General features: G+C 40.8%; 5 protein-coding genes across 9 annotated transcripts; 2 read left to right on the forward strand and 3 right to left on the reverse strand.

Annotated features, from left to right (window-relative positions):
• Positions 1-17,839: 17,839 nt before the first annotated feature.
• LOC114434621 (cullin-3-like) lies at positions 17,840-23,120 on the reverse strand. The gene is made up of 15 exons (XM_028403941.1): positions 22,929-23,120; positions 22,717-22,830; positions 21,264-21,424; positions 21,042-21,156; positions 20,731-20,959; positions 20,458-20,603; positions 20,186-20,362; positions 19,896-20,066; positions 19,682-19,789; positions 19,464-19,588; positions 19,273-19,369; positions 18,847-18,981; positions 18,539-18,725; positions 18,121-18,266; positions 17,840-18,038 (listed from the first exon to the last, which is right to left on the reverse strand). The coding sequence occupies exons 1-15, from the start codon at positions 23,118-23,120 to the stop codon at positions 17,907-17,909; spliced, it is 2,235 nt and encodes a 744-aa protein (XP_028259742.1). The 3' UTR covers positions 17,840-17,906.
• Positions 23,121-29,490: 6,370 nt separating this feature from the next.
• On the reverse strand, positions 29,491-39,256 carry cth (cystathionase (cystathionine gamma-lyase)). Its single transcript, XM_028404470.1, has 12 exons — positions 38,974-39,256; positions 36,870-36,951; positions 36,648-36,743; positions 36,421-36,530; positions 36,001-36,135; positions 35,821-35,878; positions 34,961-35,038; positions 34,523-34,675; positions 33,929-34,050; positions 33,412-33,464; positions 32,988-33,126; positions 29,491-30,400 (listed from the first exon to the last, which is right to left on the reverse strand). Exons 1-12 carry the CDS (start codon positions 39,157-39,159, stop codon positions 30,383-30,385), a joined length of 1,230 nt encoding a protein of 409 aa, XP_028260271.1. The 5' UTR covers positions 39,160-39,256; the 3' UTR covers positions 29,491-30,382.
• Positions 39,257-40,909: 1,653 nt separating this feature from the next.
• On the forward strand, positions 40,910-61,249 carry LOC114435198 (ankyrin repeat domain-containing protein 13C). The gene is made up of 13 exons (XM_028404825.1): positions 40,910-41,595; positions 43,380-43,421; positions 47,174-47,278; positions 51,763-51,848; positions 52,961-53,006; positions 53,857-53,923; positions 55,182-55,326; positions 55,896-56,027; positions 56,685-56,846; positions 59,187-59,266; positions 59,408-59,506; positions 59,732-59,832; positions 59,923-61,249. Exons 1-13 carry the CDS (start codon positions 41,211-41,213, stop codon positions 60,051-60,053), a joined length of 1,581 nt encoding a protein of 526 aa, XP_028260626.1. The 5' UTR covers positions 40,910-41,210; the 3' UTR covers positions 60,054-61,249.
• Positions 61,250-62,102: 853 nt separating this feature from the next.
• Positions 62,103-69,169, reverse strand: LOC114435199 (serine/arginine-rich splicing factor 11). 5 transcript variants are annotated; one of them, XM_028404827.1, is made up of 12 exons: positions 68,812-69,169; positions 67,857-67,990; positions 64,813-64,922; positions 64,451-64,537; positions 64,308-64,354; positions 64,091-64,224; positions 63,855-63,948; positions 63,647-63,760; positions 63,418-63,507; positions 63,272-63,343; positions 62,998-63,175; positions 62,103-62,888 (listed from the first exon to the last, which is right to left on the reverse strand). In XM_028404827.1, exons 1-12 carry the CDS (start codon positions 68,931-68,933, stop codon positions 62,682-62,684), a joined length of 1,389 nt encoding a protein of 462 aa, XP_028260628.1. In that variant the 5' UTR covers positions 68,934-69,169; the 3' UTR covers positions 62,103-62,681. The 5 variants fall into 5 exon arrangements, with proteins under 5 accessions (XP_028260628.1, XP_028260627.1, XP_028260631.1 ...); XM_028404826.1 differs by having other exon boundaries at positions 63,647-63,763; XM_028404830.1 differs by adding an exon at positions 65,176-65,295 and having other exon boundaries at positions 63,647-63,763; positions 67,857-68,951.
• A 467-nt stretch (positions 69,170-69,636) lies between these two features.
• Positions 69,637-88,303, forward strand: xxylt1 (xyloside xylosyltransferase 1). Its single transcript, XM_028404864.1, has 5 exons — positions 69,637-70,041; positions 70,808-71,410; positions 74,810-74,957; positions 79,576-79,708; positions 86,358-88,303. The coding sequence occupies exons 2-5, from the start codon at positions 70,895-70,897 to the stop codon at positions 86,752-86,754; spliced, it is 1,194 nt and encodes a 397-aa protein (XP_028260665.1). The 5' UTR covers positions 69,637-70,041; positions 70,808-70,894; the 3' UTR covers positions 86,755-88,303.
• Positions 88,304-144,179: the final 55,876 nt, after the last annotated feature.

Consider the following 144,179-nt stretch of genomic DNA (forward strand, 5'->3'; position numbering starts at 1 on the left):
TATTTGAGTTTATTTTACACAATGTAATATGACAGAGTCATTTATTTTCTTTGCCTGATTTCCTTTGTTCATTTGAGTTAGTGGGGCATGCATGGCAATATATGATTATATTTTTTCTTTGTTTAGAAAATCATTCATACGTCCATTTGTCTATCTCTACGAAAACCCCCTTGTCATCCTGCCCAAATAAATCCTGGATCCAGAGTTTAAATGTGCACACCAGACACAGGTTCCAACCCAAAGACAGTCTGTTGCAGTGTTAGAGGTCTGAATAATGTGCACAATGAGTTGTGACCACTTGTCATTTTTATGTACATCTAGCTTCACAGATTCAGCAGCATTTCTTCTCTTGCACTCATCTACTAACATCTTTTTTTATTCCAATGAGTCATCAAAATGTTAAATTAACACATGCATTTTTAAGTACCATTAAAACATCTATATAAATTCACTTTAATAGATTTTGCCAAGGGTTGAAATCCACTTTAATTTTATCCATCAATCTGAAAAGCTTTTGGGCATTTCATATGGAAACTTGCTGATTTTCTGAGATTTGCTCTGTAATCACCATCTTGATGAGTGTACCCAATTTATTTAGAAAAGTAGTGGTTTCACAGAAGATGAATTCTGAATGGTGCCGTCAAAGCCCACCAGCAATCAAGCCCGATGCCAGATTGTTCCTGTAGAGCCTCATTATATCCAGATTGCTTTTTACTGCATTCAGATTAAAGCAACACAGATACACTAAATCCATTTATCATGGGCTGAAAAGAGAAGCTATACAAAACATATGATTTAAAGAGTGGTCTGTGACCTGTTGGTATGGAAGAATAGGACTTTATTGTACAGTGTAATTGAATCTGTCGCATGGATGCTTCCTGTGAAAACTCTTCTTGCAGCAGTGGGATATTATAGAATAATTTGATGGAGAAGAAAACGACCATTTGTTTGCATTATCCTAATTCACATTTAATTCATTGTCAATTTGCAGCGTTAGTACTGAAAACCACCACAGCTCAGCAGACTGAGAAATTAGTTTTTAATAAACAATAAATGGGAAAAAAACTGCAGTGAACTGTAGGTTGACTGGCACAAATATCTAGAAATCACAGAGTAGTTCCAAAAACCTTGATGATTACAATAGAGTGACTGTAAAAGACAAGAAGTACGGTTCTATTGTTAGAGAGACATACTTTCTGTTTTATATGCACAGCCTGATTCTCTCTATTTTTCCTGGAAGCAGCACAATTTATCATTGTCAGAGTGCAGCTTCACAGGCACAACACATATAAAAGAATATCGGCAAAAACTTGATTTCCTTTTAGTACAGAGAGGGCCCTGATGCAAGAAAAGCAATCCACAAGCTCTTCACATCTGAGCAGAATAAATTGGTGCTGCATACTTTTCAACAACAGAACATTCTGTGTGGCTCTGCAATACTGCAGAGGGGACAGGAATTAATCAGCGGAAGGGCAGAATCAAACCTTACTGGCTTGTCTTATGTATCGTCTGGTTGCAGACAAAGGGGCTATATTAAGTGGAGGAGAAGTACTTCGTGGTTTAATGGTTCATGTTCAGTGCACCAGTGATTTAGATACCTTCTTCTGCACTTCAGGGTACAGTAAAACTTCACATTAGCCTGTTTGAGGGGGGCATAAATGTACAGTAGAGTTCAAGTTGTTATCCAGTTTACAGTGATTTATGCAGAGAGGGCACACAAACTCAATAATCTGCTGCATCCTGGACATCCAGCTCAAGGTTGTATCGTATAGGGCAGTTCTCTGAAAGGATGCATATGCTGCTTAGTATGGAGAGTAGCTGTGGTAATGACTGGAATTTTAAACTAGTGTGTGTGTGTGTGTTTGCACTGAGGTGATATTTAATTGAAGACATATGTTGTGTACATGTCCAGAATGTCAAATGAAAAAATGATGGTCCAAAAGCTTCAGATCTCTGCTGCGTTTTTAAGAAATGCACCATGAATCCATTAGAAGTCTGGAGCACCTCCAAATGTTTGTTGTAATCTAACTGCTCTAAAACACATCACATTATGTCAGGGTGTGTGGTGCATCTCTGGATGATCAGAAGTCGTGGGATCCATTAGCTGGAAGTTCAGTGGAACAGATGAGAATGCATTTTCAGTCTGAGTATGATGGACCCAAATGGCACAGAGCCATATCTCTGCTGCACCAGGTCTCCTTGGAGCCCTTAGATCTGCAATAATTACCTCTGCAGAAAGCACAGATCCACTGGAAAATGATAATAATAAACTGAATGTTGAAGCCTAATGTAGATGTAAATATAGTTTAGAATGGTGAGTTATAACTATGCCAGACTTTGGTGCTTGCCATTTATAGTTTGTCTGAACAAGTAATGTTCACTGAAGCAGATGATTTCAAGGCGCCTGAAGTTTAAGAATGGTTGACAGTGCACTCTAGCCTTTTTTGATATATTTCATTTTCAATCATGACAGACCATAAAAGGAATGGAAAATCGCCCCGGTTTGTTCTTTGTCAGGGATGTCTGGCTGCCTAAACTCTTTTAATCCCTCTGCAGATGTCTTATTGAGGAGCAGGTGGGATTTGAGGAGAGAAGTGGAGTAGAAAAGCCTCTGTCACAGTCCACCATGTTGTCAAGTCAAAGGCTCTTTGTGAAGTCCAGGCTGCTGAACAGCCTTGCAGCTTGTTATCGCTTCACGCTCAGTGTGTGCCGGTGGTCAGTGAGTGAAGCCAATAAAAGCCAAGAAGCTGTCAGCAAGGATCTGCAGTGACACAAACCAGATATGTACAAGTCATTTCTGTGGTTCAGCTAGAAGGCAGCATGTTGAGCTAACAGGGAATACATTGTCACACAGTGGACACAGCATGCATAGTAGATTTGTCCTGCTACATTAAAAATGAGAACAAGAATAGAAGATTTACTCAGTTGGTGCTAAAGTGACCCTGTGAGTGTAAGAAGGGGGAGAGCAAACTTCCACTAACATATAGACGTGTTTTGGTGTTTGTGAGGCTTTTGTGTGTTAAATCAAAGGACTTAACTTATCGGAACTGGCTAAAGTGAGAGTGCACAGTACCAGCAAACATAACGAAAACTTTACTCAACAAATAACCAACAAACATAACGCAGCGAGCGACCTCACATAAGACTGAAGGGCAGCTGTGTTTCAGTTGGAAGAGAGGTTATCCACTAACTATCAGGTCAGAGGTTTGATCATGCCGATGACATTTAACCCAAAGCTGCTTCTTGGTTGCACCATGCATGTGAAAGAGAGCAATAAAATGCTTTGCAAGTGCAGACTATGTAAAGCAATTATAGTCTACATGACTACTGTATGTCCACTGTGTGGGCACAATAAGTCATTTGAAGATGGCATTGTTGGTTGTTGGAAATACTTGAACATTGTTTTCTTACTAGTGCCAGCCTTTTAAGATTCTGCACCTACATATGTCTGCTAATTGGAAGCCATCAGGTCATGCAGGCCAACAAAATCGAATTTTGTTATTTTTCAATGTCCTAAAAAGCAAAGAAGCTATATTTGGAAGAACACTGGACTCTTAAAAACACTGAAGAGTGTGGTTCATGGTCGTGTCATAGTTGACAGGCCTCCCTAGTTCTGTAGCCATTCCTGAATTAATGAACCAGGGTCAGTACCTTGGACAGCTCCAACAGCAGCAGGAACGTGTTTCGTCAGAGACGTAGCATCAGTACAGTGTCCTGTTCTTCATATGGCTTTTTATAGATCGTGTCTTTGCTTATTGTAGCATACTTCTGTATAAAACCTGATTTGTGATGCACTACCTCCTGTTCTAGCATGAAAATGAGAGACCTTTTACATGTTAAATAGCTCCAATAAACATAATTACCACTTGTTGCATTAACCACTCATGCCTCTACATGGTTTTTAAAAATTATTTTATCACCCTATTTGTTAGCGCTAATGTTTCTTTTTTCCTCTGTTCCACCTCCACAGGTCACATAGGCAATTGAATTGACGTCAAAGTAAGTAATGCATGCACATAAAGATTTGTCATAAAAAAACAACACCATGCACACACAAGAAAAAAGCCACTTCTCTTCCTCTGAAACACAGATGCATGAACACAACTGTATTTTTTGTTTTTTAGAAGACAAATTAGTTCAGCCTTAAGCGAGAAAAACAAAAAGCAAAATGAAAATATTGTGAAAGACTTCTTCTACTCTTCCTGAACCTAACAACAATTTAGCCAACACGGGTCTTGAACCCTGCTCAGCTTGTTTTGAGGGATGTTGATCTACATTGCTTCTCACCCAGCTGTCATGGAAAAATGTTGGCAATTGTTCAAACAATGAATTACTACCCCTCACAGCTTGTGCTCTCCTGACGGTCCACTGGAGCCAGCCTGCAAGGAAAATCTGAGGTCTAATGTTCTCTGAAGCTGCACTCAAAAACAACAGGACAGAGGAGGGAGGGAGGAATCAGAAGAAATCAAAGTTTAACAACATGATTAGATGTTTGTGAGTGAGAGGACAAACAGCTGTATAAACATACCTCATCTTTCATAGAAAAGATCCCACATTTCACCTGTTTTGGCTGTAACCTGTCACAGCAAGAGATGATTTAAATCTTTAGAAAACTTTAGATCTGTGACGACGTTGTGATGCGTCATCACAGGGAAACCACAGGCTGGCTGCTGTTGGGTCCCGTTTAGGGGAGTGCACATAGCCTGCTGTAGTGCATGCTTGTTATTGCTTACCAAACTGAGTCATCCCTAATATGATACAGAGAATGTCTCTACCAGGATTAACAATAGGATCATATAATCATTATTTTTCCATGAGACGCGGAGTGCAGGCCTTTTGATGTTCTTCTCAGAACAGCCGTATTTCATATTTAAACAGACACCAGGCTGAGCTGCCCAGAACAAACCAGCTGTTTGATATGAATACCTGATTGAGGGAGAATGTTTAGCAGACAGTGTTACTCATTTACTTTCATAACCCATGTGAGCGAAATCACGTAACACTCAGCAGTTGACTCCAAACAAGACAAAACCGTCAAATGTTTCCTCAGTCACAGAAGAATCCGATGTCTCCGGACAGATGGGTCAGTGAGATAATCAAACAATTTAACTGCCTTGCATCAGCCTTTATGAGGCCAAGCTTCTCATTGGACACAAGGATGCTTGAATGCCTCTAATGGCCTGATGTCACAAAGTGACGGGCTGCTTTCTAATTGCCTCACAGGGGGAGAAGTCATGGCCCAGAGTCAGCAGGGTTCTGGCACAAACTCAATTCTTATTAACTAATCGCTTTGGGTAAGAGTACTTGTGGTGCTCTGGTTTCTATGGAAATCCTCCCAGAGCATTATCACCCATAGCGCTTCTGACAGAACAGCTGCAGCTCCAGTTTAATGTTGTTTTTGCTTCATGATCACTGTGAGCAGGGATTCCTTATCTTCAGGATCTGGCTCTTTTAGCAGTCCTGGAGAAAATGTGTAAATGTTTCTATTTAACTGCAATAAGATAAACACTGCTAATATCCATGCACACATCCAAATGATGTTTGTACCTTCTTGGATTTGAGCCCTGCGTAGCAACTCTGTTTGCCCTGGCAACAAGTGTTATGAGGACACAGTTTAAGCCATCAAGACCTCTTGCAGCTTGTTGCACACGAGGACGCGTGCTGGCTTTTCAGGCGGCTACAGTGATAAATCGGTGAAGGCTGGTGCAGAAACTATACACCCTAAAAAAATCACATCAGTGTCGACCGCCATACTGTGCAAAGTGCGGGCAGGGTTTTGATTACAGGACGTTGGGTATAGGCCTGTTAGTGACTCATGCGTTTCAGTAAATCATAAACCAATTGCATTAAAAAGGACGGCTGGCCTGGTGCACGGAGGCCGTTGGCTTTGGTTACTGCGTTGCCATTAGAGGTGGACCAGTAATCTCATCATGTCGGAGCCTGTCACTGTAGTTGTATGAAAGCCTGAAATCAATACCAAGCGAGTCCACCATTCATAAATAAATAAAAAGAAAAACTAAAAAATAGCACTGTAATTACATTTTGTACAATACATTTTATATAATGGGACTTTCGAAAGCACGCGCTTTTTTTTTATTATTTATTTATACTCCACATCCAAAATAAAGAACCCTTTCTTTTCATAGCTCTTCATACAGTGTTTAGGGATTCTGTATTTACAGTAAGTCAGTAAAGGGTCTCATGCTTCAGACCTGAGACTGAACTGAATTAAACCAAATGACAGCTAATTGCTTCGGCTTGCATTTGTCAGCCAAATCAGAGAATTGCACCATGTGCTGTTTGATAAAAGGCTGCTCTGATTACCTCCAATTGAAATGAAATGTCCATGCTGAAAGTGCTGATGGCTGCATTAATGTGTGACTGCGGGAACATGTGTTTACAGGCTTTCTGAATGTAACCAAAGCAGTTTATACTCACAGCATCCACACTGTTCCATTGGAGATGGTGATGTACCTCTAATTTCCTGGTTATGTGTGACTTGACTTATTAAATTTAAATGTATAAAATATGTTCATAAATAATTTAGATTGAAGGAACATGAATCCATGTAAATCTGCAGGTTCATGTGATTAATTTAAATATGGCTAAAAAGGGCAGAGTAACAACACCTGTCATTTGAGGCAATCATGGCCTCAATTATGCATAAGCATTAATATGTTTTAATGGTTAAATATTAACAGTGTCATACAAGGCTGCGAACATGTCTTACTTCTCCTCTGAAGTGGAATAGTGTATATATACATGGAGCTCTATAGGGACTGGCTCTCTTCTAGAGATGTGTGTGTCTGATATGTGGTTAATTGGAGGGTCATAGCAGTAGTGCTATAATTTATCTGCTTAAGTCTTCTCATTGATCTCACAGTAATTACAAAGAAGCACAAAGCAGTCTTGCAGAACGCCGTCAGATAGTTTGTATTCGACAGTTTATACTTGAATAATGTGTTCCTGAATTTGAATTGAAGGCTGAATTTTTTTCCACATGATGGATGACATTAATAACCCGAGAAGAACCTTTTCTGCTGTAAATTTAAATGAGACTAATGAACTCAGTGGAGACGGCTGAAGAGAAACTAAACAGCTTTCACAGTATTCTTAAGTGTCCCGCTGCATCCCTTTAAATAAACAGTTGTATAATGTCTACATGGCTTCCCTTCTCTGTCATTGCAGAAACATAAACTCCCATGTTGGAGTGTACTAACCGTTCGGTTGAAGTCGTGCTACACGGGGGCACGTGCTGCAGATCCATAATCAATCCTGCCTCTAATGACTGTGAATGTTGTGGTGATTAGTGCTTTTTCCCCAGACAAAACCTGCCCCACAACAGATGGAGCTACTGCAGTCTAGGGAAGCTTGAGCTCCTGTTTAAACAAATTAGCCAAAGGCGAAACCTTGAATATTTTACTGTTCACCGCACAGACGAGTTCATAAAATCATCCATATCAATGTTCCTGAGCCTGGCCTGCAGTTTCTACCAGATGGCTACAATCAGTCAAGGCAGGACCGGTAGATGCCGGCAGAGTTTTATTGGTTTAACTGATGGGGATAATGGTTTGGTTGTTTATACTCGGTGAAAGCTCCACGTTAATATTGTTTTTTTAAGATTTCTATAAAGTCAGTGAACAAACATGTTTTTATGCATTGTGTAATATCAGCTGTTTACAAGGAGTAGCTGTTTACACAGGCTGTGACTCCTTCCTTCATTTAACTTGTGAATAAGGCTTCCTTGGTGCTCAGACAGCTGCATCAGTTCCTGTTCACACCACAGATAGTAAACCTTATGACCTGATTGATAGGGTCGTAGCCTGAGGAGAGAAAAGAGGAGTTACACAGCTTTTCTTACACGCACGTCTACACAGAAAGTTTGAAGACTGCATCAGCATCCTCTGATTTATGTTGATCTGAAGTGGTCCAGCATCCACTTTTACCTGATCTAAAAAAAGACTGCTGTCTTGGTAGATATTTGTCTTTTGGAAAACATCCTGTTAAAGGGGGTCAGTTGTTTCTTAGTGGGTGACAAATTGTGTGAAGTGGCCTTACTCCTGTGGAAAGGTCATCTCACTACATTTGTACAATATCTTACTTCTATTTATATATATAGTATAATAATCCATATCAGTTCCTTTGTGGTGGCAACAAAATAAATATATGTGAAAACTAAAATGATGAATTTCTGTTGTGAAGCAACCACAGTGCAAGTGTTGGTTAACAGCTGTGCAGCACGTTGGCTCTGCGTATCACATTTGATACATAGTATATTGTTGACGGTATGAGTGCGGTGACTGCAGTGTCATTAATTTGATGGTCCAGAGACCACTGCTGCTGGTTTCAGAGTTACTCTGAGGCACAGACAGGTGGTGATGAAGGTCAAGGCTGACAGGATTATGAAATTGTCTGATAATTCATATTCTATCATAAATAACACACATACAGCACTTTCTGTTTTTTAGAATAATAACATTTCAGAGAAACATGAGAAGGACCTTTGAAGAACACTAAGAAATAGGCTGAGTATTAAAAAAAAATGAAAACAAAACAAAACATAATCCAAAACAGGGGCAAAATGCAACTGTTATAGATGTTTTAAAAATCCTTTTAACAAAGCCCCGATTCCTTTTATGTGTAATGCTGGCATCATGCCCTGTTATCACAATGCAGTCAGGACTTTGAACAACTCTGTTGTAAATCACTGCAAGCGATGGCCCTGTGTGAAATGAGATGAAAAATATTAAACAAAGCTTACATGGACTCAAACATTCTTTAATCATTTTTAGAGAACAACAAATACTGTTATTTTTTTCATAAATGAGATTCTGCAGCAGAATAATGGTAAAAACAGTGTAATAAGCATCTCTCACCACGCTGTAAAATGTCGATGCATCTCTGCAGAGACATTAATAAAAAAACATTCTACATAAAGTTGACTTTTAATAATGTGTGTCAGCAGTATAGAGACGGCCGTGGAGCTTTTTATGAGTTATAATGCTGATTAAAACCTTTGTGAAGTCATAAAGTTGTTAAAGATAAATCTCACTGATGTACAGGTTTATAAAAGTCTTTTCACTTTTGACCCAGCAGGGCATCATGAATCAAAACCGGCATGGAGCATAAAAATATCTCCGCACAATAATCTTCAGTTAAAAATCCAGCCCCTCTGTGTGAGTTTTACTTACACAAACATCCACTAGGCTGCTGCGCAAAAACATTATCCCAGAATAAAACAAAAGAAAGATAAACTTCACAGGAATATTCACCACCGGATAAAACAGCAGCAACACGTCTCACTTTGGATTCGACTGCTGGTTGTGTGTGACTGTTGGAGTCGGGTGGAGGAGGGACTAACTGAGCTGTGAGAGCTGATGCTGATTAGTTAGACTGAGGAGTGGTGCTTCTGATGGTGGTGGAAGTACTTCTGCTGTCGAGAGATAACAAGAGGAGATTGGATTCTTAAGTGATTTATAACAGGAAAATATGAAAGGAGGATCTTGATGTAATTCCTTAAAGGAGGCAGTAAATGAAGTTGGAAAGGTAAAGGGCCCATTGAGCTTTTTTTTCAGTTGATAAGCTGAGAAGCTCCTTATCATGAGCTTTTATGCTGGGATTTAGCCTGATATCATTTATTCAGGTAACAAATCTGACCTTTTATGTCAGGAATCACTTGAATTAGTGTCTCCTTCAAAAATAAAAATAAGGATACTTCCTCAGAAACAGGTCAGATCATCCAGAGTCCTGTTTGTTGACACACCTTCCTAGAATTGCAGCCATTCAGGTTTTTTTTTCTAAGCAATGTTAGCTGATGTATAATAGCAACTAACCCAATGCATAACTTCCAATGTAATGATTTACCTTCCAGTTTACCCACAAATTAATAACATGTCAGTGAGCTAAAAGATGCAATAAATGAGCCAAAGGACATCTCAGGTCTGTGGGTTCGTTACTTTCACATACAATCATTTATAAGTTGATTTATATTTGAACCAGAATGTAAAATAAACACTACAGCAGGCAAGAGGCTGTGCTCCTGGGTAAATTCAGACCATACTACAGCCAAAACAAAGAAAAGCTTGCAGCACAGAGGGGGCCGTTCTTCATGGGCTGCACATCGCTGACTGAATGTTTCTATCAGGATTTAGATGGAGCTCCTCACCTCAGTGGTGTGTTTGAGTCTTTGAATGTTCATAGCTCATCAGATGCTCATCATCCAGCCCAGTGTTAGTGTGTGTGTAACACCAGGCCAGAGTCAGACACCTGTGCATGTTCATAGAGGACAATAACATGTAGCAGTAACAGAGACCTTCAGGAGGTCACTCTGTTCTTCTGAACCAGGAGCTGCAGGTGATTTGTGGTTGTTATTCTCTCACTTGAGGCTTAACAAAGACTGGCTCCATGAAGTGAAATAATTTTCACTTTTCTCTTGAACTGCATGCTTGTGGATGCTATAATTTAGAGTAATCCCTTACAGGTTATGGAAATGTAAATGTTAATGAGAGAAGGTCATGAATGCACATTCACAGAAAGTTCAAGTTGTAATACAGCTCTCCTTTAGATGATAAGAGAGACAGATGTTGATGTATCCGTCTTGTCAATAGATAGTGATAGATTCTTTATTGATCCCCAGGGGGAAATTCAAGTATCCAGTAGCAGCCAAAGACAAGATGGTGATTTAACCATCCCTCATGTTTCATTCATCAGTATGAAAACACCTAATATTGCAACAATAAATGTTTATTAAACAAACATGACTCTTCTTAGCATTCACAGCTGTCAGGGCACCAGCCACTAACAAATATCTGAGAAACAAGTCAATAGCATCTAGCATCACCAATACATTCATGGCAGGCTGGTGCACAGCATGATTAGAGTACACACAGGAAGGGAGGAAGGGAGGGAGGAGGGGATGATGGTGATGGACACCAACCATTAAGTGCCCTGTGCTCTGCTTAGCAGTGACAGGTAGCCATTTTTACACAACCACAGCAGCCACAGAAAACACATCTTTCTTCACAGGGTCTGTATTAGTTTTGCTGTTGGGGGGTTATAGATCGTTTTAATGAATATTACAAAAGGTGGCAAAAAAAAGACCACATCTCTTTCTCTTCCATCCATCCCTGTGCCACACACGTTGTGCACACTGACTGGGTCGTTTTACTCACACAGACACTCATACACATGGCTGCATGAGGACACATAGGTAACTAAACTCTGGATGTTTCAGGTGACTTTAGTTTTCCACGTCTGTCCTTACAAGTATGCAAACCCCCAAATCAGGCATGGCTGCTTTTTAGGGGGTTAAATAACGAAAACTTCCTAACTATCCTGAAACCACAGTAACAAGAAATAGAAACAGATTTGCAGAAAACCCATCACAGAAGTCCTATCCTCGCTGTAGGTAATGGATATAAAAAGCAGGAAATTATGCTGGATTGAGTGTTTATGACTTCTTTACCTGACATAAGACAGGAAGTCGGGGAAAAAAAAAAAAAACAGGATAATCCAGTACTACAGATCCACAGGCTGGGCCAGACAAGTTGGTGTGTAACCCCCTCTCCTTATGTCCTGTCCTTTTTACTAACATTTAAATGTGGACTGTGTCTCTGAAAGCAACTTAGAAAAAAGGTCAAGAAGTGATGAGTAAAAAGGAGATAAGAGGCTGGAGAGCTACACATAAATCTGCTTTAGTGTATGTTTGGCTCATTTTAAAGTGAATCTCTTTACTACATAATTACATAATTTACTGCACACTCAGACTTAATGCAGCCTGTGTTTTATGATCTCTTTCAGCATAAAGAATATTATTTTGACCTATAACGGAAAGTAAAAGAAAAAGCAGGACATGGCTGCAATTTATTGCTCTCTTATAGTGGGGTGAAACCATTGGTGAAACAAATCATCTGCAAATATGTTTCCACTTGCCCATAACAAGCGGCCCTTGTGCATCATACAGGAATAATAAGCAGCACTTCTAACAGCATTGTATATTGGTGTTGTTAAATGCTGTCAGGAATGTAAATTCAGCGTTAATGGGGCATGACGTCTGTCTTTTGTAAAGTGGTTCTGTCTCTTTTTCCTCCCCATGTCCATGCTGTAAACAGATCTAACAGAAGTTTAGTCAAGACCTAAGAAGAGACATCACAGTAATGTGGAGAAAATATTTTGTGACACAACCTGTATGACAAAATTAGGATTTATTCTTGATACAGCTCATGCAAAAATAACACACCCACACAGAGCTGATAATGCTCTCTTGGATGAGGGTTCTGCGCTTGCAGCTCTCTTTGCATTACATTCATCTTTGACTGTTTGTCAAGATGCAACACAATGCATCAGCTGATCGTTGCATTCAGTTGATTTTATGTCTGTTGATCTGAAGAGAGAGGAGGCCGCGCTGTAATGAAATTAACATAATCAATCATGGCATGTGCGTCCAACAGCTCGGGTTCTTCCTTTGACATCAAGCGTTCTGAATGCGGCATTCAGGAAGTGTGTGTGGAGGGATTTTGTCACAGTCTCAGTTTAAAGAGCGACAAAATTTACCTTGGCTTGTGTTGGAAAAAAATCATTTGCATTGACAAATGCAACCATGTTCTCACAAACAAAGAATTCCACACCACTGCAGATCTGTCTGTTCAGTAAAGGATCTTATAACTCAGCTATGCCCTTCAGGTCCAAGTATTTATGATGCTGACTCAGTTCTTACAGCTGAACCCAGAGTTCAGCACCTCCACATGTATTTCTTCAGCCCTCATCTTCGACTTCTACATTATATTTATGTCTTTGAAGTTGAACTTCATTGCCATGTAAGAGAATTGCACAATGGAACAACCTAGACAAGAATGTGACTCCAGGAAAAACAACAGATTACAGTTAATACATTTTACAATATCTGCAAGCACAGCTTATAAGAACTGTTGTTTATAAAAAAAAAGTAACAATTGCATGCTGTGCCTCAAACAGCAGGTGTGGTTACACTGAGCTTGCAGTACCCAGATGGTGTGCACACACAAAGCTGAATGCTGCACCATGTAAACATTACATTACATACGGCTGTGTTTACTTTACAGTGAGCATCACTGTGATGTTGAATTGCAGAGGCCATCATTATGGTTATTTAATGATTTGCTTTACTACAAACTGTCAGGTAACATTAACTCAGTACAGTATGTTTAGGCAGTTAAGTGTTGTCCAAATGTTTTTTTCATCTATGTACTTGATGTGTTTAAATTAAAATAACTCAATCCAGCTGCAGTTCTTTCACATGTACATGTTATGTAATATAATATAATAAAATCAGTCAGAGCTGAGAGCTCATTTCTGCTCAACTCCTTCTCTTGTAAGGCTCAGAATGGAGGATATATATTTGTAAAAAGCAGAGTGACCTTAGGTCTGATGTCTCAGTTTGTAGTCTTGTGATAACTGGTCTCCGTGTCGGTGAAATTTCGATTTCAAACAAACCAACATATGCATATAAAAAAGACAGATGGATCAGCAGATGCAGCTAATCGGTGCCTATTTTTTGTTAATCATTTGTCAGCTGTGCAGTTTTAATCGCGAACATGTTGCTTCTGTTTTTCCTCTGTTTCGGGATTCATTTTTAGGTGTGCCTTAACTTGTATTCTCTTAGATGTTTTTCCTTCCTGACCCTTCCTCACCACATCAATCGCTGTGATTCTGTTGGGCCTGAGTCATGCTGATGGTGTGCCTCTATACATTTTATAGAGCACTCACTCACCAAAGGAGACTGTAGAGGACGTGAGGCCACAATACATCTACAGCATGTGATGGAAATGTGACACTGAATGCAGGTTTGCATCGATTACGCTGCTCATCTGTCAACACAGATGATTCAGTTCATAACCAAACAGACTGTAAACAAACTGAGAGTCACAGTGAAGAAAATTAGTGGCGTGCGCCAAAAAATCAGATTACATTGGCTTAGAGTCTGTTTCATTACTCTAAGTGTATAAAGTTTAAGATTGAGGTTAAGACTAAAAAGCTGTGTCATTGTTTCAATCACTTTGGGAACACTTTTATCCACACATCGTTTTTTGCTGTAATTAAGTAAGTAAGGAACACCCAGCAGTGTAATTTGGCAGCTGCCTCAAACCTCTGTTCTCCTTTAAAAGTGAAGTCACTTAACCAAATGCTCTTTAGCTTAAAATGAAGCGTCAATACAAGACATATTCTTCTACTTTCAGTCAGTCTATGTTCGTCTATGCACACAAAAACAGTGAAAAGTCAAACATGCTTTGAAGAAGCCTGCTCTTTTCACATTGAAGCCCCCTGCCAATATTTAGCCTAGCCTGAAAATGTAAAAAACACATTTTTAAAGATCATCTGAGGCAGAAGAATCGATCAATAACCGTCTTCTGCGCAAAGCAAAATCCATGTTGGCAGGCAGGACAGACCAAGCAAAAAACAGTCATCTAATACTGCAGTGCAATACCAGTACGTCACTGACCAGTCAAAATATAGAAAGACATGTACAGAGCCTCTGTAGTGCACTCATTCAAACCCCATCCTCACGTTTGATGCTTTGATTATTGTCCATCTAGTTAATTTAAAATCTAGTGCATGTGCTGTTCTGGGTTGAGTTCATATAATTGTCACAGTCATTAAGTCACCCACTGACCTCAAATGTACTCTTGTGTGTACACATATATGAGCTGGTCCAGTTCGTTCAGGTTTTTCTAGGAACATTTTATTATTTATGTATTTTTAAACAAATACAGATGTCTCCTGTGAGAGCACTCATAAGGGGACCATTCATGAAAAACAACACATGTATTAAATAGTGCATATTTCAGTATGTTTTCCTCACAGCTGGAGGGTGGCTTTCAATTATGGAAAAGTTATCACAAATTGCATAACCTGCATATGGCACTCAAGTTCTCTATAGACAGATCCAATAGTGAAGAAAATCAGGTCAGGGTCAGGATGTGGTTTAGAGGTGTATGCTATAATATCTAGACAGTTGTGAGAGTCGCCATCATCTTCAGTAGGTAGTAGCGTAGCTGGGTTTAGGATGGAGCATCTTTTGAGTTTTACGTGAGGGGCGGTGTTAGTACAAATTTTGCTTCTCCAGTTCCAGTCACATGCCGATGTGCTTCCCTTGTAATTAAAGTTAGTGCATCATGTGGCATTCTAACTGAGTGTGGACCCTAACACTATATCAGCAGATTTATTTAGCTGCCAGGGCTGCAGCTTCAGGCATGGTGGAAATCCCCTTTCTACAGGGTCTAACCTAGAGGAAAAATAAGCTACTGGCCTTAGAGGATCAGTACAAGTTGAGGGTTTGGCTATATCTGGAGTGGTGCTGCCATTGGAGCATAGTCCATTATCCACTGTCTACAGTAACCTGTCATGCCTACAAATGTTATTATCTGTGACACATTTGTATGGGGCATTTCTGAAATAGCTTGGAATCTTAATGTAAGTAGGAGTAGGAACTCTAGAAGAGTCAGATAATGTGTGTCAGAAAATACTCAACAGTTTTTTTTTTTACACAATTGAGCTTTCTTTAGAGAGGCTTTATGGCCTTTGTTAGATAGAGCCTTGAGAAGGACTATTGTATCCTCTTCACATGCAGAGGCAGAAGGAGAGGCTAAAAGTAAGTCATCTACGTACTGTATTAATGTGGTCCCTCCTGGAAATAACACATCCTTGAGGTCACTTAGTAAAGTACGTGGAAAAAATTGTAGGGGACTCGGTATACCCTTAAGGTCTTGTAAATGTATATTGTTGGCCCTCATAAGTAAATGCAAATGGGTACTGACTGTCTTTAGGCAATGGAATAGAGAAGAATCCACTAGAGAGACCAATCCCAGTGTAATAGCTTGATCTTTGATCTCTTTGTTCTGTGTTATCCCAGTGGTGCTGGGCTATCTCTACTAGTTCACTCATTTTTTCCCACCCAACCCACAGTTAACTGTACCTTTCCTTTTATCTTTGGCTGAAGTCTACGAACAAATGCATTTTGTAAATGTCCTGAGGGAAATCCATCAATCTGATTTTGAGATAGACCACAGTTTTCCTTTAGACATAATTTTCCCAAAGTTTCTGTTTCTGTTTAAGGTTTGTGAGTGGATTTAGATCAATCTGTTGTGTTACCTCTCTTTGATTGCTAAAGCTATGATATTGTAAAATGTCTGTGCTCTTTCAGGTGTTATTCTGGCAAACTCTATAGGATCAGAAGGAATATCACACAAGGTTACAATCTTATCTTTTAGATCAGATGGAAAGGTAAGTTTTAGTAGTTGCATCATATCAGGCATGTGAGGTCTTGATCGTACACACTGAATCCCACTCTTCAAGCCATTTCTGTTTGTTTAGTTGAATATTCTTGGGAAAATCTCTTGCTCTGAGTTTCCTTCTACTCCATGGCTTGTAGACAATATCCCTCTCCATTGTGATCAAAGGTTCCAGTTTTTCAAGATTCTTCTTCTTTCTGCTCTTGCTCCTTTTTGCACTAGCCCACTCCTCTCCCTCTGTTTGGTCATAGGCATTACATCTAGAAAACTCTGCAATCAAATCATCCTCACTGGTGTCATCATCAGTGTTTGCAGGATAAATCTCTTTGAAAGGATAAAGGCTTTTCTTTTTTTCAAGCGTGTGCATAGACTTGTGATTGATTTCATCAGGTTTTTTTTGTTCCTTTGGTTGCTGGCGCAATTTCTTATTTGGGACACTGCATTACGACGCCTACTTTCATCTCTCCCTAACTATAGGGCTTCAAAATATTTATCTCTATCTATTTTGTGAACACAATCTCTCTTTTAGATTTTCTAATATGACTATCAAATGTAAAATGGGAAATTTAAGTGGGCCATCTTCTGGCCATCAGCATAGTGTTGGTAAGTTCGACTGTTTTTACTGACTGACTGTCGAACACTAAATTGAACGAATCTTTTTGGTGAATCATTTCATTCATTTCGTTCATTTTTACAGCAGGCGGCGCTGTATCACTCTTGTTGGTGTTGTAAAAAAATGCCACGGTTCTCAAACACTAAATACTGAAGACAACATGGTTTGCTTCAGCTGACAAAGTATAATACACAACTACCACAAGCAATTCAAACCATGTAAAAACCTAGGACAGCAAATACACACCACAATAAACTGACTTCTGTCTTGCATCCTCCCTGCCATTGTTGTTTAACAGCGCGACAGTGATTAGGTAGCCATCACGTGACAAATGAACGAGTACTGCTCCGCACACAGCCTGAGCTGTGAACCAGAACGATGAACGAATCTGTGCAGCATGTCACGTGACAAATGAACGATGAACGAATCTGTGCAGCCAGAGCTGCCTGTCATGTGGCACGAGAAGGAGAACTGCTTCTTATACAGCCTGAGCAGCCTGGCTGTCACGTGTCTATCTATGCATCACAAGTATTTCTATAACTAAAAACGAAATCATGAATACTAATTTTCATTTTGTAACAATCACATCACATTTGCCATTTATTTTTAATATTTTTATTGTCTTTTTACATTAAAAAAATTGAAACAAAAAAATTATGTGGTGCATTCACATTTTCCCAAGGGATTATTTGCAAGTTTGATCTCTGCAAGGGTAAAACAGTAAAAAAAATTGAAGCTAGATCCATCCATGTTAAAACTCACAGGGAAAGCAAGACTGGGCTCTGATTTTAAAAAAATTCACTAGAAGATCTGATAGATTTTTTTTTTTTCATTTTATTATTTATTCATTTCTTCCTACATTAAGATTTTAATTCCCATTTAAGTGTATCTACTCTGTAAACGCACCTAAATGGGAATGATAAATCAGGTTCCCAGTGTTTGTCTTTAAAACAGTAAAAAAAAACAACTCTCATTACTCTCATTACACTCGTACAGTCTATTTCTCCTCTTATTTCACAGTTCATGTTCTATGCAATGTAGGTATACACTTTATGATCCTCTGGTGTCCTCGCCAAGTATTCTCTTTCAAATAGTCTTTCTATGCTCTTTTTGATAGCCACAGGGCTGGCAAGAAAACGTGCCCTCAGCTGCTGAGTCACCTGAAGACACAAGGACAAAAATCATAGTGTTAAAACTTTAGAGATGTCTATTTGATTTCAAGTGATTCTGTGTGTTGCTTACCTCTGCTATGAGGACATTGTGCTGCATCTTCTTCCTCGACTTCATGATTCTGATGATGGCTGCCTCGATCTCATACTTTCTGTCATCATCCACTTTCTGCCGGGTCTCTTTCCGTTCAGGATCTGATTCCCCTTGTTTAGCAGCAACTGGTAAAGGATAATAAAGATAATGAAAAAGGAGGTTCATTAAGAAAACATACACAACTTACACTTTACCTTACAGAAAGAGTCCTAACCCAGCTTTGAGGCTAGCTTGTTTGGTAGCATGGATGTAACGGATTTTGTAACGTTATTAATATATAGGAGTTTTACAAGTAAGGTCTGAAGTACTGACACCGTCAGCTTAACAAATAGAAATCTGCTTAAGTCAAGAAAGTGGTGCAACACAGGCTCAGTCCGGTGTGTCTGTGCCTGCTCACCTGTCTGTATTTTGACTCTGTGCAGTTTGGAAGTAAACTCGTCATTGACTGTAAACACATTGCCGTTCTCTATCTCCTTGGACTTTGGCTCCTTGGTAAGAACTCTCTGTGTGGGTTTCCCGCAGGCCAAAGACTGCAACGCTCGCACCAGCTGTCGCTCTGGAATATCTGTCTCCTGCTGGATCTCCTGCAGAGGGGGGCAGGAATTATTAAAATCTGTTCTTCTAGCAAATAGTCCAATATTCCTAAAAAACATACACACATCTAATGGGCTAAAGAGGGAAAATGGTGCTTCAATGTGATCCCACCTCAAAGGTGCACTTTTCTCTGTTGTTGAAGAGCATGAGGATAGTCATCTGGAAGGTGGAGACCTGCAGTATGTGCTTCCTGGTGTTAGAACCAATCACCTGGGCACCCCCCACACCAACTTCTGAACCATCCCCCTGTAGATAAAGGACAAAATGGAGTAAAACTGAAGTATGACACTAACTTTAGCCTGTGTTTTGACAACAGGAGTTTTAAACCCTAGCTGCTAAAAGTCAGGTTTCACCACAGTTAAAAATTAATTTAAAATACTGGCATAAGACACGCTACGTGATTAAGTCACCGCAGATTTGTAAATGTTTCACACTATGGATTCATTTGGGCATGTAATCTGTTAACATAATAACACCACTGCCAATGTTAGGGAGGAGTGAATCTCCCCTTATGTCCTCCACAGCCTTGGCATCTACCTTTTTAACAGCTCTGTAGAAAGTTGCGTTTAGGTCTGCACCGCCCAAGTGGTTCTGCAGTGTGAGCTGTCTACCAGTGTGCTTAGCAAGGTAAAACCTGTAACATAAAAACAAGAACAATGTGGTTATTTAGAAAACTCACAAAACTGAGCTTCCATATGTTTAGCAAAACTTTTACATAAAATCATTACCGTCTGAAGACTTCAAAGGCATGTTTGGGAGCAGGGGGGATGGTGCATTTGGGTGTAGCAGACTGAGTAGGCCAGTAGCCGGTAGTGAGGACCCTTACTGTAAGGTCTACCCCACTTAAAGACGCCTGAAAGAGATGAGTGTTTTTTTCAGAATGCTGGTAATGATTATCAGTTTATTACCAGTTTTACAAACTAACTAAACTTTCAGACTGGCTCACTGATGTGGTTTGAATGTGTTGCCGGAACTCATCCATTGTAGTGTTGGAGATGCTAATGTCTCTGAACATCCCTTCCAGTTTTGATGTAAAGTGATAGCCACATTGTGCCTGCAAACAAGACAGAGAAGACAGAGAATAATGAGGTGAACATATTGACAGTCATATGAAGATCCATGCAACAGGACACGATAAAACTTTTTAAAAATTCCTTTACCTTGAGCTTAGAGATCATGTTCTTTTCAGAGTCATCCGAGATGCTCTGGTTGCTAAGCAGCCGATGGCCCATATGCTGTTTATAGTACCTTTCAAAAACATCCTTCTCTTCCATAAACCTGAACAACACCATGACTTTGTCAAGGATCGTCTCCACCTCCTGTTCTGTCAACTGGGGGTTAAAAGCAAAGCAAAGCAATGTATACTACAGCTCCAACATGTGCCTGCAAAAGAAAACTTCTAAACGTGTTGTACAGCTGCTTAAATAATGTTTTCTAAGAAGCCACATACCCCTTTGACTCCCTTTCGGAGCTTATCATCGATGAAGAGTGACAGGTACTCTGGTGAGCGGGAGTTTAGGTTAAGGAAATACTCAAAGTCTCCAGTTATGGTTTGTTTGAAGAGTTGGTCATTGTTGAAGGATTCAAGGAGGAAGCAATCAAATCTTGTCTTCAAGTCTAACAGACCCTGTTGAGGAGGAAGTCACAGAGAGACAATATCATTTAGCAAGGTTCTCTATGATTATAAGTCTATACATGTTAACTTGTGTTCCTCCAGCAAACCTGAAAATAGTCGACGGGGTTCTTGCCCGCTCCCGCTTCTGACACTAGAGCCTTGCCTTGCTCTCGCAAGTAAGCACTCATACACTTGCACATTGTTTTCAGGCCATTTGGCACACGACTAAACAGCTTGTACATGCACACCAGATCTGAAAGTGAAATAAAAAAACGAGAGATAAAAAAGAAAATTATTTGCTGCATGTTTATTTTTTTTCTAAATGTAAATGCAAGGATAATAATAATATAAATAATAAATAATAATAATCATGGTTTTACCTTCTGTTTTGCCATTCGTAAGCATATGAACCAGACCAGAGTTCTCCATCTCCACAATGGTCTTCATGTGTTTAGCAATGAGCTCCCTTTCCACCACCTTTACAATAGGCTCTTCTGTGGATTTGTCCAGACAGTGCATAACTCGCTCAATCTCTTCATTGATTCTGGCCTCAGCGTTTATTATGTAGACAGTGGCACTGTTTTTTGCTAAGAACTTTTGACTCTCCATCTAGAAAACATCAGAGTATATTGTTTATTACAAGGTTTTCATGTAGTTCACGAAACAGAAAGCACAAAGCACCTTCACCTACCTGAAAGAATTCAGCTGACACATCTAAAAAGGGGCCTTCGAAGTCCTCTTTATAGACAGATCTACCATCTAGACCAAGAATCATCAGCATCTGGCAGGCATTTCTGATGGCTCCTCTGTAGTAAATTGTAGTTCAGAAAAATGATACACACACTCACAATATGTACCTCAACAGTGACAATAAACTGGAAGACGTAAAGCATGAGAAGTAATTCTTTTATACCTCTCCACAAACTCTCCTTTCCTCTCCCGTGCAATCATGTCCATTAACATCTGTCGTAGGTGGTCTCGAATGCAGCCATAACGCACCACCTGGTCCCTGAATATGATGAGGCCAAGGTTGTACACATTCTCTACATTGTTTTGTTGAACACAGACCTTGTCCTAGTAGATGAAAGAACAGAGCAAAAACAAAACGTTTCATAAGGAGGATATATGCCAGAAAAGTGTTTATACACTGTCAGATTCCAAAAAGACATCAGTCAGATATTTTAACAGAAACATATTCTTTGGTGCAGGTGCAGAATGGCCTTGCCAGGGTAGGTAGCATTCCTAGTGTTACATAGTGTTCAGGCACAGACCCAGTTTGCATTACTTGTAAATGGCCCCTGTAGTTTTTACTTTACTTCTGTCATGTAATAAAAAACATTTTATTAGTTATGGCCACCAGGGCCCACATTTATCAAATGACAAACTAATTTGTAAGTAGCAGCAGGAGTCAAATAGCACTTCTTAGGTGCTGAAACAATCTGAAACCAAAATCTGATATTGTTAATGAGGCAATCTGCAAACTGCCTGATGAAGGAGCAGCATCTACACACGCACACATAGGCCAAAGGTCACATCATTCCAAATGCCTGGTGTACACAGTGATTTTCTTAACTGGTGAATGTCCTGTCACTGTGGCATTCTAATGGCAGAATATAGCATTTTGTATATTTCTACATGGGTAAGAGCACAAATAAATGATGTTTGGTGTTTAATATGATTCAAGCTTTCTATGTTCGGGGTGCAGTGGAGTTAAATCGACTGCTGAAAGTGAAGGATAAAGTTCATAAACATCTACAAAAAGAGGCACTGGCTTCAGATAAGGTACACCTGGTGAGCATAAACCTGCTGCATTTATTTAGCTATCCTCCAGAGGTCAGCAACAACAAATACTCTCAGTGCACAGGCACCAAGTCTGTACAGTACAACAACAGAAAACCAGCAGTCAAGGGCAAAGCAGGACAGGAAAGAGGAGAACATGCAACAAATAGACCCCAGGAGAGCTGTGGAGTCTCTGTGCTGCATGTGTCATTGTTTAACTGAGACTACGCTTCCACTTATCTCAAGGGCTCAATCACTCACATACACCCCCCACATAAACACTTTGGACCCGGTACTGGCAAAGGTAAATCAGCTAGTCCTGCAAGTTTTCCAGCAAAACGTGAACACAACAACAAAGCCTCATTGTTGGGCTCACAAATAACTAGAGCCTTCCATTCAAAGTCCAGAATAGGATGTAGGTGAAGGTTGGCTAGTGTTAGTCACAAAAGGCCATTTCTTAAAAAGCACACAAATGGCAAACCAGCACCATATTCCACTTGCAGGGCAACAAAGTTCATTCTTCCACTACATACGTACAACTGTTATTTATAGTCCTGACAAACTTTGACAAGTAAGAGCTTACTTACCACATACATAAAGATGTCTCTAATCATAACCATTGCAGTTTGATGATCATTCCAGGCCTGGTTCAGTGTTTGCACAAAGTTGTTATTTAGGGAGTTTAAAACGTCTTCCCGTACCTGAATAGATAAACAAAGACATCAACATTTTTTTTGTTGTATCTAATAAACAAATTACATGTTTAGTTTTAAAAACGGTAGTAGCAAAGTTTCTTTACTTTGTTGATGAGGTGCTCAGTGATAACCTCCCTCAGGCCAGTGTAGAGCTTCTCCCTGTGCTTGCCCATGGCAAAGGCATTACTGTAAAGCTCCTCGAAGCTCAGTCCACTTTTGTTCTTTCTCTGAATTTCTTGGATGGCGTTCTTCAGGGGGTCCCAGATGATGTTCACATATTTCTCATCCATTGTCATCTGGTGAAAAGATGAAGCTCTTATTTTGAAAAGTAGAAAATATTTGAACATTAGGAAGATATGAAAGGAAAAACTGCTGAAGACAAGAAAAGTATGAAGCCATGAAGCCATAAAGAATAGCCTGTGAACATACCATATCAAAGGCCTGAGGCCCTAACTTCAGCTCTCTCTGTCCCCCTAATAATGCATGTTTCCAATGTAAAAACACCCTCTAAACAACAGCTGTTTTTGTCCAAACCGAAGCCTTCAGACAAAAAATATGGACACCCGCAAAATCACAAGATGTTGCTCTATACAACATGGTTAAATTTTTATGTCTATGATTAAAGATGTGGAATTGTTAGCGAGTTAGAAAATATATTTGCTCTGCTTCTCTGTTTTTGATTTTATATTATGTCCTAATGGAAGAATGACCGGCACTCTTTCCGAACAGCTGGGCTGTACGGGCAAAACGATTTGGTGTTCAGTTTTAAGAGTCACACCGTCAGAAAGCTAACAAGTGTTCCTTCAAACTGATATAAAAATGATCCCAGTTAGATGGACGGTCACGGTGCAGGCCTGAGCACAGGTTAGAGAATTTTTTTAGGCACCTCTTCAGCCTCTCTCCACTCTGCTGAAGATTCTGCCCACTCTGGCTCTCAACATTCCACGCAATACACACTAATGTTAAACTCAGAAGAGACCTCAAAAATCACTTCATCTTTTATCACCTGCCATTTGAAGACAGGGCTGATGTTTGAAGTATTTTAAGCTTTGAATGGTTTCTCTAGCTTGAAATTTGTAGGAGTAGCATTTTGCAGAAGACATGCTTTAAAGGGCTCTCTCATTGACTCCCATGTTAATTTGAGGGTGGAAAATGCTTAATATTTGGAATATTATAATAATATAATATTATAATATATTATAAACAGGTTTTGCAGCTGAAGAAAAGTGCTCTTACCTCTCTGAAGTGGAACTTCTTGCAAAATAGTGCTGTCTAAGGGTATTGTAAGGGTATTGTGTCTTTTAGTCCACAAAGATTCTGTGTTAAATCTTGTGTTGACTGCAGATTTGTCTTGCTAATGTGTTCCGTCCGTGTGTTAGTGAGACTCAAAATTCCAGGATTCTCTGTAACCGTGGAGATGTATGCTTCACATGACATCATAAAGACATCATAGAACAGATCAAAGCATCAAAGCAGACATTCTATGACATCTTCATTTTTTCAGCTCAATTGAATGAAGTATGTGAGGCGTGAAAAGTTTTGTAGGAGGGTCAGAAATTGCCAAAAATGGCGGACTTCCTGTTGGGTTTGGGAGGGGGGGGTCCATTTGGTCCATACATTTACACTTGGTAAAACAAACATGGCAAAGTGTAATGTTTGGATTCTGCATGGCAACTGATGCCACGGTGACCTGACTGAAAGGTTATGGATCATAAATCATGCCTTGTACTGTTTGCTATCATGAATCATTGATGGTTGCTGTGTTACATTGGGTCCTTTTGTCATCGAATGTGTCCCAACTATTGTTGTGATAATTGGCTGCTTCTTTATAAGGCATTCAGAGGAAGTAAAGCAGGTGGCAGCTTGGACAGAGATGAATGTAAACATGAGGTAACACCCTCACACAGATAGTAAGCAAGCTTTTTAATGCAGATGCTGTAATTGGCCACAGGAAGGTGTTCATCAATAGGAGACATCATGTCCAGCCAGATCTTTCCTGTTCTTCATCACTGAGCCAGTGATTCAGTGTCTTCATCACAGAGTCTGTGACTACTACATTGTAAACTGTCATTTTTTTCCATAATATTTGTATTACTGGTCTCAGTGTCTAGTCTTATGCTGCTGTCTTGGCTTAGTCACCATAGTTTGAAAGACTGATGGTGAGACTCCTCTGTGCAGACAGAGAGAGGAAGGATGAGATTTGATGTGACTATGTTCCTAGCGAGCTGTTTTTCTGTTTACACGATGATGAATTTCTGCCAGCAAAGACGAGGTCTTCTGGGAAACAAATGAAACATCAGACTCAGCCGGATCTGCAGGACAGAGGCTGCTCTGTCTGCTCGCTCAACAACACAACACACCTCCGAGTGTGAATAATTGATACCATACCTCTCCTAGACGGGGTCAGGGGCAGGGAAAACACTCCCTCCAGCTCAACCTGCCAGCATCCATCTCCTCCGTGTTAACACTGACAACTTATTTCCTTACTTAGGAGTTACTTCAGTCTACTTCCCCTAATGTTATAGTATCTTATTAGACCTGCTTCTCCTCGGGCGCATCGCAACATATTGATGAGAGGTTAGAAAAGTGCACAGACCTTCAGCAGTGAGCAGATGGAGAGTAATAATGAGAAACAAGAGGCAATTTTCTGCTTGATCTATCACCATGCATGTATGCAGACAACAACATGTCATGCTGAGCTGGTACAGATTTCAGCCCAGAGTAAAATGCATAATATGTAACTGTATATTTATTTATTGCACGGTGATGTCCTAACACCAGCCTCCACATGGCTTCATAACAGTTATGGTTTCACAGACCTGTGTTGTTCAGTTTATAGACTGTTCACCTAATTTGTGTCATCTTTATGTTGTATTTTAACACTGCAGGGTGTTGTGGACCAGAAACAGAAGGACTGCATCTGTTCAGACACCGTGCTGAATGATAGATGCCGCATGCTTAAACAGAGACTGGTGGTGTTAGTGCCTGATACAGCAGCCAAGAAAGCAAAAATGTGCTTGAGCATCATGTTTACATCAAATCAAGCAAGAGCTGCTTGAGCTCCACGCATCAGTCATAAAGAATCTGCATGAAGAACTTTTATTTGTCATATGAACTGATGTTTGGATGTCTGCTAGACAGACAAAACCTTCCTCCCCCTGCCCCATCCTCCTCCGCCTCTACTTCAAGTTAGAGAGGTTCTTGCCCCCGCTGAACTTTTCATAATCCGTCATTCTGACATTCACACTCACCCACTTCCCACAGAATTTACACAGCTGTGCAGAAGAGGACGAAGGATGCACTGTTTGAACTTCTCTCTGCATTTTCTGCACAAGTGCACACGATAAAACCTTTCTAGAGGAAACATAATATGGAAAGGAGATTTCACAATGCAATGTCAATGTCGCAATTTTAATAGTCAGCCACAGGTGATGCCCAACCCACTCACAGGCCATCCTAAAGTATCAGAAGGCAGAGGGCTCATATGGAGGAGCTGTCCTGCACCTGGGACTTCAGCTTTGTATTTTTGTTTAGCTCTAATATATTTCCTGTATTTGTAACTTTATCTGAGCCTGTGTGAAACACACATAAGCCCTTTCTATATAAGTTGAAGAAGAAAACACATTCCACCAACTGCACTCCAACAAACTAGCCTGTTTATATTAGTTTTAGTTTATTGAATGTGTAAATGGATATAATAACTCATGTTATGGTTCAACAAAGCTGACTTATATTGCTTATTCTGCTTCTTTTTTTATTTTGTACTCTCAGCAAGACTTATGCACAGAGAAATCATTTTTGAAAATAGACCCAGCCCTCTTGTTTTGTCCTCTGCATCAGGCTTTAAAATTCACTGAGGCAACTCAAGCCAAAAATTTATGAACTCTCTGCACAATATGGATAGAAGTTTCTTCCAAATGGTGCGTGCATAAGGACAATTTTATCATGCATGCACACTGGTCCCCTACCAGAATCTCTCATGACCTTTTTAATTCAGAGCCACCGGGCCATGTGGCTGCCCTGATCAATGGCAACTGTAAGGACAAATGCAGACAGATGAAGGCTGGTGACAAAGCAGATGCTCTGATGACAGTGAGCGTTCATAATGGCACCTAATGGTTTTAGTTTTTTTTACATTAAAACATGTATTTTATCCATTTGAATCACAAATACATTTTATTTTATCTTTGGATACAGGTGCATTAATGTTTCCTCCCTTCTGACTTTTGCATCATTATATTTATAGCCACACAGTTTTAGCACCCATCACTGAGAACATGACACATTTTCTAAAAGCACATATTTTCAAATGGCTGACCGTAGTGGTAATTCAGCTGAGGGTATAAATGGTTAGCATAACTAACCACTTACAAGACCACCAACTGGTGCTGCTTCAGTTTTCCCAGAACAGCAGCATAATCAACATGAGGTTGATTATTAACATTATAACATAAACAAACTATTTAAAATCAATTCAGCCAGTAGAGACTCAGGTGACTGAACAAGGGTGAATTTATTGCAACACAACAAATTATGTTGATGAGGATAAAGACATAATTTTGGCATTTAGACCCCAAAGTGATGTCTTCACTTGAGGGGGACAGTGCAGGAGGAGATTCCCCTGATGGTGTCTAGATGTGGTGGTGTTGGAGAAGTCTGGAGAGCGGGAAGAACGAGGGCTTGAGATGGCGTGGATCTGGTGGTGCTTGGGGTGGAGGAGGAGGTTGCCAGAGTGGATCTGAAAAACAGCTGGAGTAGAGACAAAGGTTTTGAATTTGCCGCTAAGCCGTGATTGGCTAAGTGAGCGAAGGGGCAACAGATTGGTGAGGGAGGTGCTTGGATCACCTGACCAGAGTTGGAGGAGAGAGAGAGGGGGAGTGAGAGAGCAAGAAAGAGAGAGGGAGAGTGAGAAAAGAGTGGAGAAGGAGAGACGGTCATAGAGGCAGATGGAGAAAAGGACCAGTGAATAGCATGCTTTAATCGATGATGAACAGAACAGTCTTTCTGATTAAAGTTGCGCTAAGAGCTTAATTAGAGCAGTAATTACATCATTTCCTTGTAGAACAGAGTGGTTGAGAGAAGAATGGTGACTGAAAGATTTCAGATATCTGGTTATTGCTTTCTGTACACCTCACTTCAGGAAGGCTTATTCATTGTTGCTAATCATAAAAATAAATGTACCCTTAGACAAGAGGAGGTGTCATCACTTTATTATATCCTGACCTTTTTTTCTGGTGAAGAAAATGGGTTAAATCTCTGAAATACTGAGGAGTGATTTGTGAAAATTACAGCCATTTCCTGTCCATTTTCACTGTCCTTAAAGTCAACACGACTGTGCAATATCACAGGGTGAGAGCTGTCAGGTTTGCAGAATCATTTATAACTGCAGATGTACTGTAAAAATAGAACATTTATAACATGTTTTTATGGCACCGTGCATTAGGTGTCACCCACACTGGTTAGCATGAATCCAGTTAAGTCCGGTTTTTTGTTAATAAATGTAGTTTACCTTATAAACCAGTTCCCAGAATAACATTTTTTTGCCCTGGATGGTCTGTGTTTGATGACTTGCAGGTCAAAGGTGGTGTTATCAGGCTTTAAAGACGACTTGGTTACTTACAACTATTCTGTTGTATTAAATGTTCTATGTGTAAATCAAACTTTCTTGAAATATTTGCTGCCATTTGTGGTGTCGCACAGCAACAGTTGAGCTTCCTCTCTTCCTCTCTGAGTCTTTTATCTGCGGACTAGGCCTATGTGAATGTCATCTTTGATATCCAATGTGATGGAGTGCAGATGGCCTGCAGTGAAGGCAAGTAGGTGGTGGAGCAGATGGTGAAGCATCCACAGGGAGTAACAACAGTCAATTTATGTTTACAGTAAAGACCTTTGCTGCATGTTTAGTCATTGTTTGTTTAAATGTAGGATACATTATTCTGCAGGGAATCTATCTATAGTCATATCATTAAAATAAACAAGACAGAAAACCCCCACACACAGTAATACCTGTTTATCTGTGTTTGTCCAAAAAAGGCTCTGGCTCAGTGAGGGGAGATGTAACTGAAAAGTAGAGCTGAATAATGATGATGCTGGTTTCCAGGAAAATCTGACCACTCGCTCAGTGACAAGATCTTACTGCAGACAGGGCAGGAAGTGTTGAGAGCAGAATTTCAAACACCTCAGCAACACCAAGGCGAGTCCTGTTTCCCTTCCGACCACCACTTTCCCTACGCCTGCACAGCCTATGTGAGTTTTTATAGCATGAGCTTTGGTTCCGTTCATAAATCAGCAAGAACTCTCAAAGTTAGAAATACTTACATAAACTGAGCGGCTGATGCATGAAATCCTCAGAGATGTAAAATCCATTACATGCATGTAGGCATGTAGGTAATAGAAAATTAAAAGTTCTATTGAACCAAAACCACAAAAGACGATAATTGGTCTGCTGCAGGAGAATTGAAATCTTCAGCTTGGAAATGTTATTGATGGTTTGGTCATTAGGAAGACAGCACATTTGATCAATCAGTTTAACCCCCGCTGCTTTCTGTCCATGCTAAACTGAACATGGCGTATCGACTCACTACGGTTACTGATGTTACACTCACAATTACACTGCTCATGTTTGTACAGCGAGACAGTCAATAGGAAGTGAGAGACAGAGAGATGTATCCTGCAAACTGATTTTTAATTGATCTCTAGGTTACATTGATGACACTGATGAGATGTGATGTGACTATAGGGGTTAGCAGAGGGGTCCCTGCACAGATAAAAACCAGATGTGAGTCCTGACATGGGAGGTAGTTTGACTTCAAACTCCTGAAAAAGTTCTCCTGTGGAAACTTTCGCTGTCATCACTGCTGGGAAATCCTCCCACATGTATTGGCAAACATCCTGATTAGTCTCAAGTTGAACAAAGGTTGTATCTGTTTTTGTTCTTTATCTAATGCAACAAAGTAAACACATTTCTTTCTTTTAAATATTTGTTCTTCACAGTAGGAAGATTTTTTGAGCCGCTTTAATGAAGACATTTCTGACATTTGGCCAGTAGGTGGCAGCAGGAGCTGCAAGTCTGGTTTACACATTAGGATTTCTGGTACCGTAAATTGCTAATACAGATTACAATTGCAGATATTTTTAGAAGCAGTATAAAACTAAAAACTAAGATCAGGAAGCAGCCGGAGGAACATAGCACATAGCATTGTGTGTTTGGTGTTTTATTTTCCTGCAAAATCTCCTACTCAATCAGTCTTTAAAGAAGAACTCTTCAGCCAAATTAAAGCCTTTGGGGGGGAAGAAGAAGGAAAACAAAACACAAACATACATACAAACAAAACCAGCATCAGATAAATAAACACTGGTGTGCATTAAAAAGATTCTTGTGTAGAAATCGTGTTAATGATTCACATAGCATTTTTTTTAATATTATTTTCAAGAACATGTTGTTCCCTGATAGGTGAGTCTCACTGGGCTGAGATCACATGTTGACCTGCAGTGGTTCGAGCTTCCTTTTCTTCTTTCTTTATCCTCGGGACGCCCCCCCCCTCTCCGTCAAGACATTTCACTTCTTCTTTGGATGCTATTAAAAAAGACAACATGAAAAGAAAAACGATCAGAGAAATCAATTCTTAGCATGTGGAGGGAGCAGCCAGGCAGACACGAGGCTACAATTCTGAAAAGATGGCCTTTCTCTCAGTCATTGTTTTTTTTTTTTTTGCTTGATAAGAAAAGGCAGGAAGCCAAAACCATGAATAATGATGCCTACCATGGAGAAATAAGTCAATATAACAGCAGACCCTGCTTTATAAATCCACCATTGGACTTTTAAATGATTCACCAACAGCCGGGTTCATGATTCAGACCTAACCCCGTGGATGAGGACACTTGACCGGAACTTTCCCCGCCTGTCCCAATCTGACCTGCCGTCCCCTCCAATTAAACGCTTCGCCTATCAGAGATGCCTTTTCCTGGGACCACAGACAGTCATTAGAGATATTTGTCTCCATTTAATTTCCATTTGCTACAGAAGGGCAGCAGAGGGATTCAGTGACAATATCTGAATGCTGAGGGAGAGGAGATGCAGGCGGCCGTGCAGGATACGGCTGAATAAGGTGACAAAAAGGGAATTGGGAAATCCTAATTTCCTGCTGATGGTGATGCAGTCGGTAGGTGGGAATTTGTGGTGAATCATCCACAGTCAGTTAATACAGTTTTAATGTGACAGAATCTTCAGCCAACTTCAGACAAATTGATTTTAAATGAGCATTGTAGCAGTTTCATTAAAATCCGTTTTGATGCATCTGTGCATAACATAAGCTTCAACACTGACAAGAATAACCATGATTCCATCAAATAATGCGTTAGATTAAATCCTCAGCCAGACTACCTGGGCCAATAGACAGCAGAGTAATAAAATCTCAGATCTTGGCACCGGCCCACCCAGAAGTAGATGTGATAAAAATGCAGATGTCTGGACAAAACCTGCCAGATCTGAAAGGAGACGGTGCACAGAGGTGACCAAAAACTGTGAGATGGACTTGAAAGTGGATTATGGGAATGATGCAGTACTTATGATGAGCCATCTGTTGTCCTTTAAAATACTTTAGATTTTCTTTCCACTGCCAAAATACTTACAAAAGGGCATACAGCTGATATATCCTTCCATCCATCACCTGAACCCGCTTTGTCCTGCAGCGCAGGGTAGCTGATAAATCAAATTTCTTTTTTAGATTGTAACAAAGTAACAAAAAGATGAGTGACTTCTGGACAGTACGTAAAATAGAGAATCACTGAGCAAGTGCACTGCACAGAGGGGCTTAACCGCAGCACAGATACAGAAATCTCTGTGCAAGATGGATGTGATCATGCAGCAGAGAGTGGGGTGCTTGGGAATACGAGCACGCTTAACTCAATCCCGGTCTGTAACCTCCCCTGGCGTGTCTCGCCATAAATGTTCCCCTGATATTGCCACCTCTTCTCCGGGCCTGATTTGTCTTCATTTAGAAACACACATCTTTTCTATACCACGCATGTGGCTGCTTGCTTGTCTCAGCACTACATGAGATTGGTCTCTGAATGTTACACATAAGCTCATCCATTCTGTTTTTATTGACGGTTGAGAATCACATGACCCACCCAGCACACTGTGTGTTCTTTGAGGATAAAACCTCTCACCTTTAAGCAGAGTCCATTTAGCCTCTGATTAATCATTAGTGAGTCGCACAAGTGATTTCCTCTGAGATTTCACAGCATTGAACCCAATAGCCTCACAGTGTCAAGTCAGCTGCTGTGCTGCAGAGAGACTGTGGTGCGTGAAGTAGCATCTTTGTGTTTTTCTCTAGTCTTGTGTTTTTGTTCTAGCATGAAGCCAGAGGGCAGAGAACATGTAGGTACAATATCAGAGCAGGTTACCTATGGATATTCTCAGAATTACCCACTGTGACTCAGGTTGATCAGTGATTGATTGCTTTTACTGTTGATTAATATGAAAGCACATTCAGTGTAAATAATTAAATCACTTCTACCACCGATATGACCTGATGTGCCGAGATGTTCTTGGAAACGTTTACAAAACATACTTGATCGACAGCTGGCTGAAGCATTAGACTGTCACAGGCTAACTTTCTGCTGAATGGTTCAAAACGCTGATACTGAAGCCCGGCAAGATGGACTGTCCCAGACTGAGTGATTCTATTTTAATTTTTATCACTTACTGGAAGGGCTGACAAGATTTCCACCCACTAATTTAGTGTCACCATTTTTCCTCCCACCTCAGATGATGGCAGAGGAGACAAGTAGGACACACAAGGAGTTTAAGGCAACAGGCAGCTCTTGTTATAAAGCAGCACTTGCTGATATATGGCATCATCTGTCCACTGCTGTTATGGCCTAGTGGTTTATATGATCGCTTTCAGGTCAATGTAATGTTAACTTATATGTTGACTTTTGGTTCAGTACACATTACAGTGTAGTATTTCAGCTGTGTTTGTCATAGATAAGACTTTCACAGATACACCTGTGTATTATTCCTTATAGCTTCTCTCTCCTTTAGATGCATGCCAGGAATACTTCAAGATCTGATCACTTCCTGTGTCACATACAGAAGGATGGCATAAAACGAAAAAAATGTGAGAAGCCCATGTTGGTGCTATATTCTGAATACTTACAGCCGCAGCTAGTGCCTGATCCAGGTCTTCAATGATGTCAACCTCATCCTCCAGTCCCACAGAGAGTCGGATCAGTGTGTCACTGATCCCAAGTACACTCCTCTCATTTTCAGGCACTGAGGCATGGGTCATAATCGCCCTAAAAATATGATGGAAGGAGAGTGCCACTTATTGGACATGAAGAGAAAAAAAACACATCCTGAGGTCCTGATGGGACATTAGACCACTGTGTTAGCTTTTTAGTAAGTTGGGGAAAGGCCTGGTAGGGATATCCTCTTGATCTTTGCTGCCACCTTGTGGGGATTATGAGCTAAATGGCATCTTAGATAACAGTAAAGGCTTCAGGTTATACGAGTGCTTCTATACCAGCAAACCCGAATTTGTTGTTACAACTCTGAGTGTAAATCTCTGTAGGTATACTTACGGATGTTCTGCTAAACTTTCATAACCACCAAGACTCTCGGCTATCGCAAACATCTGAAATAAATGAAAGGTAACACATGGCGTAAATAATGTGTAGACACCAACACAGAGCTGTGGAGGGAATTGGAAATATTAAGCTGCAAAAAGAAGCAACTGGCTAAAAGAAACTACTCAAGCTGCTCTAACATTCCTTGTTTACATTTGTGGTCTTCAAGCATATCAAACATGACAACAGAGTAAACATAAGGAAATGTTAATACACTGCAAAATGCAATCTGCTCTGCTAGTGGCCAAATACTCCACAGATACAACAGTGATGAGATATCATTGAATAAATATTAACAGGCAGCTTAAAACGTCAAAATGCTTGCAAACAGGATTTGACTAGTTGTAGTGCAGAGCTGTTTTCTTTTACGTGCCTGAAAATCGGATCCACACATCTTGCATAATCTAAAACACTAACACCTTGTCAAACATAATTTGAAAAAGAAAATAAACAAACTTTGTGTCTAAATTACTTTGAGGTTGCTGAGAAAAGTGGTGGCGTGCTCCAGTTTCCCCTTGATGTAGAAGGTGATCATCCCCGGACACCCAGTGCATTGTTTCTTCATCACCTCATGCTGGGGGTGAGAGGGCAGGCCTATGTAAGGAGAGATGGGAAAACATGAAAAACCTGTCACTGAAGTAGAGAAATCCACCGACTTAAAGCACAGACATGTAGGTGTGTGTGCCATTGTTTACTTTGCTGTGTGTAAAAGGGCACACTCCTTTGGCTAAGTGCTATTCAATTCTGCTATACATGCATGATATCTGATAAATGATATTAGGTATCTGAGTAGGAAAGGTTTCTTATTTAAAAGTAGGATACATGTGAGGAGACCTGATTTGTTTGAACTTGTTCACATACTTTTAAAAGCCATGCCAACTATCAGAGGTATGTATAGGGACATTGTGATGGTTATCCACATGCACAGACGTGTTAATTCATTTTGTGTAGGACAACTGTGAGAACAGGCTTAGGCAATGTGAACTGTATTGTAAATACTCCGAGGTGCTTATTTGTGTAGTTTAATACCGTCTCAAGGATGGAAGGATTCTGTATCAAATGTCACCTGGGAAAATGACGCGTTCCACTCTTGGATCTGCCTCCAAAAACTTGGCAGCAGCTAAGGCGTTCCTAAAGTGACGCTCCATCCGCAGGTGCAGCGTCTTAAGTCCACGGTTGCAAAGGTAGCAGTCAAAGGGAGATGGTACACCGCCCAAAGCTGAACCAAACAGGTCACATGGAAGGGAAAAAACACACAGAGGTTCTGTACAAAGCCTCCCAAATATCCAGACCAGGCAAATAAACAAACACTTTCTTCTGAAGGGGGTTTAAATTGGTTCAAAACTTTGGCATCAGGAGCATGTTTTGATTGTTTGTGGGAATGTGGGTCAGCCTCAAATAACCAGACCAGCCCACCAAATTCAGAATGAATGAAAGGCATCAAGAAGATATAGGGTCATATATCGTGAGTCAGCAGGGCAGAGACATTTTAGCGTTTACTCACCATTCTGCAGGAACTTCAGTCGCTCGTACAGATCCTCATTGTTCAACGAAACCAGACCCATCACCACATCGCTGTGACCTGCCAGAGACACAAAAATTTCAATTTTTGGTTTCAACCAATCACAGAACACATTTTATTTACATCTGTGTGATGCAGCCTCACTGCCCCTTTGTTTCAGTGTTGGTAAAAAAAAAAAGCTATGATGATAAGACATAAGAAGCCTAGTCTGTTCCGATTGGTCAGCTCCACAGACCTGAACAGGCACCAACAATTAGTATATACACCCTGACTGCAGGATGAGCCTCTAACTTTAAAATAACTTTACACATCTTTGTAATCATTTTTGCTATGGGCATCAGAACACAGGTGACATATAGTGGATGTGGTATATAAAAATCTAATTAAAATTTCAGGGTCTATAATCTCATAGTGACTTGGGGGCAACAGTGGCGCAGTGGGATAGCAGGGTTGTCCAATTACCGGAAGGTTGGTGGTTCAATCCCAACTCCTCCCTAGTTGTGTTGTGTGTTCTTGGGCAAGACACTTCACCCTAGCCTGTGGCGCGCCTTGCTAGTCATTGTATGACACTGCCAAGTGCAGCAGCCGTAACGAATTTCCCTCTGGGATTAATACAGTATCTAAAATAAAAATAAAAATAAAAAAAAAAAAAAAAAAGTTCTTGCTGAAATCCCTCAGGAATCCTGTGACCCAAAAAAATTGGAGCCTCTAGTATCAAGTTAATGTAGAAGGAAAATGATTTGTAAATGAGGAAGGAAGTATCTACCACACACACTGTTTATGTGTCTATTACACCCTGTGGACAATGTCAGTAGTGTTGTGTTTGGCAGAACATAACCTACCATTCATGTATTTGGTGGCTGAATACATGCAGATATCTGCTCCCAAAGCCAAGGGGCGCTACAGGTGCACAAACAGACACAGGTTAATCATTCCTGGAGCTGTTTCCATGTGAAATGGAATTTAAATGCAGGAAGCTATTAAACAGAAACAAGCCTGAAGTACCCATCTGTCTCTCTCACCTGGAAGTAGGCTGACATGAAGGTGTTGTCCACCACCACCACTATGTCTTTGTTGTGTTCATGGACCAGCTCAGAGCAGGCCTTGATGTCCACAACCTTCATCATGGGGTTGGTGGGTGTTTCAATCCACACCAGCTTCACAAGCAAAGAGAGGGTGTCATTTCACAGTGGAAGCATGTGACACACAATTCAAGAACAAAAACAGTCATCACACAAAATGCTGATCCATAATGAATACTAAGGGTTAACACAGGGGGAAGGCACACACCCAATTATGCAACATGCAGCAAACCAAACTTTAACAACATGTCTCAGGTTTAATATGCAACTGTTATAAAACCTGTTGGCAGAGACATGAGACAGAGCGGCTCTAGACAAACAAAGCAGCACTTTATACTGTGATATCTTTCCTTCACTTACTTTGGTATTGTCCTTCAGAGCTGCCTTGAGCAGGTTTGGTTTCGTACAGTCAGCAAAAGACACCTCCAGACCAACTGTAGATGCGATTCTTTGGAAGTAGCGGTTTGTGCCTTGCAGTTAAGAAAATGAAACAGTTAACAGCTCACAGTGTGCTTTCACAAGTGTGACTAATATAGATGTCCTGGTGGACATGGTGTGGTGTGAGGAGTTAAAGAGGGCTGTCTCACCTCCATATACATCATCCATGCAGACAATCCCATCGCCTGCTTTGAGCAAGTGAGTGATGGTCACTGTGGCTGCCAGTCCCGAGGCAAGAGCAAGGCCTGGAAGAGAGGAAAGGTCGCCAAGATTAAAACTGTTTCAGCTCCCTGTGTCGGTCGAACTTTAAACTGAAGCTCATATGAAAGTTTTGATAAGTTATAATTATTAACGTATATGTTCATACTTACAGTACTTGGCTCCATCCAGTGCTGCCACAGCCTTCTCAAGGCAATTTCTAGTGGGGTTTCCACTCCGGCTATATTCAAACCCCTGAAGAAAAACATGATTATTACAACATCTGAGTCACCAGAACCAACTTTTACAATAATATTATGTACTTTAATACTCTTAAAGTTAATTGTGGTTCTTCTAGTGTGAATATATTATACAATATTGTTAGAAGTTCTACATCATATACAACAGCACCATTCCTGCCCTCAGTCACTAAGAGGTGTTTGTTCTGCAAACCATCTGACTTAGGCAATAATTATGCAGAGATAATAACTAACAGTTGTCAATGGTTGGGTGGCAGTTAACTCTCTTCAGCTTAACTCCTCCAAAATGGAAATCTTATTATAGGTCCAGAGCCCAAATTCTCCCCGTTCTCAGATCTCTAACTCAGCATCTGGTACCCACTGCTTAAGAGCTATTTTAGACCAGATCTTCATTATCGAATCCCATGTTAACCACGTAAATACAACTAGACTTAGCTATTTACTGTATGTGTTGTATGGATTATTGCTTCATAAAATTAGAACAGCATTAATTTTATCTCCTCTGTGAAGCTTTCCTTCATTGGCTGCATGTCTGTTTCAGAAATTCAAATCTTTTATTTTTACCATGATTACTTGTAGCTCAGATAAAATCCTGTTAATTGTCTTTGAGATGAGACTAAAAACCAAAAGGAGCAGTTAAACTTTCCCCTTTGTAACTTACAGGACTACATAAGTGTCCTCACCAATACTTCTGCTGCTGAATAAAGTGAGTTGTTGTTTATGCTTAATTGTAAGAGAAAACACCCATTTTCAAATCCATATATTGTCTATGACATGGTATGCTGTCAACATAGATGTATATGCATATTTTGCCGCTAATATGGGAAATATTAAAGGGAAATCCACAAAGCTTCTCTTGCTCAGAGCATATTCAATTTAATGAAGACATATAAAGAAATCTATTTGGCTCAACACATAAAGACTGGAGGCTGCTGCTTACAGCAACAGCATGAAAACAGAGTATGTGAATAAGACCATCTGTAATTACTCTGTTAATATTATCTGTTCCAGACGATAACCTGCTCCCCTCAGGTTCTACAAGTGCGCTGGGTTTGTACTAATCATTCACTAGTTTGAAGAAGGGAAGTCAGCTAGGGAATACATTTGTATAACCAAATGTGCTGTTAACACTACAAAATATTTAATGAAGCAGCCAGATAATAGATTAGATTAATTATACATTGTAAAGTTTACTATCTATGCCTGAAGCTGCACACACTTATTAAAGATACTAATAAATAAGGGCTTCTAGTCTCTCTTGTCTACAAAATAAGAATATGCATTAGGACAATCAAGTCGGTGTATCTCTCTTGTGTATGTAACTGAGAGTAGTTTTAGCTGTTAATGCCCTGAGATCAGTCGTAAAGCTGTCATGAGAGAACTAAATTAGACCCTATTTTATATCCATTTAATGTGTTGTGGTTGACTAATCATTGACAGAGTTTCAGGTCAAGATGGGTGTAATAGCTTAACTAAAAAGAGAATATGGCATGGGGGGAATGATTTCTGCCACAGGCTGGGTTTAGTCTAGACTCCCAGACTTGGCCTCAGGGCCATGTCCACACCAAGGACAGAAATAAGTTACATTAGTTTGACAGTTTTTTGCATAATGTAGATATATAGTCATACACAAGGGGGTAACACCCTAACTAGCTCAGTATATTCAGCATTTCCTTCTGTCTCTGTCACAGTCTCTGTGTTGTTATTTAAACATTATCTATATTGTATGACTAAAATTAAATTACCAAGTATAAAAAGAACACATTGAATGTGGCTGTTAGCAGCGTGTCCATACGGCCACATTGAGTAAGATAAATACAAATAAATCAGAGAATAGATTACGTCCTAAAAACATATTAAATGCATGTAAATAAGGGATCATACTGGTTTGACAGCGTGTTTCTTTGTCTAAATGATCCCAAATCAAAGTACTCAATTCATTTATGGCGACTCCTCGTGTGTGGCTGGCGTTTGTTGCAAACCCAGCCTTAAATAACATTCATATCGAGCTACTCACGGCGTGGTTTCCTGGTGCGTTCTGCTTGAACGTGGTAGAAAGGGAAATCGGTGGCACCACAGCCATTGACTTCCATTGCTCTGGCTCCTGGCCGACGTGTATGGCCTCTGTGGCGAAGGATTTGTAGGCCGTGCAGAAGCCGGCGAACAACTCGTTCTGTACCTCTTTTTTGTGCGTTTGAGCCATGGCGATGCGCTTCCTCTGAAGGCAAACCAAAAGTGGAGTGGGGATGAGTGTGCGTTACCGGTACATATCCATTTAATGGAGCTATATACTTCAGATGCGTCTTTGAACCAATCAGAGTTCATCAACAAATAGAGAGCGGCGCTGATTGGCTACTGTGTAAGGGGCGTCGTGCCCATGTGACGCTGCACGTTGTTTGCGTTCCTCTGCTCTGTTTGCAGCACTGATGCAACGTTTCCTGTTGTTTAAGTCACGGAGGGGCACTCTTTTTAATCTTTTGTCGGGTTTTATTTATCTACGCAGAGCTACGTCCAAATATGTAAACAGTCACATTTACAACATTAATTTATAATGCCAGCAGAAAATACAGTTGAACCTTTATTTCTTCATTCCTGTGTAATTAAGAGCAATGACAAACAGATGACACACACCTGACCATTAAGGCTGATGCTAATTTAATTAATTAAACCACAATTTGAGCTCTATGACACAAACTAATACTGTTTATAACGAGGCTTCCTGTACACTTTTTGGTTTGTGTGTGTGTGTTTCTTCTTCCTCGTGGTCCACACAGAGAAGTTGAGCTGTCTTTTCATTCTTATACCACAGGGGGAGCTAGGTGCTCTGTAATAGCTGCTCATTGTATGAATGTTAAACTCGTCTGTGGATGCTCTCATTCATCCAGGTCATGGTCATGTCCAATAGTTTTTTTTTTAGTCCAGTTGCTTCGATTTAAACTCATAGACAATGCTAAAGTGACTCTGTCTGTAACTTGGTGAGGCTGATGCCCACAGCAGGATTAGGGCACTTTGGAAGTAGAAAACCCTAAAATAACAGTTCAACAATGTAAACTTAGCCTTTCTATAAATGTAGTGTCAATAATGTGTAAAGAATTATTATTATTATTATTTAGATACTTTTTAAACTGGAAAGGAAATGTAAGGACAACCTCAAACTGACAAAGTGAGAATTGAATGTAGTTCCTGAGTTGTGATTGGGACAGCTACACCGTTAAGGAAATCAAAAAGAAATAAACATTTTTTTTTAATAATGATATTCTTTACTTGTGTGCTGTGTTAGTGCAGGTGAGTTTGTCTTTGGCACAAGTCCAACCGATTTTAAGATAATATTTACGAGGATAAAACTTAAATATATTCAGTGGCGTGCATACCGGTGCACTTAAGTATTTCATACATAATTTGAAATATTGTTTTGGAAATTGCAGCACTTTTACTTATGTTACCTGACAGTTAAAAGTGACTTTATAGATAATCAAAATATCAAAAACTTGGATATTACTTTAATCTCCTTTAAACAGGAACAATGCTCTAAGGGATGTATACTTCTGTGCACATGTAGTACTTTTCATGTAAACATCATTTCTTCATCAGTGAAACCTCAGGCCCAGACAATTTTTGTTAAGCATACAGACGCACAAAAAAGTTGTGTGTCTTTGCAAATCACAATGGAGTGCAAGAGTATTTGTTCTTGGGAGATAAAATATATTTATCTTTCTGGCGTTTAATATTGCAAGAGCCACTAATCATAGTTAAAGAAACAGAGGTAGCTTATTAGCTTAGCTCTTGAATCATGTACTATAATAAAAATGTGCTGTAGCTGCCTTTTAGCTACAATGGAATACATTACCTGTCCGCTATTTTACGTCACTGTGAACGCAATGGGAGTTTATGCTTATGACCGTTAGTAACCTTTCCTGAACTATCGCGATACTTCGAGGCGGAAGACACGAGCCGAGTCTTTCGTCCTAGTCAACTGGAGCCGCTTATGTTGTGCTGCAACCAGCGACAGTTTTGGACTACAGGAGGAGAGCGAACAGTTTGTTTTGGCTATAAACCGCTGAACGGGACCGGATACTTGTTCGTCTTCGAACAAACTGTCGTTTTTACGTATCCGGTGAAGAATTAAGTGTTTTCATGTTGTGTAATTTCCAGTGTTTGCGGGAAGACTTCCAGCTGGCGAATCGCATCAGTTCGCCCGGAGGGTCATCGTCAGCGACGACACCCTCTGCTCCGTCAGCGTCAAACGTTTAGAAAATGACCGGAGAGAAGATTCGCTCCCTGCGCAAGGATCACAGGCCGAGCAAGGACGAGGATTTACTGGAGCCCGACGAAGAGGCTGCAACCGGGACGTTCACCGCCTCAAAGACGAACAACAAGAGCAGAGCGAGTAAAATCTTCAGCAACCACAAGTTAACAAAGTCGCCATCCACACAGCAGCAAGAGCAACAGAACCAACAGTCGCAGATTAATGCTAACACCAACACACTGTCAACATCGGATGTTATCGATGACAACAACAAAAACCCCATTATCCGACCTGGGCAGGACTTTCCGGTGCACGAATGTGTTTTTAAAGGAGATGTCCGACGCCTGTCCTCTCTCATACGGACGCAGAACATCGCCCAGAAAGACGTTCATGGTGAGTTTACCAGCTTCTACGAGTATTAGCCCTGAAGGTAGTATCAAAACACACAATCATCTACCAGTTTTAGGCTTCAATGAAGCCCAGATTTAGCTTATAGGCCATCGGTGGATGTAGGCGAGGCTTCTCCCAGCAAAGGCCTAGATAAGTGATTTCCAAAATGAGTTTTATTCCACTACTCTGCAAATTCACCAGTTCTTTTCCCCTCAAGTCAGCATGTAGAAAGTGGTCGCATCAGATGCCACTATAGCCTTTCAGCTTACAGCAGTGAAATTTCAAATTCATCAATCCCAAACGCCTTCTGAGCTAAATCAGCTTGAGCAAACACTGGGTGATAAGTTGGTCCACATGGTGTCCAGCGTGAAACCGTAGGATTCCCAGCTGATAGCTGCTCTTCTGCAGGGCAAAGTCTACTCTGATAAGGCCACAGTTTCCAAATAAAACTCCACCTTAACTGAAAAAAACAGCAAAGTGGATTTGTTCCGGTTCACATGCAGAGACAAAAAGTTGGCTTTGTACTTGTGCTCAGACACTGGAATGTGGTCTTTCTTCTAACCTATAATGTAATGTGTCAGACAGCACATTGGCCTCAGGGGTTGTTGTGGAACTTAAACTACCACTTTACAAAGGTTTTTTGTTTTACCAGCTTGTTGAAGGTTGGCATACCTCAATATGCAGTTGGAGACAAATAAGTGCAGCTTTATTTATCATATTGCAGTCTTGTTTTTGGCTTACATAGAAAACATAGTGGATAGTCAATATATAAATAGTTGCAGTTTTTGTCACTTCTTAGAGTTCATGTTATGTATAATTGTCCAATGTGTAATTGTCCAATTTGTAAAGTATCAGCATATCTGCTGTCCTGCCTTATCAGACAGGACAGCAGATATTAGTATTGATGGAACTGATACTTTACAAATAATGAGCATGTTTAAATATTCAGGAGTAAATTTGGTCAGTTGTGTGTTAACCAACTAAACTGAAGAATTAATATTCAGAATCCAGCTTTCATTCTTACTTTTTTCTCATGTTATACCTAAAATTTTGAAAATTGTAGATTGAAAAAGGAGGTCCTCAAAGTACATGAGAAACCCAGGAAAAACTGTAATGTTGGCACATGAGAAAACATTTTGTCATTCCTTTTAAAGGCAGATGCATTTAAATAAACATCTGACTGTGCCCAGAAAACATTACTTTTTGTGCTTCAATTGGAAATGTATCTACTTCATCACAACATCAGGCCTGACTTCAAGCTCAACCCCAGACCTCAAACCCAGGTTGTATTTTCATCCACATCAGCCTCCTCATTCTTGATGCGTAACCACCTCACTTCATCTGCAAGAAAAGCCTTTAGGAACTGAGGCTGAGGGCAAGCCGGCTTCCTCTTAAAGGAATTCTCCACTGCTTATGTAGCACATTTTACATCCTGGGAAGAAAACTTGGCCTTCTCCACACCTGACACAAATGCTATTTTCCCCTGAGTGCATTTCAAGTGTGCAGCCCCTTACTGTGCAGTTTACATTGTGTCTTGTTAATAAGCCATTTCCCTGCCTGTTAAGTGTGGCTTATTTCGGGTTCTAAGAATATAGGCTGTCATAGTTGGAGAATGTACAATAGGTAAATACACTGCATATGATTTGGAACTTTTTGCCTCTAATTTAAACCTCCAATTCACCCCAGCTGTGACAGCCCTAAAGGCAAAGTGCGTGTTGCAGTCTCTGATCTTTTTGTTGTTGTTGTAAAAGGCAGTTTTTATATTCTGTTTTCTCTCCCATCTTTAGGAAACACACCACTGCACCTCGCTGTCATGATGGGACACAAAGGTCAGTAGTGTTTATACCTCCATGTGGCTTATTTTTCTCTCTCTTTTGTGTTTCCATTTGATTATTAGTTTATTAGTGCTTTGTTAGCACATGTTGATGGCTAAGCACAACCTGAGTTTTGTCAAAGATCACCACACAAATACCAACAGGAGAGATGCTCATGCAGGACTAAAGAGGTGGTGTTAATGAGCTTTCAGTCAAAATCAAGACTCAACAAGAAACTTAATTTTTTTTAGATGTCCAACTTTTGTCTCATGTTTAATGGTGACACTGCAAGCAAATGGATCCTTAGTGGCTAAAGTCTCTTGTGCTGATTGATGTCACATTGCTGGCTCAAAGGCTAATAGATTAAGGTGGGACGTGGAGTAATTAGTTCAGATAACAGATGTCAGTTTCAGCTTCCATAATATTTGCTTAGTTGGCTATTTTTAGGTTTCTGCAAGTGTGTTTCATGCCATCTTTGTAGTTGAAGCAGTAAAAGAGACTACCCAAAATAATTTGTTGTGTTATTTGGATCAAAAAGCACTGCCTAGAATTACACTAAGAGTGTTTGAGAATGTATCAAGGCTTTACAGACATCTTTTAAATGATTTTGTTTTTAACTGTGTTACACCAGCCAGAGTGAAAGCATGCACAGAAAAAACATATTAAATATTAATATACTGTCCCTTTGTCTGACTGTGCTTACATTAAATTTAACAAGGAGGCTTCAGAACACGTGTTTGAAAAATTTATTCACCCTTTTTTGCAGCTGGCTCTTGGCAAACAATTCAGGCATAGGGTTACACGTACTGCAGATTCCCATTTGTTCTGTGTCTGTCAGTGGAGCATCGGTTTCAATTGATTTCACATTCGCAAAGTTCAATTCCTGTCACTGGAGTGCAAACCCTGCCACTACCTATTGGTAATGCAGACAGCGGAGTGCCGGAGAGAAGTGGCGGATGGGACGCCATGGAATTGATTGTGCTAATGAGGTTGCCTATCTCTTGCCTGAGCTGCTGCTCTGTCCTCCAGGGATGCTCAGGCCAGACAGGCTGAAGGGTACTGCATGAGATCACAGTCTGGGTGTGGCTGTCCTGGTAGGGTGCAGAGGATAGTGGATAGGGCGTTCTTTGTGTATGTCTATGTGTGTGTGTTTATCATCTGCTTGAGCAGTAATGACAGTTCTGCTGTTGTACTGGTGGAAATTCCATATTAAGTCAGGGCTTAATTTGGACCAGACGGAGTAATACAGTTTTACAGTAAATTGCTCATTTTTTATTGGCATATAAGCACATTTTAGCATCTTTTATGAAGCATTTTTATACATTTTCGCCTGACAAGAGTCCCCTCTGTCAAAGCATATAGTGTAGTGTTAGATTAACATTGTTTTTATCCATTTTCCATCATCCATCATTTAAATCATCATCAATTCAAAGCCAAGTATATGTGTAAAAATGCTAAAAGGCTTCATGCAGACCAGAGTTCAGCAGGTGCAAAGCTCCGCACACATGGCATACTGGTTCTCTCCAGTATTATGTAATGTGTATCTGCTAAATGTTGTCATTATTATCACACAATCCTTGGATTTAGCAGAGTGATATATAGGTCGGCAGCTTGAGGGAATGCAAGGCTTATGTCAGAAAGTGAGCACTTATGCATTTGGCCACGTGTATTTCCCCACCATCAACCCGTTATCGGCTGCTGTAGCCCGAGTGCACTCGCAGGTTAGACTAATACACAGAGGTTTGCACTGCTTGTTTTTTTTATATTTAGGGTGCAATAACCAATCATTTTGAAGTGGTCAGCTTGTTGACCATATTCAGCACTTGACACCCAGATTGCGTCAAGCAGTAGGGAGTGGAAATTTAACAAGAAAATGCAATCACCAAGTCATGAGCCAACACTTTGAAACTCGGCTGCATTGCTAGTGTGAATGTAATGACTTCTCAGGCACGTGCTTCCATCTTAAATTCGGCTGTACATAACACCATTAGTGTTGCTGATAATTGTCTTTGAGGGAGAATAATGCCAAACTGCTCTGTCATAATGTGCTCTTTTATTTTTATATAACTGCACTCCAGGGAAAGCTCCTCTTGCTCATGCTCCTCTTTGTTGCTGTGTAGATAATGTGTTTTATTTGGTAGAGAAATGTATTCCTTTCTGTCATTAAGAATGAATGAGACCCTATCCTTTTTGTCATTAATAAAAGATAGCGAGTGTGTAGACTGTTAATATGGAATTGTGGCAGAATAATTTCATGTGCCTTGTCTTTATAATGCATTCATACTGTTGTTCAGCAGAGAAACATGTCTAAACAGGAGTGCAATATAAAGTTTTAACATTATTCACAGGATCATAAAAGATGGGCATTGATGTTGTTTTGGTTCTATAAGTTCTGGTCTTATTAGGTGAAAGCCACTTGAACTCCGCAGCGGACCTTTAGCCTCTGCTTTGCGTTAGTGCAGTTTCCTGCTCACAGGACTGGACCTGCTTCCTCTCCACTGCTGAGACAGGGCTGTACAGATGCCAACATTATAATGAATGATGTCACGACAAAACTGACAGCTGAGCCGGAACAACAGGCTTCAGTTTTTGGCTGGCTGTAGTTTGTTGACAAGCTGCCCAGAGAGTGGAGGGATTTTTGTGCTGCACTTACCGCTGATCTCGCCATAGAAAAGGGATGAGGCTTTCTGGCCGTTTTCCACTTGCTGGAAGAAAAGCCACACAGCTCTGAGGGTGACTTCACACAGTACCAGGGGAAGTCTTGTTGTGAGATTTGACAGTTTCTTCTCTAAGAATCCATCCTGCAGTATAGATACCGAAGCCGAATAAAGACTCTTGTGTAACTGTAGGTCCCATATGGATCATTGGTTAATGGGTCAGCTGTCATCTCAATCCTATACACAATCTGTCTCTCCATAAAACCAGGATTATTTATAAATCACTGATGTGATGTTTGCATTGTACATGTTGTACAATGTGCATTCAGTATCACACACTGGTATCAGAATTTACTGCAGAGATATGGTAGAAACAGTGGAGACTTGGGCTTTTTGAGCATGACTGGGCATAACAAGTAAAGTTCAAACAAAAAATGAGATGCTGGGCAGTGGGCACAGGCTTTTTTTGTGTGCAATGTGTATGTCACCATAGCAACAACTTAATAAGAAGTCTGAAACTTAACCCTCTGAACTCAGTTTTGGGCGTTTTTTCCACTCCTGTCACACTTTCCGTGTGGACTCATTTTTAAAGTCCCACACCTCTATGGAAACAGCACAATCGTGGCTAGAAGTAGTAGAATACGGTATACTATATATGTATATACTTGGAAGATGTCACACATGAGGCAGCCATCCAAAAAGTGTAGCCTGACAAGTTTTGGTAATTTTTGGTTATTTGTTTTTTTTTCTGTGTTGATGATTTGGTGCTGATTTGTTGATCTGATCAGAGAAACAGATAAGCATGTTAATGTGGATATATTTTTCTGGATTAAAAAGTTATAGAAAAGCTAGGAATTTAAATTAAATGAAATAAGTGTAACTTTGATATTTATTGTTTGCACAAATTGCAGAAATGAATTGCATTACAGCTGATATCATTCAGCAATCTGTGAGTGAAGTAGTCGTTAGCCTCTTTGTAATTTTAGACATGAGAATGGAAAATGGTTGTAACATTAAGAGAAGTTACATAGTGAGTAACCTTGTCTTGTGTTTGTGATGTGTGGTACAGTATTTTTAAGTTAAATGATTAACAGACTGTCCTTTTTGCAGAATGTGCCCATCTGCTGCTGGCCCACAATGCACCAGTGAAGGTGAAGAATGCTCAGGGATGGAGCCCCCTTGCTGAGGCCATTAGCTATGGAGACAGACAGATGAGTAAGTATCTGTGCCCAACTGACACTGTTTACAGTGTTACTGTACAGTGTTACTGTTACAGTGTTACTGTGTACACTGTTTACACCACACAGGCCCTACATTTAGCCATTTACTAGAATTACTGTGCCCTCAGTAAGGGTTTCAGTTTGGGCTTTTCCCGTGTGAAAACACTGATGGCAGAGAGAACAGTTTTTATCAACAAATAGCTCTGTACGTTCTTCCACTCTGCTGCCTCCCAGAAAGGCCATGGTGGTGGCCAGGGCTCCTTTGTTCCTTGAAGTGAGGGGACATTCCTCAAGGCCCTCTGGCTTTTGTGCTGCAATGAAAGGCAATTCATTAGATATTTCTCTCAGTCCTCACAAGCTGGTTATGCTCAAGCCCCTGTCTTTCCCATTTTCCACTCATGGTTGATAGTGTCCAACACATTTGAAATTATTTCTTACGATACCCTTGTATAAAATCTTTGTTGACCACTGAGCCATCAGTTAGTCTGCTTGTCAGTGTTTCTCTAGCAGGTGCATTTTGGCAGTTAGCTAGTTAAAGCTCTTGATATTTTGATCATAGGAACAGGAAAGGCTGTGGGCTTTGCACCCCTGTGTGGTAGAGATCTGTGGCAGTGATGAAAAATTAAATGTGTATAAAAATATTTTTACAAGCAGAGGCATCGAAGGACAGTTTTATCATTTTAGTTAGTTGTTGGGTTTTTATAGGTCTTATGGCCAAACATAGATTCAGCACTGTTACAGTGAGGCATTTGTATTTTAACAGCATTGATGCAGAATGGCAGAACAGTCTAAAACGTGTCCGGGATTAAAAAGGTTTGGACTTATTAGTGCAGCCACTTGACACCAACACTCAGCAATCATAAAGGGAGGCAGCTTAAAGTGCCTCCATTGACTGCTTCCTCTAATTAACTCTCTAATGCCACTTACCTTAGCCTACTAGGAGATACGAGTGTCTCTATCGACTGAAACCTCTAATGAACCCTGTGGCGACTTTTTACCTCAACTCTGACAGACCCTCTTTCCGCCTAGCCTTTTCAGTGGGTAGCAACACAGTCTATGACACAATGAGATTAATGCTAGCAGTACAGTTGTCTGTTTTACTCTTCATTCAGAAATAAGTGTTAGTTGCTAATGCTACAGGTTGCTGTTCAGAAGTCTGTTTATAGATAGACTTAATATTCTGTAATATATATAGAATGTTTGACCTGAATGTATGCTATCAGGTTAGCAGAAAAAGAGGGTATGTCTTGGAAGGGCTTTAAAGTGATTTTTTTTTTAAACCTCCAATGGCCTTGAAATCTGGGAGACTTTAACCATGTATCCATCCAGGAGCTGTGTCTGAATGAAGAGTTTGCTGGCATGCTCCTGTTGACTGAACCTGCATATGTCTTCTAATTCTAGAGCTCAGCAGACAGGTACAGGCTGACCCTGCTGTCAGATGGGTACAGTATGAATCACCTTCTGTTGCACTCAAGCAAAACGTTAACTGCAGAGATGGGCCGCTGTTGTTGTTTCACCCTCTTTGCCTGCTTGAGTGCAAGGCCACTATTGTGACAGCTCAGCTAAAAAATGGCTGACTTGGCACACAGTAAAAACATTCATTCTTGGTATATAGAACTTAACCTGAAGGTGCTGAAGGAAACTGTGACTGTACCTGTTCAGTGTACTAAATGTTGAATCCCTAACAGTTTTAGCCTGCCAGCGCTCTGCCTCACTGTTATTCAGTTTGAGCTGACTCAGCATGTGTCAGGACTTTGCGAGGGATGTGGAGACCTAGCAGCCTGTTTGTTTTACAGCGAGGCAACATCCTGGTCTGGATAATGCTGAGAAGAACAGTGAAATTATTTTGATTCACTTGCAGAAGTCTGTATTTCAGGAGTTTTCAATAGGTACTGTTTTCTAACCTTTAATTGCATGAAGTCGAAATTGTTTAAATGCTAATTTAGCATAGCTGTTTTATTTTAGAAAATGGGCCCTCATTTGTTATGGCTTTGTGCAAGTGTCACATTCTTAGATTTTTCTGTTTGAACACGCAGTCAGAATGTGGCTCAGAAATAGATTTTATGTGTTTTTTTATAAGGGCTATTTCTGTCGTTGGTTGCCTTTCACTCTCAGAGCTGTGTTGTCAGCTTTAGAGTTCGTTTTAAGCCTGTTTCAGTCATCTTGGTGTTTATTAGAGGGTGAACTTTGTTTCCATGTAGATGTCAGACAGTAATGGTCTCAGTAGCTTGAAGAAACAAAAGTATTTGACCTGAACTGTCTAAGTTGAGGTTGAATTTGTCTGAATTTATACAGGCTGCCATTTGGTCGCAGCTTTTTGACGCTTGTGTCTTTCATAACTGTACGTTTGTTTACTGAATAAGTAAGTTGAAGATAAGTATATTTCTTTCAGGTTGGTATTGTTTTGTTATGACCCCAAACCCATCAAATGCCTGACACGCGTGAACCCCTTATTTTTGGGGTTATGTAAAGAATCACAAAGAAAAGATCGTAGCTAATTATCTGTTTTCAGTTTGTGTGTGCCTTCAAAGGTCAGAGCAAAATAAGACATGACTTTAATATGATTTAATATATTTAAAACACAATTTTCCTATTAAATATAATTTTGTTAAGTCTGATTTTCTTAATAATTATAACCACATCAAGTTTGTCCATATTTATGGCCAGTGTAGCTAGTAAACAACAAAAAATATTTCAAATACACTGTATGAAAAATATGAAAATGTTTTTCCACCAAAAGCTTGGCCCTAATTCAGCTTGTAATTATCAGTCAGCCCTTCAAAGCTCTCTGTGTTGTTCTCTTTGCTGATGCCCACAGCTGCGCAATTACTGGAAAGCATACCTGTGTCAGATTAACAGTTCCCAGATACTTGGAGACCAGCCAAAAGTAGTTTTTCAGTTAGGTCAGATGCCTAATTATTAAATAATTGCAGTTAATGCTAAGGCAAAATTGACCCGACTCTGTCACTTTTCATTAGGTAGCGGAGGTAAAACTACTGCAATCACTCACCTGATTAATGCCAGGAAAGTGCCCTGATCAGTATCTGGGTGAATTAGTGCCAGTGTGAGGAGTCAGTTTGGTTTAGTGTCGGCTTTCAGTATGGGTCTCTCAGCCTGTGTTGGCTGGGTGGTCCGTTGCCAGATGGTGAGCCTTTCCTTGTCCTGCTGAGAGGCGGTAAGGATCAGGAGGAGCCCCATCCAGAGCTTGTCCACACTCATTAGGCAGCCGGGCCACAAAGACGCCCTCATCCTCTAGCTGTGTCTGTGTCAGTTGGAGCGCGTGTCACCATGTGTATCAGTGTGTGTGTGTGCCTGTGTTCTCATTTGGCCTATTTTTGCCACTGAGCCCTCTGCCCCCTCTGTGCTGTTCCATGGGGTGCACCAGCTAGACAATATGAACAGCATGTTTGTGTATGTTGACTCGCCACGTGGACATTGAAGAGCACAGGAGGTAGTTGGGCTAATGATTATGCCATATGTTCACTGGTGCTTTCAGACCTATTAAAATGTAGGATGGTAGGATTGTCACTGGCCAGAGATTTTCTTTTTTTATAACTGTTTCCATGAGTTTATATCTGGCCTGCTCATGGTGTCATTTATTCCCCTCTTGGCTTCATCAAAGCACCATAGCTACGTCAGTCAGCAGCCATTGCTCCTTCTCACTAATAGACAGCAAATAAGATTTCAGCAAATGTTGGTAGTCGGGTGTGGATGCTTTTTTTTAATCTAGGCTGTTTTCTTTTACTTTGGCATAACGCCTACTGCAGCCATTGGTATGAATAGATATGAATGTTAATGTGACTTGTTAATGTGACCCTTTAGGGTTAAAAGTCTCCTGTGAGCATGCCTCTCCCCCAGGATGTTAAGGAGGTTAAAGGCACAGCTCATTAACAGGCAGGCTCATATCTGCAAGGCTTGTTCTCTTTGAACTTCCTGGAACAATTTGATCCCTGCAGGCACTGCACCAGGATTGGTTAAGGGATGCTGGGAGTGTGTCATCTGGCTCCAGGAAGTCACACATTTGAACGCCATCATTATTATAAACTATGCGCCCTTTACAATTTTCATGGTTATCAGGATTTGCATAGAAGAGCTGATAATTGGTGCTAGTTGCAGTATCTGACCTGGCCTGTACATTAACCACAGCCATCTATAAACTGGAACGCTAACACCTCCTTTACCGTGCTGGATGTGAAAAATCTTATTCACTCAGCAGCATTCAGTGTAGCCACTTCATATTGACACAATATCTATTGATTTAAGGGGGACGATAGTCCATGAATCATGATCTGTCGAAGGAATTTCCTATTTGTTGCAAGTTAAATTGTGGAATCATATTCAGGCTATCAAAAACTGTACATTCTGGTCATCTGGTATGGGGACAAATTATATTTTTTCTCACTAAAAAAAAACTCTTTCCCCACTGCTTTTTAGACACACACACAGTAGAATAATGGTTTCTTCTTTCTCCTCTTTTAGTCACAGCGCTGCTGAGGAAGCTGAAGCAACAGTCAAGGGAGAGTGTGGAGGACAAGAGGCCTAAACTGCTGAAAGCCCTCAAAGAAGTATGTAATCTTTTCTAAGCAGGGCTGCTCCTGACATCTGTAAAGCCCTTTTTTAATCATCATCAGATGTTTTTACTTGAGTTTGCTTCCATTTGTGTTGAATCTGTTTGTCCTCTGAAGACACTGCACCTGCCTTATCCATGTCCACTAACACTCCTTATCCCATAGCTACCACATGGAAAAAGTGCAGGGTTATATCTACTAAATGCACACCCTTAAGAGAGACATCCCAGACCTCAGGCTTGTCATTCACTAATTACTGTCATCAAAACTAAGCAGAGCCAACTCATCCCATTATGCCTCACAGGGCTGTTGTGTTAAAGCAGACTGTAAACAGACTGATGCTGCGAGTCAGAATTATCCCTCAGGATTTGTTGGTCTTGTCTGCCTAACATGATATTACTGTATCTACATTTCATAAATGTTCCGTCATGCACACTGACATATATCAGAGCTACTGCATGAGGAGCCATTCTTTGTTCCACCACCCTGCAAGAGGGTCAGACAGGAAGCAAGCAGATTGCTTGTTATAGCACCTTGCCTAACTGGCAATCTTGTCATAAACATTTAATGTCTGTAGTTACTCAGTCACCTTGTGAGGCTGTGATTTGCATGACATGATGAGTTGCTTCTGTAATGATGAGGCAGAATTGATATTTCTGTGTCATCGTCTCACTTTGATTATAATGCTCTGGGAGCTGATGATCCCCTGGCAGCCTGACGTCATTACTGACGGATGGATTGAGACCACCAGCACTAGTGATGAGATCAGTCCATCCCCAGACTGACAGGATAATTAGGCTGAATTGAGTTGTGTCATTCAGGACAAATGCTCATGTCTACTCTGGTCCATGCAAAGCGATAAGGTTTGTACACCATTTTCTGCAATGATGCCTTCTCTGTTGTTTGCTGGCTTCCTCATTAGACATGTTTTTCATGTGTTTTCCCCCAAAGTATTAATTTCTTAACATCACTTAAAATGTCCAAAAGCAACAATGAAGTGATCTTACCAACAACTATTCCTGCCATAGAACTCGTTTTTGAGGACATTTAAAAGCACATCAATGGGACAGTAACACAATTTTTTAATTTTTCTTTATCTTTATTCACAGCTTGGAGACTTCTACCTGGAGCTTCATTGGGACTTCCAGAGCTGGGGTGAGTCAAACTCCACTGTCTGGGTGAAGACTGTAGCGTCCACATGTGCTTTAAGGGACAGGGTTTGTCTGCTTGGAGAGTGTTCAGTGTCACAAGGGAGTAGACTATCATTGGCAGCACTGATGTGGAATTATAGGCAGAGTCTACTCAGGCTTGTGGAGCTGACCAATCAGGGACTGTGTTTTTAGAAGGAGCAGCTATTCTCTGTTTTATTAGCAATGTGTAAACGTACAAATAACAGTCATCCGTTAGCTCATGGACGACCTATCTTTTATGGTTATTCCAGTCCTATGTGCTAATGCCCAGTGCACACTAACTCACCATAAAATGTGAGTAGACAAAATGTGTGTTAGAACTGGCACATCGCTCTTTGTGCACATCCAGCTCCCATAAATGAGCCAGGACTGACTTCTGTGCACCCACCATATCTCTTTGAATTATTGACAAAGTGGGCAAGATTATGTAATGCATACATGATAGAAACAAAACATAAATGGGTTGCATAACATTTGTAAATGTTGATAGTGTAAAAGTCTCCTGACTTTACAGAAAGGTTGCTTTAAAATTTGAACTATTTTGGTTTGTGAAACTAGCTATTTTGTTGTGTGCAATGGTGGAACAGTAAGGAGTGTTTCTTGCCTGTAGTTACTTAACCGGGTATGGGCTTTGAGTTATTAAATATTTAGCTGCAGAACTGCATGTTATTGCTGGTATATGTCACTTTAGTCTACAGGGCTGTATACTGCGGAACCATTAAAGTGGATAACAGTCTTCATTTTTGAGTGAGCTTTCTAAATTTAGGCACTTCAAAGTCTTTTGCATGCCCTTACTCTGTCTTTTCATGTTGCAGTGCCTTTGCTCTCCAGAATCCTACCTTCAGATGCATGTAAGATCTACAAGCAAGGCATCAACATCCGGCAAGTGCTATCAAATGATTTTCATTATATAACATTTTTATAGTAAAATCCAAAGAATAACTGGTACAGCAATATATTAACAGGTCTTGGTCAAAGCAAACATGAACTCCCCTCTATAGAAACCTCCTCAAATTAAAGAATAATTTTTTATAATTGAGGTACTTTGTTAGTAGTATGTTCATAGTATATAATCCATGTGTTACTGTACTGTTTATGTGCATATGCTGCAGTTGTGGGAGCAAAACCTCAAGGCGGCTGAATTGTGGTAAATTTCTGCCTATGAGGCAATGAAGCCGAGCAGCACGGATTCTCACTGAATATCCATTGTTTGTGTCACAGTGTTGGTGAATTTCTGCTGATGCTCTTTGTAAGCAGTCTTTTGTGCACAGTAGATTTTACAGTAACTGTATGATGCTCTGAATTAAACTGAAACACAGAAGTATAAGAGGCACTGCCGTTCAGCTTCCTCATACTGCAGGCACTGATTTCACACTCTAATTAACAAAACAAAGTTGAGGAGTCAAAAATGGGAAGTGGAGGGAGGTCGTGTGCAGAACGGGAGTAGGGTTATCTGAATGACAAACCAGGCCATCCCTCTGTCTAGCATATATATATAGACAGATTCTTCTACATTTGGGCATCATAACAAACCAATGAAAATCTTTCTGAAGATGGAATTGAACTAATAAAAGGGTGTATTTGTGTGTCTGTGTGTCTGCTGTTCCTGCATGAGGTAGCCTTGATGTGGAGCTTGTAATTATGCTCTAGAAACTGCTCCTAGCTGTCTCATTTGGTATTCAAAATGTCCTCTTATTATCCTGGAGTTGCAGAGAGGTAAAAGAGAGACAGAAACGGATGGGTGAAAGAAAAAAACTGTCACAGCAAGTTCATTTACATAGTAGTGCCAGAGCGTGTCAGGCCTGTCAAACCAACCCGTAGCATATACCGCTTTGTGTCTGCTCGTCACAGGCAGATCAGTCATTCTCTTTGCTGCCATGCTCCATTTGAAGATTACTCACATTGACAACACTAAAATTCACAATGGTCTCCCATGACCATTATTAGCATACACATTGTCTCTAAACCTTCAGAGCAAATGTTGTGACATCCACCAGTTTTTTTTTTTTTTGCTTATGGTTTTGACATTGTATTTGTCTTTAATGCGGCCAAATGCAAACTTGAGTTCAGTTTGTGTGTTGTCATCCTTTAGTTCATTGTCCTGTCTTCTCTTCTGTGTGTTCCCATTGTTCATATGTAGATTGGATACAACCCTGATAGACTTTAACGACATGAAGTGTCAACGCGGTGACCTCAGCTTCATCTTCAACGGCAACGCCATTCCCTCCGAATCGTTTGTTGTGCTGGACAATGAACAGAAAGTCTACCAGCGGATACACCATGAGGTGTGTAAGACCCCCTAGTAATATGTAATATTTTCAAGTCTAGTGGCTTTTTTTGGCCTCAGGTCAGTGACTCCTATTATTACAAACCCATAGCATTGTAAAAGACGAGCATGTCAAAGTTATTTTTTCCCATAGCTGGCAGTTAACAGTGAAGCAGTCTTTCCCCTTGTTCTTATGGCACGCATGTTCTGTGGTGCAGCATAGTTTTTTTGTTGTTTTAAACAACATACAGTTTCACAAAAAATAAGTAAAAAAACATAATCAGTCACCTCATTTTCTGGGTGATGTCATAAGGAGATTAACCTCGTCCCTTGCTTGTTCACTGTGTTTCGAGCAATATTGGTTCTTGTGCCTTATTTTTGCTACATGGTACCAGAAGGAAAGGCATTTTCTGGACAGGGGCAGAAGCTGCCAATATGCATTTAAAGTTGAAGTCACTGAAACTGGCCTGAGTAACCTGCATTATGTTTTGATGTAGTGATTGAAAGACACATGCTTATAATAGATGTGAGACTAATGTTTGAGGTATGAGGTATGAGGCCTTATTAATGCCTTTGTCTTGTATTCAGGAGTCGGAGATGGAGACAGAAGAGGAAGTTGACATTCTGATGAGCAGCGACGTTTATTCTGCCACACTCTCAACCAAGTCCATCACCTTCTCGAGGGCACAGACCGGCTGGCTCTTTAGAGAAGACAAGACGGTTGGTGTTTATTACTCTGAGCTTATAGAAACAACACTCTGGGTCACAGGATTCCACCTGTCTGGGGAATTTCTGGAATTTTGAGTGGTCTGTTTGAGATGGAGAATGTTGGGAATTTTATCAATTCTTTGATGATAGAGGGAACTATAAATGAAACTAAAAAGTAAGTAACCTAACGTGTGTTTTTTTTTAAAAATGGCTTTCTTAGTTAAAACCAGTCTGACCCAATAACAACAGGCAAACTAAAATGGATATATACACTTATGCAAATAATGTATTTATTTATAATCTTTTTTCTTCTTCTGATCTCACAACGTAGGCGTTTTCCTCTTGTAGAATACTTTTGTTTAGGAACTGCACATATGATGCTCTCTGCTATACACTGCTGACACTTTCCTGATCATATTTCCTGCTACATATGAGGCAAGAAAGACTGTAAATAAACCAGGGAAACAGCAGTGATAACCATAGGAAGCAACCACAGGTGATAGGCCTAAGGCTAGAAACAACACAGACAGGGCTGTGGTTGCACGGAGGCTGTGAATGAGATATGGGGGTATTGCTTTTTGTCCTCTCCATACTTTGTCCTTTCGACATGTGTTTAAAAGGGAAATTGGTGACTCTGCGGGGGGACTTATCTGTTTCTTCTATCTCCAGGAGCGCGTGGGAAACTTTCTGGCAGACTTCTACTCTGTGAACGGCCTGGTGCTAGAGTCCAGGAAGAGACGAGAGCATTTAAGCGAGGAGGACATCATGAGGAATAAAGCCATCATGGAAAGTCTGAGTAAAGGAGGCAACCTCATAGAACAGAACTTTGAGGTGAGTCATGCATCAGCAGCAATGGCTGTGTAACGTCCACAGGGTGGTGTAAGTAAAGGGTGGGACATTAAGCTGACACTGAACACTGGAATGTGGTCATGCAGGGCCTCCCATTAAAAATGGTAAAGGTGAGGGTTTGTACATCACCAACACCCTGTCATAGATGGGTGCTGTAAACTTTTTTGTTGATAACATGGCATTATAAGAGCTAGTATTATTAAAAACAAACTGTCATCTGTGTGCAATGAATCGTGGGATAGCTTGTGGCCAAGGAAAAGAAGGCCACCTCTCTTAGCTGGATTTGAAGGAGCCTTTGAAATGGGGCAGCCTGGTTTTGCTGCTATGACACAAGCAGTCTTCAAATGCAGCCCCTGAATCCCACACGCAGTTCATAGGTGTTCTGTAAATAAGCCTTAGTAACTGTTGATCCGAAGCATTGAGCAATAAATGCTCTTATCAATAAACAACCTGTCTACTTATACTTGCAGCATAACCACCAGTCCAGTCCTGAAACTGTCCTGTCCCGCTGGAACCTCGGGGTAGGACACGAGTCAGACAAAACAAACCTCACCATGCTACACTGTTGTATCTGTGCGGAGATAAATCCTCTAGCAACAGCATGGACGTCCTGACAGATGCTGTCAAGGAACTTTGCATGGTTTATTGAAAAAGATTCCTGTCTGGGTCCCCACGAATGTGTCTTTGATGTTTTATTTGTTTCTGACATGAAACCGGAATGAAAAGATGGCCCCCCAATCACAGACACAGTATGACCCCCCTCCTCCTCCTCCTGCATGGATTTGAGGCACAGCACTGCCACCCAGTGGTGAAACTAATGAATCCACACCTTATTCACCCTCCATCCCTACACTACAGTATGTTCTAGAGTTTGCTTACCAAGCCCTTGTCTAAACACTGAGCATAAAGCTGCACACAGTGAAGACAAAGCCTCTCGACTCTCAATAGATGCCCTTTAAATGCACACTTGTTTTGTGGGACTCCCTCTTGTGTGCTGGGCTTTGTCTAATCACAGTGTCCTCTGTTGTCTGTCTGTCTCTTTATACTGATGTGCAAAGTGCATGCCCATGCTTAAAGAGAAAGTGCTATGTTTTAATGGACCTCGGTGCTGGTGTGGAAATAGTGTTCATGGGAAGTGGGCGAGAGGAGGCAGCTGCTATGACGTACCACAGTAAGGGAGATCAGGTATGTCTGTGGACACAGGCAAACATTGGGGGGGGGGGCGGCTTTCGGACAGAGCTTGACACTATTGATCACACGGATGAAGGCTAAAACCCTCCGGTGCCATGGAATGATGGAATGGAGGGGGGCGGGTCTGGCATACCAGCAGATCAGGGTCTCCACAGCCTGTGTGTACTCTGTCCTCATCATAACAACTCGCTTGGCCTGACGGACAGCGTGAGAGTGAGCACTTAGCAATGTCAAACACCAAAACAAATCCGCAGCGTAGGTGCAAATGTTTGTCCTCATTTAGGTGACTCTTGGCACAGTCAGATCTCCTCAAACAGAACATGTTTCCACAGTTCTGCTGCCCTACTTGCCAGACTGAACTGCAGCTTAAACAAAAAAGGGTCAGCTGGTGTAATAGTAGTTTTTTGAACCTGAACATGAGCAAGAACCAGTTCAAAGTCTTTTCGGAGCAGCAGGATGGCACCAATATACAGTTCAGGGTCGGCAAGAACAGATTGTGCAATCTGAAAATAAACTGACAATGAAGAAGAACGCTTGCTGGGTCGAAGCCATCTTCCTCAGGAAGCTCAGAGTGTTTAATGTGAGGAGGGTGCTTCACCGGGTTTTTATCTGGATGTTTGGATTCTCTTTGATGCTGCTTTGCTGGAGGGAAGACTCACTGTGGTAGATAATGTTAGTCTGCCTACAGCAGCTGAATTTGTACAGATCTTAAGTTCATTCACATAATTAAAGATCATGCCTAAGCAGTGGTTATATCATTAGAAACAGACTTGTGCACAGTTTACATTCTGAAGTATTGATTTCACACAAGTGCTTTTCTTGTGTAGATGACCATTATAATAATGATGGAAAATATTCAAATTGTTATATATTTTTGTTAAGGTGCACCAATATAAACATAAACAACACATTTTCTAAGCCCTTTAACAAACAACAAAAATACACATCACTATTTACATATTATGTGTGGTAGTGTGTGTTTGAGTTGCAGACTGGTTAGCTCACATTGAAGAGGTTGCTGTAGTAGTTTAGTGATCCATTAGGACCCTCTAGTGGCTCCCCTGAGTGTAACCTTGTTGTAGTTGATCTGTCCTTAACTTGAATGTTTTGATTTATTTGTCTGCTTTTCAGCCGACAAGGAGGCAGTCTCTCACTCCCCCATCACCCAACACTATATCCTGGGAAGAGTACATCTCTGCTGACAATGGAAAGTACGTGTCAACTAAGATTTCCACAACATTAAAAGAAAACTGTCATTCCTTCGGGATTTCGGGATGTTTTTACTAATGGAAAAACATTTGAACTATTCTTTGTTATGAGGTGATATTCAGACTGTTGCTGTTCTCCCTCAGAGCACCACATTTAGGAAGAGAGCTGGTCTGCAAAGAGAGCAAGAAGAACTTCAAAGCCACAATAGCCATGAGTCAGGACTTCCCTCTGGGCATTGAATCGTGAGTCTTAATGTTCAGCTGCCACTCAGACAATTCTAGAAAAGCAGATGTGTTCTCTCCCGGCATGTGATTAAAAAAGGAAATCATTTGTTGAAATGGAATGTGTTATTTGCTTCCAATATAAAGACCTGTGTTTAGGTTTTTTTTTTGTCAACATGGATGCAGTTTTATTTTTCATGTTTTATAGTTAGGGTGATTCATGTGTAAGCATCTGTTTTCCCTCAGGTTACTGAATGTTCTGGAGGTGATTGCACCCTTCAAGCACTTTAATAAACTCAGGGAGTTTGTTCAGATGAAGCTCCCCCCCGGCTTTCCCGTCAAACTCGGTAAGCAAAAATGGAAGTTATGGTCGCTTCATATTTCAAGTCTCTGAGACATCACAATAACATGTCGCTCTTCTCATGTCCCCCCTGCAGACATCCCCGTCTTTCCTACGATCACAGCCACAGTAACATTTCAGGAGTTTCGCTATGACGAGTTTGACGAATCAATTTTTACGATTCCCAACGATTATAAAGAAGACCCTAGTCGCTTCCCTGACCTTTAACCTCACATACTGGACTTTCTACAGGAGACAAACAACAAGACAACATTATGCTATGAAAAATACTTTTTGAATTACAAAAAAAAACAAAAAAACACCACATGATCACAACGGTGAGCTGACGGAGAGGTCTACGCCTCCTTGTAAGTGTTTTCAGGTGTAGTTGTGGCGGGGTCCGACTCTCACCTTCAAGCAGGAAGCACAGGTCAGAGTCGGATCATCTCAGGCGGTGAAAGGGCATTGAAGTTAAACATGAGAGGCAACCGAACAGGTGAGTTTCTCCTGTACATGGGTAGACAAAGACAACCGGTTCAGTTGGTGCTTTGTATTTAATTATGTAAGTAATGTTTATAAAGGGACTGTCTTAAACTGACCTGTAGTAAAGCACTGATATTACTGTGTGAGACGCTGGAGAGGAATTCAACTCACAATTAGTTTTGTGCAAGAACATTTTTGTTTGTATTTTTGGGGATAAATGTGATTTGTAAGAGGAGAGAATACAAATCTCTCCTTTCTACACTAAACTCATTAACATCCAATTTTTACAAATTCTTCTGTAGATCAAAAACCTAAAAAATATTTTCTGCTGGATTCCACCTAAACTCTGCACATTATATTGTGTGTGTGAGAGAGAGAGTATGTGTGTGTGTATGTTTAACAGTGGGCATGGAGTAGCATTCACTGAACCTTTCGGGCATCGTTTAGATCCACTACAGCTACTCTTACTTTGACTTCATAGACACTCATTTTGTGATACTGAACCTTTAAAGTTTCATAGAGGCGCCGCTAGTGATGCAGCAGATTTTTATGGTACCACAGAGTCTCTTTGTTTGAGTGGCAGTGAGTGTACGTTATGCTAACCAAGCCTTTTGTTTCTTACTTCACCTTTTTTTAAAATGGTGTAATTAACTGTGCAATCCTGCTAAAACAAAGAAGAGTAGATGTTAGGGAATGAATGAGTACATTCATGCCATTTTTACACTATTCCCTGCACAGTATATAAATACACGTTTTAATTAGTTGTTGATTTTTATTGTCTTTTACGTTCTTTTTTTATCCTTTGTGCTGATAACAGGAAGATTTAAGTGTATTTTTTTTAATGTAGCATCACGTGAGTTAATTTGACGGTTTATTGGTTTGTAAATGGTGGCAGTGGCTTTTTTTTGTACATACTTGTGCTGTTTAAAAAACAAAATGAATCTCATCTCTCCTGTCGTTTTTCCCCTCTCCACTATAAATCATGAACTTCCTTCAGATGTGTAGAAACAATCATCATTTTTGCTGTGCGGGGAAAAAAGCACAAGGCACCGGGGGAAGGTCAGTGTATAAAAAGCCAGGTGGTTGTTACAGAGGGTGCTGCTGTGGTTCAGCTCTTCACTATCGATACAAACAAGTTTCTGCAGATTGTTACTGTTGTACTGGTGGCTCAGAGTCGGTCATGCTTATTCTATTCATATTTAGTATCATGTACAAATGTATTTTTCACATGACATTCCTTAGTTCAGGCAAGTGCAGCTAGTGGAAGTGTGCCTCCTCACAGACATAATGCTTTATATAATATTTAATTTGATGCTCCTTCCTGATTTCAGCTGCTTGGATTTGACATGTTTTCTGTAGGAAGTTATTCATACATCTACATATACATGTAAGTTGTACAGCAAAAATTGTTGTATACGTCTGCGACACTATTTTCATATAAAATGTACTAAAATAAAAATCCACATATCTAACAGTCTGGACTTCATGTTTTTTAACATGCTGTTACTAACTAAAAACTGGAAAAGGAAAATGCATTTATAATGGGGAGTAACATCACTTTGTTTTCATAACACAAGATGTAATGTACTAATTTTGCAGAAATGTAAAGCTATAATACACATTTAGCAAGCATAGCACCATGTCTTACAGGTATTTTGTAATTTTTAGTTTTAAATCACACTAACGATGTTAACACTTCACCATTTCATAGGTCGTTGGAGGCAAATTTCCATCCGAAAACTTGTCAGCCAATCAAATTATTTTTAGACAGTGACTCTAAATTTTAAAACCAAGTGGAAAACAGTTTAACCGAATTTTATTAGTTTCCTTTGGAAAACCTATGAGACAACATATTTCAATGCAACAACACATTTCAATCTAAATTGTACACTTATAAAGGGCCATAATAGGAAGGTCAGCAGAGATGAAACACGACATGGGCATTACAGTTAAAGCAAAATTATCTAACTGAAAAAAATACACTTGGTGTTGGGTGTAAAGAGAATAACTGAATAGGTAAAAGGACTGAATCCTGACTAGTACAATATTTACAGATACAGTATTTTACTGAAAACACTGTTCATTCTACTGTCAGGACGCTTGAACAGAAAGGCAACAAAAACTCAACAAGATCTTAAAAAATTACAGTAATGACCAATTAAAACCATGTTTCATGTTATTCACAACTTAGTCATTTTCTTGTGTCTTTACAAAATGTATCCGACTGCTTCTACTCTCCCCACAATGCTTCTACAGTTAAGACAAAAAAAATCTGCTTAATTTTGAGTGATCAGGCACAGACATATTGTGGCCTATAATAAAAGTATAAAAAAAGGACAGTGGAAAGATAATGCGGTCAGGTTCAGGAGGGTCTTAGTCACTCATCTCCATGTCTTCCTGATGGTGATCATCTCCATTCAGTTTGGACTTTTTGGGGATTTGGCCCTCAGGTCTCTCCATCTCGTCCTGGCCTTTAGGCGATGAGATGGAGTCGGAGTCACTCTTCCTCTCATCATCATCCTCCTCCACTTCCTTTTCGCTGTCATAACCTTGTTCCTCCTCGTCGTAATCTCGCGTCACCTATATCACATTTTACCATGTTGGTGAGGAGGAAAATTCTACATGCTTAAGTTGGATTTTATTTTAAGGACTAAACTGCACCGACAGAAAAAAAAATCTCTGCTCTTACCTTAACATCTCCCTTTTCGCTGTCAGACTTGCGTTCACGATCTCGCTCCTTGTCTTTGCTCTTCTTCTTCTTACTGCTGGAGCGTTCTCGTTCGTCTCTGCTACGGTCTCTGTCCTCCCTCCTTTCTCTGTCCCGGTCCTTCTCACGCTCCTTGTCCTTCTTTTTCTCCTTCTTGTGGCTGCAAACATCACAAACGCAGTCGTTTTATTACCTGTACCCATAAGATAGATCTACTGTATGTAAAATGGTCGGCATCCTGCATGTGAAAACTCACCGCCTGGGTGATGGAGACCTGGAGGGTTTCCTCCTGGGTGAACGAGAAGCACTTCGACTCCGCCTGTGCCTCCTAACATGCATAAAGTTTGTTATAGAAATTTGCCTTTAACCTGCTGCCATGAACATTGTATCCAGACATCTTACCGACTAATGCTTCGGGACCTCCGAGCACTGCTGTAGCTTTTTGGGGGTGTCTTGGACCTTTTCTTAGACTTTTCCTCCTTCCGCCTGTCCCTGTTTAGGATGTGAGCAAAGAAAACATTTTAGAGAAGTCAATCAGCAATGCAATTCTGCAGTCGGGCTCAACACCCTGGCATTGACGCATGACCAAGAAGGCCATTTGGCACCTCAGGACAACATTGGACATGCACACCTGGATCTACTGCGGCGGCTTCTATCCCGGGAGTGAGACCTCCTCCTTCGTGGGCTCTTGGACCTCCTCCTGCTCCTCGAATGAGACCTACGCCGAGATCTGCTCCTCGAACGTCTGCTTAAATTGAGACATTTTAAGATGAGACATTCAAAGCATTGTCTGTCAAACCGGAGCCAATTTTTTCTGTTAGGTTTAAAACGTTTCATACAGTTGTTTTGACCTATGCCTTGAGCGAGATCTGGATCGCCTGCGTCGTGACCGTGAACGGGAGCGGGAATGTTTGCGCTTGTCATCTTTCTTATCTGCAAAAACAAACATCAAGTTATCAACCAGGCAGGAGTCTTAGTGCTCACTGAACTTACAGAGTACACATTAGAATTGACATCTATTGAAAGCAGTATTGTAAAGGGTTTTATGGAAGGTAAACAATCACACGGTACTCACTTCCTGGTTCAATAGCTGCGGAAATGAGGGACTGAGCCTCTCGGACTCGTTTCATGGCCTCTTCAATCTCCTTGTTTGATGCATCTGTCTTCAGCCCTGGATTTAAGTTCAGTCCAGCTGCTAGCGGGTTCAATCTGCAATAGTCATCAATGATTTAGACTCTTCTCATGAAAGATTTATGCTAATTGGTCTAAAACAGCTCAAGACAGTTCCTTACTTGGGGTCAATGGACTGCATAAGCTTCAGAAAGTCAGCAGACAGAGCCTGGAAGACAAACAAGGTGGATATGATTATTATAATCATTCCAAGATAGAACATTTGTTCTCATATGCTGCAATTATGGAAGTAACCAATTCTCACCTGGGGGTTCATGTTAGGTGGCATTCCCATAGCAGCCATCTGGTCCATGCTGGGAGCTCCAAGACCTCCAAATGGCGTCCCTCCCATCTAAACGATAGGGAGCGGACAAGACGAGGTCGGTAAATTTAACATTTTTAAAAATTGCATTTTTATAATAGCCATAATAAAGTTAATATATATTTTTAAGGCTACAATGTACCAGACCGAACTTTATGCATTATGGTTTAATTCATTACGTCACTTAAAACTTCCTATTGTTTTTGCATGGCTACGATATAAATAAATAAATACTAACTTCAGTTAAAGAACATTTGAGAAACAGAAAGCAAAAATAAATGCCTAGTTTTGATAAACACACTCACCGATGCCAGAGGATTAGGTGTTGGCAGAAGGCCTCCCCCGGGCATCATTCCTGCCACAGCATTGGCTGGAGCCAGCAGCGACATAGCTTTAGATTCATCAGGAATGACTCCTGGAGAAAAACAACATTTCAGTACATGCTCCGAGAAAAACATTGACAACACTCAGACAAGACTTGCAGACAAGCCACCTCAGTCTAACTACTCTGTAGTAAAAAATGAAAATACTAGAAATCCACTTTTTTGTCTTGTCTGTAAATCTTGATCCCTGACTTTTTTTTTGTCAAAGTATGATTGTAGGATTAGCAGCTATGAGTTTAAAAGTCACAATACACACTGTGGTCAACACTGCCAAGATTTTATCACCTGTACTTGTTTTTTAAGTCATGAACCAAACGTAAGCAAGCACAGCCAGTTGTCCCGTGGGATGTGCTCTCAACTTTCAATAGATGTTTTATGAACAAGCGACTCGCGCCGGCTGCTTCGCTATAAAGCACACAAAAACATTGAGATACAGAAAACAAAGTTCATGATTTGGGTGTAGACACAGGGGTACATAACAACATCACTTACCATAACCAATACAACAACAGAAAAGGCTCAGTCATTTTTTTTACCTTTTCTGGCTTTTTGCTGGTGGTTACTTTGTACAATTTCACCACAAAAAAAAAGAAACTTACTTGGCAACTTTATAAAACACTGCTAGGTTTTAGCCAACAGTATGTCACAAAAAACATTAAACAGTGTCAAACATAATCTGCACTAAACAGGTAAGACTATTGCCAGCAAAAGTTGTGGTAAAAATCATAAAAATTGGCCCACAGCTGAAGAAAACAGGAAAAAGATGTGATCATCCATGGCTGTGCAATCTGTAAACAGGCTATTTTTAATCTGACATTTATGTATTTTTAAGGGGAGGGGTATGGGGGGAGAGAGAGAGAGAGAGAGACACACGCTCACACACGCACACACACAACAGAAAGGACACTTGAGAAACAGGATAAGGCTGCAGAAGACAAAACTGTTGGTGGCATTTTCAGCAGGGCCTGGTATATAGGGCTGGCTGAACCAGGAAAAAGAACTGTAAAACACAACAACAAAAGAAACACCACTGTTAAACGTGAGATTCACTCAACTCGGTCAGAGTCATGTGTGGAGAGCGTCAATTTAAAAAAAAAAAGAAAAACAAAAAGAAAAGAAGAAAAAAAGGCATTTTTACGGCAATATCAAGCACAGCCTTAAAACTACTTCATCTCATGTGTTAGTGCAAATTTGGGAATACACAGTGTAAATCAACACAAGGGTTTGGCACATGTAGCAAGTAAATGCCAAAGGCAATATCAGTGCTTATCATGATAAATAACCAAGTTCATCCACTGACCATAGCTGTGTACATGATGGTAGACACCTTTAAAATCTAGCATGCACACTTGATTAAATCACCTTTCTTACATGCTTTGTGTTTAGTGTGGGGATGTCCCGAACATGTCCTATTGGTCCCAATCAGAAATCTGAAAGATCTACAAAACACCAGGTCTCGATCCAGTATTTATATTTTACTTTGTACTGTAGGTGATTCTTGACCAAACAGCTGATTTGGATCTGGATTACAGCTTCACATGTGTTTTCACTTATGTGGCTGATTAGACCTTCCCTCTGGGTTATTACAAAGCTACCGTATGTTGCAGCTGTTAGGCTGGGGTAACTTACACCTGAGCTATACTCTCCTATTAAAGCCCCGCCTAACTGCAGCTTAATCTAATCAGCCAGTAACTGAAAACTCCTGTTAACATGCAGGAAATGTGATACTGTGTGTGGACCTGCTCAACAGGAAGTCAACTTGTACATGCCTGGTAATGTAACAAATGGTAAATATAATATATACCACCTAAGAAGCAGGTAAAGCTCTTTGGATTTTGAAGGATATTTATGTTGTGAATCTACTGTCTGTACTGACGTTCCTGTGCTGGTGTACTGGCATTGATATGGTTCAGAATCAGAAGAGTAACATTTGAATGATGCCATATATACCATAGCTGCTCTTAATCTTAGTAATGTTTCCTCTTTTAGCACCCTTAAAGGGAAGTTTTTTGCCTGCTGGTTGGTGCAATAATAATAATAATAATATATAATTTGACTGATGCACATGTCTTTCTGAGAACCAACAAATGTTAGTTTAGCTCTCCCCCTTCAGACAGTCCTGCTGTCACACCTTATTCTGTGACCCATTAGTGGCGAGTTCACCTGTGCACACATCAACTGTATTTGCGCTGTTGCTCTCACAGCCAGAAGAATTAGTATCTAAACTATAGCTGTAAGTGTTTTTTTTCCTCTCAGTTATGTGTATTAATGTCTGTTAGTGTTCATTTATTTGGTGAAGCACAGTTGGATATTTTGACAGCTGGTGCACTCAAAGTTAAAATATAAACAGAGGATCAGAAACACTTCAAGTTCTGTTAAAATTAATTTTAAAAAAAGCACATTGACCATGACAGTGCTGTACCTGCTCGGGGCATCCCTAGCTCGGTGCATGCCTATTAATGGACAAACATTAGAAGAAACCCTTTAAACATGAGGAATTGCCCTGCACCCTCTCATCTAGCCATTCATTTACTTTGTTGTGCAGCTACTTTTTTTAACGAAAAGATACCTTGAACAGAGAGAAAAAAAAACAGTTAACATTTTATTGCAGAACAAAAGGGAGAAGGGGGCTTGCGAGCCTGTTGCCATTATTTTTTCTAATCTCCTGATGATAGCAGAGGACCACTTTCAGCCAGCAAGGAATGGGGATCTCTGCAAATGACTAGTCCACTATGAAAACCACAACACAAATAACAGAGAGAGGTTTACAGCTAGAATGCAAGACATTTAAATGTCCATTTCCCTTTTACATACCTAGAAATGCCAAGCAGCTAAAAAGCTTAGCTGATTCTTTATCAAAAAAGAGACTCACAATGGCTCAGATCGTTTTTGCGATTTAATCATGTGCACCTACACATTGTGAGAGATAGCCATGTGAGCGAAAAGGGAATAAAAGAGATACCCACCTTCAGCAAAAGGGACCACGATCAGGGCTCTGTCCACGAAGACGGTGTTTGTCAGGTGTTGAGAAACTCCCACGGACTCAGCCTCAAGGAATTTGACAAAACAGACACGTGAAGTCACAGGCAAGGGAGAGTCACTGGAAGGAAATACAAAGACGTTGTGCAAAGAATACAAACAAGACCACCCAACATGTCTTCTTCAAACTGTGTTCATGTCCCCAGGGACAACTAAGTCAAATCATGGATCATGGGCTTGATGGTAATACTAGTATAATATTACATTTCATCCTTAAAGGGTTTGGATTCAAGTTTAAAAAGTTACTGTAGTATTACAACTATATCTGGCCTGAAAAGCACATCCTATTTCCTACCTGTAGAGTTGTCAGATGATTTCAATAGAAAAAAGACAAAGCAAAGAACAATTATTTCCCCCAGCAGCCAATAGAACACCACTGCTTTACTTTCAGTGGCTCAAATCGTGCTAAAATGGATTCATCAATTTACCCAATCAAAACAATTATAATACAATTAAATGGTAACCACTCCAATCTATCAAGGCATTTTTCTACATGGGTTTATTTTGCTGTGATTATCATAATTGCAAGTATTTCTATCGTTGCACTATAGGCTAAAATAGAGCATTAATATGATAATTACTTAAATCCCTTGTTGTTACATAACTAAATCTAGCCTATGATTATTAAACCAATTTTCTACCACTCTATTATATAAAAGTGCTCAACCACTTGTATATAAACACAGTGAAGGTCCATCCTGCGGTAACACAGAGGGGAGTGACTGCTGCTGAATTCACTGAAGACGCGGGCAAACGTTAGCACTAGCATGCCGTGCAGCGCGGCCTGCTCGATGCTACAAGGCCTCACCGAGAGGCCGGCGTGTGCCGCGTAACACTGGGCGAGAGAAAACGTCAAACCTATGAATAGTTAAGGATACTCACTCAGGTGGGAACAATTTGAGCTCCTCTATGTTCCCGAGGAATCCAAACAGAGTCCTCATTTGTTCGGACGTTGTACTCGGGGAGACATTTGTCACCTGAATGACGTGCGTGTTGGAATTCATTTCGACGAGTGCTAATCGCGCTAGCTAGCTTAATGCTAGCAGTGTGCCTGAATTTAAAACAGAGAAAATGCGAGATTTGTAACAATTGCGACGAAAACTATCAGACGGATATAAAAGCTAGCATCCTTCCTGTAGGTAGAAGGTATATATATATATATATTTACAGCGGACAACACAACGATCGTGAGCAGAGAGCAACAATGCCACTGCCGAAACTGTCGCGATGCAGAGATGTTGCGTTTACGTGCAGTTTGCAGGCTCGTACTTCTGAAATTCATCACAGAGGCGCTTGTTTGTTGGACAAAAACATTCAGACAACTTTGAAAGTTACGAAAGATGATTAGGGCCACCGGGGTAAATTGTCTCTTTATTTTTCAGTGGCCCTAATCCTCTTCCGTAGAAAGAAAACATACGTCTTAGATGTGATTTTGGTGCAAAGATAAAACACTTTTTTGGTCATGGATTAATCTGTACAGATTATATATCACATATTAATACGCTCAACATTGCATTGATGACAAAAATAAGTAAACTATGAGATTTAGGGAGATTTAGGAAAATCGTCTCACATATGGTTTATAAACAAAACATTCATGCAGCTTGAGAAAATTCCACGTATTTTTTTTCGACAGTACGCTAAGGTAGCATCATTCGGAATACGGATGAGACAGAAGTAGGCGTGGTTAAGGAAGTGTCATAGGATCTTGTTGCTAGGCTGTTAGCTGAATGCTTCTGCAGCCAATTTCAATGCAATTTTCTCCTCGAAAGTCCATAACCGTGCAAAGACGTTCTGTTTTTAGAACAACAGAGCTATGCACACGCGCGTCAGCACTTTTAATTAGTCAAACCGAGTTTAGGTCTGTGCTCGGGTCAATTATTGGATGGCAGCTCAACGACCAACATCTAGGCGCAAAGTCGTTGCTTGCTAACTTTAGCACTCTCGTTGGTTGGCATGTCAATAAGTTACTGCAGTGTTTGTTACTGTGGTTATATTCATTCACACATAAACGTCTCTGTATTTAATGAAGTATTGACATAACGTCTTGCTTATCCTGGGGGACCTTACGGCAACCTAGCTGTCAAGAAGGAGCTCAGCGGCATGAGGCAGGCAAGTGGACTTACTTCTACTGTTCGTTAAATGTTTTATAACTTATTGAAGGTTCAAATACATGATTCAAGACAACACATTCAAAGGTCAACTTTTCAATATGTGCACATCTGATTCAAATATTTAGTATGTTTAGTGTCACATGTATTGCATGTAATGTAACACAAACCTGAACAATAAGCCTAATAGCAAATTGAACCCATTAATTGCACATTAACAATAACACTTTGAACAGCAACAGATTAGTAGTAATTTAAAAATAAAAAATGATTAACCATTGAGGTGTAAACTGAGTTTCCTAATTTAATCAAAGCCAGTGGTGGAGGAAGTACTGAAGCTTGGTACTTAAGTAAAAGTACAAGTACCCAAGTACACACTAAACACTTCTGCCTAGAGCTGCAGATGTCACTACTGCTAAATCCCTGCCAGCAGCTCTTTTCTTTGATGCTGACACACTGGTATATCTATTGGATTTACCATATTAAATTGAGGCAACATTTTGTTGAAACTGTATTCATAAAAAGTATCGATAAACATTGTCAAAATGTAGTGGAGTAGAAAGTATAAATAATAGCTGCAAAATGTAACCGAGTAAAAGTATTTTAATTGTTCTGATTAAAAATCTGTCATCTTCTAATGTGTTTTCTCCACTTAATATGTTGATAATGGGCGATATAGATGGATAGATACTTTATTGATCCCAGGGAGAGATTCAGGGTTGCATATCATCACAGCTTGATCTAAAATATTTCTTTTCCTTTCACAGAGGAGTTTTGCCAGTTAATGAAGAAAAAACAAAACGATGAATACATTCCAGTTTACGCCTCCATTCTCATGACACCAACAAGTAGATATGGGCTTCCTAAGACTGCTTGTCAGAATCATGAGTAGGATCAGCACATTCAGGTCATATCAGTTTGTGCTTCTCCTGGCTGCAGCATTTGCTGTTGTAGCTTTTTACTACTTTGGCTCCGAGAGGCAGAACTTCTCCAGCACCACAAAGAGGATCAAGCAGACTCAGGCCAGCCACAACACAAACAGAAATGATGCGGACCTCACTGTGGACACTCGGCTTTTGCACACAGCAGGATCAGAAGAGCAGGATGTAGACGTAGCGAGCAACGGTTATGGGTCCAGGAACAATAAGGGTGGCGACCAACATTACCACGCACTCATGATGTTCACTAAGGTGGACAAGAGCCGCAGTCTACAGGATAAATTCAGAGTGGGCATGTTGTCCATGGTAAAACATGGACGCTTCCTGGATGGAGAAGTGTTGGTTCTTCATTTTGTTTGTGACCAGGCCAGCCAAGAACTGGGAGAGAAGATGCTGCAGGAGTTTCTCTTAGACGCTACGTTTAAATACGAGGTATGTGTTGATGCTGGGTTTCTTAATTACTGATTTCAAGATATGAAGAAAAGCCTTTTAGCTTTCTTGTCTGTCTGTCTATCTGTCCATCTATACATACATACATACATACATATTCTAATTAAACTCATCTGTGATAATCCTGTCCTGTAAAAGCCTTCAGTTGCTGGTTGAAGTTTGAACACATGGGGGCAGTATTGGCCTTCTGAACAGATCCCTCTCTAATGGGGATATCCCTCCTTTACCGTGTTCATTCTGCCAAAAAAAGAGGATTATCTCCCCTCTGTGTTGCTCATTCTATTGCATGCAGTGTCCTGCTCTGCTTCTCCTCCTTTGTGTGGTTCATAGATCACACCATCATAAACCTGTTTACAAAGTACTCATCACTTTCCAAATCCTCCCAGCAGTTAGAGCCATTTAGCTCCTACGGAATGCTTCATGGTGTGCTTTTGTCACCTCTCTATTATTGCTGGCTGGTCCCCTTCTTTTGGTTTGGTTGGCTTTGGATTGGTTTGAGGTTCACTCGGCCTGGCATCTTGACAGTTTTCAGCCTGCGGGTTGGATTGCAACCCTTCAGTTGATTCTCTATAATCATGCAACACTTATTCTCAGACTGGGGGGACAGCTGAAGTGCGAAATGCAAAGTACTTAAAATATGTACTTTTCATACCTGACATGATGGTGCAGTGCAATAAAAAAACTGTAACTGTAAAAGTGTAACTTAGCAGCAAGTTAGATAAGTTGGTTATCATCTAATTCATCCAGAAGAGTGCACTCCAACTTCAGTGTTAACAGTACCTTAAGAACTGTCTGCAGAAGATCAGGGCTCCAGACGAGTAAAAAAAAAACCATATCATCGTTACGGCCCCAGGCCTTTTTAGTCATACCTGTAATTCTTTGGACCCGTTTTGGTAGTTTTTGTTAACCCCATGTATTCTGCTGCTTTGTTTACTGTCGGATCCGTCTTGTCTTTTGTTTTATTCGTTAATTTGACAGCTCCCACACGTTTCCAGTTTTTGATTGCTTTATTTTGTTATTCTTTTATAAATTGTTTCTCTTTACTTTGTCAATTAAATAACATGCCTAACCAGTTTCATCTGGTTTATGTTGCTTCCCTTTTCCTTAGCTAAGCGGAGTCGTAACACTTGTATCATATCATATATTAAGCTTAAGATAAGCTCATATATCCACATCAACTTCAAACCCGGTTTCTGAGTCTTTCTGTCTCAGGTGGATAATAGGGAAACTGCTGCTAAATGATCACTGCTCATTGGCAGCTGCCTGCACTGTACTACCATGTCAGTTTTAATGTAGTATGCTTTAACACTATATTTTGTGTGTAACAAATTTTTTTAATCCAAGTTACATAAAGCTTCCTAAATTGACACGGTGCCTCGGTTATACCTGCAGGCTGTACACACTCTAGTGCCATTTCGGATCAGTGCTTTTAAGCATCATGATTTGACATCATGAATCATAAAACAATGGTCTGACACGAGCACAGACACTGTCTGTCCTAATGTGCACATACACGTATCCTCCTGCCAGAGTTGTTTCCTGCCTTGCTGTAGTTACAGATGGGACGGGGGACTCCCCGGGAGCTGACAGAGACTCTGTACATGAGCATGTTGACATCTTTGTGTGCTTGAGTCGAGACTCGTTCTTTTTAATTATTCATCTTTTAAGAAGCACAGTTCAAGACTATGATTATGCAAGAATTTTAGCCTCCATTATTTCCCCAACAGCCGCAAACTCAATGACCCTCTTGACATTTGCAACAAACAGCCTGCAGAATCACACTGCCCTGAGGCTATGCTCATTACTACTGACCATTCTTTGCACTGCACACTGGAGAGTCCCAAGCAGTGTGTCTGCTAGTGCTAATGACTGAGCAGGAATTACTAAGCAGAGCTCTGATATGAAAACCTGTTTCTCACAGTATTGTTTTGTTAACAAAACTTTTCATTTCATTTAGTCATTTAGGAGACCGCAATAAATACAATAGATGCTAAAGTTTCAAGCAAATGTCAAATGTGTAAACTTTGCTTTTGCTGCATGAACTAACTCCTGTTTTTATGAACATTATTAAGTCCACATAAAGTTTTGCAGTACACCGATAGGCCTCTCCCGTTTCCTAAATCCATGTTACATGTTGTCCTTTTTCAGATGTTGAGCACTTTGTATCTGTTTTACGAGTGTCGGTGTGAGTGAATTGCAATTTGTGTTAGAAATTTGTAAAGCAAACAATTTTTTCATGCATTATTTATTTGGGCACAGTTTGAGGAAAATAATTATGATCTGCCGTGTCTATAAATTGTTCATGGGGAATTGCTCTAATGAGTTTTTGGAAAATACAAGAATCTTTCAAAAATAAACACAGCTCAAAAGTTGGATTGATAATGTCAGCTAATTTTGTCTGCAGTCACTCTTCTATCCTTTCCATTTTGTGAGTGTGAAAAAAGAGACCATTTGATTTAGTTTTGTTTAGCTGTAAGTACAAGGTGGTATTTCTTCCGTTTTATATTTTTATGGAACAACAATGCCCCATCATTCTGTGTCTGGACATTTCTCACAGAACAACAGAAATGTCTATATTGGAGAGAGTGAGTGTTATTTATATGGCATTTGGAAATGTTACTCTAACCATTGCAGTGATTTATGTGGCATTACATCACAGCAGTCCAGGACAGCACTGAATAATACAAACGACTGAGAGCTTACTTTAATCTGCCAGGGATCATTACATGATGTTTGTCCATCAAAGCACATTTATCTGCATTATAATACGGCGGCCGTATTGTCTAGGTTTTATCTGAAGCCTCTAACACACACTGTCTCCAATGTTAGGCTTAAACAGGGGAAAAAAACACAATCAACTTACCGGTACATATGTTTCCTTCCTGCAGGAAGGCTTTGATGATAACCAGTGCTTACTGTAGTAATAATGATGTGTGTGTATGCACACATATACATGCATACACACATACATAAGTGTGTGTGTGTGTGTATATATATATATGTACAAAATTACAATAAAATGCTACCTTGTGCCGTTTTTCTGTGTTTCCGTTTCTCTGAGGTTTAAATCATATGACAGTTGTGAGGCAGCAGTTTCTGTGCTGATTATGTACAGTAGCTATCTGATTCAACAGATTACTGAAAAAGGGTTTAAAAACAAAAAAAGGTAGCATTTTTTTTCCAACTGTAATATGAAACAGTCTAGCCCAACTTTTAAAACCATGCAAAGTAGGTTTACAAAAACGATGAATCAAGAAATGAGATTTAAAACATAGTACGTAACAAACACTTATCTGAGTATCTTTAACTTAAGTGCAAACTGGACACTGACACAGTTTGCACATCCTTGTACTAATGTATCTCCACACTTCTTCCCTACAGGTGTTGTTTCATGATGTGGTGGCTCTAACACAAAAGCTCTTCCCTATTGTGGAGGCAATGCAGAAGCTTTTCAGCGCTGGCTCTGGGGCTTACTACAGCGACTCCATCTTCTTCCTGTCTGTTGCCATGCATCACATCATGCCTGAAAGTAAGACCTCTAACACTTTCTTACATTTTTAGATAAATGATCTGCAGATTGCTTTATAATAGATAAAATGGCTGGGGTGGTAAAATTGTTTTGCCCAGAGCAAAACCAAAAATGATTAGTTACTTTGTAAAAGGACAGACGTGTACATAATGAGCTCCAGAATTTAATTAGCATGGAAAGACCTCCTCTATAGTTTCAACGTTTTGGGTAAGGGTGATAAAAGTGATTAAAAACATTAAAAAAATATGAACATATATATGATAAGAAATTTATAGTACGTAATAAAAAGAACACAGGCTTGGCTTGATGGACTAGTTTTTGCATTTTACCTTAAAAAGAGTGTCATTACATTGCACACTGTAGACTGTGCTTCAAACTCTCATTTGCTCTCTTATCTAAGTTGGCACTGCTGGTGCACAGCTGGATAAGGCAGTATGGGCAGGTACGTAACAGACACATGGCACACTGTGGATCCCTGGGGAGGCAGGAAGGAAGGATTTGCTCTGTTGCTGCTGCCCCCTGTGATGGCGCTGACCGATGGCAGCCATCTCCTCTGCTGTGCGCTTTTATGGTTCTTCAGTGGGTGTGCTTCATGGGGACAGAAAAACCAAAACATTTGGAGTCAATAGAGGGCAGCTGACGTTATCATCTAGCAGACAGCAGAGCACCTACTAATGCACACCCCTGTGGTCCAATTCAGGTTTTCTGTCAACATGTGTCAAGTTATGCTGTAAACTAGGATATCGGTGAGGAGCAAATGAGGAAAATTGTGAAGACAGATGGATGTCTTTGGCCAAGAGGGAGGATAACTACCAGAATTTGCTGGAGGCGAATGTTGGAGGGCATTGCTGTCACTCAGATGTCATTGCTTTGTGGAGGAGTGGAGACTGGATTTCAGTAGCATTAAGTGTTTTGTTTGACAAACGGTCAGATTGGATTTGTGAGTCTGTCGGGGCCTCGCATTGTGCTCTAAAAATGCTTATTGATCAGCCACGTGTCGCTTGAATGCTCTGTGTGTGCAAGTGGTCACACACATGTTCCTATTTAAAGAATGCTTTTAACTAGAAAGAGCATGTGCTAAGTCTCAGGAGAGATGAGACGTGGTTGGGAGCGTGAGGTGCACAGAAGGAAATTATAATGAAAAGCCATCATGTAGATAAATGGTTTAAACAGGACACTATTTTTACACCATCTGTCCCTAAAGCATGAACAATTAAAGTTGCACCATGGAAAGTTGTTGTAAATAGTGGTCAGGTTTCTAAGAAACACTGTTTTTATTGTTGGAGGTGTTACATGGTGTTACATGATTTCATGTCCCCTCCCGAGGTCTGAGCATGCTGAGACTTGAGTCTTTCCTACAACATTGCCCTTTTTATTTTCCACCTGATGTTAAGTGAACTATAACTGGATGTGCTGCAATACCTGATGTGACCTCATTAAGCTGTTTAATTCCCAATTACAGTTAACAAAAATGTGTTTTAATTCAATTTTACTCAGACATTTAGTGAAAATTTAACGGAATAAAAACGTGCACCCCCCATTCTTTTAGAAGGTCTCTGCTCAAGTCATGCCTCCCACCCTGCCTCTCGGAGCTAATAACCCAGCACTAATACTTCTTCCCCATGGATATATTTGATTTAAAAAAACAGGCCTGCTTTGAACATGACCAGCAGAGCTGAGCACTCAACCACAGCAGGAATGAATAGAAATTTATCAACTGCCTCACATTAAAAAAAAAAAAAAAAAAAAAAAAAAAAAAAAGACGAAAAACGTTCAGTAAGAAGGTGGAAAGATGTAGAAATACAGCTTCTTATTAATAACAACTGGGCTTTTTACTTCCTCTATTGTTTTTCTTCCATAAGCTATATTCTGTCTGCACTTTAAGCTGTTATTATTGTTGCAGCAGTAAATGCATCTATAACATTTGTATGTATTTGACCTAATGAGGATGCACATGAATGAAGTGATCTCCATTAAAGAAATAAAAGAGCATTTTTCAGGGTATGATGGTAAAAGCAGAAAACAATGTCCCTAACAAATAGGCTGTAAGTGCTCACATCAAGAGTAGTGTTAGGGCCTAATGAGGTTGACCCACTTTCCCACTGAAAAAAGTGATGTTTTATAACAGTGTCCCTGTTGTTTTGTTGCTGTTGATGAGTTTGGCTGGACAGGGCTATCTAATCTGAGCAGAGCCTCTGGCGAGGTCTCACCCACCCTAATAACATTACTCCTGCTGCAAATAGACAGCGCCAAAACACCTGGGCAAGATTCACTTTAAGCCATATTATATCTAATGTACCCTACAGCAGTTACTGTAAGTAAGAACAAAATGATATGAGATACTCATTCTTATTAATGTATATAAGAGGACCTCTATTTTCTACAAACCTCATAGTATATGTTTAAGGGTATTTGATGATATCTGTTCTGCATGACCTAGAAATCAGCAGAGGGCTGCCATCGTTAGAGATAGAGTGAATCCCAGTCGAAAGTAGGGAGGGGAAAAAAACGGCAAAAACATAAATGAACAAACTGAACTGAAATTTGCTTAAAAACAGTACGAAAAGTTAATTCAAGTGTACGATAACTAGATGTTAAAAACCTATGATGCATAAAGATAAAAACAATTCTGGACAATCATATTAGGTTCAGATGGTAGAATTGTCCTTTCTGGTTTTAAAAGGTTTCCTTCTTGTCAGTATGGGCTTTGCTGAAAAGTAGGAAACGCACATAAGGGAGAAGAACTAGTCTCTTTGACCCTGTTTCTGTAGTGGGCTCCAATATTCTGTACGCAGACACAAGCTTCCACACCTGAAGGTCTATGCTCAGATAACAACCATAGCTGGTTCGTCCTCTTGGCTATGCTCTCTTGTGTCACTTACCATAAAATAAAACATACCACAATGAACATATTGTTGCTTTTACCCTTCAAAGTGTGGGTGGAAAAAAAAGGATAGTTAACAATAACAAACACTTTTGCCCTTACTTTTTGTAGATGCATCCAGACAGTTTCCAACTTCTTTTAAAATGTCAGAACACAACATGTTCAAATGTCAACAGTACTTGAGGATGTGCTACAGATCTAATGCGTCTGAGACATGTTGCCTCAGCCTGGTTTCTGTAAGAAAATAAAGGAATTTATAAGAAGCACTTTTCTACACCCCACAACTGGGCAGAAGGCATGCTGCATGGATGGTTAGAAAATGGTGAACCCAATGGATTAATCGCAGAAAAGCAAGTTTCACCAGAATGATATTCTATACATCTGTTGTTGTCATATAAATTTATTATATTCAAAGTGCATTGAAATCATGAGAGAGCTCTTTCAGTGTCATCTGTGCTGTTACTACTGACATCACCCCCACTTTCACCTTCACAGGGCTTTGCGTTGAGTCATTGTTCCAACATCAAACACCTCACATCAGAGTGTTGTAACAACTGAAGGCCCTCTTCCTGTTAAACTCCCACAAGTTAAGCCCCATTAGTACAAACAAACAGCGCTGACCACGCAGAGATTACTCTTCCTAGACCCTCTCTGTTGCCACAGTACATTGTGATGGGCTGCTTCCTTGTTTGGAGAGCACATAAAAACAAGTCGCTGCCATATTGCTGAGTCGTCCTTTTCCATCACTTGTTTCAATAGAAACTGGCATTTCAATATATTTTTGCACATAGTCCAAGTTTAGCCATGATCTCTCTATAGTTTCTTTTATTGTTGGCAATGCAGTGAGGCCTCAGGGAAGACAGAATTGTCAGCTGCCATGTTGTGCCAAGTCCTCTTCTCATAAGGCCCATTTTGTTCAGCTTTTAACTATGGCAGCTCTTTTTGTTGAGCAGGCCGAACATTTTAGTTCTCTCTATTTCACAGCTGTTTTCCAACCAGCCTGTACTTCTTTCCACCTGCAGACTACTGCATACTGTCATATTAGTTTATCACCAGCTGACATGACAAGTCAGTGTTTTCATCAGGCCAGTAATTATGCTGAGCCCATGGTACACCATTCCTGACTATTTCCCATGCTTTCGTCACCATGCCAACCAGCAAAATATCGGAAGCTGAAACAATGAACAGATGAGGGCCTGAATATCCTGGTTACCATTTCATCTATAAACAACAAGGCAGAGTGTTGATCATTTACTGTATGTAATGCAATCACAGCTGCCACATGTCCTTTTAATGTCGCTTAAGATCCTGAACATCTTTCCCCACATTTTCTTGTCAGTCTTCCTACTTTTGGATCAATTGTGTTGTTACAGAAGGAGAAGGTCACACGCAGCACTGCAAAGCAACCATTTAAGTGTGTTAGAGTCTGTCAGAGTCTGCTCTTATTTCCTCTAACTCTGCATTCCTGGAACAAGTAGAAGTGATTATGCCGCCAACATGAAGTGCTAGTGGTCAAAGAAATTAATCCATGCAGAAGTACATTTCCAAGGATCATTTTAAAAATAGAGAACTTGTTCTTGACATGTATTAAACTTGTCAAAAAAGGATTCTTATAGTGATGTTCAGAGGTTGTTAATCACAAACCTTTATTTTAGTTCAGTGATAATCTAATAGATGTTTTATTGTCATTTTGGCACTGCCTGCTGCAATTATTGTTTTGTGCTTCTCTTTCAGGTCTGATGCGCATAGTGCAGCTTGACCTGGACCTCAAATACAGGACCAACATCAGAGACCTTTTCCAAGAATTTGAGCGGTTTCCACCAGGAGCGGTAATAGGCATCGCCAGAGAGATGCAGCCAGTTTACAGGTAGGCAGTGCATCACAACAAATAGGAGTGATGCAAACAGGATACGAATATTTAATTGTGCAGTCTTTCTGTGCGTCAGTCGCCACAGAGCCTGTCTGCTGTTTTTCCTGGGACAGGTTGACATGCACGTGACGAACTGAGGTCAATATCACGACAAGACCTTTACATGAATCTCACCTCAGTTGCATATTCACAGGTTCTATTTGTTTTTCTAAGTGAAGACAGTGTCGCAGAGTTCATTTTTCTCAGCTACAAGCAAAAGTTAAGGAGAAGCATGACCTGTCTGATGGGCCGTTTAACAGTAGCATCTGAAGTTGTTTGTTTGGTACTTTTGATTTGTGTGAGTGCACCGGCTCAAATAGACTGCAGCTGTAATTGACAGTATATATAGGATACAAAAACCAGAGAGATTTTGATGTGATACCAAACCACAAACTGCTCTTGCTTTATAACTGGGACCTCAGAACACCATTGCAAAATAGTACAGTAATGGCTCACAGCTGGTGGATTGCCTAACAGTGACAAGAGATGTGATGTTTTCAGGAATACATTATTTTAAGTCCTCCATGCCAGCTAAATAATTACAGATTTGCCAGGATCTGAGCAGAGAGCTGCCTCCTGTCAGGAAACGTTTTGTTCTCATCCTGTTATTCAGATGTGTCTCCTGTGACTTTGTCCAACCTGTCTGGAGTAAATAAACAGTCTGTTCTTACTTCAAATCTGACAAACCCTGGCAACACGCTGATAGGATCCATGAAACTTTCTTGAGTCTTGTATTACGGCAGGGCTTGAGACCAAACTGTCTACTTGACTCGACATTTCACAATTTTATTAATATACTGTTGTTGTGAGGAATCGCTTCCATTTATGGAAAAATATTTTTAATAATAAAGATGTAGTTTTGGCAGGTTATGGTCACAGAAAAATTAAATCCATGCTAGGTCACCTAATAAAGCAAATCAGGGGACAATATATGACTCGTAAGATGCCGTCTAGAGGTAATGCCTGTCATAATTTCTAAAATCCAAACATTTTTGCAGACACAAAAACTAGAACTAAGCCAGCAACAAACTAATAATGTTTGTGGGCACAGTAATGCAATTTAACAGAAAATGTCTTATGAACTCTAGTAGATGACTGTGCGTGCTCTTCTGTCTGTGGGTGCACGTAAACAAGGCACTCCGATTTTCAAGCTCTTTGTTCCTTAGCTGATTTTTCCGTCCCTCTCCAAGATAGTAAAACAAACAGCCCTGGTCCGTTTAGACTACTGTTTTCCACTCAGGCACAGCATCCAAACAGGACGTCACAGTGGTGTGTGTGTGTGTGAGATGGTAAGACTACGTGTGACAAGGTCAGGTGGGAGGCTTCTTGTAGCAGCTGCTTACTGTTATAAACACACAGGCAGGTGGTTTCCTCTGGGGTCTTTAGGAAAGCATGAATAAAACAATGAAAGAAGTTTCAAGTTATTTGGAAAGCAGATGACGATAATAAGTCGCTTTTGTAGCTTTTTATGCCGTACTATTTATAAAGCATTTCCTTCCTTCAAGGGCATCAGTATTTTCTTCCTTGTATATAATAACATTGATTTGCTTTAATGTCAGGTTTCCAAGTTAGTGCTTTCAGCAGTGGAGCTGCAGTTTTCCTGTCAGACTCCAGTTGGCTCCAGCATCCCCAAACAGATCTGTATCTCTGCTCTGCCAATGTATCAGCTCAATGGTTTACCAACCCTGGGAATCCCCTCTAATGTTGTTCCTGTTGGTCTGGAAGCACGTATTTAAAACACCCCGGGCCTCATAGCGGGAGATCGTGCATCTGAGCATGCACTGCCACACTGATTGAAAAGTTTCAATTCTTTACTATGAGAAATATATGCTATATGTGTCAACGTGTGCAGGGATGTTTTTGTCTGTCCAATGAAGGCCACCTCCACCAGCCAATTTTAATTTCATTCCACAACTATCAATTGATGTTTCTTCTCTTTTTGAAAAAGTAAATTAAACCGTGTTGACTGCATTCAGAATATCATTAAAAATGCATAGGATTCTGTTTTTTTTAGTTGGTTTTGTGCGGTGTAATGTCAAGATACAAATCAAATCATTTCATGCAAAGTCACATGTAACCTAGACAGAGTGAGCATCGCCACCTTGGAAGTGTTCTTGTTAGCCATTAGCCAGTGGTGCCAATGAACTCTGTAATGTTTTAATTTTTAGAACCTGCTATTAGTGAGTGCCTGTGTATGCCCACTCTACTAGAGTGTTTTCCTGTGTTGAGTAGAAAGGGCTCTCAGCTCCTACACTGTTTTGGTGCTAATGGACAGAGCATTATGCAGGAGAACACATCCTCCCACCAGTCACATTCAGAGCACATCCTGCCACTGAAAAGTTCATTATTGGAAAAAAATGCCCCCATGACTCTTCCCTAAAGCTGCATTTGTAATGTTTTAAAGCCCAGGAGACAAGACCCACTTACATAAGTGTCAAAGCTACAAAGCTGCAAACACATACAGGGAGCCAGATGGATCTCACTCTTTTCATGCCCTGTGAATTGAGAGTTTTCATTCTGTAATACATCCCTTGTATATAGTTGAATAGTTGATTTTAGGAGTTTCAACAGACTCATTGAGTTGTCTGTCTGTCTTTTTCCTGATCATATTGAGCTTTTGTCAATATCATAAAGCAATCAGGTCTAGTTTCAGGAGTGTGGTTGACTACATGCATCAACTTGTGTTGTGTCTTGTTTATATGCAATAGTATTTCAAGTATTAAATTTATTGAAATGTATATTTTCATCTCAGTAGCCACTCCTGGTTTCTATGTGTTCTTTAATGCTGGAATTTTCTCTCCTCTGCCGAACGTGTGTGCACTCCAACCAGACTCCCCTCTGTCATCGAGACTATTTTACACAGCTTTTAGAGAGCAGGCTGTTTCTTGTTCTGAACAAAGTGGAGGACACATTTGGATGAGATAGCAGCACAGAATGTCCTTGTCACCTGCTAATGCTTTTCATTCTTCCGCAAGTCAGAGACACACTTGACTTGAAGGGTTGGCAGTGAAGATTGGAGAAGAGAGAGAATGGAGGTGTGAACTGGCAGAGCGCCAATCTAAGCTGGAAGGTCATCATATATAGTAGTTTTAATGCTGGTTTAAGTGTACTAGTACAAAAAGATAGGAGAAATGGAGGTCACTGTGACAGAACAGAGCTATGGTCTGTAGCACTCTTTTTCCAGGTTCCATGTGACCAATTCTATTAAAAAGTGTGAGACTGTCACTCAGATGATGAATATATCACACATTGACATGGATTGAATATATCCATGTGTAATTCACAAGCTTGGAGAGTGTTATGAGTTGTGTAATGTTGGCCAGACTCTTTGCAGGCATCAAAATGAGAAACAACAGTGAGGAATGTGAGAGCTCTGTGATTAAGTAGGTAATTTTGAGCACATGACTTTATGAATCATGTCACAATTTTTTTGTGAGTAGTTCCTGATGTTATACATGCTCGAACTGACAAAGTACTCTACTGAAATCATACGTTCACTTATCAGCCCATCTGAAAATTTAGTATCAATTAGGACTTACTTCGCATCTGCCAGATGCTGACACTTTCCTCTGGCCAGTAGAAAGAACCTGGGTAAATAAAAGCTTAAAAACAGTTCAAACACAGAGGCTACATCCAATCTTTTTTTACAGTCTGTGGTTATCACTTTAATATATTTGTTATCATCCTGGCTCTGAAACTGCAGCGTAAGAGAGGGAAACACAGGGATGGAGCACAATTTATTTTACCAAAAAGCAAAGCAAACAAAAACAAAATGGCAATCAGTGTTGGTCAGTACGGACTGTGGATAAATAGTTGGATAAATGTGGATGTAGAGTGAGAGATGAGCTGCCGTGTATTCACAAGTTATAATATAATAATATACTCTTCTTTGTACAGTCATAGCCTGAGTTTGTGTACAACGTTTGCAGAAAACCTCTTGATATGAGTATCTCCAGCTGTTAAAACCTAATATTAGCTCCAGAAAAACTCTGGAATGCATTTTGCATGAAACAAGTACTCTGGATTTTGGCCCCCACCCCTTTCTCTGTCACATTCAATAACCAGTGTATCTTCCATCAGCCATCACTGCACTACAATCTGTTCCACTTAATACATTCTTATGTCAAAGCAGCAGAATGGAAAACTGACTGTAAATGTTCCCTTGCTGACCATGTTCACCCTGGATGTGTCTCAGTGCACGTAGACCAGAAGATGTCCTCAAAAATAATAAATGCTCCACAGGGCCCATGAGTCCCCCAGCTACCATACAAGTGTGTAAAACTGTGAGGACAAGCTACAGCTGCTGAATATGGGTCAGTAATAATATCAAAGTGTGACTCAGAGAATCTGCCGCTCCCAATGGATTTGGTCCAACTGCACACAGAGAAAGAGGTATACTGTACAATACAAAGCATAAATATTGTAAACAATTTACCCACATGCACCAGGCAGAGTTTAAATTGATTTATCTGTGGAATTAATGATTAAGGATAATGAATTAATTTAAAAGGGTTAGGTGTTCATCTGCATCGTCAGGTTTTCTGTTAGAAATGTCTAATCTGTTTGTGTTTGTCTTAGAGCACTTGGACCTCAGAATATACTGCTAAAAAATCTCTCACTTGGCAGAGGATTGGACAGCGCATCTGTGTCACAGGCTAATTTCAACCAATCAGATTGTGTAAACCTGAAACACGCTCATCATAACACGGCATTGCAACAACTCTCTCCATGTGTCAAAACACATTTCTTTATTAATATGTCATCTACAGTAGGTTTATCCCAGCATGGACTGTACTAAAGATTATCTCAATTCTATGATGTGTGTGCATGTGTACACACTTGCATGTGGGGAAGAGGGCATTCCATTCATCCTCATGTTCAGTAAAACAGAATCATCTCTCCACCAGCTGTTAGTTTGTATGTGGAAACAGGCATTTTGTTCTTTTTTTGAAATGAACACTCCAGTTTCCCCAGCCAAAAATAAAAATAGTACAGGCACAGAAACAATGGTCTCCATAGATTTGATACACATATAAACCACAGCAATAAGAACGCTTGAAGAAAATGGCAGATGCAGATATGGCCCCTCTGTGTGTGTGTTTTTTTTCCCATGCATTTCTCATTTGTCCCATCTGTTCTTCCTGCGCGATGAGATAAATAACTTACACACTCATGCATCAGGAGTTCAACAAGCAGCCAATCACTCGTTGTTTAGAAGACTTCTTCCTTATTTTTCTGACTACAACAATGTGTGAGCAGTAACTGCTCCATACGAAATGGACTTGAAGCCTTACAATTAGTTTCGGGTCAGGGTCACAATGTGCGTGAGCTGCAGAGCCTGTGGTGTGACAGCTGTATTCATTAACATTGAAGTATATTGTTATGTGTGAGACACACACAGCAATGCGTTGTTAGTGTAGGTCAGTGTAGTTGGAACATCTGGTTCCAGTTTAAATAAACTTTCTGCCTCAAATAGACACCTATTGATTACAGCATGTTTGTAATCCAGTATTTTTGAAACCTTGTTTCATTCCAAAACAATGTGTTCCTTCAATCCAGGACTGCAACTAATTAAAATTAGATTTTACATTTGCCGCACGACCACGTGATCGGTGTACTGGCATGAATGTTGGTCCAGTGTGCCAAAAACAATGTAAAAAAAAAAAAAAAAAATACGAGCTAGTATGCCAGACTAAACACTAGGCTTATCTTTATTGTCCAATGCTATCTTATTTTTAACGTCCTGATCGGGGAATGTCCTGATCTGGCCTTAAACATCACATGCCAGGCTCCTTAAAGCCTTTTGATCTGAACCAGCTTTAATAAGCACAAATCTATCAATCACTTGTTTTTTTTAAATGTCAAATTAAGAGCACTTTGTGGCACTAGAAAATGACAAATACGTATCAGATTAGGAGCACAGACCAGGCGTATAGATGCTTGTCAGAGCTAATGAACCCTGACAAGTTTGTGTCAGACCTTTCTTCTTTGCCCTGGAGAGACGGGGAGATTGACTGAGCACTAGAAGCACATTTATGCCTTTTTGAATGTGGTGAGAGAAGTTATGATTACATACTTCCTGACTAAAAGGATACAGCTGAATCACACTGTCAAGCAGACAATTTTTTTTTGTTGAAAAATCATCACACCCACAATACTGTGATTATGTTTAGAGGAAAAATAACCATATAGTTGCTCCTTAGCAAAGTGTCTTATTTGTGTGCATCTGTGCAAACAAATGGTTGTTGAATGAAGCTCTATCTGTCTTTTAGAGTTGGCATGTTGGCAGAACAAGGTGCCGAGTTGGCACAAAGCTCTGGCACTTCAACATGTTGTGACACTCCTGGACCAACTTTCTTCCTGTGTTGGACCACAGAGCTGTTGGTTCAGCAAACGTGGACTGAAACATAGATGTCCCTCACTTTTCTGAATGCACAGCAGACCAAATTTAAATGTAATGTAGTCATTTTACTGTCAGTCTGCAAGTCACTGGTTGTACCATAGAATTCAAATTGTATATTGTCAAGAACAAAATGCAACTTTGTGTGAAATTTGTATTTTTTTTCCACTGAACTTGTTTCCAATTTCACCGTTCTTTATCCCTTAGACACACCTTCTGGCAGTACCGTAAGGAGAACCCTCAGACCAAAGTTGGAGAACCTCCTCCTGATGGCCTCCCAGGCTTCAACAGCGGCGTCATGTTATTGGACCTTGCCGCCATGAGGGCCTCAGCTGTCTATAACCAGCTGTTGGAGCCCAACAATGTGGCCAAACTGGCAGACCAGTACCGATTTAGAGGCCATCTTGGTGACCAGGACTTCTTCACCATGATAGGCATGGAGCATCCAGAATTGTTTCATTCCCTGGCCTGCGGCTGGAACCGGCAGCTGTGCACCTGGTGGAGAGACCACGGATATGGAGATGTGTTTCAGTTGTATTATCGCTGTGACGGACCTGCCTATATCTACCATGGAAACTGTAATTCCCCAATACCAGATGACTGAGGGGGAAAAAATTGACATTTTCCTACTTTAAAAGAAGTCATGGTCACAAACCTTGCCCCCTGCTGGACAAGGGGCAACTTAAGGGCCCACCTATACAGTATGTGGAGTTATTTTAGAATAAGTGATCACTGAAGGGATAGTTTAGTGCCATTGAAGTGGGGTAGTGTGAGATATTTATTCATAAATTCAGTCGAATAACTGCAGTAAATGATAGTTGGCAATCCCCTTAGGAGAACCAGTCAGGCGTACTCGGATGACAGCCAAGCAATAAATTACTGTGGATGGGGTCAACAGCAAAATGCATTTCAGCTTCCTAAAACAAGCCATTCTATTACCGTCTTCTGAGGATAAGTACCTCATACAACCCCACTTCAAAACTCTGTGTTACAGCGGCGCACGTTTCTGCGTCAATGGGGGGCCATGCTTTTTCAGGTACTAAGACCATAATGTATCTATAAGGTGCAGTTTAAGTGACAGATCCCTTTATTCTGCAATTGGAGGTTGCAATTACAATTGCAGAATTGCCAGTAAAGTATTTGATTGTCCTTTATTATTTCAACTTCGTTGGCATTAAGCCTCAGTATGAACCCCACCACTGAATCAGCATTGCCTTCAAAAAAAGAGAGGGCTAACGTCAGTGCGATGCATCATGTCAAGTAATTTTTCTTTATTTGTTTATGGCTTGAATAAATGATTGTTTTGATGTGATTGCGTGCTGTATTTTTGTGTTAGAGGAAAAAGAATGTATTAAAATGTTTAACTAACTCCTAGATTTTTCCCCACATTGCTCCATCTGCACAATCTGTTCTACTGCAAAACCTCAAACTTTATCCGTGGTCCTGCATCACCTTTTGTCCTTGCAACACTATACCAAGTGAAGGCTAATAGAAAAACCAGAGGGGACTCCATCTTTCCCAGGTCATGTAGATGCAAAGCACAACATCCACTCACAGTTCCTTTTTTAGAGAGAGGAAAGCACAGTAAAAAAAAAAAAAAGTGGACAGGAGCATCAGGGAGATAATGTTTAACAATGACTGCTATTCTCCGTGTCCCAGCATTCACAGTTTGGCTGAGGTCATACAGGCGCTTCTGCAGCCAGGAGCGTGACTGCAGACACTGACCCACTTTTGAGTTTTCTTGCTGTGCTCGCTGAAGTGACAGTCCGCTTCAAAGAAATGTCAACACTCAATATTCATCAGCCAGAAAATTGTCTGAGATGCACACCTAAACACACAACTGTACACACAGCTGAAAGCCCGGCACCATCAGTGGAGTCAGAGGAAAGCTACACAAGACTCTCGGGAATAAACATTATACGAAATCAATAATTTCTCCTTGAATTCACCTTGACGCTCTTCAGTCTTTTTCTGCCTGATTAAAGGAAAAGAACCGGCCTAAATAGAGTCTTACCAAGAAAAAGATCAGAGTATATGCTAAAAATAAATCATAATTATGTCAACATTTATGTTAGATAGATAATGTTCATATTACATTATTACACTGACCTATCACTCCATGTTTGATGGCTCATGTGCACAATACTGCTACCCCACCCCAATGTGATGAATGGCTGTGTGTGCTGTATTAAATTACCCATTGATTGTCGTCATTGTGACTTTGTTGTTTATTTTAGCTGCTAGGGTTAAAAAACATTAAAACTGAAGCAAGAATTGTTTTATTTATGTCTGCGTCCATCAATATTGTTGTGTTTCTGTTTGTCCCTCTAAACAGTATGAGTGTTTGTGAAATAACATACAGTGTATTAGAGATGATGGACTGTGTCTTCATCAAAGCAACGACTGTAGGACCCTCATGGTTACCATAGCAACAGATGTGCGCAAATAACCGACTGACAGCAGCCTTTTACATATTTACATATCTTCCTGTGACAGAAATATATACTATCAATGTGGTTATGATGTTTTATTGCATCGGTTTTTTGTTTTTCTTTCATTATTTTGTTACCTGTGTGTTTTTTTTTTCTTCAAAATAAAATATATGTTTACTTGTCATCAAAATGATGCTTCAAGGTGCTAAAGTGTTGGAAGTCGAGGTGGCAAAAAAACATGTATGTTAATAGGGAGTCTTCCCTCACATTCCTCATTATACAAAACCCATGTCTGTGCTCTTGTTTGTCTGCTGCAAGCTAGAAATGACCTACTTCTGTCACTCAAATTCACCAGCACAGCCTTTTAACGCTCGACAAAAAAAATAACATCAATCAATTAGTCCCTGACCCCTGACACTAACATAACCCAATTCTCACCTGGATCTCACCTTTTATCAAAAAAAGCTGGAAGATAATGTTATCCTTGTCTCAGTTCATACGCCCCTGTTTAAATCTACATGGTGTTGAATTATTTGGTAAATCATTGCAGTGTTAACAGTCATTACAGTCATGTGGTGTCTGTGTGCAGCTTTACGATACACTGAGAAATACCAAGATATACCAACCGTGGGCTGTCTACCCTGTGCTTGTGCTCCAGTTCCTATAACTCTGGCCTGGATTTATCGACACACTTTTTAGTTTTTTTATTTTTACCAGAAAACTGATATCGATTTTTTTTACAGCAGCAGACTTGTTGATGTCTGACCTCAGTGTGGAGCTTGATGAGTGTTTCCCTGCAGCTCTGCAACAGATTGATAGTATAAAGGAGACAAATGCTCTGCAGAGTTTACTGCCTGCTGCTGTAGTTGGTAATCACAGATGACTCAGTAAATCAGCATACACTCAGAGCCAGCGGAAACATCACACAATGGCACATGCATGCGGACGTGTGTGGGAGCTTCTGCTTGTCACACACTGTGTTTCAACAGGTGTTCATTTGTCTTTTGTCTGAACCTCGAGTCAGTTTCTGGTGCTAACCAAAACTCTGATTTATTCTGGCACAACATTAAATTCCTTAAAAAAAATCATTTTCTACAACTCTTTTAAAATTGGCCTAAATCTTCAAGCCATTTTTATACTAACAAAAGTGTGTGGTGACAGCCCTGCCGCTAGGGGGCAATCTGACAAATGTCATATAGTAAGAAAACTAAAATAATAAATATAGGTGGAATTATATTGGTATTTTTAAATGATATAAAGCTTCAATTAATTGTGGCTGTGCGACCTAATTCGCACGTACGAGATTTTAGGTGTGACCCGTGACGTTAAAAAAAATGTGCACGATTTAGCAGTGCACGTTGTTCAGGTGTTCAGGTGACTTCCTGTTTATTGATTTTGTACCAACAGACTATTGCAGGTAGATGACCTGTGCAGTGCTGGGTCATGAGTGTGTAGGACGAGTCCATAGGACGAGTCCAAAGATGTTTACGACACCTGCCACGTTTAACGAAGCACAAGAAGTAGCAGATGCTTTCAAAACAAACAAACATAAGATGAATGAAAACAGAGACGGACTACACAAAAACTTCTCACAGTGGGCCACAAAGACGCAGAGGAAGTCAACAGCCGTGACACTCGGAATAACTTCCACTGAGGTGAAATCTTGAGGAATATGTTCACTACCCAAACGTGTCAGGTGCCTGAATTGGAAGGTGAAGGGCCTCGACACCGAAGTGGCGTCCTCCTCCTCTACGGGTGAGTCAGAAACTGTTCATAATATTAGTGGCGCACAGTGCGCGCTGCGCTCTGACGCTCTTTCTGTGAAGGATTTCCCACTAAAACGCCATATTGTTCTGGTATTATACTGATCTCCACCCAGAGATTCTTCAGCCACTAAAGCGGAACTCCTGCTTCCCTGCTGTGAAGAATGCCTTTGGCCCAAGCAAAGCCATCCTGTTTGATGAAGGGATATCCTTAATTGGTGCAGTCTGTCCTTGTTTCCTGATTGGGTGAGAAGAGTGAGAACTAGATGATCATAACATTAGAAGAATGCCATATGTTTTGGTCGTTTAGATGACATTTAAAACTGTTTTAGGCACTTCTGAATGTGATAGGGCCCGGCCTGCCATAGCTTGGAGCATGTGATGAGTCTGCACAGGATGGGTTGATGAGCATCTCAACACTGGGCTATGTTCCAGGCTCATAGCGGTATTTGCATGTTTCAAAATTCTGTTCAGTTTGCTCTTCCTACAGTACTTAATTATAGTCTTTAGTTACAATAATTGCATTTTTGTCAGTTTGGAAAAGTGCTATTTGCTGCAGTCTCTCATTTTGTTGATTTACATGTGTACATTTTCTTTTAGTCTCAGGATCCATGTTAATACATGTTTTTGGAAGGGCCAATTGTTTTTGTTTTTGCATTTGTGATAATATGCCAAAAAAGGGGTAATTGATCCCTTCCTAGGATTTATTGATAAAACTACAGCAATGTTGGCATAGTTTGTTTTTTTAGAGAGTAAATTCAGCCGGCTTTGCTGACAGTGTTTTCAAACCATAACAAATTTAAACTATGCATTGCCTTCTCTGTGGTGCTGAATCATATTTACCTGACAGGAGCTGTATGATTGAATTCACTCATGGCAGTATACATATGTAAATGTGGTCATGTGCTGTGTTTTAGTGTGTGTGTGTGTGTGTGTGTGTGTGTGTGTGTGTGTGTGTGTGTGAGTCCTCCACCTTCTCTCTCTACATGTCTCTGTCCCCTCCACACACTGCCTCAGACACTGGGCACCACCTTTACCCAGTCAGATGTATGAAAGTGTTTGAAAATACTACCATAAAAGCTGCAGAGTGCCGATCGTTTCCTGACAACTCGGTGTCAGATCTTCCAACAACTAGTGTCAAGGTAACAGTCAGCAATGAAAGAGTGTAAAAGGAATGAATTAAATCCGCTCTGGCATAAAACGTGGCTGTGGATCCTGCAGCATCCACAAAGCAAAAAACATGATGGAGCTTTTCAAAAGGTGTTTTTCCTCCGAAGGTGTTGCTCCAGCCGCTTTTCAGCATTTGATATGAAGTGGATTCTGTTCAGTTCTGGTGTGTTACCGCTGACTTTTGTGTTGCTGTTGTGTTGTCTTGAGCAGTAGGGAGTTCATCCAATCCATACTGAGATGTAGTCTTCAGGCCCACTCGGAGGTATCTACTCTGCTGCAGGCACTTATTTCCTACCTTAAATGAGCTGCTGTGTGTGAAGTGTGGCTGTGGAAGCACGCATCACTGTGTTGCCCAATCCAAGCAGTTTTTTCAGTGTCACTCAGAAGTATGTATGTAGAACTCTTTCGTTTCTTCCTGAACACCTAATGCCTCTTTAATTATATGTGCTTTGTCACTTTGTATATAAGGTTAAAAAAGACATTCCGGAGCAGCATCAAAACCTGACTAAACCTGCAGAGTAGAACAGCACTGACACATCAGCCTTTTTTTTTTTTTTTTTTTTTTTTTTTAGATGCTTTTGTCTTTACACTCAGAGTTTTGAGCATATGCAAGACGAGACTCAAATAAACATGCGCTCACACACATGAGCACCATCTGTGGCTCTCAGAGATTGCTCTGTTTTCCACCTCTCAGTGTCAGAACAGCTGTAACTTCTGAACAGGAGGGAAGAGTACGATGACAGCAGAGCATCATTTCATGAATCACAGCAGATGAAATGGCATGCCTCAAAACTGGGCCAGGGACTGTCAGTATAATTTCTGCTGCTCATTAAATTAAGTAAATAGCAGCACTCAACTGACTGATTTTAATAATGTTTCCTGTACACACAGACATAATAAGCTGACCGTTATTGAGGGCAGTGGTGGAATAAGTGGAAATCTGTAGCTGAGCTAAACAGAACATAAAGGCAGAAACATCCTGACAGACGTGATCCAAAGTGAGTTATTGACTTTTCCAAACAGGCTTTTTATTGCGGTCAATCATTAAATATAGAAGTTTTTTATGCTGGAAGTATTTTGACCAGAATTATCAAGTGAAGGTATTCACACCTGTCTGCTTTTCTACACATTAAACAACATGACATTATAACTGAGTATTGGCCGTATCCTGTGGGTATTTGTGTTATTATGTTTTTGTTTTAAAAGAAAACAAATAATCTTCATCCAGATGCTCCATTTAGAGCTGGGCTCCGTGCACGTCATGTAGCCCTGGTGCTGCTGCTGTTTAGGTAATTGTTGCAAACTACTCAAATAATAGCTTTCCCTCCGGCGCTTGTAGGTGGCACATTGTAAAAATGGACATTGTAACTGAACAACAGCTGCTAGTTTGAACAATTTCAGTGACGCCAGTCATTTGTTTACCAAGTTGAAATAACAATTAGTTGTCAAGGCTGGAAAGGGAACTCAGGAAGTGAATGAGTGTGCATTAAAATGAAATGTAAAACGTTTTAAACTTGGATGCAAAAGGCCTTATTTGAACTTTTATTAACAACCCGTAATGCAACAGAATATAAATAAGGTGTCTACATATTAAACCCAATGTGGACTAAAGTTAAAAAATGTGGTACTAAAGCCTGCAATGTTCGTCCTGTTTGGCAACGAAGAGTAGAGAGACAGTCACGTAAGCCTGTCTCATGTGAATGACACGACACAAACTATGTAAGATCAGACAGGCACAGCAGATTAATTTGGGGGGGGGGTGCGTCAGTAGCCGCAGGCAGCTCGCCGTCACACAATAAGCAGACAGTGAGGTATATGAACTGACTGTCTCAAGAGCTACACCTTGACATATTACAGCCGTGTATTTACAGATATGGGAATCACAATACCCAGCGGGAGGATTCAAACTGTGACTGCTGGGCAGGAGGCCGACACATAATATATGGCTCTGTCTCGTAGAAATTAGGTCTCTGTGTCGGCCTACTTCAGAGTCCATGTTTGGGTCTTATATTGTGCAGAGTCTGATTTAAATTCTGAGGAGGCAGAATATTCTGTTGAGGTGAGGTGAGGTTTACTGGCCCTGTTTTTTAGTCTGCTACAGCCGACATACTTTATGTGCCTTTTACTAAGTCGATCCCCAAAGGATCTTAACCCGATGGGCCCAGTGACCACCAGGTATAAATGTTTAGTTTTACCTCAACAGTACATGTATTTTAACAGTATTCCAACCTTATACTGACATTTGGACAATTCTTAGACTTATTAATTCAACAAATGAGGTGTACCCACCTACAGCTGTGCACACATGCCCATCTGGAAACTACTTTAGTTCATTTTCACACATCTGTGTTTATGTTCCTTAAAAATGATCCTTGTTTATGTAGACTGTTCCACAACTGGTCTGGAAACTTAGGAAATGTGTGTACTACAAACATGAGGAAGATGATGTAACTAAAGTTAAATTATGGAAGTCTCCCAGGAGAAACCAACACAATGGATAATCATTCTGGAAAAGGGACCGTTGGCACCTTGCTACAGTTTGATGATCAAAGTGAACAGGTGTCCGTCTGAAGTTTTGCAGTGATTCTGGGATATAGTGCATAAATTGAAGCTTATCTTCTTACTGTGGTTACATCAAATGACTGCAGCAGTCTTTTAGAATAGCTTGCCATCCTACTTATGCCACAGTCTGTTCTTTGTGGATTTGAGTTGGATTTTTTGGGGGTCATAACATGGATGCAGAAACAGCGTGCAGTGGAGTTAATACACAGGTGAATGACTGTTGTCGGTTTTGCTATAAAAACTTGAAAATCCCAGGTGCATTTCTGCAAATCTTTTTGAACAAGGCAAGCAGTAAGTCATCACGGGTACACTTGGTACAACAGGGTTTGTACTGGGTGGAACTGGCTGTGAAGGGGAAGGAGTTCAGACCCATTCCACTGAGAGAATGGTGATAAAGTGAATGGTTATGGCTGGTCAGGCTAACAGTCTTTCACATTCTGCATAAATATGTAGCTATTAAAATAAAAATGAATTCCAGCCCACTTAATTTAAACAGCCTTTACGCATGCTGCTGAAGTTAACCAGTAAGTTGACCTACTTCTTCCACCTCGGCTCATCTGATTTGTGTTCAGACAGCAAAGTCTGAGGTCATGATGGAGATGACTGAGTGGAACATTTTCTGGACCTATTGGATCACCTAACTAAAAAAATGAATTATCAAAAAACAAAAAGGTGTCAGGAGTTGTTTAGTCTCTAATAACACAAAGCAAACAGCACCCCTTCTTTTCATTTATAAAATTTTATTAACAATATAAAGTTATTCCCAAGTGCGTGTGTCTGTGTCTGTATTTTAAACATCTTGACCCCATTTTCTGGTATTTGTTGGTAATGTGACGTCTAAGGCCACACAGATTGCTCCTGGCAAGATCAAGATGGCATTTCTGGGAGTTCGTAGAAAGAGCTGTGCCTAGTGTGTGTGTGTGTGCGTGTATGTGATGCTAAAAAAATGGCAGTACTTACAAAACAGCCCTAATCCGCCTACACTTATTTAATAATACTGTGACTACCCATCCTCTTATGTCAGTGTATATATAACATATAGAGCTATTACACTCATACACATATACCCACCTATCATGTATTTAGAGCAGCTGGCTGATGGTCTGAGAGGAAGGCCAGAGAGAACAGTTGTGATAATAAAGCCGTGATATACTGACCCTTTCTGATGCCTGTGTGTCATACAAGATATAAGACACAAACGGCAGACCACAGAAGTAGGTCAGTGTGCTACAGTACATGCAACAGGCTAGTGATGGAACAGCTCCAGTGGTGATTAACATCCACTCAGGCTTTGCCACTGCATTGATTACGAGGGCAGCAGACTTAATAACAGGAGGCTCTCTAGGTACTGAGGTCACTCTTTGGAGACCATCTGTGGGGAGATTCATTCATTCATTTAATCTGTGTAGGAATTGGATTGTTTAAATTCATACAATGGGCAACAGGTTGGTTTAATAATAAGCAGATGGACACGGTGAGTCAGAAACTTTGGGTTCAAGCCTCTTGACAGAGAGCAGCTGCCCTGTTGAAGGGGCTCAGCTCCTCTCAGTGGACGTCGTACTCAATATTCCAGCCATGACCTTTAATTTCTATGTAGAGATGAGGAATCACAGAGAAAATCAGACCTCAGTGAATCCCTGGTCCCCAGGTCTCAGCCTTGCAGCAGTTTGCAAGTTCTCACTTTTATATGCAACAATCTTCTCTGCCATTTTCATTGCTAACATGGTGCCAATCTCATAAATCATAGTTGACATCCCCTGTATTCATGTGGCCACAAAGGAATACATGTATGATTGTTTCATTGTCTTAAAAATGCTACTCGTCCTTTTTTTGTATCACAATATATTCAAACGAAGTAAATGAATGAATGAATTCCCATCAGACACTGCTCAATAAGAATCCTGCTTCTCCTTGTTAAGTGCTGCTGAGAGTCAATAAATCAGTCATCAGTTTCTGAACTAGAAGCCTGGTGCAAACACTCAGCATTTCCATGGCAACAGGCACACTAACTTTTCACCAAGCGCTGTCTCTATTGTTAGGAGCATCATTATAAACCACCACCAAATGGCCGAATGCCTCGCAGGCAATCTGCACGTCCATGGCTCTGTCCACATTCTTTGGCCCAGATGGCCGGCGTCCACACCCTCCGTCACTGCCAAAGCAGCGGTGGTGACTCATTGGCATTTTCGAAGTCAAACAGTTGAAGCCATCTAAGCCGATGCACATGCTGTTCTCTGACTGACATTACAGAGCAACCTAATCACAAGTTTGTGTAGATTTTCATAGTAGAATATATGACCCTGTACTATTTTCCAAATTCTTTGTTATTATTGTTTGCTTTTATAATTTGTTTTCACAAAAAAATGTAGCAACTGTATATTCATTTATTATTTAGACACAAATGCACAAAGAAACTGCATGACAATGTAAAACCATGCATGTAAGTGTAGTTTTACTTATTAGTGAACAGTGAGGATGAATATAGCCTTGTGTCTTCTGTGTGAAATACTTTATTCTACTGTATATCCACACCCTCTAAATAACCATCTTTAGTCAGCAGTTCCTTTCCTCAGCCACTCTACATGCAGACAATAATTACTGACCTGCAGCATCAATCCACTAAAAACACCAAAGCTAATTCTCATTCGTCACAGCTGCCGTTGACTGGCCACCCAGCCAGCTGCTTCGGACATCAGTGAACACAGAACAGAAAAGATTTGACACTTTCTTTAAATTGAATAAAATTGCAAAACTGTGATGTTAACTCCATTTAATCTTTTTTATACTAATGACAAAAAAATGCCAGCGCACACCAGGCAGGCTGAGGAATGAAGCCTCTGCCGAAGTGTCAAGAACAGTGTAGTTCCCCCTGCAGCCTCTAGGGGGTGGCTCCAGAAGACAGCCAATCGTAGTCTATGTCCAAATATTTACACTGTTTTTATAATATAATATAAACTTTATTGTTGTTTTCAGTTTGCACCTTTTGCTCTCTCTCTTTTTGTGTGGTGTATTTTTTCTTCTTTCTTTATGGGGCAAATCTTTTATGACTCTGATACTCTATTTTTAGGTATTTAAGTGCTTTGCCCTGACCATGTCTCCCCTTTTCAAAGTCCGGTGACAGAGTGGGGTTACACAATAATGTAGGTCATGCTCCTCATTGTTGATATTTAGTTTTATTTTATTTATTATTATATTTTTAGCACACTTTCATTTTGTAAGTAAAGAACTATGATGAATGCCTGGGATTAAAAAAAAAGAAAAGTCAAGTGTGACATCAAAGCTGTTAGTGACGCAAATAAAAAGGAAGGGGGGGGGGTGCATCCAGGTGAGCTGCTGACTGATTAAATCTCTCAGGCTGGAGATGAGTAGATGCCAAAAAAAGATGAATGCATACACACAGAAGCAGGCAGTTGCAGAAGTTGCAGAATAATCAGGTGTCTTTTGTCAGGCAGGCGGAGAGGTGCTTTATTTACACTGCTGTGTTGGTCTCTGTAATATTGACCCACATTCTGTGTCCAGACAGGAACTCCTACTGCTCCAGTCCCTCTACTCTACATGTCTTTGCATTTGTCTCGTCTCTCACAGACACACAGCGTGTATGTGCGTGTGTGAAAAGAATGATGACTAATGAAAATGACTCCCCTCTCTCAGAGGTGCTTTGGAAAGCAGCAGGCTGTCTGGCAGATTACTGACACTGCTTTAAATGTGCAGCTATTTCATCACTGGCACATCTTGTTCTGTACATTTTGTTCCTTGTTGATGGAAAAACCTTGATTAAATTAAAACCAAGAGTGGACCAACGAATTGTTTATTGAATTAGTCTCATTTCTGCCAGCCAAAATATGAACAGCCGTCTGCAGGGTCACCTGATCTTATGCACACCTGCAGTGTTTTGACACAGGTGACCTTGTTATGTAGAAAGAATTGAGCTCACATGCTGTTTTAAGGCCACAGTGTCCTTGTGTTCGTGTGTAAAAGGCTTCTCTAGTTTGCCTTCGGTGCTTTCACCACTGTGATGATATGCGTGTGCGTATGATCCTTATATGAATGTAACCTGACACGCACGTGGGACCGCACGCAGCACAGATCTACTTTATACCTGCAGTCACGTTCCTGCCATCCGTCCATCAACAGCTTTTGCTTTCATTGAGACATTTACCATTTAATGTGTGTCATGACGACTCAGTGCCTGACTCATGTGGAATGATACCTGAAGGCAAACTTTGGCTGTTACATTCCAACTTCATTGGAAAGAGAAGAATCTGTTATGCTTAGTAGGTTTAATTGTCTTTTTCAAAGTAGCACTGTTTGTCTTTTTTTCTTTTACGACTGCTTGATGTGTTAGTTTGGCAAATTTCAGGCCCCGAGCAGCTGAATAGTTGATTCAATAATTATTTCACTGCTCTTTTTCTTTATTGTGCTCCAGCCCTCCTGTTGAGATGAGATTAGACACCTGACGACCGTAAAAGTTTTTCTGCTCCATGACTCACAAGTTCCTCCACAGAAACTGAAATCATTATGGAGAGCTACGTAAAAATCGCAGCGGGGCGCCACAAATTTATCAATCCATCTGATGTAGGAACTTGGTAACTACTGTAGCTGCTAGGATAACTATTGCTGCTCTGTGTGTGGGGATGAGCTGTCTTCTACGTGATTTCTTTCACGTCTCATTCTGAGGTCAAATGACGTTGTGGTAGTGACGGGGAGCTATTGATGGCAAACACCTGAGTGGAGGCTGAAATTTTTCCAGTCCCTCCATCGGTACATTCTGCATCTCTTCTCTGTCTTCTCTGCCAAAATGACATTATGTTTATGTCATGTATCAGTTCATTCATTTTAAGACTTAGATAAACAATGTAAAAATCGTTAGCCTCCAAGCTATCTTCTTCTTTTTATGGTGAACTATCCATGAAGTTAAACATGACATAAACATCTCTCGACTATATGAAATGACTCAATTAGCTTTTTATAGTCCTATTATTTTTAACAGTATAGTCATAAAAAACTGCATACGTGCACCAATATGAAGGTAAAAAGGGTGTTTGAGTCACTGAAAATCTGTCTAGTCTGCCTAGCAACACAGCTAAAAAGATGCCTTCCTTCACTTTATGGCCGGTAAAGATCAGTCACAGTTGAGCAGATTTAACTTGCAGATGGTATGCCAGGATCTGTAGGGCTGTTTGGGGGATATCTCCTCAGATAATTTACACTTTGATGCCTCGAAACACTTGATCTGCTCGATAGCAGTGCAGCCACCCGTCCCACCCCCATGTCAGTGCCACTTCCTCCCTCTGCCCCCGGAGCGTCTGTCAGTTCTACCCTGGCATGACACCATGTTCAGCCACTCATCTCAGCTGCTGGGACTTTAGCTCAAGTGACACCAGGCATGGTAACTCTGATATAGTACGCATGCATACACACTTACCTCTAAGGCCAAAGATCTGTTTGTATTTGTGTGTGTTGGTGTGTGTGTACAGAGCGTGCTTCTACGTGTGAGCTCATTTTTCTACATGTTAAGCATGTTTGTCCTGCAGATGTGAATTCACACCCTCACATGCACTCAGAGAGTACACAGCTGCTTCACACACAAACATGTAAAACACACACACACACACACACACACACACACACACACACACACCCACACACACACTGTAGGCTAGTTTGTCTACCGCTGTGTCTGAGGCTGCAGTTAATGAGGTGATGGTATTTGGCTCTTCTCAGAACTGCAAATGGATGCTGCTGTGCTTCTAGTTAATTGTGTTACGTAACTTTGGTCACAGCTCATTATTTATGGCTATCACTGCAGGGGAAGTTTGATTTATCAATGCCAGTTTGATCGCAGCTGTTCTCATTCCAGTCCACGCCAGCAGTGTTGTGTGGTTTGGGCTACAGGCCTTGGTAACAGAGGGTGGCAGGACATGATGTTTGTTGTTGTTGCATGTTTTGTCATCTGCACTTAGTGTCCCTACAAAGATCACTTTGCTCATTGCGGTCTGGCAGGAATGAGTGGCCATTTGCCTGCATTAATTTAAATAGGCTGTGCTCTGAAGAGTGACACGTGTTCCTCTAAAACGACAAATTAGCATAATCCGCTCCCACGGCTGACGGGAGAGAATTTAGGTTTTTGGTCGTAACACTTTAAAATTTCAGACCAGTATTTATCCTGCATTTAGTTCCTGGTTAAAATAATCCCACAACAAATTACACTAGAAATTTAATAAGTTAGTTAAATCCCATTCCAACAGAAAAACCTTTAAAAAAAGATAAACACGCTGCCCATGACATTCACTGTGTTTATGTACACTGCATTCGGTTTGCATGGAGTGTACACAGACATCCTGGCGGCTGCCTATCGGAGGCGCTGCTGTTCTCTGACGGGAGTCTTGTTGCTGTTTATGAAAAGGGGGAAATCCACTTGCATGCACACAATGTCCAGACAGGAACATGAGGCCCATACAGTGCTGTTACTGTTAGTGGCACTTAAACTGTTTTATAGCATAATAATTTAACTACATCCTTTAATAGATCAGTATAATTTTCTTGGTAATAGGACGCCTCACAGCAAGAAGGTTCCTGGGTCGATTCATTTGCACGTTCTCCCTGTGCCTGTGTGGGTTTTCTTCGGGTGCTCTGGGTTCTTCACTTTCTTAGGTCAATTGGTGACTCTAGATTGCCTGTCTGTGTGTGTGTTGCCCTGTGACGGACTGGCGACCAGTCCAGGCTGTACCCGGCCTCTCACCCACAGCTGCCTGGGATAGGCTCCAGGCCCCTGTGACCCTGTGCTGCAGGACGAAGCGATGAATGGATAGATCTTCAGACATTTAAAATGCAATTAGGCTACAGATAGAAAATAGCAATATAATAAACAGCAACATTTATCAACAGCATTTATAGCACTTTTCAAATGAAAGCGACAAAGTGCTTTAAAGAACAAAAAAGAACCATAATTTTTTGCAATTTGTCTGATGATTGTAATTATACCACCTAGAACAACACAAACCACAACCCAGTTTTCCATCTCAGAGTTTTTCAGAGTTAAGATTTGAACTCAGAATTTATTGACCCTCCAGGTGTGAGGTTAGACAAATCTACAACGCTCAAGAATAAAACTGGACACCTAAAAACACAAAGAACGTCTGCAGTATAATTGCAGCTCAGGATAAATGATTGAATTTGACCTTGTTTTGTCTGCCGGTTCTTGAACTTTATATATATATATTTCAATAACGTCTACATCTCTGTGGGTGATTATTCTCTGGCTGACACACTGCAGGCCTATTAATCACAGTGTGATTCTGTCAGCCATCCAGGGCCGTACATGTTTAAATAGAAAATCGATTTGCTGTAAAATAAACCACTGCGTTCTTTCATTTCACCTTTTCCCTCCTGAACTTCATTCTCAACTTATAATTCCTTCTTTTTTTCTATAATTCCTTCTCCTGCAATCACTCATCCAGTTCTTTCCTCCTCTTTGGTCTTTGTTCTGTCTCCCACACTGCTCTGTCTGATGTTGCTTCCCTCTTTTTAACACACTGACATACATTTCTGAATTGGTGACCTACATTCTGAGCTTCCATCACTCACTATAGCAACCTCCCCCCTCTCCCCCTCCCCTTTATCTCTCCAAATATCCTGCTCTCATCTTCTTTCTCTTTCATATTTTGTTCATCCAAGGATTTCCATCTGTACATGCCTCATTATTGTGTGTTATGTGTTGAGTATTTTTATCTGTTCAGTTTCTCCAGCTTCTGAATTGGTTGAAGAGGTTCTGAGTGTCTGTACAGACTCTGAATCTGTACAATCATCCACCCAAGGGTGAGGATTTATACCAAGTAGTTACGCATCTACTATTAAATGGTCAAATAGCTACTTCAAATCTGAGCCATTTCAGGGTTTCACATCTGTTTTACATCAGCCAAATTTAAACACTACTAGATATAACACATATTTATGTTTAAATGCCAACAGAATGTATGATTGTATAAACATCACAGATACAGCTGCAAAAAATACAATAGAATAGAAGTACTTTATTTATCCCAATGGTAAAAAAGAGATATAAAATATGTGTACAAATACCGTTTTCTGTCCAGTACAGGGAGGAGAGGGTGATCGGGGTTATCCATGATAGATACCAATTTTTTTAGTGTCCTCCTCTCCACCACTGCTTCAAAACTCTCCTGTCTGCAGCCAATGACAGGGCCAGCCAGTGTGGAAACTTTCATGTTCAGGTCCCCCCGACACAATGAGCTGTTTTGTTTTCATTTGCAGTTATTTTTTTGTTTTTAGTCCTGACTGTTTTTGGGAAAAGCATAGTTATGGTGAGACATTAAAACAGGGTAAGAGGAAAACTCTTCCTGTCACATGGTCACCATTTTCAGCTTCCATCATAAAAAGGTCCCCGCCCCCAAGAACAGGTAGACATATGCTTATAGACTGAAATATTGACCTTTGCTGATACAAATGATCTGTTCTCACTACCACCTCCTTTTGAAACAATTACAAGAAGGTCTGATCTTAGTATCACTTACGTTTCTGCAATAACAATAACCCTGGCCAGAGGATGATGCTTTCAGATTCCCTGTGATGTCAAAGCTTTGTTGAGTTTGGTGGTTAAAGGTGAAGGCTGTCACGTCTCTTCCAATCATAATCGTAAGTTTTGTTGTCTGTTCTCTGTTCTCTGACGATCATTGCAGTAGGTGTCCACAACCCAGGATACATCCATGTTTTATGAGTCCCCACATTTTCTCTGTTGTCTAATTGGAGTCAATCGCACAGTGTCAGTATTTAGTAGGCGATGGAAATGCTGTTTCATAAATAGCATTCATCATCACAGCTTGGCAGCTCCATGCTGTCACTTCACACCATGCATGTCTGCAGGAGAGCCAGTTAATCATGTCAATAAATATGGAGCTTCCTCGATAATGTGAGTCTACATACCTGTAACAGTCTTCATTTATTGGCAACTGAGGACAGCAGCAGAATGTGTAAAGCAAAGTGTTTGTTGTTAAATTAGGAAAACTGAGGGAGTGGATAATAAAATAAACACTATTAAACAGGTTGTTAGCAATGAAGCTTGCTTTTTAAAGTCTGGCGTCTGTATTTTTAATAACACAAACAGAGAAAAACAGCTGAGAGGAAATGAAACATTTCTTCAATGAACCCTCCCTCCGCCTCCTCCTCCATCTCCTGTTTTTTTCAGTGTATCTGTTGTTTGTCAGTCACAGACTGGGCAGCCTTAGTGATAAGCTGTAAACGTGAGGCACAGAAAAAACCTTCATCATCATCACATGTGCTCAGCACATGCACTAAATGGAATGAGAAACAAGAGGGAGGGGAAATTGATCTTTTCACCCCTCCACCTCCACCTGTTTGTCATTCTGGCTGCAGCTTTGGCCAAACAGTTTATTCCGGTCATAGAAATCAGCCTCCAGCTTTCATCTTTGTGCTTCTTTTTTGTGAATCTTTCTTTTTCATCTCCTGCCTTCTGTCTGTGCCACTTTTCATCTTTGCCTCAGTATTTTTTTTTCTCCCCCTTTCTTCTTTCCTCATGATCTGCATGTCTTTTTTGTCCTCATGATCCCCCATATTCCTTTTTCCCCTTCCTATTTTTGCTTCCCTCTCTCGCTGTTGGTCTCTGTGGGCTGTTGACTGATGCCTCTCTGTGCAGCAGGTGATCAATCAGTCCTCTTTTTTCCCCCCTCCCCACACGGCAGCGGGGTGCCACAGCAGGCGGGCATGACACAAGCACGTGTCATGGCCGTCCTCCCCTTCCCCACCACCACCTTCACCATCACAATGCATCCACTCACAGATGCACACACACCACGTCTGTACTGCCTGTGCGCTGTTTGACAGTACTTTTCTGCTTTTTTGTGGTGGTCACTCTGTTCTTAACTTTCATAATTTGCTAATTAAAGCACCGGTGATGTTCTTGTTGTTTTGATGCTTGCAATTACGCGTAGGCAGTTTCTTTAGAATATTATCTGAACAATAACATCTTGTGTATTAATTCTTAGCAACAGCCTTCTTCCTCTGTTGTCCTCCCCTACACCCTCTTGCAAAACAACACACTGGCACTGGCACCAGATCAGCACACTCTTTCATCATTAATCTGTTAATGCTGTTCAGATTTTTTTCCCCACATTAGCTCCACTGCAGTCGCAGTCTTTGCTGATTGTGCTTTTAAATAGGAAGTTGTGCAGTTACAGTGACGCTTGCTTGCAGACATATTTGCAAGCTTATCTCAGCACTTCTGTTATGCTGCCATGGTTCAAAGCCTCCAGCAAAGACTGGAGTCACATGAGAAAGGCCTCAGCCGTGCCTTCTATCGATGCTATATTGTACAGCCTGCATCAGCACTGATAGAACATTATCAGAGTTTCCTATCCTGACACACAAGATGGTGTTTAGAAAAATCTAAATATTATTTGGCAGGTCATTTGATGAACTTATAAACGGTCAGCATCTATCATGAGTTTTCCCTCAACCAGTCAGATCAATGAATTGCTGAGGATGATCTACAAGAGGCTTTCAGATGTTTTTTTGTCGCTTAAGTGTAATTGAAACATGAGGGCAGAGAAAAATCAATCCACAGTGATGAACCTTTACAAAACAGCCAACCATAATATAGGCACACTGCAATTCTTAGAGTTACAGAGGCAACCACTGTTTTGTCTGAGTGTAAGTGTGCCTGTTGTTTAAAAATCTGTGGAAATTTCATTTTAGCCAGTCATTAATGTAGGTCCAATCTGTCGCTGCTGAGATTTGAGTGCCAACTTCACACACTTAAACATGCAAGAAGTCACAGAGCAGCTGAAGGAGAGTTACAGAGTGTGGTGGTAGAAAACACAAGCAAGGAACAAAATGTGAGCATGACAAATTCTAACCGAGGCCTGTGGATGTGTTTAGCTGTAGAGACAGATAGTGGGTTGATTGTTGAACCACAGAAAGCATTTTTCCCCCCACACTACAGAACAGCTTTTATTCGAGGGTCTAATTCATCATGGGATTCATTCATGTGTGTCTGACGTGAATGAGAGAATAGAAAGTATCAAAAAATAACAACACAGCTTGACTGTCTTGTCTAGTTTTGTTGGTGTGCTGTTGAATGTAGCACCTCTGCATCGCCTCCACTTGTCTCCTGAGGTGATCTGTTCTTGTGACAGAGAGATGAGATGTCTGGATGAGATACTAAAAATACACTCATGCAAACAAGCTGAACTCATTACCGACCCAGCTGACAAAATCCTATCAGTTTATGATCTTCAGCTTCACTTGCACCACATAAATCCAGCCCAGGAACTGAGGAAAAAAGGGACTATTCTAGCAGAATAGGTTCATATGACAACAGGTGAATAACGACACTACTTTGGTACTGAAACTATCCACAACATATGTCTGTGGATGCTCTCATTCCTCCAGGTCATAGTCATGTCCGAGAGTTTAAATTGAGGACTCTGGACTGAAAGATTTTTTTTGAAGATGTTGCACGACTCCCTCTGAGTGGCTTCTTCAGTTCTGCTGCTGTTCTGGTGGGGAATCTGTTTTTATGTGCTCAGGACCTCTGTGGGTGGATCTTGGAGGAACTCACATGACTAAGATCCCTCTTGTTGGTTATGGGTAGGGTTAACCAGCAGAAACTGTGCCAGGGCCTTGTGCAGGACTAGTTAACGGCCCATTGTTAGGGTTTGAATGGGGGTGAAACCTGCTGAGAAGAGATAACCGGACAGAGTCTTAAACAGGTGAGAGCTGATGCCTCAGCCCTCCTCCTGTGTTTGGAAGGGATTTCCAAAGGGGGAACTGAAGAAGGGGAGTGGTGAAACATCTTCAAAAAAACTCCAGTTGCCTCGATTTAAACTCTTCAGTATATTTTCATCTCTGTGAAAACCGAACTTAAATTGTGAACCCTTATTATCAAATTATTTAGATTTCTTATATTCTTTTATTTATTCATTTTTTGTATTATCATGTTACTTTTACAAATGAATGAAACCTGAGAACCACCACAACAAAATATCAAACCCTGATTCATCAGTTTTCTGTAGCTGCCATTGTGCGTTTGACCTGCATCTTGTATAGAACAACACAAGAAAATGGTGCAAAATGAGTGAAAGAGATAAGGTGATCTCCAACTGATCTGAGTTTATAACTGCAGAGTCCTGGAATCCAGGATTACAGCAGGAGCTTTGCCAAAGATTTAATTTCAGTCTTTAAATGGGGGAGATAAAAGAGCGAAGGAGAGGGGGGGGTTAAAGGGAAAGTGAGAGAGAGACAGAGAGAGAGCGAGAGCAAACGAAAGAGGCAGCCTATCGTTCACCTCGGCATACTGTTCATCTGACAGTGATCTCTGCAGTTAGAGTACTTGTATTTTTCAGGTCAGTCGGTATTAAGCATCAGCAAGTCAAGTTTTATTACTGTAACAAGGAACATGCCTGAGTATCAAAAATGAACAGGAAACACAGTTCAGCTCAGTGTTTTGTGTTAAGACCAGTCCTGCCTTATTTAACATTATAGAAACACAGCATCGGTAACCCTGATACACTGGTTGGTTTATGTAATGTGATCCATGACTGCTGTTTTGATTGTTTAGTAGGTGAAGCATGTACAGTTGCTATGGTAACTAAGATCCAAAATATGATTTTTTTTATATAACCTAACCAAGTGTTTTTTATGTCTACATTAAATAGAGAGAAAGAAAAATGATATGCTTTTGCTTATCATCTCCTGTTGCCCTCATGGGGAAAAAATACAACCAGTCTCATTAAAAACTAATGCAACAAGGCGATATACTGATCAGGTTTACTCAGGAAGTGCACTATCATTAAACTACACTCAACAAAAATATAAACGCAACACTTTTGTTTTTGCTCCCATGTTTCATGAGATGGACTTGAAGATCTAAACTTCATTCCAGATACACAATATTACCATTCCTCTCAAACATTGTTCACAAATCTGTCTAAATGTGTGATAGTGAGCACTTCTGCTTTGCTGAGATAATCCATCCCACCTCACAGGTGTGCCACATCAAGATGCTGATCTGACATCATGATTAGTGCACAGGTGTACCTTAAACTGCCCACAATAAAAGGCCACCCTGAAATGTGCATTTTGTTTCTGCTTTATTGGCGGTCTGGGGACTCAGAACCAGTCAGTATCTGGTGTGACCACCATTTGCCTCATGCAGTGCAACACATCTTCGCATAGAGTTTATCAGATTGTCTATTGTGGCCTGTGGAATGTTGGTCCACTCCTCTTTAATGGCTGTGCGAAGTTGCTGGATATTAGTGGGAACTGGTGCACGCTGTCGTATACGCCGGTCAAGCACATCCCAAACATGTTCAATGGGTGACATGTCCGGTGAGTATGCTGGCCATGCAAGAACTGGGACATTTTCAGCTTCCAAGAATTGTGTACAGATCCTTGCAACATGGGGCCGTGCATTATCTTGCTGAAACATGAGGTGATGTTCATGGATGTATGGCACAACAATGGGCCTCAGGATCTCATCACGGTATCTCTGTGCATTCAAAATGCCATCAATAAAATGCACCTGTGTTCTTCGTCCATAACAGATGCCTGCCCATACCATGACCCCACCACCACCATGGGCCACTCGATCCACAACATTGACATCAGCAAAGCGCTCACCCACACGACGCCACACACGCTGTCTGCCATCTGCCCTGAACAATGTAAACCGAGATTCATCCGTGAAGAGAACACCTCTCCAACGTGCTAGATGCCATCGAATGTGAGCATTTGCCCACTCAAGTCTGTTACGGCGACGATCTGGAGTCAGGTTAAGACCCCGATGAGGACGACGAGCATGCAGTTGAGCTTCCCTGAGACGGTTCCTGACAGTTTGTGCAGAAATTGTTTGGTTATGCAAACCAATTGTTTCAGCAGCTGTCTGAGTGGCTGGTCTCAGACGATCTCGGAGGTGAACCTGCTGGATGTGGAGGTCCTGGGCTGGTGTGGTTACTCGTGGTCTGCGGTTGTGAGGCCGGTTGGATGTACTGCCATATTCTCTGAAACGCCTTTGGAGACGGCTTATGGTGGAGAAATGAACATTCAATGCACAAGCAACAGATCTGGTTGACATTCCTGCTGTCAGCATGCCAATTGCACGCTCCCTCAATGCTTGTGGCATCTGTGGCATTTTGCTGTGAGACAAAACTGCACATTTCAGGGTGGCCTTTTATTGTGGGCAGTTTAAGGTACACCTGTGCACTAATCATGATGTCAGATCAGCATCTTGATGTGGCACACCTGTGAGGTGGGATGGATTATCTCAGCAAAGCAGAAGTGCTCACTATCACACATTTAGACAGATTTGTAAACAATGTTTGAGAGGAATGGTAATATTGTGTATCTGGAATGAAGTTTAGATCTTCAAGTCCATCTCATGAAACATGGGAGCAAAAACAAAAGTGTTGCGTTTATATTTTTGTTGAGTGTAAATTGACTTTTAAAGGCTAAGGCCTCTTTCTGTTTTGATGAAATAAAAATGATCAGATTTGTTTGTCTCTTACTCCTGTTTCTTTTTTTTTTGCATTTTGAAGTTTTACTTATAACCTGTTTACAATCCATCATAGCAAAATTTGAATACTTAATAATTTTTTCTCAGCCCTTAGAGAAAGGCTGAGAAGGACTGAAATCTGTTATAGGATGTAATTTATATGAAGATGATGTTTTAAATGCAGCTGAAGCCAGACTTTTAAGTGCAAGAAGAACTCACATCATTTTCTTTTGCTCATCTTCAAGGCTGTGAGTCTGCATCTCTCACAATGCGCCTTACAGGAGTATTAAAAAAAAAAAATCAATGGCTCTGACCTGAAAGAGTCAGCTTGTTCTCTTGTCTGTGTCTCTTTAGCGTTTGTTAGCCAACATGTGGGAACACATTCTACAATGAGCATGCCGCACAAAATCTAGGATTTATTTTTTGTATTTCGTGCGGTTTCTTTTGCAGACAAGAATCACTCCCTGCAGTCTGACATCTTGAATCTCTGACCGATAAAAGCTTCCTTTTGCCTTATGCTTATTGACATTTCTGAAGGATTTGGCTATAAATACACCTCCGTGGACCAAAGTCTGACCTGTGCTCCGGACCTCAGCTCTGCAGCTCATTACAGCCATTAGTGGGCAGTGCTGTCATTTTAAATCCCACACAGCAGTCTGTCTCATCACTGTAGCCTTCTCTCCCTCTCTTTCTCTTTTCCTCTTCCTTTCTCTGTCTTCGGTGACAATACTCTGGATGGACGGGCTGCAGTGGCTGATTTCCAGCTCCACCTGCCACATCAAACAGTACCCTACATTCCTACAGTTATGTATTCCTGCATTTTCTGCACTTACATAACTATTTTTCATAACTGGTGAGAACTCCTATTCAGCTGGGTTCCCTAGGGGGTGTAATAGGAAGCACCACAGACATAAAATACAAAATAAATAAATAATGACAGCAGCTTTTGTCATGCTGTCCCAGCCTTTTTTTTTGTCATTATGCTGAAAGTGTTAATTAAGTGTCCTTTTTTTTAATGTGTTGGAAAAAAAATGTGTCGCTGCATTGTTTTTGTTAAGAAACAGCGAAGAAACAAAGACCGAGCAGAAGAGGGTGGATGGTGTGGTTTCCTGTTTATTTTTAGTTATTCAGGCTGCTGTGAGTGGTTTATATGTCCAGTTTTTAGGACGTCTGTGTGTTGATGAAAATATTTGACAGTTTGTTGCTATTTTGTCTACAGTGTTTTTGTCTGAAGTGTGTGGTGAGCACTCAAAAATACAAAGTTTCAATGTAGACCTTCATTAGCCACATTTGAGACAAGTATATTTAGCACAATGAGCTAAGCTCACTGGGTTTCAGAGCATTTAAGTGGATTTGAAATAGCTCTTTAGTTTACATTCATTGGTCAGACATTGTGGAAACACATGGCTCTCCTTCCTGTCGGCCGTAACATTCACCCTGCGCTGTACTTTGTCTGTCAGAGCTTATTTTGGATTGTCCACCAGTATATTGTGCCAAAGCTCTGTCCTGGGGGATGCTGGGTACTTTACACCCTCTGCCTGGGTGTGAGCTCATTTTTGGCCTTCTTGGCTAGCTGTCATTATACAACGGTGCCCGGGTGAATGTCAGGTCACAGCACTGACTTGTAGAGGTTTCCTAAAGCCTCTTGCCGTGGATGTTAATTGGCGCTCCTGTCAGCCAGGGGCATCGGGTGCAGTGTAATTGGGAAAAGTAGAGTATCGGCCACACTCTCTCTCACTCTTTTACTCCGTCTGTCTTTCTTATAATTAACTCTCAGTCACTACTTCATGTGGATAATTTGGCCTGAAAGCAATGAAGACTGAGGAGGAAGGACTGTGAGAGACAGACACAAAGGCAGGGTACAATTGAGACAAATTTCTGCAGTTTCCAAGGTGATGATGAAGTGGAAATTATGATATGTTACTGTCCTGAATGTGCCTTGAATGAGTTAAATGATTGGTCTCGTCTATTAATTTAGTCCAATCTGAATCATTATGCGCAATAACAGTACATGAGAAATGGAAGAGAAATACAAAGACTTTTACCTCAGAGTGAAAACATTGAATTAACGAAGTTTGACTTCAAATGGTTTTTGTTTGTCTCAGTGTCAACAGTAGGCTGCACACAATAATACTAACAACAGATACAGGTGCCGCATATACACATAGATTTAGGTTACGGTATTATACTCTTTCTGCTGTTTTAATCATTAAGCCATCACGATAATGGAATGCCCTTGGGGACTAGTTTCTGCCTTAAGCAGGAGGAGTTCAAGTAACTTGGGGTCTTAAGGGAAAGAGGGAGCAGGAGATTGGCAGGGCAGCGTCCACAGTAATGTCCCTTTCAGGTCAGCTGTGGTGGAGAAAGAGCTGAGCCAAAGAGCAAGGCTCTCGATTTACCGCTTGCTCGATGTCTCATCTATGGTCATAAGCTCTTTGGGTAGTGACCAAAAGAATGAGATGGTGAATACAAGAAATGGCTTCCTTTGCACCTCTCCCTCTCCCTCAGACACAGGGTGAGGGAACTTGGCCATCCAGGAGGGGCTCGGTGTAGAGCTCCTCTGCCGTGAGAAGAGCCAGTGATATGATTGGGGCGAAGGGTGACTTTGTCAATAGATTGTTGCAGCAACCTTCGGGGCTCAAACTTGAAGCCAGACATGTGCAGAGGGGGGAGCAGAGGGTGCTAGAGCACCTGCCCCTTTACCTTGATGCCCAAAGTGCCTTTTTATCAAAGTGAATTTTTGATTTATTTTCTATGGTTATTGTGTGTGGCACTCTGTCTGTGGTCCAAAATAATAGTAAATGGAACGATAAAATAATAATTTAGATCTACGTTGGTTGGCCACATGATCCACGACGTGCCCTCTCTGCCCTGACATGCCCTGTAGCTGAACGCTGCTGTTGGCAGAGCAGCCAGTACAGCTTCTACGCGTAGTGAACTTAAGAAAAAAAAAAAAAGCACTGAAAAAATAAAAGTAGGCTATAGGAAGGCGAGTGAGGGTTTTCCTCACTCACTGCAACACACACTACTACTACTGAGCTGCGTGCAGGAGGCCTTCTTTATTAAAACACGCCCACACCACAGGTGACAGCTGGTAAACCAAAATCAAGCAATTAAATCAAATGTTATGCAAAATCACAATGAAGCCATGAGTGTGTGTCGTCTAACTGCACACACCTCTAACAAATTATAGCTGCTAGTTCACCACACAGTCTGAAGTATGTCAGGCTTCCTTTTCTTTCAGTAAGATTCTTTTGTCATGGGCACAGTGCATTAGAGAGATGTCAGTTATCATTTTACTGTCAGTCCGTGTTTTCTTCATGTTTCTAGTTAAGAGGCAATAAAACTATGCAATATGCATATTCAGCAGGGCTCGCAAGTCTCATGCATTGAGAGTGAGACCGAGGCATTTCAACAAGTTCTCAGAAGTTAGCCCAGAAGTCCTCCACAAAGTGAATCACAGGTGAGGAGTCATCCTTCTCTGACCCCAAAGACTCCACAGAGATGACCTCAGCTGTCTGCTGCAGAGGCACAATGATGACACTTTCATCACTTTCAGTACTGGATGGCAAGAACCAGTTGTTTCTCAACTGCCTACGCTTTCTAGGAAGCTTGGATGGAGTAGTTGTCTTTCTTAAAGCCTTTCTCTCTGTAGACTTTGACAGAGGGATGACTCCAGGTAACACCATCTGTGGCACATACCACTGGAGTCACTTCATGTGACTGGTGCAGAGGCTTCGGCATCTTAGGTGTTACTCCTGTTGACTTGGGTGAAGAAGCTTTTCTTCTTTGAAGTCTCTCCTCAGATTTTGTGGTGTCCTCCTCTGCATCCCACTCTGGCAGGAAAACTTCCACTGGAGTGACCTCATTGGGTGTTACTCCTGTTGACTTAGATGAAGAAGCTTTTCTCTTCTGAAGTCTCTTCTCTACCACAAAAATGTCCACTGGACAGGTCACTACTTTAGGTGACTGCTTCGTGGGTGTAGAGGGAGAGATCCTGCGTGACACAACAAAAATCCCCCTTAATCCCTGCAGTATCCCCTTTTTGGCGGGCTTGGGAGTAAAAACTTCTGAACTCTCTCCTGAACCTTCTTCGACACGTTTTGAGCCAGCTACTGGAGTAGACTTCATCTCTACTTCATCACTGCTGCCAGGCAGCATACTGTTGACAAGATCTGGCTTCTGTGCTTGAGGTTTAGGCTTCACATCGAATTGCACCACCATTTTTCCCATGTGGTGGATCAACTCGATAAAAACATGATAAAATATGATAAAAACATGAATAGAATTTACACATCTGCCACTTTTACATACATTGTTCCCACAGGTCACGGCTGTCGTGACACCGTCACTATGGTTACAATAACATTAACACAAGCATTTTTTTCAGCTTTTAATAAGTGCCTCTCTTTCCTCTTGATATCCCCACACACGCGTCCAATCTGACAACAGAACAAACAAGTGTAAAAAGCTCTTATAAAAAAAACCACCATAACAGAATTGCAGAATTGAGTGACAAGTATGGCAACCACAATGTTTTATGGCTGGCAACATGACTGTAAACCTGATGAACCACACTGAATGCTTCTACAGTTGGAGATGCAGCTGACAACAGATACAGTCTGCTATCAAGGAACAGGTTTTGTTGGACCTTGAAAAAGATGTTTTTTTAACGCTTCACATCGGCTTGTTGTGTGTGTGTAAATTCAGTTATGCTGCAGTGAGCCACATACAAATACATTAACACTTTATAGTATAATTAAACTTAATTCATGCTTAACACATGATAAGTTAATGCATTGATTAATGAATTTCAAAAGTTTTTTAATGGATTACTTCGCCCTTATTTCATCAGTGAAGGAATGATAAGTTGATATGGCACCAGTTTAGCTTGATTCCACTTCAGGGCCTTGCTTTTGATCAGCTTCACTATAAGAAAAGTAAACTATATGTATTCTATCATAAACTGTGCTGCATCAGATCGGGTCATAAGAGGCACACCCAATCTTCAGAAGCATCTAACTTGCAGATATCGCACATCATGTGCAACAGGTTGCTAAATAATGTCAAAGTAAAAAGTAGTATTTTATTTCAGTATTTCAGTTTTTCTTGCTGTTAACCCCAGTGAACTTAGGTTAAACTAAATATTGAAAAAAGAAAGATAATCCTAAATATTATACATTTTTGCCTTTAGTCTCAATCTCCAATCGTTACACTGAGACAGTCATTAATGATGCTCATTCAGTTGCTTTTAGACTGTGGTGATGCACTCGGTGGGGAAACATGCATGTTCAGATTCCGCTGTTGCATCTTTGGCTCGCCATGGAAGCAGAGAATATCATGTCCCTGTCTGCTCCTTAATCAGCTCTCTGAAACATCCAGAGGTGACTGAGCAGCAACTGATGTTTGCAGCATACTCAGAAAGCATGTAAGTGCAAATTTAAAAAAAAAAAAAAAAAAAAAAAAACAGATTAGCTGGAAGGCCCTGCTGATAGTATTAACACTTAGTCTCTCTGAGGGGAAAAAAGGGAGAGTAGACCAACATCACAACACTTTGTGAAAACACGTGTCGTGTCTGTCCGTGCAGCAGAAGTCATGAAGACGAGTTTGTTTATTCAGGTGCTGCAGTGAAACCAGCCATTACTCTTCCTCTCATCTCCTTCTCTTTCTTTAAAATGGGACACAGATTGGGTTTTTCACTTTTCTGAAGGCGATAGCGTTTTTCAGTCTAGAAGCTACAGAACAGGAAATGGAGAAGCTAAACCAGGGCGTTGATGATGAAGACGAGTCACACGTGAGCTGTTGCATGGCATCCTTGGCAGCAAACAGACTGACATATGCATATAAATACACTTATATTGTCTGTAGTCTGATCAGTAGTGTCACTCTTGTAGTGTATAGTTCTGTTTCAGTCCACACAAAAATACTAAACCCATAATTGAAGTGTAAAAAAAATATCCGGATGAGACTAGAAACACAACACTCTCGTTGTCAGTCCCCTGCAGTCATCCTTGTCCTCTGTTCAGTCTCTTCGTAGTGACACCGACATCAATTATTTGAAACCTCGACAGCTTTAATGCCAACAAGTTTTGAAAGCCTGCAGCTCACGTGGCGCGTGCTCGGAGACGTTTTTGGTGAGAACACAATGGAGGCGTCATTTTGCCATTTTCTGTGCTTTTGTGTTTTGTTCTGTGTGGGTGTGCAGACGGAAAGTAATGCATGGTCAACAATATGTTGTTTCTGCAGAGTGAAAGTGGGATCACTTCGGACACGTGTCAGGGTCGGGTGAGTCATCTTTGACTTAGAAAACAAAGGAAAGCAGACTCATTCAGTTTCTTAGTTCCAAAAAAGGGGGGAAACTGAAGTGTTTCTTTTCTTTTTGTTGTTATTACAAGAATCCGTTTTGATCTTCTGGCTTCATCTCTAACAGGAAAGTGCAAAAGAAACAAAATGAAAGCATTTTTTCGTTTAACATTTCTGTTGCAGTGCAGCTGGAATGGCTGTGTGTAGCTCTACCGTCTGTCTGCAGGGTCTTGATGGATGCACTGTACTAAATGGATTTGGAGGCTGCTCCTTGGGGTTTGAGGGAAATTTACATGGAGGATCACCTTGACATCAATAAGCTTCAAAACCAGTGTAATCTCCTGTGCTCCACCGAGTCCTCCTCCTGAACAAATCCATCATTTTCACCTAAGGAGTAACTGATAAACTTCTTTTTTACAACTTCATGTGACTTCACTAAATCTTCAAGGTGACTTTCATCCAACACATGGGCTGATTTTAGCGTCAGCATTATATTTCTGTGCATGTTTGCTACATTGTGTCACCTGCTTTGTTAAAATTAAAGTGAAAAGGGTTGGACATTTTGTCTGAGTTAGTGTTTGTGTGAAGTTTCTGCAGCCGAGTGTTTTATAGCGAGACAGAGTTTTTTGTTTGTTTTTTGTTTACCAGTAATTTCAGTTCCAGTAATTTCGCATGCCCTTGTGTCTTTGCTCTTTTAGCCATTCAATCCAATGATCCCCTTAAACCTGAATATGGCTGCACATCATACTGATTGCCATTGTTCCTCCATCTCGCAGTTTTTTTTTCTCCCTAAGCCAGGTGGGACATTGCTTACATAATGTTTTTCACTTAATAGGATTTCTTCTCTTTCTTCTTTCTTTTGATTAATACAATTTGAATCCAATATTATTTTATATACCAGCTCAAATATGAATCATTATTTTTCTCAGGAAAAAAAATAAATCAACTTCTTAATATATCAAGTGCCTCGTTTGTTTGAATTGAACTGTTCATTTAAAATGACTCAGCTGGAAGGCATCAAGTCAATCTTTAGTTAGTCTCATCCCTCAATAGCGTGACATTCTAATCTCCCTTTGCGAAGTCAGTGGCGATCTGCTGCACACAAATCGACAGCTTTAAGTCCCCCGAGAGCATTTCTGCAAAACGGAGCCGATAACTCAGCCTCTGATGAGCCAGGCCGGCAGACATAATTAATGTACCAGACAGTAAATAACATGCATGAAATAAATATATTCTGGAAATAAATAAATATTTTTTTAGTGAAGCAAAATTATTCTAACAAAATCCATGCCAATTATTGGTCTATCAACTCATAACTGTGTGAATGGCCGCTCCTCTATAGCCTGAGGGGGTCTGCAGTGCCTGCACCAGCACTGTGTTTCGGGTCAGAACACATCAAGAACTACACATGACCTGCTGTACAGCATGTGTCAGCCATAGCCTCTCAAACTAACAGCTAACTAGAAGATTGAGTATGTAGTTGTTATTCACTGAGCCAGTCAAAATATACAAGTTTATCAAAGCACTTCCAAGTTTCAAGAACTGGTGGAAGATGTATAATAAATAAAGTTAAACCGTGCAGAACAAGACTGCCATAAGGAGGAAGTGCAAAAATAAGAACGCTCTAGAATGAAAACTAGTGAGAGATGTATCTAAAAACCCTAGAACAAGTACCAAGACACTGCTGAATGATTTAGCCAAGTCTGGAATTAAAATGTCAGGGAAGACAGTCACTAGAGTCCTGCACAGAAATTGACTGCAAGCCGAGAAAAACTCCACTTCTGCAGAAAAAATGCCTCTAAGCCAGACTGAAGTATGCTACAGACAACCTAGAGAAATATGACACAAACTGGAAGCATGTCATTTGGCGAGATGAGACAAAACTAGAGCTCTTTGTTCACAGAAATTCTACCTTGGTTTGGAGAAAGAAAAGAGACGCACAGTTAAACACGGTGGTGGCAGCATAATGCTGTGGGGTGGGTGGTGTCACCAACTGAAACAAGGAATTTTGTCAGGGTGGAAGGGAATCATGAAAAAATAAGACTTTCAAGATATTCAGATAAGTCTGAATATCTTGAAAGAAAAACTAACACCTTGCAGCATTTCTAAAGCAGCAAAGTGATGCACCAACACTGGTTCCTGCATCAAAAATTCAATTTTTATTTATCTCGAAGAGTCAAAATTGTCTCAATTCTCTATATAAAGACCCAGAGCCTGAAAACTCTCAGAGCAATGCTGAGGTGTGCAAAGACTTGCTTTTCAAAGGATGAAACCTTAAACACAAACGGACTAATACGGGAGGGGGCGAGAGGGAAAAGAGAGAGAGAGAGAGAGGAAGTGGGACACAGGTCATGATAAAGCACATTAGCTTCATGGCACACTGCAGCTTCAGTACAAAATGGATTAGCAATACTCATGATGCATAGGTGTAACATGTTTCTAAAACCCACTAACAAATCATTTTTACTTAAAACTAGATATGTAACTTAGTCATTAAAAATAAAGCACGCCTTGTTTTCCTTTGTTTTCCTGTCTACCTCACTCTGTCCTCCGACTGTTGTTATTATGTCTAATTTGTTCTCTTGTATTGCACGTGATCACATCAGTGTTCATTAGTCTAAAACCCTGGCATCAATACTCGGTGTATGGGGAGCATGATTGCATTAGGGCGGCAGGATCAATAGTTTCTGGAATACAGCAGAGCCCTGACTCTCACTGCAAATGATGAGAAAGTGACTTGTACACTCTACGAGCTTCCATCATTTTATTATGAGTTCAGAGTGACCTCATTCTCAAAGAGAGGATGTGAGCTTAGATCCTGGAGGATGCTGACCTCCCTTTTCATTAAGTTGGTTCTGCTAGGTGTGTGATGTAGTGAAGGAAAGCAGCTCTACCACACCTTTATTTCTGCCTTTTCAGCTGGTGGTAACTGATCTTCTGTTATTTCAAGCTGCTTCATTTAAAATTATTAAACGCACCATTGCGCCAACAAATTCACGCCTAGTTGACCCTGTTTGCTTCCCCGATGTGTTGAGTATCACATGAGGGACTTTTGGCAATAGATAAAGAACAAATAAACTAATGGCCTGCAGGCATTTGGCTTAGTGCACACATGAAGCCCAAACAGCCCTTGTTATGTAAGCCAAGTTGATAAGTTGTTTAAGTTCATACAAACACATTATTCATGCTCTACAAAGTCCTGAGCCTCATTACACAGGACTGGCCTTGCATAAGATAATTTCATCAGTCCAAAGCATTAAATAGAGCTCTGTTATTTGTGGCTTCTCTGTCTTTGCTGTTTATGTTTGGTTCACACATTTTGTTTGTGTTTTTGTCTGTTATACAAACCAGCACAGTGTTGGGACAGAACCAGATTCACTGCCAGATGTGGTCACACACACATATAAGGAATGAATCTTGCTGTTCAGTGCATAACAGGAAAATGAAGCAACTACACAGCCTATTAAGAGCAGACTATGAGCAATACAGGAGCTGTATGGCAAAATATAAGCCAGTGACTGTGGAAAAGTTCATGATATGAAGTATAAGAACCCATCCGCTATGTTAGGCAAACCTGGAGAGGTGTCATATAATCAATTAATGTTTGTCCTCTTAATGTACTGATGCCATGCGTTTAGAATACAACCTGTGGACATCCATAGGACCATATTTCTACAAAAATATGTCCATTTAAAACAGTTTTTGAACAGTCTGTCTGTAAATTATAAATAAAAGGTTAACTTTTCAAAAAGGTGAGAGGTGTCATCACATTCACACATGCCAGCACACACAGATCTGACTCCCAGCATGTCATCTCTTCTGCGAAACGTGCAAAGCTGGCAGCAGATGTTGGTGTTTTCTTCTGCAGAGGAAAACGGTGGAGTTCCTCTAGCGGTTAAGTTGCAGGGGCAGCAGCCTAAGCTGGGAAACCCTGACCTCCCTCTGCTCTGCCACCTCCACCAGCTCATGCATGGAGATATTAAGGGAATTCCCAGGCCAAACGAGATATAATCCCCCTAGCATGTCCTGGGGCCTTCTCCCAGATGGACATCCATCCATGCCTGAACCACCTCTCAACACAGAGGAGCAGTGGCTGTACTCCGAGCCCCTCCAATCTCTTTACCTTGTCTCTAAGGAAAGCTGAGGGTCAGAACAGCCACTACCCATACTACATTAAACCCGACCTCCTATAAGCCCCCCCGCCCCCTTTGTGGGTGGTAGGCCCACAAGAGGAAACTGGAATCTATTAAAATAGTGGTGGTGAACAGAAATAACAATATAGTCATCTCCTCCACCACCACTGCAACATTTACAGAAATCAACCACTGATATTCATGTTTTAATTTTTTTTCTTTTCCCCAAAACACTGTGGATGCTGCTCTTATGCTTCTATCTGAAGCAACAGGAATGTGCTTGTAAATATGAAGCAAAAATTGACAGTCACAGTGAAACAATGACTGCCAGATTCTCTATCATGTGCAGTAGCTGTAAGGTATATGTGGCCGGGCCAAGGCAAAGAGCAACCTCCTAAATAAGAGAGACCATTGTGTATCAACGTATCGATGCTGTCTCACAGCATCTTCATGTTTCACAGCCGTATCGTGACCTTTGATCTGGGAAATTACATCTACAACCCTGCAAGGACCTGGCTAACCCACACACACAGCCGGCTTTGTGCTCATGTTACCCAAGACTGTAACGGATCAGAGACGCAGACTTAAGATTAGAGAAAACTAATGGGTGTGTGTGTGTGTGTGTGTGTGCGTGTGTGTGTCTTGCAATATGATTCTGTTAACACCATTATACCATGCCATACCCTGCTGTGCTGTCTCTTATCATCCTATATTTTTATGTAACATTTGGGATGGCGTGTTCAAAAACACAGTCAGTGTTATAAATGGTACAAACAGTCCTGTTTTCTTTGTACGACTGCATGTTGGCTCTGCAAACAGTGTGTACATGTACAGTGCTCAAGTCGACCAATGGAAGCCTTTCATCAGAAGGTCTTATGTTCAGCCTTTACAAAGCCTGTGTTTGTGGGTTTTTTGTCTCGTAAATGTGTCAGCTAAATACCTAAACCTCTCAGTCCTGCTTAGGGTTGGGCGATATTGGCAAAAAAATTAATCACGATTAATTGTGCCAATATCGATTAATCACGATTTAGCCGATAATGATTGAGGCACAAACTGCTTCAAAATAATAATGAAGCAAACATTTAAAGTAACTTTGTCCTTCAAATGTTTTTATCTTAAGGTCACAAAGCATGTCAACATTAAAATTAAACAGACAAATAGACAAATAAGTTCAGAAAAGTCACATCAGTGATTATTTCAAGTTAAAAAATGTGTCTGCGCAAATGAACCTGTGACTGGAATATGTCACAGACTAGTGCATGTTTTCACTCAGACTGTAGAACAGCAGCAGAAAAAACAAACAAATAAACAAACCGACAATTCCACATTTAAATGTATGTCTGTGCAAATCAACCTACGTTCTTCCAGCGCTTAGTTTGGTCGTAAGGAGCACACTGACTAAACATATCGCGGATTCTCGGCTGAGTGGAATTCTTTCCAATATCTGCTGGAGGAGACTTCGCTGTTGTGATGTTTCCTATCTTGCTGTGGAGTCCGTAAATAAAGATCGGAGTTCATTCATTTGATACGAGCAAAAATTCAGTTACTATGGCAACAACCAACGCTCCACGCTTCACCTAATGCATGTCGCGGCACTATATACAGCTGTAGTGTAGTGTAGTGTTGTGTCCTCGTCACGCTTTCTTCGGCTTTCTTCGGCTTTCTTCGTGCTCGAGCTTATGGTGACAGACGTTGAACTTATGTTAGGAACGAGCTGCTCCGCATCATTTAACTGAACAGAACTGCCTTCCACCATTATTGTTATTGTGGACTCACATGTGCGCGGGTGATGGTGAGAGTACGCCGCACACAAAAATGCGTCATCATGACGAGGCACTAATCGCCGTAATCGATAAGTGGCAAATATTAATCAATGACAGTTTTTCTGACGATTAATTGCACACGATACGATTTTGCACAAGCGTAGTCCTGCTGCTTTTGTTCAGTTGGAGATGAGGGTTAGGCATACTCAGCATGTGACAATCTGCATGAATAAAGTTAATAGATAATATCTGACACTTTCTGTGTCATTGCCATCATCAGAAGAGACGCTGCAGTCATAAATGTGTCCACCAAAATGGGAGAGGGAATTTAAAAAACATCTCTAGAACAGAATCCCAAGGTTCTTTAGCTGGGAAGAGAAACAATGAATCTCATAGAGGGCTGCAGGTCAAACTCTTCCAGTGATGGAGACGAATCAGCCACCAAATTTTGACCTCAGATTTTAAAGTTGAATAGCATATTGTCTACATATTTAAATATATATGTAGTTGCATTTCTTTGTTAAGAATTGATTAATGTTGGGCTAAGTTACCAAAGGTGTAGAAGATAGTTTGACAGAAACGCTAGTTTGAAAGAACATAGTTTTACTAGAAAAGGGCATTTCCTGAAGAAAATGCAAGTTTGATTGCTGCAGCTGAAGCATTGCTTTGAATGCTGATGTGATTCTTCACTGAATTGCTGGAGACTCAGCAATTTAGAGCTTTGTATGCCTTTGTGCGTCAGCCTGTCACCATGGTAACAGCAGAGGAGACCTTAAAAAAACCACTCCAACTTTGAGAGCCTGGCGTGTGGAAACGATTCGGAATTAGAAAATTCTGAATACAAGTTTGATAGAGCAGCATCTAATGAGCGTTTTAAGACTAAAATGGAGTCTGTAGCTTGAAATCTGTAGGAGGAGATACATTTGGCAGATGACCCTCATTGAAGGGCTCTCTCATAGACTCCCATGTTAGAAATGACACCGAAATTGCCTAATATTTGAAAAACTATAATTTTTTTAAAGAAACCCGGGATGTCCTCTGTGAGACGAACATTTTGATAGTTGAATGGCTGAAATGTATGCTGAAGATACGCTGCGCCAAAAAACATACGGAAGAATAAAAAAGAAGAAGGAGGGTGAAGAACAATGGTTTTATTGCCTAGCAATGGCAATAAAACTAAATATAGCCTTTAAGAAACAAATCATTTCTGTATTTATTGTTGGAACCCATCCTTCATACAGGTAGCTTCTCTTCTGGCCATTCATAGAGCCACACATTTGAACACCTCTAGTCCACTATACAGCTTAGTCCAGCATCAGATTACACACCAAATGCATCTCAAGTAACAACTTGATCAGATTTCATTGTCCAGCTCACACTGGTGTTAGCAGAGAAACACTGCACATACTGCTCACATAAGGTAGAATGTGCCGTGCAATGCTGCTGCCTTTATATGTGCTGAGGAGACAGGCATAAAAAAATGCGAAGCCTCTTCATAGTGAGTCACACTTTGTAAAATCACAGGGAAGACCGAGAACAGGATGTTTCAGTCCAGACTGTAGGATTCACCTTTGAAAAATAAACACGAGTGAAACACAAACCCTCTCTGTGGCAACAAGTTACATCATTACAAAGCGTTGTATTAAAACATTCATGATTAGCACCTTCATCAATCTTTCATATAACAATGTAGTGGCAAAACGGACAATGGTGTGCACCCAGGAATTGTGCTTTATGTATTGATATAGCATATGCTATATGACTGGCTAATGCCTGTCTGTCAGAATGCAAAGGCCGTGAAATAACAGATTCAGCACTCATACTGTTCAGAAAGCTGCTACATGCAGAATCATTCCACCGCTCTCCACTGCTCAAACTCCACTCCACTCACACCCAGTTGACTGTTATCTAATGCTCCTATTACTGCTGGTGGATTGTCTAACAGCTGCAGCAGGATTTTTGGCTCCGGTGCGTTTCTGTAGTTGGTGTAGTGCAGAGAAATGATCTGATTTCATGTCCAAAGAATCCAGCTCATCAGTTGGTTGTTGGGCTGTGCTCATCTGTGTGTTTGTGACAAGGATGCCAGATAGGAAAGCTTTAAAACGGTCACTAACAACACAACACTTGTGTTGCCTTCAGGGTCAAAATGGAGTAAAAGAAAAAAAAGAGCCTCACGTGTTCCATTCAGCAGCTGATGTCACTTTGGTCATGGTCATTTGAGGTTAAGTCATTCATCAGTGCGTATACATTCCGTTTCTATTCAGAAGCCTAAAGCGCCTTGAAATGCCTCTGCCTCTACTGAACCTTTGTCTGCTCGGTCCCCAGTTTTGTATGATCACAATGCTTCACAGAGGTCATGTTATACACTCCGATAAGCAGCATTCATTCATTCATTCATTCAGGGATTAATGGAGAGCTTTCCAGCATATAGCTGAGCGGACTATAAAGTCATACGGTGGTGATGGCTCTTCCAGGTTTTCATCAAAGCCCCTTTATCCTTTTGTTCTTTACCATGTTTAATGCCACAAGTGCAACACACACAGGTAATCAAAACATCTGAGATATTTAATTTTTGCCAATTAGTTACAAAGAAACATTTTGATCAATTCAGAGGGATGTTTTTGTTGCCTTGAAAGTCAAAGAGTATCCCTCCTTTTAGCTCTGCTGTTGGTCTCTACTAATTATCTGCTGAAATATATTCCCTAAGAGTGTCTCTAAGCTTGTTAATATTAAATATCATGTGCATGATTTGTTATTTCACAGAAAACACCTCAGAATGTCAGTAGTATAATGAATATGAGGTGTGAAGGAAATAAGGAGAGAACACGCAGCGATACCTTCACAGCCTCTGTGTGGGGTTCAAGCTTCATCTGCTTTCACTAAATCACATCATAAAGTCTATACAAAGACATAGGTGCATGTAGTGTGTCCAAGTCAGCCTTGTTTAAGGTGCTAATTGGACATTTATTACCACAGTGCTTTGTTGTGTGCTGTTGTTTTAAGTCTGTGCCTCAGACTGGAAGTGTTTGTGTGTGTTTGTGTAAGCAGTGGTCCTAATGGTGTACCGCCTGCTTTAAAGAAATCAAATTAGGAGGTGCACAGCTAAATATAGCCCCTATACTTAAAAATAAACCCTCACACGCAAAACAAATAAGAAAAATCAGATGAGTGGGAGTGACAGGAAGGGCAATCTGAGGACATTTGGACACAGTGTTGTAGTGTGCTGCTGGAAAGTAGAATAAGTTGTGCTCATTTCCTGCAGTGTTATAACACTCACTATATGAACCGATGCCTCAGAGGACTGGGTGAAAGTGTTGGAACAGAGATAAGATGAAATCTAGGAAGATACAGAAAAGATAGAACTCATGATCTTCAGTTTAAATGGACATATGTTCCTTTCTTTTTTCCTGCGTGCTTAGTGCAGGAACAGGAAGAAAATTGAACAATAACAGGGGTCTCTCTCTCTCTCTCTCTCTCTCTCTGACACACATTTCCTTCTGATCATAAAACCTTTGTAACACTTAAAAGTGGGGGACGGCCGCGCTCCACAGTGACACACTTGACAAAAATGAACACATGTAGGTGTATATAGATGCAATGCATATATAATAGCACCTGTTGTGACACAGTGTTATGCTCAGCTTCCAGATGTACGCGGTCTTTTGTCTCTGCAGCACCGGTTGAGCGTGAAAGATGGTTCAATGCACCGTGCCTGCAAACAGAAACATTATCATGTCACCCAGTGAAATACTGTAGCTGTTCATGTCAGCTGTGCAGCCAGCGTTCTCTGAGCAGCGACAGAATAGGGTGGAGGGATGGGTGCACAAGGTTGCATGGCTGTGTAGTAGGGCCTGATCAATAAATGATCAAGGCTTGTACTGGATTACAAAATAGATCAGTTGTGTAAGTATGTGGTATGTAGTATTCTCATTGTGCAAGCTGTAGCCACATGTTGTGATGGTCTCCATATAATGACCTCTCTACACTGTGCTGTTAGCAACCTTATAAGATCATTATGCGACGTGAATCTAATACACTTTGGTACGACGTCAAGTTTGATGTGTACAAATTTATTGAATCGCAGGCGAACAGGTTACGACATACGTCAACATGCGAGGACCACCGTTTTAGAGCCACGACCAAAGATATTTTCACGATTCTCCTATGATGCTCGTCTTTCGTCTGCGACAGCCCAAAAATCACACAGTGTTAACCTGCCATAAAAGTCTATATTTCCACCAGTCCACAGAGTCTATCCTAATGATAGACTTTAATGGATTAGATCATTTTGGGATGCACAAGTGCTCTTTTGACCTTGGACTTTCTCTTGGTTATTTCTGTATGCTTTGGTGCAGAATATTTTCATATTTGTAAGATTTCTTCTCTGATAATGACACATTGCGTTAATAGAAGAAGTCTTGTATGTGCTGTATGCCCTAAATGTTAAAATAACCTCCATTAAACCTCACATTTTGCTTTTGTCCCGAATAAAATCTAATCATTGCATTGGCCTGACCTGTAAACTGGAAGCTCTGTGAATTTGCCAAAAGTGGTAAAACTGTTCTTTCTTCAAAGGCCTGAGCCTCCAGCTGGTTTTTCAAGGACAGCAAAGCAGCACACAGACACACGAAAATACAACAGCCACCCACCAAACAGCATGGTGTAAGACCCATAATAGGGTCATAAATAATGAAAGGCGCATTACAAGTGCCAGGCTTTCACTCAACAGATAAGGTGGGAATTTATTGAAAACAACAGCCAGCTAAATTCAATTGGGCTTACGTAACTCCCAAAATCAACCAGGACAGTGCCCCCGAGATGTTTTGTTTTTGGGCTGTGATGTAACGACCGCTCGGCCAGAAACCCTCAAAGATATTTTCTTTTCTGGTGGCCTCCTGTGAGAGCTGCTTAAGTCAAGGCGCTCTAGTCTGGTAACTCTATCAGAGTTAATACACGGTAGACGTGATCTCTGAAGGCCTCAGGTTCTGAGCAGCCATAATCCTTCGACAGCTCATATCACACAGGAGCAGATGCTGCAGGTCCAGGGTCAGCGCCCGGCCTCAGCAGCCCCCATCTCATCCATCCTCTCTGTCGACTCTGGGCGCCAAAAATAAAAAGTGTATCTTCTACCAAGAGGGAACTGAGCCCTCTTCAGTGCCTGTATTAAATCCTCTGTTTTTCTAAAAGAAATGTTACCTTGAGTTGCGTGTCCACTTCATTACCAGGAGCTCTCTAAGGAGGTCATTAATGGCTTTGATGAACTTAGCTTTCCTGAGTCTCCAGCACATGATAAAAATTGTAATTGATTTGGTTCTATGATTAAAAAATGAAAAAAGTCGATAAAAGTCATAATGGAGATGGTCATAGCTTTATCTGTTTGTTACATTGTCACAGTCTCTTTGTGCACACACACCACATTGGAACGGGTGTGCAGAGAGTTGGTATTAAAGCCAAAAAAGTACCACCAAGACTCCAGCCAATGTACATTCTGTGTCTGTGTCTGCCAGGAGGGGGCAGTAGTCTGTATTTGTTATTCAGAAATTAAAAGAGGTTTGCTTTGTATTTCTACACCGATCTTGATGAAAATATTATATATATATAATTATATATAATATAATTGAACATTAAGATAAGGTGAAGATGAGCTGTTAACAGATGTCAGATAAGCCAATTTCTGCCTGAGACAACCTGACATTATCCAACAGAAACAAGGAAGCTGATGATTGAATCATTGCTTCTGTGTTTATCTACAAGTTAAACATGGGTATGAGTTCATTTTGTGTAAGTGCGCCTATGCTGGTGTGTGTGGATGTGACTGTGTGTGTGTGTGTGTAGACTGTAACATTTATTGCCTCTTTTCAAATATTTATAAGAGGTTGTTCAGTTATATTTATAGTCTGGGTGCTGAAAGCAGTGCAGCCATTTCTCATCAGTCGGGTTAACTTTGCCAAGGTGAGAAGGAGACGAAGCAACATAAGAGAAAACTAACAGGTTACTGCAATCAAGGCAGCCAGAAAGACAGACAGACTGGAGAGTTATACTCAACATTTTTGTCAGCTAAAACATCTGAAACAGCTAAATGTTTGAAACAGGAGTGTTTGGGGGATCCCTCCATCTCTGAAAGCACATATTCAATTTTATAATGACTTTGGAGACTTTCATTATGATTCATCTCTATGCTGCACTCGCCTGGAGTCATAACAACAATTCAACCTTAGTTTCAAGACGCCTCGCTTTTGAACAGTTTGTCATTGCACATATTAGTCCAGCACGGTGGTTTTGCAGCACACGATTTACGGCCGATGTCAATGTTTAGTGCCAGTGCAGGATTTAATGTGTCTTTGTGGGAGGATGTGGAGGTCAGGGAGGAGGATGCTCGTGTAGCATTTCTGACTGTCATTGCAGGAGTGTGACTTTGCTTTCCATAATGTGTTTACAGTAACATTTAAAGCAGCTCTAAATCACATTTTTATTCCACTGTGGATGAACTGAGGCTAACGTTTTTGCAGCTACCTGAGAACAATTTTAAAGGTGGACTGAGGCTTGGAGCAAGAAGCCCTTTCCTTGTTTGCTTATTTGTTTGTTTTTGCTAGCTTTTAAAGATCCTCAGTGATTTGGTGTGTGAATCATCCAATCACTTGTCATGTATTCTTTTGAAAATGCCTGTCAAAAACTGATGAAAGTTGGATTTTTGTTGATTTAGCCATCTCTGCTGGGTTCAGTTGATTGATTGTTTCATCCGAGCGTCATGTGCTGTTGTCAGCCTTACTTTTAGAGGGGCTTAGAAAAAACATCATGGATTGGGTGAAATCAGAGCCTTTCACAACAACAAGCTTCTCTGCTATTTGCTTGGCTATCAGTGTAACAACTCCAGTGGAGTTTAACACACTCTTTACTGACCCAAACTGCAGCAGGAGGTCTTTATAAGTATCTAAAAAAACGTCCCATTTTTCTGGTGGCTTATAATGTGATGATACATCAAGGTTTCTGTGGTGCATTAGACGTCCATATCTCCTCTCAGACTATACCTTCTTGTCAGCAGTGTGGATTCAGTTTATTAGAATTCATTATCACACTACATCTCCGGCTATTTGCAGGTTTGAAATCACTGGGGGAAAAAAAGAGGCTTTGTGCCCAGGACTACAATCTGGGTTTGGCATTCTGGAGTGTGATTCTCAGGAATGCTTGGGCTGTGGTGTTAGTTACATCATAAAACAAGGATCCCACTGTGAGGGTTTTAACACTGTGATGGCCCACTGCTCATCCTGAAGAATAATACGACACCGAGGAATCAATCAACACAACATCTGCACTCTAATCTGAAAAGGCCCCCTCCTCCTCCACTGGGAAAAGCCCCCCATTAGCACACTTCCTACTGTACGCTAATGGTCAGACGCATAAATACATACACAAGCGCTAATGCGCGCACACATAGGCTGCATTCATGTGTGCTTAAGAAATGTGGCTAACCTCAGCTTTCAGCTGTACCGTAGATCTCTGAAATAGCAGCTGTATAAGAGACCCTGGTCACTTCACAGGGTGGGAGGATTAAGAAATCCCAGATAACGAGGTGGATTTCTGAAACCGGATTAAGTTAGAAATGTATGTATAAGCCTGACCATCTCAGACGAGACACTCTGACTGTGAGTAAATGGACAGCCTCAGAAACTGATGCTTTAGAACCATTAAGCTGAAAAATAAACACAAAAATGTGCTTCCTCCTCACATTTTCTTCCTGCTAACCATTTTGAATCTGTTGCACAATTTAGACAATTTAAATGTCAGTGCAATATACCAGCTGCATCTAATGGCTCCTGTTAATTTACCATAGGGAATACAGCGGATCGGATTTGTGCTTTCTGATTGAGCTCAATGAGTGTGCAGCAAAGGGCACCTTTTTCTTTTCATGCGTCACTACTTCTGTAAACTCCTGGGGACTGCATGGTATTGTTTCTCACAGAAAGTCACAGAGAGTCTTCCAGGAACCAATAAACTGGTGAAACCACTCAGGCAAACAGCGGTTGTTACCTTGTGTGTTCAGATTTGGCCCTTATGATTATGTAACTGAGTCAGGATGCTGTCCCAAGTCGGCTTAACACCGCAGCTAATGTGGGCACTGGATGCCATTATTAAATTTTATTATTACGTCAACCAGTTACAATAAATTGCTGTTGTATCTGTCTTCACCAGCACCGCCTGCAGGCAGAGCAGTCCATCCATGTAGATTGAGATAAAGGCCTCAGATGGCCCCTTTGTATATTCAGCATGTGGGTCAGAAATATATCCGCACAGCTATGCACCAGATTTAGCAGATTCCTGCTATTGTTTGCAGGATGCACACAGAGGATGAGATGTGATTGAGTGAGGCTTGTTAGAAAGAGGGCCTGTGAGACTTCAGCAAAGTCCTTTGAAAGTCAGAGACGAGCCTCTCTGTAGGAGGAAATGATGTCCCTTTCTATTGTTCAAGGACGCGGTGGGTTTACCGTTCCTCTGTAATTGGTCGGACATATCGCCTCATGCTTTCTGCGGGGACTGCATTTACACAGGGTGATGACCATGTCTAATTATGGTCTCAGCAGCCCATTGTTAGCAAGCTAATGAGTGTGTATGGACACAAAGCTCAATTATACAGTCCACAGTATAATAAATGAAGGAGCAAACAAAGTTTAGAGTAGAGTAACAGTTGGCAAGGAAAAGGCGACCTCCAGCTAGTGATAATGAATCGGCTCGATTCAGTGATGATGGCAGTTATCCAAATAATCAATAGAAGAGGAGCCCTAACAGCAGCAATTAGAGAGGTCACATAAACTGCCTAAAAAAAACATTAGAGAGAAACAGCTCGACTTTTTATGTAATAATGTGGCACCTTAGTAAGCTAACTAGAATTACTTCCTTCTTGCATGGCACAAAGGAATTTAATGAAAGTGTCATGTAGTGACGGGTATAAAATGTCATTAGTGGAACTCTTTTCCTGATATTTTTGTACATTTTTCACAGAGAATTCTTGTAAAATTAAATCAGGTTGTCCTCAATTTGTGCCAAAAAAAATCTCCTTAAGATATTACTGAGATTAGATTAGTATCAGCAAGACCATGATTGGAAGGTACTGGCCTTAAAATAAAATATCATCCATCGGCCAATAAGATGGAGACATGAGCAGAAAGGTTGACACTGGAAAAACTCTTACTGTATGTCCACAGTAGGGAGATTTAAAGTTTAATTAAACAGTTAAATACGTTAAAATCAAAGTAAGAAAGGCTTTATATTTTTGGCACAGATTCCAAGTAGTAGTTACATAATCCCAAATGGTCTAAAACATTGAAGGAGTGGAAAAAAAAGCACAGCCTTTATTTCATGATACAGTCATGATGTCATCAGGATTTTTGGCTGTACCTGTCATAAATATTCAGAAGACCTTGATTATTTCACTCATTGCATTACTCACAGATATGTTTTTAGGAGAATGATACATGCTTGTTTCGTCATTCTAAAAAAAATCTCCAGTTACTGTATAAAGCACACTCTCACTCCACCTTTGGTGTTATCTCATGTCCTAACATGAAAGTGTTGTTACCACTCCCTCGCTGTATATTTAAATATGAAGACAGTTCAAGGATTTTCTCTCCTTGGCAGCACCGTCTACTATTGTCTGAAACTCAAAACATCTGGGCTATAAAAAAACACCTTTTATGTCATGGTATGCTTGTTTCAGCCACATGTTCTGTTCTTGGGTGATTATGGCCAAAACCGACTTACCACTGATATCAGTGATAAGTGTATTTGTGTTTCTTATTCCTTTCTTATCTTTCTGTTCCTTTGGTAGCATCTGCAATTGCAAATCTTTGTGAAAACATGATGTAGAGGTGCAGTTAGAAAAGCACTTCATCTCATTCATCAGCATTTCTAAGTGCAATACCTGCTCCTCATGGCCTGTGTCAGCGGTCCAGCCAGGGACAAACTCAGCAGGAATGACAGCTGAGGGCATCACAACCTTCAACCAGGATCTGCCCATCCTGACACTTCTTTCAGTGAACAACATCAAACATGCCTTGTATATTTTTTTTTTATGCCCAGACATTTGCCAGGTCAAATCAAGGCAACTTGTTCTGGATGCGATGACATTTTTGAGATGGGGGAGGGTGATCCTGTTTGCTCAGTTTGTGGTCACCACGTTTCTTTTTCTCCCAGGCAGATGAGTCAGTGTTGAAACAAGCTTAGCATCTAGCAGGAGGTGCAGGTGAGCTAACTATATCACAAGGTACGTGGCTAAATTTAAATGCATTGCTGACAGGAATGACCCTGCTTCATGGTCCTACTCCCGATGTCCCTGCGACTTAAATCTCATGCATACTGCATGATAACAGCAACAAAGGAAAACCCATTAACTCTTCAGGCACTGCCAAAATAAAGCACTTTAGCCGAAAAGGGTCACAGAAGCAGTGTGCTCAGATTTGCATCTGAAAAGGTTTTACTGACTCAGGTCAAAGAGGACAACCAGGTGACCTTCAAAGGGGGCCTAGAAACGACAGAGATGACGGCGATCTGTGTCCTGTGCATGGACATATTTTTGTCTTAGTTTGGGAGGTGCATCTTCTCTATGGAGGTGTGTCCTTCATAGACTACAAAGGTTGCACCAACTGATTTTGACATATTAAAATTTTTTTGGTTTTTGAGGTTGGATTAGTGTTGTCTGCTGTTATTTACTGGTTGTGGTGGATCCATCTGTTGCATCTTTCAGTGCCAGGAAAAAGAAGGTTGTTGGCTGCATTTAGGGGAAACTTCATATTGTGACCTCCTTGTCTCGATGCTGTGACACAGTCAGTCTTCAGATGAGTCCCGTCTTGTAAAGCAGGTCCAAGAAGTCTAATCATTCCACCCAGCCGTGTTACAATGGGGTATCAGACATGATCCTCAGTTGTTTTCAGGCAAACTGGCGGATAGAGTCCCTCCAGTCCTGTTCCAAGGACCAGGAGCCTCCCTCCCACTAAGCGTGCCTGGTCTTAGGCCTTTAGGAGCACCCTTATCAGGTGCTCTGTTGGAGAAAGAGGGCCGGCTGCATTTTCAGCTTCTTCCAAAGAAGACCTCTTATGGCCTGTCTGCTCACAGGGCCCAGTCAGGTCAGTTCAAGCTGAAAGGGAATGTGGAAGGCCCAAAGGAACCACCACCCACTAGGTCCAGAGGAGGGGCCATGTGTGCTTTTGTGCCAAGCAGCAGACAGCAACAGTGGTGCTGTTTGCATCTCCAGCTTAGGCAGCCATGATGGAAACTGGCTCTAGATCAGAAATGTATTATTTTATTCAAATAAATCCCCATGGCTTTAGAACCTTTGTTGCATGTAATTCACTGCCAATCTCCTGTCAAAAATAAAAACAATCACATCATGTGTGAAAAAAGCAGAAAAAGAGAACAAACCTGTTTATACGGAGGGAAATAAACAACATCTACAAGTGTGGGAGCTGTCCAACTTTCAATTTTACTCCAAAGAAAACATGTTACAAAATCAAACTCAGAGCAAGAAACACTTTCCAGAATGAATAAATCAACCGGTCTCACAGCTGATAATAGAAGTGTAACTAATATTAATTATGCTACATTTCATTTCACCACAGTGCATGCCAGTCACAGTTCGCTCTGCTTCAGGCTTCACTTGTTCTGCACAGTATGAGCCAATTATTGACAATAAAAAAGACTGATAAGCGTTCTGTGCAGGCTGGATATTTGGAGTAAATATAAAATGCCATCACAGAAAGACAAAGAAGTCTTATTGGTATTAATAGAAATTTCAGCTGCATGTGATTTACCTTTGAAAACATCCTGTCGTCTCTGCAGTGTGTGTGTCTCTTTCTCTCTCTCTTGCTCTCTCGCTCTCTTTCTTTGTGTCCCTCTTTCCCACGTCTCTCAGTGACCGCTTGCTTGTGACGTATAACCAATCTAACAATGCTGTTGATGGGACACTGAGTCACAATATGAGCTGTAACATTTCAGAGGGGCACTGTTTGAATGGATCTGCAATTACTTGAGAATAAAATTGGAGTTCCGACCCATTACAGAAAAGATGAATACCTAATTAGCCAAACCCTGATTCTCAGCATGTAATTTACCTCCAGATTAGAGGAGAGGCTGTGGTAAGAACAGGGTAACAGCCCGCCTGGAATCTATGTACACGTGGAGCAGTGCAGCATGTTTACCAAGAAGTGGAGTAGTGTTTCCAGAAATATCTCACCTCCCATGTTCTGTTAATACAACTAATCTGCAGAAACACCTGAACCCTTGATGGCACACTTAGTCAACTTGACTTTGTTTCAAGACTGTCATTAGCTTGTTGCTAAAAATGTAAGAGGGGTTGGGGAAGAGTCTCTGATCGTAGGGTTGCAGTGTTCATTTTTTGGCTTTTTTTCTTGAAAGCAGGGTTTTCTCAGAAACCACTTAAGGTCCATAAAATGTCATTCATTATTGAAATTAGTCACGTATATGTGCTGGCCAAAGTCTTAAAGATATATTAAAACACTCCCTTGACTTGGACAAATCCCTGCATCTGTTTCTTACCAAGAGGTTGTTGCTTCTGATTCCTTCTGAAAGAAATGCCAATAATTATGCACAACAAAACATCCACCCACCAGATATGATACATGGTTACATGTATGCTAACGGGACATATAAACCTATTGCCCAACATATAACATTATGTTACGTTTACTCCAAACAAACATATATGATTGTATTGACCCAACATCATCCAATTGTGGATCTAACACAGCGGCTCTAAGGAGGTAGAGGTCCCCCTGACACCACAAGCTGTTTTGTTTTCACCTGCTGTAAACTGTTATGTCTAATGGCAGCTGATTTTCGCAAATAAAACAATGTTTAACATGAGGAATAAAAACATGAGGTTAATGTGTTGGTAAAGATCATCCGAAAACACATGAATTCATAACATTAAAAAGGGTTTACAAGGAACACTGCTCCCTTCCGCGGTCGTCACTTTTGGCTGCCATAGTGACGAGTCCCTGCACAAATGAACACGTGGAGAAATACACACACATGTTCTGTTTACAAGGACTGAAATATTGACCTCATGTTAGGTTTTCTTAGTGAGGACAGGCTGATTATGTCATATGATCAATTCAGCTACCATTTCATATCAACTACCAGAAATGATGTGATTCAGGTTGCTTTCCGAAGTTGTTGACATCTGACGCCTTCATTAATCAACATGTGGTCATAAAGTTTACATCAACACACAGAGCAGTGTATCAGTGATAGTTTTCTCACACTTTATGCCTTCGTTTGTCACAGAGGGAATTTAAGTGGAAAGCGAACCTGACTGCTGATTTACTTCGAACTCTCCGGTGAACATCTGTGATTCATCAGGCTTTCATGAAAAGGCAAAACACATTCTGAGAATCGGACATGGATAACCAGCCAAACAACATCTGTATTGACTTACTAGAGTTTTTTTATACTGAAATACAATGCAGTCATCATTATAGCTGCACTGTCTTTATAAACATCTTCTCACAACTTATTACTCAGTACTACAAGTGGTTCTTATACCTCCTAGACAAGCTAAGCTCTCTGTTCCTCTCACTTTCTCAGTCGTAGCTCTTCACACAAACACCCACACTTTGAATCTGCAGTCTGCAGAAACGATCTTCAAAGTACACGTCGCTTTTGATTTGCTGATTGTGCCAGTGAGATATAATCAGTCTCAGGCACCATAATTAAAATGCCACATGAGGTCAAAATGGAGTACACGTCTATTATATAATATCTTATTATGTATAAACCTGAGAGCGTTTTCATCTCAGTCTCTTAAAGCAAATATTCAGATTAATGCATCGAAATCAGGAAGCAGGTGGAACTGTTTTCTTCACATGTGCAGATGCTGGAGTTTGGAAGTGTTATTAAAGTTTTTTTTTATCAGAGGCAGGAGCTTAATACTTGCTGTGAGGCAGTCAGGACAAATTGCTGTTGATTTAAAAGGGATTAAAATCACTGACTCTTATTCACACTGGAATGTTTGCAGCCAGAAATAATCTTTGTTTCACAACTTGTGCAGTGAGGGGAAAACCACTTAAAGGATGGCCACACTGTAAACTGTCCCTCCTTTGTTATCAGTGTTAACAAACCAGGCATCCCTGAGTGATGTGAGCCAGCTTGTGTTTCTGTTAAACATGCGACGTAAAGGGCAAAATAAGAAGATCAAATGGATTGCTATTGTTCACAATCACATCTTAACTCTCACATAATCAGCACCTGTTGTTTCCATCGTCTAAAAAAAACAAGCTCACAATCAGAGGTTGATGTAATGATGTCTGCAGCCAAAGGCCACCTGAGAAACTCCATTTATCGTCATTGTTACGGCCGGTGCTGCTGCTTGTGCTGCTGTCAAACTGGGGGAGGATTGGATGGTGCAACACAGAAAATGAAGCAGAGCAAGACGCTCTGCAGCCACAAGCAGGAAGGCAAGAAAACCTCACATTTAATTGACTGTTTGTTGCACATTGGATCTATTCTGAGAATCTCATTTGAGTGCCCCCTCTATTGGAACAATATACACAAGAGTGTCACGTATTTGTTTTTGCAGTAGGTTTGTTGCTGTTTAAATAAAGCCTGTGCCACTAACAGATCCAGGAGGTGGAGATGAGGCAGATTAACACACCATGTTCCAAATGTTCTCAGTCAAAACGTTACATCATCAGACGGATCTGTTTGCACTGAGCCGTTCTGCTCATAGCTGAAGGTTTAGTCCACATCTGAGGTCAGTTCCCAGAAATTAGATGCTGTGAAATTTGGGCTGAGTGTGCCATGTTTTGAAGGCATGTTGACTGTGGTCCTTGGCCAATAGTTGGGCTCCCACATGATGTCACTCTCTCCCGTGTGAATACTTTATCAGTGAGGTCACAGCTGAATATTACGAATGTTGTTTTCCATGCCAGCTGTCTTTTTCTCACAGACACTTTCAAATTCTGGTCTGATTTTAACATGGCAGTCTGAAGGGGTTGACCTGCTTTTGGAGCCCGCCCTTAGAGGCCATGAGAGGAACTGCAGTTTTTACACAGCTTTATTTAATAGCTCCAGTGGTTGCCACTTGATAAAACACTTGTGAAGAATAGCTGAGAACCTGTCACATCCATGATGACAAACTGCACATCTGTGCTCTCAGATGGGGAGTTAATGGTGGACTTTGACAAATCCGTCTGTTTCTCACCAACTCTGAGGTTCTTATTGCTTCTGATTTCTTCTGATTGCTGATAGTAGTAAATGTATTAGTTATAAGATTGACATTGTATTTTCTTGTTGACTCTTTCTTAAAGTAAAGTCAGTGTTAGGCACATGTTTGTAGGTGTTTGTACAGTCATTGTTAATCTTTTAGTTTTTTTGAACTGCTGGAGGACCATGAATTTTTTTTTACTCTCTATTCTTAGGCTAGTTCAAAAGAAGCATGTATATGAGCATTTTTCTTATTATTCTAGTATAACATCTCAGCCCTCAAATAGAGCACATGATCATTATGTGGGACTTGGAACAGTGTTTTAACCTTAAGGCCTGCAGCATTTGGTCATCTGTGTTGTTTTTGAGAGCAGTGTTTAATTTCATAATGAAATATGGCATGAAGGTTTGTTTGACACAATGTGTCATCAGCTGAAATAAAACAGTAACGTAAGAATAGGAGACAGTACATTTGATTTTTTTAGAGTGCAAATTAAACATTTTAAAAGTTAAAAACTTAATTGTGTCGACTCAGCACCTCTAAGAGTGGAGAACTGCTTTCAGCCCATCTTACCCTTCATTCAACTTCTCATCCTCTCCTGAGGTTATCTGCATCTTCTGGCAGGGCAGCAAATGGTACTCTTATCATTTAGGGGGCTAATTTTCCTATCGGGCTAAAATTCACATGAACTACTAGTGTGTGAAATCATCTCTGCTCAGTGTGACTACGCAGGCACCTTGGTGGGCTGAAGTGAGACGACCCGATCCTCTGTGTCGGGGTTCCTCCACTTAAATTATTTCCAGCCTAATAAGGTTCATCCTGCGGTTGGGGCTCTCTTAAGAGTACTGAGAGGCAGCCTGGTCCTGACTGATAGAACTTCTTAGAGCCTGCAGGGTGAGGTCACTTTAATGTTATTATCTCTCTCAAGAAATTTCAATAAGTCATAAGGTGATGGGTGCCCTTAATAAGATGGTGTGCACATGAATCAGCACAGGAGGCCATGTTCAAATTGAAAACTTTAAAAAATTACTTCTCTAAAAAAGACAGAAGGCAATTTCTATAACTTTATTAATTAACTGCAGCTTTTTATGTTTGTTGAGTCTTTAATTCTCTTGTGTGCAAAGTGCTGAGTCTTCTTAGTTATCTTACTCTTTATTGCCACATCTACATGTACCAAAGACACATTGTGTGCAACCACCTGGCACTTATACTGGACCTTTATCCAGGAAACTTGTGCTCAGGAGATTCTTCTACTCTTAGGTTTTGTGTTTCAAGTGTACTAGTGCCGAATTCCTTTGTAGATATTGCAAGAACTGTAGAACTTGCTGGCACAGCAAGCATGAAATACCCTCCATATAGCTCCATACTCTTTGGCTTTGTTGCACTGTGCTGTTTGCACTGCTGCAGACATAGAACTGGCATGAATAGATTAGCTTCATGGACCAGCCCCATTATTTAATACCTGATCTAGCTATTTGGTCGACATCTGAGCTCCAATATTAATATCAGATTGTTGCACTGTCTATGTGTGAAAGGCCTGCTGGTCTTGGCTGTCTTTTCTGAGTTGTATTTGTCCAGCATAGGCAAACGCAACCTCACTCTGTGGTGTCAGCAACAGGATGAAACAGCAAGAGTGCATAAATGATTCGGCCAATGTTACTGTCTCTGCAGATCAGTTTTTAGATGGACCCCCCCTGACTGTATCCACCTGCTGCAGCCTCTGACACATAGCTGTAAAGAGACAAGTCCTAACATATTACCGCATATCACCAGAGAAAAAGAGGAGTGTCCAAGTCGATGGAAGGTGTAACACAGCTTTTTTCTGGCTTGTGAAGTAGGTCAGATTAACAGCATAAAGCACACCATGTTCCTTTAATAGTCTTTTCCTTCTTTAAATATTATAGACCACACCGCTTATAATTCTGACCCTGGCCTGATGCTTACAGCGTGGCATGCAGATGATGCTGTCTGCTGCCGGTCTGTCTAATCTGCTTCCAGCCTATTTTCTTCACAGCTGTCTCATCACCTCACACTATATCATGATTGCGATTAGTGGACTACCTGCCACGTGAAAATGCCATCAGCTGCATCGAACGTCACTCCCGGTGGCAACGTGCAGCCTCTAAAGGTCTGTTAATATCATTTCCAGCAGTGACGGAATGTCACCGCGCCGCATGTGTGAGGGTCCAGATCTGATGTCCTGCGCCTGAAAGTCTGTTAATATCACATTGACCAAAAACTTTACATGACACAGTTGATATTGAGAACAAGAAGAACAGTTTTATTCTGGGTAAAACTATTCATCTCTGGCAAAGTAGCATAATTAGCGGAGGAGGAGCCATGTTGGCATGGCCTCATTATTCCTTGTGTTCATTAGTGTGTGTGTATATGGCATGCGTCGTTAAAATGATGAATTCATTTTATGATGGCACACATTCCATCAGCTGCACACATTCTGCATGCACAACAACAACCTAACAATGCAAACAGCTGCTCCCTATGTGAGTATGTTTTTATGAGCATACATGTCCCTCTCTGACAGTTCGTCCTGTTTTATAACTCGGACAGTCCTGTGGTCCTTGAATAAAAGTGAGGTCTAAATCTGCCAAAGGCCAAACACTGAGAGGATGGATGGTGCAGAGTTAGGAAGCTGCCTCTGCTCTCTTTTTAATGAAGGTTTTTTTATGTGCAAGGTGACCTTGTCCATTCCTGAAATCCTGCAGGAGCTCATCACTGCCACCAACATCCGGATCGCGCTGTCTGGTCTATTGAGAGTTGCAGTATTGATCCAGAGTGGGAGTCTCATTCAATACAGGTTTCTCCTGCTGCTCATCAGACCGGTGTGAAGGCTGAAGGAGCCTTTTGTGAACAGGAAGAAACTTAATCACCTGGCTTACTGAATAAAAATGGCTGTAACAAAGACTTCAAATAAAGGACTTCAGCTGTGTTTAGTGTTCAACAACAAATAACAGGAGATCGTTTCTTGCTTTTATAAACACATCATTGCTATAACTACATGTCTTGCATTCATACCTTTATATTCTGTAAATCCATGTGCCATGAGCTTATAATTGTGGTTATTCTACATGTCCTAATTAAAATAGCCAATAATAAACCCTTGCAGTTGACTAGATCCTGTAAAAATTAAATAGAATTCTTAGTTGCACTCCTCAGTGCTGTTCAGGCATGTTCAGACTGCCTGAGTTTCAAAGCAGAGTGAGAGATATACCACTTTAAATTCTGTTAGAAATCCATTTTAAGGTAAAGTCAGTTTTTGTGCTGTATCATTTACAGGTTGTGTGCTGGACCTTTTGAGGGAATTCATTGATTAGCAGAAGTGTTTTTTTCATTAAATGTCATTTCCTCCACTTATCAATGAATTGACGGATCCTTTCAGCTTAAATGGTATGAGGACATCACTCCTAGACAGACCACCTAAGGGCCAGATAGATTCGAAAAATATATGGTACTGTCACACTGACCTTTACATCCTCATATGAAATGATCACCCTCTGCAATCGAAGCGACAAAATGACTGAGATGATGAGGAGGAAATGATCCTCATCAGAGGAGACCTATTCGGAGCTACTTGATGAGGATGGTTACAGTCCTGATCGCTATTTTAGTCTGTCAGCTCACGTGGAAAAAGAATACAAACCTGATATTTAATATTGTCAAATAGGAGCTCTTCATTTGGCCCCTCAGCACAACAGAGATTGGGAAGTGACGATAATAAAATCCACCATATAAAATCACATTAACTACAGAGCCTGAAACCAGCTGTTACGTGGAATGTACAGTCGATGCACCGACTAAAACTGAGCAGCTGCAGAACATACAGTAGCAACACAAATCAAGGCCACATTAGAAGTAAAGCAGTGTGCAAAGTGTGCAACAAACTGTAATTTGATTTGTGGATATTATCCATGAAACAAACAGAAGTCATTGTTTGACCCTTTAAAACATTAAGCATGTGAGCTAATGTGCCCTCACTATAAATTCACTATCATTTTTTTATTCACTGCCCTCTAAATTGTGTAGCTGAAAAAAAGAATAAATGATGGAAGGTGAAGGGGCTTCCGTCCTCCTCAGAGTGACTGTAGACAAATGTGTGTTTTGTGTTCCCTGCTGATGCCCTTGTGTTTTGTTCAGTATGACATCCACACACAAAAAAGAAGGAGAACACAGGAGGGGGTCCAATCCTTCCACAGCACTGCAGGTGTGACGTGACGCAGAACTCACATGTGATTGTCATTCTTTGAATGGGGGTCGATATGTAGGCCACAGGAAGGATGGGCGAATACACAGAACAGGGCCATAAAAGTGGTCTTCCATATAATAGCCTCGGATGAAGTGAAGACTCGAAAGAGATGTTCCAAATTAGAGGAAGAAATTACATCTTGCCGTTCTTATTCGGTGTGTTTATCTGTGTCCTATTTACCCGCACATGATGATATTATTCTCATCTCACAGAGGATGTAGGAGTAATCAATGCTGTGCCAGCTTTTGGCAACGATGAAGCATTTGATGCGGTGCAAACTGCAGCAAAATCACACAATAAAAGATATGTAATTTGTGGAACTAAAGTATGAAGATAAAGGCAGCTAATGTATGTATTGTCAGTATTGACCTACTGTTGGTGATTGCTTTGAGGGGCCTGGAAGGAAAATATGTGTCAATGTATAATTGTCTTAAGAAAATGTTGTTGGGAAAAAGATGTTTAAGTTGTTGTCATACATACAGTACATACAGCCTCAGTACTGAGGCTGAGATGCTCACCTGTAGCAAATCTTTGACTATGTGTTTGACACTGTTTGTGCCATAAATTCAATAACATTTAACCCAGAGGGTGACATTTTATCCACCTTAGCACTCACTCCAAGGCCACACCATAGTAAGAAAATGAGCAGCGTGTGTAATTGGGGCATCCTGACATTAATTCAATGTGTGTGCGTTTAGTGGCTGACCCGGGGATGACCGGTCTGGTGACGTCTGTCCTGTGACTCACTCAAATAGGAGATGTGTGATAACACGTTTAATAGACAAAATCATGTGCGACTTGAGTCATGCACAGTTGCTTTATAGTGCCAAATCTCTAAATAATGTGTTGTACTTATCCAGTTAAGATTAATTTGATGTCTGCGATTACGGTTCATGGCCTGAGGTAGGAGTCAGGAGCCCTCTTCTACATTTGATCTCATAGTCCAGCGGTTATTTGCAAATGGACACCGTCACTTTCAATTATTGAAAGTCATCTGTAGGAGGAGCTAGCAGTTAAATGGGATTGTTTTTTTCGGCTCTGGTTAGAAGTGGATATGCAATCAGCAAGATGTCAGTATCGGCAGATAATGGATGGAGGTGCTGGCACATATGTTGACGTAGACTAATCTTCACTGTGTCTCCAGCGGACACATCAGAAACGCTGTTAATGTTTGTGTACAAATATTCCGCAATGTCTGCTTGTGATAGCTTAGCATTGACATTCCTTTAACACTAAAAGTTTAACTACCCAATTCAATAAATTAATTTCATTATAGAAAGGGCTTCATTATCTTAAAGTATTGAGCTGAACAATAGCATGTTGGAAATGAGCAAAAACTCACAATGCATTCCTGTTTAAAGGCCCGGGAGTGTCCTCCTTTGTTGTCACCATGTCCTCATGGATCTCCTTTGATGCTAAACCCTCGAGATGACTAGTGTCCATTAAACTCAGACAGCACCGCTCATTGTTTTTAGGCTGTCTGCGTACTCACTCAAAGCCACTTTCACATATAGATTGCAGTTAAAGTAGCACTGAGCTCTGTGTTCCTGGTTCACACAGATTTAAAGCCAGCCACAGTTTGAGGTGTTTCTTGTTTCAGCAGTACTCTGTGGAGCATTTTGCTTCACACAGTAGTCAATCCCCCTCTGGTACTACCTCTGATGTTTCTGATACATAACGAGAGGCACCACAGAATGCTCCGCCGTCACGCCTCTGTGCGTTTCACACAGCACAAAGAGGGTCAACAGAGCATCACAAACAGGCTGTGTGAAAAAGCCTGAGGTGTTAAACTGTACGTGCCCAGGCACCATGCCCATCAATCGCACTTTATCATTAATTAATTTAGCATTTACAGTTTCAATGCTTGTCCACTGTTAACATTGAAAAAAAAACTTGATGTGAGTCATCTTCCATGTGCGGAAATTCCACTATGTGCTGCTGACCCTCTCTGCAGATGTTTCCTCTCTCTGTTGTTGTTGTTCTCTCTCAGCACCCTGGGGTCCGCCGTGCCAATATTAGCTATCTTTATGCATGATAAGGTTTTTTGTTGTTGTTTTAAAAGAATGCAGGTGGTTCTGACTAAGGGTGTACCGGTATATACACTCAACAAAAATATAAACGCAACACTTTTGTTTTTGCTCCCATGTTTCATGAGATGGACTTGAAGATCTAAACTTCATTCCAGATACACAATATTACCATTCCTCTCAAACATTGTTCACAAATCTGTCTAAATGTGTGATAGTGAGCACTTCTGCTTTGCTGAGATAATCCATCCCACCTCACAGGTGTGCCACATCAAGATGCTGATCTGACATCATGATTAGTGCACAGGTGTACCTCAAACTGCCCACAATAAAAGGCCACCCTGAAATGTGCAGTTTTGTCTCACAGCAAAATGCCACAGATGCCACAAGCATTGAGGGAGCGTGCAATTGGCATGCTGACAGCAGGAATGTCAACCAGATCTTTTGCTCGTGCATTGAATGTTCATTTCTCCACCATAAGCCGTCTCCAAAGGCGTTTCAGAGAATATGGCAGTACATCCAACCGGCCTCACAACCGCAGACCACGAGTAACCACACCAGCCCAGGATCTCCACATCCAGCAGGTTCACCTCCGAGATCGTCTGAGACCAGCCACTCAGACAGCTGCTGAAACAATTGGTTTGCATAACCAAACAATTTCTGCACAAACTGTCAGAAACCGTCTCAGGGAAGCTCAACTGCATGCTCGTCGTCCTCATCGGGGTCTTAACCTGACTCCAGATCGTCGCCGTAACAGACTTGAGTGGGCAAATGCTCACATTCGATGGCGTCTAGCACGTTGGAGAGGTGTTCTCTTCACGGATGAATCTCGGTTTACATTGTTCAGGGCAGATGGCAGACAGCGTGTGTGGCGTCGTGTGGGTGAGCGCTTTGCTGATGTCAATGTTGTGGATCGAGTGGCCCATGGTGGTGGTGGGGTCATGGTATGGGCAGGCATCTGTTATGGACGAAGAACACAGGTGCATTTTATTGATGGCATTTTGAATGCACAGAGATACCGTGATGAGATCCTGAGGCCCATTGTTGTGCCATACATCCATGAACATCACCTCATGTTTCAGCAAGATAATGCACGGCCCCATGTTGCAAGGATCTGTACACAATTCTTGGAAGCTGAAAATGTCCCAGTTCTTGCATGGCCAGCATACTCACCGGACATGTCACCCATTGAACATGTTTGGGATGTGCTTGACCGGCGTATACGACAGCGTGCACCAGTTCCCACTAATATCCAGCAACTTCGCACAGCCATTGAAGAGGAGTGGACCAACATTCCACAGGCCACAATAGACAATCTGATAAACTCTATGCGAAGAAGATGTGTTGCACTGCATGAGGCAAATGGTGGTCACACCAGATACTGACTGGTTCTGAGTCCCCAGACCGCCAATAAAGCAGAAACAAAATGCACATTTCAGGGTGGCCTTTTATTGTGGGCAGTTTAAGGTACACCTGTGCACTAATCATGATGTCAGATCAGCATCTTGATGTGGCACACCTGTGAGGTGGGATGGATTATCTCAGCAAAGCAGAAGTGCTCACTATCACACATTTAGACAGATTTGTGAACAATGTTTGAGAGGAATGGTAATATTGTGTATCTGGAATGAAGTTTAGATCTTCAAGTCCATCTCATGAAACATGGGAGCAAAAACAAAAGTGTTGCGTTTATATTTTTGTTGAGTGTAGTTCAGTGTTTCCCATCAGCGTGGTTTGGATATGTGCCATCCTCTCCACACTGGTACAGGAAGTGACTATCATTACACTGCTGTGGGTTTCCTAAAATTTAAGAGGCACCCTTACTGTCCGACCATGCAGGAAGCTCAAAGTTAGAAACTGAAATGAGACCGGAT

This window comes from Parambassis ranga, chromosome 4 (genome assembly GCF_900634625.1).
Source record: "Parambassis ranga chromosome 4, fParRan2.1, whole genome shotgun sequence".
Lineage (NCBI taxonomy): Eukaryota > Metazoa > Chordata > Actinopteri > Ambassidae > Parambassis > Parambassis ranga.

Bases quoted from the DNA above. Each gene is read 5' to 3' on its own strand.
- LOC114434621 (XM_028403941.1), bottom strand. From the start codon at position 23,120: ATGACAATGGATGAGAAATATGTGAACATCATCTGGGACCCCCTGAAG. The intron at 20,604-20,730 runs GTAAAACCATGA...TTTCACTTTCAG, and splicing joins TACGAATGGCAAAACAGAAG to ATCTGGTGTGCATGTACAAG. The intron at 19,589-19,681 runs GTGAGCCAGTCT...CATCTCTTTCAG, and splicing joins AACACATTCAAACCACATCA to GCGTCTTTAAGTGGGGTAGA.
- cth (XM_028404470.1), bottom strand. From the start codon at position 39,159: ATGGCTCAAACGCACAAAAAAGAGGTACAGAACGAGTTGTTCGCCGGC. The intron at 34,051-34,522 runs GTGACATTTGAT...CTCCTTACATAG, and splicing joins GGAACGCGTCATTTTCCCAG to GCCTGCCCTCTCACCCCCAG. The intron at 33,127-33,411 runs GTAAGTATACCT...TCATATTTTTAG, and splicing joins GAAAGTTTAGCAGAACATCC to GGCGATTATGACCCATGCCT.
- LOC114435198 (XM_028404825.1), top strand. From the start codon at position 41,211: ATGACCGGAGAGAAGATTCGCTCCCTGCGCAAGGATCACAGGCCGAGC. The intron at 47,279-51,762 runs GTAAGTATCTGT...CTCCTCTTTTAG, and splicing joins CTATGGAGACAGACAGATGA to TCACAGCGCTGCTGAGGAAG. The intron at 56,847-59,186 runs GTGAGTCATGCA...TCTGCTTTTCAG, and splicing joins TCATAGAACAGAACTTTGAG to CCGACAAGGAGGCAGTCTCT.
- LOC114435199 (XM_028404826.1), bottom strand. From the start codon at position 68,933: ATGAATTCCAACACGCACGTCATTCAGGTGACAAATGTCTCCCCGAGT. The intron at 63,764-63,854 runs GTATGAAACGTT...TCTCAATTTAAG, and splicing joins AGGCATAGGTCAAAACAACT to CAGACGTTCGAGGAGCAGAT. The intron at 63,508-63,646 runs GTGTGCATGTCC...CATCCTAAACAG, and splicing joins AGCCGCCGCAGTAGATCCAG to GGACAGGCGGAAGGAGGAAA.
- xxylt1 (XM_028404864.1), top strand. From the start codon at position 70,895: ATGGGCTTCCTAAGACTGCTTGTCAGAATCATGAGTAGGATCAGCACA. The intron at 74,958-79,575 runs GTAAGACCTCTA...CTTCTCTTTCAG, and splicing joins GCATCACATCATGCCTGAAA to GTCTGATGCGCATAGTGCAG. The intron at 79,709-86,357 runs GTAGGCAGTGCA...TTTATCCCTTAG, and splicing joins GAGATGCAGCCAGTTTACAG to ACACACCTTCTGGCAGTACC.